Source organism: Vidua chalybeata, chromosome Z (genome assembly GCF_026979565.1).
Source record: "Vidua chalybeata isolate OUT-0048 chromosome Z, bVidCha1 merged haplotype, whole genome shotgun sequence".
NCBI lineage: Eukaryota > Metazoa > Chordata > Aves > Passeriformes > Viduidae > Vidua > Vidua chalybeata.
The window spans coordinates 51,485,176-51,629,354 of NC_071570.1; the positions used below are offsets into that span (position 1 = coordinate 51,485,176).

Genomic DNA, 144,179 nt, shown 5'->3' on the forward strand with positions numbered 1-144,179 from the left:
CAGAAGGTGGGAAGGAGGCTACTGAGCCCTCCTGGGTGGGAGAGGGCGGGGCTGCTGACGTGGCAAGTAGAACATGTAAGGAGGGAACGCCTACGCTTACCCGAGGAGGGACAGGGGGAGGGGTGGTAACCCGATGCCTTGAGTGGGCAGTTCCCGCGCCCACTGGGAAGCAGGAGGGAACAAAGGGAAGAAAGGGATTGTGGGAAGGGGGAGCCTTGCCATGTGGCCGCCCTCCATCTTGGGAAGACAAAGAGATCAACCACGTGGCCTCGGCCTCCTCAGGGGGACAAAGAAAGGGGTTTAAAGAAACAGAACTGCGCAGGGTAGTGCCGAAACTGGGATTTTCAACTGGGAAAAAGGGATTGGAAAAGGGGTTTAGGGTTGTGGCCTCAGCGAATCGACCGATCTCGCTAAGGCGGGGACGCCAGGATGGCTTGGGGGAGCCCGGAGCACGGTCCACGTTTGTGGAGCTGCCCTGTGTCTAAGATTGACGGGGTGCCCCCCTCGCTCACCCAGGTTAGGGGAAGAAGGGGTAGGAGAAGGTGATGGGGAAACAGATTCAGAGGGAGTAACAGATTTTCTGGATGGTTCTTTCCTTTCCCCAACCGAGTTTCGTGCGGGGTCTGATTTTACTACATCTGAGATCAACAAATGGAATTTAGGGAAGCAGTCATCTATAGAGGGATCCCTACCGATCCCCTCTGCTAGCCTTTTTCCCACTTGCTCCCAAAATTCTGTTTTGCGCGCATCCTCGGTAGACAGACGGGGGAAAGCAAAGAACAACCACCCGACAAATTTCTTCACTAAATTTTTTGGGTAGGGGCCCTTCACCAAAAGGATTTCCTTAACTTGGGAATAAAATTCCTTTTATTGGGCAGATAGCACGGTCCCCATGCTTCTTCCACCCAAACCACCTCACCCCTGGGGCAGTAAAAAAGAAAAAGAAAGCAAAAAAACGCAGGCGACTCCAGCGGCTGCCGTTCGTGCTGCGCGCCGCACGTCCCAACCTCGGGCCTGCTGTGGTTTTAATATTTCCTAGATTAAACAATGCCTAAATTATGTTTCTGTACCAAGGAAGAGACCCTGCAGCTGGTATGGGTATCTTCCACACCAAGCCTTAATATGAATGTTCTTGTAATATTTTTGCCTTTTCTTATGAGTGTAAAGAATTGAAGTCTTTATAATTCTTTCCTCATAAAAGAGAGGCAAATTCTTACCTTTCTACTGGGTACATTTTTCACAATGTTTCTTCACAGCTACCTCTGGTATCAGACAACTCAATGTAGACCAGGTGGACTATGCCATGATCTCAGCTTTCATTACAAAAATGCATTCATTACTGCTTTAATCTCGGCTCATGTTTGTACATTTTCAGACATCAGTCCTATTGTAGTGAATAACAGCACACCCAGGGTGCAAGCTGCTGTGTTTGCACCTCATCTTTGACGGGGTCTGATCCCAATTACTAATGTGCTTTCACACAATGCCAAGGGCTAAGTCTGGTTTTGTACATCCCCTGGGATGGAGCACAGTGGTTGATCTTAAAAATCACCCTACACACAAAGTGGACACTCATGGATTGCCATCTTCATCCTCTCAGAAGGCAATTTCTCAATGCCATTTAAATAACTGTTGTGTCTCACCAAACAGAGTGTCCCTATAATTAAGAGACATTGTGATGGAAGTCTATAAATTGGGAGGATTGCTCATACCCCTCAGCACTTAACAGAAGGAAAATAATACTTCCAGGGGGTTGTACCCTAGTTCATACTGCAGAATTATTAAAAAAAAAAAAGGCATAAATATTAAAGTTTTTTTTACTGTATTTTAGAGTGACTATAAATCAGAAAATTCAGACTTGCATTCAATTCACAAAGGAATTTTTCTATCTGTTAGACTTTAATTTGAATGTCTACCAATTGCAGATGCCATGAGGATCATAACAATAGGAGAAAACTAATGAACATTGAAAGAATGTGCTTTTTAAACTTATTAAAATCATCGTAATACTGATGATGAATAACTACTGCAGTAATTGTAATGAAATAAGGGTTGATGAGTGCAATACAGCAATAACAATCTCTTCTCTATTTTACATGGGCTCACCTGTAAAGGAATAATGGAGAAATGCACAAACACATAAAAATGCATACACCGTCAAAAATTCTTATTAGGGCCTAAGTCAGTAACATTTTTAAAATATTTGATTATGTCATTCTTCTTTTCATGTGACAGGTTTTAATAGTTTGTAGCTGGTGGTTTTCCAAAACTTGGAAAATTAAAAATTATTTAGAAAGCTAGAACAAAGAAAAACGTCTTGTTGAATGTTCAATAAAAATGAGTAAAAAGATCATTTAGCCACATATATTTTTCTTATATAATTCACATGAGAATATGAATATTTGACCCACTTTGGACATATGACGAGTTTTACAATCAAAGTTTATTTATGTTCTTGAACAATTACTAGAACTTTAAAATTAAATCCTTTCCTGGTTTTATTCTACTGTTTTTGCGGTGTTAAAAGGCAGTCTGAGCAGTTTAAGTAAGCTTTATTTTTATTACTTTTTACAACATAACAGAGAAGAGCAGCAAAGCTGCCTAGTGCATTTGGAAGTGGGTGGGTAATATCAAGAGTAAAGAAGAATAAAAAGGAATGAGAAGTTGCATTTGGAAGTGGGTGGTTAATATCAAGAGTAAAGAAGAATAAAAAGGAATGAGAAGTTGATAAAACTGAGATGCTTCTGATGGGTGGGAGAAACTGCCCCAGGATAGGGGAGAGCTGTCCTTTGTCAGGCAAAGAGACTGCATGTGTGGAGGAGAGGTGGTAGATGCTTGGTAAAAATTTGAACTCAAATGACCAAAAGAGGAACTTAAAGTTGGCCTTGTGGGGAAGCCAATTGAACCTCACAACTGAGGGGATGTCCACATTATAAGTAAAGAAAGAGTCCTTTTTCAAACCTGGAAAAGAATATTTGATTCACCAAATCACTCAAATATTACACTGTCATGAAATACTAAAATAATGCTAAAACCAAAGACTCTGCTTGTGGTTATTTTGTCATCTCAGTAGAGAACTCTTTGCGTTTTATTATGTATATAGGAGTCAATTATTAAAGCAACAAAATAAAATCTGCATAAAGATAATCAAAAAGTATGGATTCTTGATATGGAGGGTACTTTTGCATTTTGATAGCCCACTACTAATCAACTACTATTTCTTCATATGGTCCTGTCTCTTCCACTGCATTCAGTTAAGTAAATGGAAATTCATTCAAGTATTAAGCTGTTTTACATTATTTCTTTTGCACCACTTACCACAGTCACATTTATTTGGAATCTTGCATTTGCAATGACACTTTATTAATCATCATATAGCCAGGCTCATCAATGTCAGGATCTCAAAAAAAAAAAAAAAATCACACAGGTAAACTACATCTTTGGGCTGTGCATGTAAAGTTTGAATTCCTAAAGATACTACTTTCCCTCCACTTTACTCAAACTAAATAGAGAGTAGTTCAGAAAAGAAATGGGGCAGAGAGGAAGGCAGAAATCTGATTCTCAGAGCATTTATACTCCAGGCTCAGATCTTCAGTTTGGGGTTTTCAGTTTTTAAATTCCTGACATAAGACAGATTTAATAATTCATACATTATATTAATGGATAAGTTAAAACTTCAACAAGCTGGCATTACAAAACTGTCAGAAATGTAACAGCTCCTGCCTTCTTTAATTTCAACTGCTTCTGATGAATTGTAGGGAAAGGCCTTATTGGTGTGCAGTGCTACCAGTTATCTGACAGAGCCAGAGTGTATTTCCAGCTAATCAGAAATAAGAGCACAGAATTAAATCTCCCATGTGAAATTTATCATTTACATATTTATTATTCAGAAATTATATTAAGTCTAATGAGAACCTCACATGGTGCTTTTAAAAGTCAAGCCAATCTCACTGTGAATTTTCAGCAGATAAAGCTTCCCTGGTACACAGTAGTCAAAAGATAAATTCTGTTGATTTATTTAAACAGTTTAGTTTAATTAAACATTACAAGTTATTTGTATGGATCCATACACACTTTGCAGGAAGTGATTAGTTACATAAGCTGGAGCTGTCTCAAAAGAACTGAATGGACCAGGGCAGACAGTTAAAGGGAAGATTATTTTTGTATCTGCATGGGTATAGGAACAGTAAGACACAAAAGGAAAAAAACCATGGAAACTTCTTTCAGAGGGGTGAATGCTGCTTTAAAATCCCCGTGCAGCAGCAGCCACATGATGCTCATGCAAGCTGCAGGGCAAATGGCATATTGCGACCTCATGGGTATGGTCTTCAGGCAGACAGTTCCCCACCTCCAGTCTGAACATGACCACCAACCCACCTGTCTCATCCTCACTGTCAATAAAAGAGAGCTCTCCAGAGGCTGCTGAGGTTGCTGATGCTGGCAACTGGCCCTTTCTATGCATTTATAACACAAGCTTCAGTTCATTGAGGGCATTTAGACTTCAAATCAGTGGCTAAAATTCTCAGACACTATATAATCAACTGTCATCCCTGACCTTGTTTTCCAGGCATGCCTTGATTACCATACACACAAAAACAATCACAAAAACACAAAAACACAAATTCAATCACAAAAACACAAAGAGAAAACTTGACTATCTACCCCTTCTCCCAGAAGAGGCATTTGCATTTATATGTGTGACTCTCCATGAGCAGGAATATGACTGTGCTTCCCTGGGTTCCTTTCTAAATCAAATTCTGTCTCTTGACTTTGGAAAAAAGTGTTCTGAAGGTGCTTGGTATATTAGTAATTAAAAAAACAAACAACGCAAAAAAAAAAGGGGGGGTGTGGGGGGAAAGAAACCCCTGCTTGCAGTCACAGAGTCACTTGGGCTTGCCTTGTGCTGTGTTGCAGTAAGAGGTTTCCTTTGTCTGTGATCCACTCACAGCCAGCACTTTATTCCCAGTTCTATGTATACACTTGTCACAGGGAAAGATGACTCCAGTGCCAGCAGACTACAGCAAAGTGATAAAGGCACTATTAGCTGTGGACTGTTAGTACCTTTTCTTTCCAGTATTCTCTATTCCTTCAGCAATAGATAAGGAAGCAAAGTCAAATCAAGTAACTCCTTGAAACTGAGATCCTCTTCAGCCAGAAAATGCAACCACTTTCAAAATGTGTACCCAAATAATTTTGATTTGGTGACTGGTAGCAATTTTGATACAAGACATATAGTAGCTTAAAAATTGGATAGATTTTACCAAGGGCATCTATTGACTTAATAATGGCAGAGAAAACAAACTTACTCATCACTTTCTCAGCTAACACTGGTTCAGATAAGTAACTGAAGATCTACAGCAGTCCATCTAAAAGCTGTCCACTTGTAATGACAAAGGGCTCTGACCTGATTGAAGAAAAACCTGGGTTTTGCAATCACCTTCTTAGCACATGTAATTCAGGTTCCTTGGGTTGTCCTTGCCAGCAGGAAGAGAGGTCTCCTGCCTGGCCCCACAGGCAGAGAATCCTATTGTAAAGCAAAGACAGGGCCTCAGAGCAGTGAGGACACTGAAATGCATCACTAGCCCTGTTCCTATGTCATGCGTGCCACGGTGTGATCCCCAGAAGTGCTGAGATGTGGAGACCCTGAGAGGCATTCCCTAGGTTACAGAGACACAAGAAGCTTCCCTCATGTTATAGAGACAAGCCAATCTGGATTAATAATTAATAACTAAATTTATTTGTGATCGCGTAACAATTTAGAGTTCGAATTCGCCCACAGTCTACAGAGCAGCTCTGGGTGCAAACCCACAGAGTCAGTGCCTTCATCAAGTTTGTGCGCTATTGTATTTCTGCAGAGGGTTTTTATACTTTTTATTTTGCCTTTGGCTAGAAGTCATTGTGGCAAGCTGCATATTCATGCAGTCTTCTCTCACAGAGAAGGCATTTTGGCCGCTGATGTCTTCTGAACAGCAGTAATCAGCTAGTGATGAGCTCAGATGTCTTCTTCCTTGTCTTTCCTCCTGATGTTGAGTCTAGGTCCCGACCTCAAGGCCACCTGCTTGTGATTCGCTTGGGCGAGATCTAATAGCCAGCTTTTTGGTTATTGTTTTCTGCTGGCTAGGACTTTTTACATGCTAATTAGGTGCTCGGCAACTTGCCCGGCAACTTAATCTGCGAATTTCTTTCACCTTGATCTAAAACATTTTATGGCTACAGTGTATAACATTTATAATTACAGTTTATTACATGCACCCCAAACTGCACGAATTACATATATAACACCTCAAAAGATGCTAAACCGCTTTGACTCCTTCCCCTTGTTCCTATGACCCTCAGCTGCTCCCTCCCTATTCCCCTATTTGCCCTCATCTTTGTACTGCCCCAATGTCACTGTTCAGCCCCTACTCCTCAAGATATACAAATCTAGACTCCCCCCACGAGTGCTGTCTTTGGACCCTGAACATCTTACCACATGGCTGAATTAAACATCTGTGGATATTATGCAAAGGCCCTTTTTTGCTTCCTTACCCTGGACTTTATTAGCAGCTATTTCAGCTGCAACACTGGGAGCCCCTGCAAGATGATGGGCTGCAATCAGGCAAGCGCAACCCTCAGAGCAGCAGCCACGTGTTGGGTGAAGCACCGTGTGCTGCTGCTCCTGCTGTTGGTGTGCTCACCCACACCCAGAACCACATCAGGGCTTCCTCTGACATCACCCCACGAGTCAGTGCAGTAACACCTACAGAGAATTTTGCCTTGCAGCCCTAGTGGTAATGGATGGTTTTCATGACTGTTTCATTTTTTGCATCCCCAGGGGTGTTGTTCTCCTTGCAAATCACACCCTTGTTTTTCATAAGTGTCTGCATTTAATTAGCCTCAAATTAGAAACCTGCAGCACAGATGTAAAGCAAATACTTAGATAGGAGTGAAGAACCAGAATACAAAAGGATTTTTTTCCCCCTGAAGGAAATAATTCACAGCTGCACTAGCAGGGAAAGACATTTTAAAGGGATAATACTGTATACAGTAACAATCTTTATTAGTGGTGTCTGAAAAATTGCCACACTCAGATATCAAAAATACCCCTCAAGGCTACACAGCTATGGAACTTTTGATTCACCAAATCACTCAAATATTTCACTTTTCATATGTAAAACAAAAACAAAAAAAAATCAGCCACATAAAAAGTAACCTGAGTAAAAGATTGACTAGAAAATATATTTTTCATATTCAAGAGAACATGAATTAAAGGACATTTATTTTGTTACTGGAAAAAAGATTGTATCTTTCAGGTTTTGGGAAATAGCCTCACCTCTCTTAAAAAATGAATAATTGTTAAGAATAAGAAAATGTCTATGTCATTTAAATTTTTTCTGCAGCTGTCTATGTTCCCCAAATTCTATATTTAAGAGAAAAAAATACTTTTTTTTTTCTGAGGAAAGAACTACACACCTAGCTGGTGATATGAAGTCCCTTGTGCTTTTGAAGTGCGACCTGAAACAGGCACAAAGAAGCAAGCTGATTTTCAGAGGTGAAATTCTTGGAGCATCTTTAGACATTTGTGTGGCCTTGAAGAGAAATAGGCAGGGGATCTGACACCCCCATGACAATTACAAGGTAGAAGTAATTTTGCAGTCTGGGCAGAGAATCTCATCCACAGTCTTGCAGAGATTTCCTCCATGGAGGAACAACTTCAGCAGTCCTCAATCCTCTGAGCTTGCCTACCCCTGCAATGTGTCAGCAAAGGCTTTTGTGAAGCTGCATGGCGAACTAGATGGAGGAGCCGATTTGCAGAATGAGAGACCTTATTTTAAGCTGCATTGTTTTTTTGATGCAGCACAACCACAGCAAGGGCTGCACTGGAAGAGCTCAGGGGACATTGGATCAAGACCTCAAGACAGCATGAGGACACTTGATTTGTTCAGCCTGGAGAAGATACTGGGAGTTGTCTCAGCACAGGCACACCTTGCACTTGGTCTTGCTAAACCTCATGAGATTCCCATGGGCCCACTTCTCCATCTTGTCCAAGTCCCTCTGGATGGCATGCCTTCAGGTTTGTCAACAGCACCACTCAGCTCGGGATCATCTGCAAATTTGCTGAGGATGCACTTGATCCCTTCATCTGTGTCATTGATGAAGCTATTGATTTACACTGGTCCAGGTACAGGTCCCTGAGGGACATCACTTCTCACTGATGTCCACTGGGACTCTGAGATGTTGACCACTACACTCTGAATGTGACAGTCTGCCCACTTTTCTATGCACTCGACTGATCAAATCCATCACACTCTAATTTAGAAAGAAAGACATTTAGGAGAAGACATGTCAAAGACTTTACATAAGTCCAGATATATGACGTCTGTAGTCCTTCTCTTATCCACTGATGCAATCACCCCATCATAGAAGGCCACTAGGTTGGCCAGACAGGATTTTCCTTTGGTGAAGCCAAGCTGGCTGTCTCAAATCACCTCCCTGTCCTCCCTGTGTCCATTATCACAGCTTCTAGGAAGATCTGTTCTATGCTCTTCCCAGGTACTAAGGTGAGCTGATAGGTCAGTAGTTCCCCGGGTCCTCCTTTCTGCCCTTGTTAAATATGGGTACAATATTTTCCCTTTTCCAGTCACATGGAGGTTCACCTAACTGCCATGACTTTTCAAAGATGATGGAATGTGACTTGGCAACTACGTCAGCCAATACTTTCAGGACAATATGATACATCTCATCAGGTCCCATGGACTTATGTACATTCAGATTTCTCAGGTGGTCACCTTCTCCTAGGTGTTGTCACCAATTTACCAGCACAGGTTATTGGCCTGCTTTTTCCAGTAAACACACCTGTAGAAGGCCTTTCTCTTATTCTTTCTATCCGTTGCCAGGTTCAGTTACAGCTTGATCTTTAAGGAGAATGCTGAGAACCAGACTGAAAGAATTGAATCAGATGCCAAAAATATTTATGGAAAACTTGGGTGTTTGGAGTTTTATTGCTGGATGAATTTCTTGATGCCAGTCATGGCATAGCTGCTGAATAGCTGTGCTGCCACAAATCCCAGGAAATGCAAGTGTAAGAAGGAGGCTGCTTTTTAACATTTTAAATACTGAAACATGTTTAAATCTGTTTGCTCACATTAACATATTTAAAACATATTAAATGTGTGAGTTTAATACTGTGCCAGAGTAGGAAACCCCAGCAGTTGAAGCTCATCCTTTCTTAACCAAAGCACCATTCCCTCAGGGACTTGTTTGTGACTAGAGCTTCATAAGCAAGCTTCATAAATTGCAATATAAATTAAAATTAATCTACTCATATCAATGTGGTTTATCTGAGTTGCTTCAGCTGAGGATCCAAGTCCAGCAGCATCACTCTGATCAGATGAAACAGCAGCATTCAATCACTAGCCTCAGTTCTTCTCTACAGGAAGTGGTCCTCAGAGAATTTTTCCCCTGTCCTTCTTTTCCTTCTCTCTTGCACCATTGCCCTCAGCATCTGCTACTACTACATGACTGACTAATTTACTGACATAATTTTTACCTCTGCATAGCTCTGCAGCAATACTCTCCTTCCTTTCCATACACAGAATTATAGAATCATGGAATGATTTGTTTTAGAACATCATTTCGGTTCAACTACTACTACATGGACAAGGACACCTCACATTAGAACAGGTTTCTCAATGTCCCATCTGTCCAATCTGGCCTTGAACATTCCCAGAGATGGGGTATCCACAAATTCTCTGGGCAACCTATTCCAGTATTTCACCACCCTCACAGTAAAAAAGTTCTTCCTATATCTGATCTAAACCTACTCATTCAGTTGGAATCCATTCCCTCTTGTCCTATCACTACATGCCTTTGTAAATAATCCCTCTCCAGACTTCTCGTAGACCCCTTCAGGTACTGGAAGGCTGCAGTGGGGTCTCCCTTGAGCTTTCACTTCTTCAGGCTGAACAGTCCCAACTCTCTCAGCCTGTCATTTCAGGAGAGGTGCTCCAAGCCTCTAATGATATTAATGGCCCTCTTAATGTAAGTTTAATATTATCTATATGGCACTAAATAGATGTGTTCACTTTAAGATCTTTTCTTTTCTGTTCACTTCAGGTAATAGCTTCTCTTTAAACCAGTTCTGTTCTCTACTTGTTTTGGCTGGCTCATAGTGAACCTTCCAGATCATTTTTTTAGATTGTATTCTGTATTGCATGAGAGCCAAAATATAGAAATGGCTACATCCTCTAGATTCTATGCAAATAGCATTGGAATTGTTATTTTTCATTCTCTGTCTTCCTTTTCTTCTTAGACTGACAGAAAATATCAAAAAGCATCAGGTGTAGCAGCTTTCAGCCAAACCTAATTAAAAGGAATTTATTTTATATATAAATTAACAACTTGAGATTTCCATTCTTGCTTCATTTTAACAAGAATTCCCTGTTGTAACAGCAAATGTTAATTTTAGTGATTTTAACTTGTTTTTTGGCCAGAAATGGACAAAGTGATTGTATATTTTTTCCGTTCATCTGGCTCTTTCCATTATCCCTATCAGAGTGCTTCATTGCTGCTTGAATGTCTTCTCCAGAGGATAAGTGTTTTCACCTGGTGTCAGCCTAATTTCTGATTCCCGGCCTCAGGCACTTCTCTCCCATTACCATCTCTGTACTCCTTGTCCTACCAGAGATTAAGGATGTCACTTCAGTGGCTTTACACAAGCCACAACACTTTGGTTTGTCTCCCTGTTCTTTTTCCCACTGTCCCTTTTACTGGTTTTCCTAGTATGAGCTACACACTATACACCAGTGAAAATGCTTCCTTTTAGCATAAGGAATTTTAGTGATAGGAGTTTTGTGAACAAGGTTGCCACTCCCAATAATAATTAAAGATAATTAAAATAATAATTAAACAACTGGATTACAATGATGGATCTGAGTGACCCTGGAATCAGGTGGCTTGTGAGCAGTCCATGTCAGTGAAGCACAGCTGGCATTTTATGTCCAACACAGCTGAAGCCAAGCCAACAGTAACAGTCCTGGAGCTCTGTACCTTTGAAGTAGCTACAAGATTAGATTCCTTAGAAGTGTATCTGTCAAACAGTTTTTCCTTAAACTCACGAAACTAGAACTATTTGGAAGATTAAAGGCACTTTCAGTTCTTAATTGAAATATCAAGGGAACTCCCAAAGGAATTGCTGATAAAGTGAGGATCCTAACACTGGGCCCCAGATGACTCTACATCTATGTCTGCTTTTTCATTCAGGCATACTGCATACCAGAGTAACAGCTATTGAACATATTGCTACTTTTACCCTTGCTTCTTTTTCTGGGAAGATCTAAGAATATATTTGCTGCTTGATACAAATGATATAGGGGCTGTAGTAATTCTGTCTATCCTTTAATAATACTAATACTAATACTTAATACTAATATATAATACTATTACTAATCCTTAATAAAAGAGGGGGGGTGGTTGGGTGGATTTTTTTCTTGTTTTTCTGGTTTTTTTTCTTTTGTTATTTGCATCACACTGAGAAGGATAAAATGCCAGATGTGAAAGGTCTTAAGTAAAAGTAGTTATTTCCAGTTGAAGCCAAACATCATGTATCTCTTATGTCTTACTCAAAGGGCTGGCCATGGTAGAAAATATAACATCATTTCTACCATGCAAAAGGATGAGCCTAAATGGAGACACTAATCTTTATTCTTGGAATTTTTTCAACATGTTCCTCCACCGAAAATGTTTTTGAAATATACAAGAAAGCTAGAATATAGAAGGAGGAATATTAATCTCTAAAAAATATGCAGAAGTAAATTTTCATGAAATTTTCATAAAAAAATATGTGAATGAGTTGTGTTCTTCAATTGATTGCTTCCTTCCTTCCTCTTCTAGCTGAAAGTTTCCTCTGTTGTTAGTAATGGGTTGACATGAGGTTCCAATTAGGAATCATTTTATCACGGCTTGACATTCAAACAATTATGTTTTCAAATACTGCCTTTTCTGCCTATAGAAGGTGCCCAGTTTATACCAGAGAGCCTTGGGGCAACTTGCTAGCATCAAGCAATCCTGGGACCCAGGAACTCTGGATATTACTCAAGTTCATGCCAATCACATTAACTGAAGTCATGGTTACAGTAAAACCAAGTGGCACAGTTCATTTCAGTTATGGACATGTATAAAGTGGTTTCTTAAAGATGAGCTCTCTAAAGACTAGGTTTACATACACTCATCCTCTGTCCACATCTGTTGTTTGCTACTGCGTTTTATTTCTGCTGCTAGCATTTTGTGAGAAAAGCACAAAGCAAAAAAAAGACAAGTTCCATAATCTTCATTTTGAGGTTTTTCATAGTAGCTAGGTTCAAAAATAGGAATTTGACTGATCTATGTTATTTAAAGTGAAGTGATGAATAGCTTTGTGGAAAGCTGAAAAATTTTTGAATAATAGCAAGTTTCTTTCACATACACTCACACCCTCTGTACTTCAGTAGGGAATTCTACAAATATTTTCATTATTTCTAAACTCATTTTTTTTCCAGCTTGACAAAACCTGACTGAATTGAGTAAGGAAAAGTATTAGTTAATGAAATCTCATTTCATAAGTTGCTCTTGAATGACTCGCTGCAACTAACACTACTGTGCTACTCTGTTTTTGCACTCCACTTATGATTTCCAAATCACATGCTATTTTTTTAACATCTCCTAAACTGACAGAGCTGTCCAGATGGTCATGTAAATGCTTCCAGTGCCAATACTCATGCAAACATGCATTCATATCCTTATCTCTGATATTTAACTTAGCATTGAACATTCTTCTGAACAAAAACTTGCTTTCAGAAACATTTGGAGAACGTAAATGAAAAGAATTCTGAACATCTTGGACTGATTCATGGTTTCTATTCAAAAAACTGCTAGTGAAACCTTCTAAAATCACAAGCATTTTCTTCTCCCCCATGGCCCAGATTAGAAGTAGTACATATGTAACTTTAAACATGCAAATAGTGTCAGTTGCTCACAGATTTATATATTCAATTACATTTCTTTTTTACCCAGGAACTTTATGATTTTTATTCATGTTTTTCTCTTCCTGAAATTTTATGGGAAATCTTTAGGAATGGCATAAAAGCAGTAACTTTATGCAAATGTTAATCAGTCACAAACTTTAATGCCACAATGCATGGGAGAAAGAACAACACTGAAACAAAAGACACAGATGAACAAATGGAGAGATATAAATGAACAGCACATAAAGACAGCATGACTGTCAGTTGGGAAAAATATAAATGTAAAGTCAATTATTGGAAGGCTTAAAAGGCCAATCAATACTGAAATTGCTTGAAGTAATTTCAGGGTTAGAATTGGTAGATGATAATAAACAAGTTGAAGATCCTTCAACAGGATGGAGTGTTGCTAGGAAAAGAAAGTCTGTACATGAACTGAGGAAATAACAAAAAAACTTACTGACCAAGGGGGAGTCACTGTAATAATAATCAGAACAGATTATTTGATTAGTTCTCCAATAACCTCATTGCATTACATATTTCTGAATTAATTCCTTAAATTTCTTTATAGTACATCCACTCAGAGCTTCTTCCTTTAGGAGAAAAATAAGGATTAATTTATAATAAAAGCCATAAAGAAACTTAACATCAAGTTAATTGTTTACCTTTTGTAACAGGGTATCCAGAAAAACATTCAACAAATCTTTGAAATAGCTGCTTAAAAAAAAATCCAAACAGATCTTTTGCCAATGAAAGAATTTACAATGGTATTGGATTTCAAATAATATTGAGTACAGTCAGTCAACACAAATATTTTAATCAATTATTCACAATGTTATTCTTCTGCAAATCCTACAGATACAACCACTCAGCCCTCCACTCTTTAAGTATTTTGGACAGGTGGCACAGCAGTAGTAGGTAGATTACTCAGAAAGCAAATGTCTATTTAAAATAGTGATGTTGGCTCCAGCTTGTTTTGCTGTCTATGATGCAGTGCGCTAGGAAGTTGGGGGATCCATTATTTAGGGGGTAAGAAAACTAACCAAAGATAGCCCTTAGTTGAGGAAGTAAAAGAAATAGAAGAAATGAACAGGAGAGTGCAAGGCTGGAGCTACAGTTTTAAGGGAAGACAGCTCGAGGATACAAGGTATAGGGTACAAAAAAACTAAAGGAATTAGAGCTGAAGTAGGTTGCTTGGGATTATCAGCAAGCAATGTTCCCTATTTGAAAAATAATTTGATGCCCACCTCTCAGTCTCTCTAGAGGCCCTTTGTACAGCAAAACCAGAACTGGACTTCATTAGAAAAGAGTGGTTGCAAAAACATGAGTTGAAAATACTTTTTCCTTCTTTGGTATCAGAAACTTTCATATTTCTGCTCCTGGTGTAAAACCAGTGGCCACTGTAACACATATACTCTGTCTTCCTAAATCCAGGGATCAGGGTCCATGATGTAGGGTGAAGACGCCAGTACAAACCTTATTACATAAAGGGGAGGGTGATGTTTATGCAATAACTGGATAGATAATATTCTCCATAGAGGAATTTCTTGCAGAACATGTTCATGCTATTCCTTTGCAGAGACTGGACAACCCTGGCCTGCAGATTACAGAGTTACTGTAACAATCTTGGACTGTCCTTGAACAAGCAGAATAAGGAAAAATGAACCATTGTACAAGTACAAAGCCAGACACTATGGAGGATATGAGAATCGCTATGTTAGCAAACCTTGACCAAGCACTTGCAGTATAACAGCCAATCTACAAATAACATTTATACAATTGCAGCCAATTAGCCAATGAGTGTTAGATAATTGCCACGTGAACAAAGCATAGAAGTATATGATAAGTTTGTTAATAAAATTTGTAGAACGGCATGTAACCATATTGGTGTGATTGTTGTTACTTGGCCGGCTCTCCGTGGGACCCTCTTCAATTCTCCTTCCTACTTTTCCATGAGACTTCTCAGATGCCCAGTAATAAGCTTCCAAGGCTGTCTCCTGAGAGACCATGAGCACTGTCTTCCACAAGGTAATATTTTAATGGTGCTCAATGCATCCTGTTTTCCAGTAAATAATAAGAAAATAATCTTATACTGAAGGCATGAAGATTTAGATTATACAGTCACTTGTGTTTTCATCTTCCTCCAATAATAATCAGCAGCCAAGGGAAAAAAAGCTGGAATCTGAATACAAAGAGAAAATGAATAACAATAACACAAGCAATAATAATAGCATAATAAAGGAAAAAGTAGAATTAGAGTTCAGTTGGCATTTATGACCCAGAAGGAGAACTTAGGTAAGAGAGTTAAGGGGACATGTTTTGCTTTGTTGATGTTCATTTTCATTAGGTTTAAACAAAAAACATATAGGGGTTGTCATATTTTCTTAAAGGAAAATCTAAAAATTTTCGAGCTACTAAAATAGGTAGAATACTATATACTCACTTCAATCCATTTTAGCCATTGGCAGTTATTGTTGAGTGCATAGCTACATGCTTCACATTCAAACAAAGTATTTATGGCAAAAAGCCCATATATTTGTGAGAACAGTATTAGTAACCTGTTTTTCCTCTGCAAACATTGTTTCTTGATAGCAACAAATGAATACGCTACTTATAATCTACACTAAAACTAGACGTTGCCTGGTTCCTTTGCTACCTCAAGTCAAGGACTGGAATCCAAATTAAATTATCTGTTCAATTTACCTTTTGGACTCATGTTGCATCGCTCTGGGGAATGGTTTCTCCCCCCACAGAGACTCCTGTAACTGTAACCATATTAGTCTAACCCTCCCTTCCTTTCTGGACCCAACTGGCTGGGTGCGGCTTTGTGTTGTTTTCCCCCATCCTGCACAGCTCTGAAGAGCCCGGCTAAGGTGCTGCTTCTTGGCGGGACCTGGGGCTGCCGCGAGTCCTGGGCGCTACTGTGTTCCACGCACCAGGATTGGGCTGGCTACTTTTGCTGCCGTGTGCGAGGGGCAGGACGAAGAGGCGAAGGAATTGTCCACTCAGTCTGTGTGGTCGGCTAGAGAGCTTTTATTGTTGTGTAGAGCTGCGACGGAGAAATGCGACTCGCTCCCAGTGCTGTGTGGACAAAATGGCGCTTGGACCGGGGGGGCGTGGGATTTTATAGGGGGTGGGATGAGGAGGGCAGAAGCCCTCCCACCCAATGGGAATAGGCACCATGGCGGTGACATGGACCACAGCAACCAATGGCGACACGACAGGGGCGGGCACAGGGCTCTGGGGTGAATGGGGACGCAGGGATGGGGTAACTGACAGGGAAGTTTGAGGAAGGAACGAGGGGTGGTTACTGGAGTGACGTGGAGAAGCTCCAATGGCAGGCAGCCTGGAGCAAACCATCGCTGGGGGAACAGGGGTGTACAAAGGGGTACACAGAACCGGCTAACTAACACATATCAGAGCCCCTAATCTGAATGCAACCCGGTGAATAGACTCACAAAAACAAATTGGCAAACAAAATTCAAAAGAGGAGTGCAGATAATTTGGACCCAAATTGTAATTCAGAAATTTTTCATTGGGCTAAGTCAAAAAGAGTTGCTGTGTCTCTGTTCCTTCCTTGGGTTGTAGCAGCCAAAGCTCTAGGTGAATTGGGCCATCTAGAGTGCTGGGTGGTCAAACAGGCAAACTTGACATCCACTGCCATCAGCTCTGTCCTAGAAGATGAGGAAATTACCAGACAGGCCACGCGTCAAAACCTCACTGCTATAGATTTTCTTTGTTACTGCATGGACATGAATACCAGGAATTTGAAGGACTCTGTTGCATGAACCTGACTGCAGAAGCTCCAAACATCCATGCTGCCCTTCGAAGCATGAACAACCTGATCGAACAAGTAAAGCAAAAATCTGAAGACTGGGTCAAAGAACTGTTCAAGGGCTGGGGATTCACAGGGTGGTGGACTTCTATAGTTAAAACAATTGTGTTATTTCTTGTTAATCTTTTCCTTGTAACTATTGTGTTCAGGATCCGACATTGTTTGATTTTCAAAGCTATCAAAGGTCTCATACCTTCTGCCCCAGAAGTCAGCCACATAGAGTTGGCAAACCTAAAGCAATCTGATTTCCCTACCAATTGTAGATGGTGGGAAAGCCCACACTCAGTGTCAAAATGAACCTGATGTTTTTCTTGTAACCTTGTTAAACAAAAAAGGAGGAGGTGTTGCATCACTCTGGGGAATGGTTCCCCCCCACCCCAGAGACCCCTGTAGCTGTAACAAAGTTAGTCTAACCCTTCCTTCCTTTCTGGACCCAGTTGGCTGGGAGCCAATTGTCCTTTCCTGAACAGGAGGGTAGAAAAGGCCATGCTCTTCCATTGTTCACTCTCTTTCCCTCTCTTTCCATCTCTTTCCCTCTCTTTCCCTCTTCCTCCTACGGAATAATCGTCTGGGACTACATTGGGGGTTAGAGCCTCTTTTGGAATCTTTTGCCTTTAACCCTGTAATATTTCCCCCCAAAGCTCTCTCAGATCTGGGCTAGCCTTGTAACTCCAGAGGGCTGCAAGGGTAAGTATTAACAGACTCCGAAGTTTGAAGACATATAAACCTTTCTCACTAGAAGGTAACAATTCTTTTTTAAAATTAAATCCCTTGGAGCAAGAACCTAAAGTGAGAGGAGCAATGATTTGGACACAGGCTCCCTTAGGAAATAGTCTGAGGAGGCTCAGCTAAAGTTACATCCTCCCTAGTGTCTCCAACAACAGTTCCTACAGAAAGTCAGATAACATCAGTAGATACAATCTGGCTGTTAAAAAACATGGAAAAGTGAAAAGGAAACTTGCAGAGAACTGTCTCCTTTGTCTGTCATTCTCTGAAAATGGGATTGTATTGAACAATAGTGCTACTGGTTAACATAATCTGTAACTCGTACAGGCTTTCACTGAGATTTGGGGAAATTTTAATTCTGTATGGTTCCTCTTAATCCTTAGACATGTATCTCCAGCTTCCGAATAACTCACCCTTCAGTTTTAGAAGAGATTTTTGTCTTTCAATCAAATACAAACAGTTCCCATTTATTGATTGTGGATAATTGCTCAGAAGAAATCTGTTTGGGATACATATGTCAATGCCATTAGTGCAGCTTCTCACTAATGGATTCTTGAGCATTTTTTTTTTTTTCCCAAAAATCATGTGGTCAATATAAGCAGAAATTGGAACAGCTTTTCTGTCCTTTAAATATGTGACATGTGCCAGTGTGGTGATTTTATTTTGCTTCTGTATTATTATTATTATTATTGTTGTTGTTGTTGTTGTTTAGTTTCAAATCCTAAGGAACTCGGTAATTTAATTTTTACGACAGGAAAGAATTACTATCATATGCCTTTTCAGTGGTGGGAACAATCCAAGTAATAACACTAACAGATGATTTCTTTCTATCAGGAAGTTAAAATCCAAGAAATCTGAAAACCTTGAAACCCTTTGCAAACATTGAAGGCAGAGTCAATGTGTTGATCTTAGAATACAGTCAACCAACAGCACCATATTCTACCAAACACTTCCATCTTGAAAACAAACCCCATGGCCCTGCACATGTGGGATCTCAAACATGCCTATGAGATGTTTCACATTTTTTTCTGTCTTTCCATTTTGTCAGGAGTTGGTTAACAAATATGACCACACTTCACAGCTATAAAAATTAGGTACCAGGAAACAGTTCATTGCTTCCTCACAAAGAGATCCTCGCAAAATAACCCAAGAGATATTCAGCATCTGAATTAGTTTTGGTGCTCCGTGCCTTAAATTCTTGCTGGTTAGACTTGCAATGTACTCTAACTGTGCAATCCACAGGGCAAGCAAGTATCAGACTGCCAAACTGCAGGACGCTGTTCTGACAAATACCATGTTACTGTATACCCTGCTGCTATTTTTCTAAGGTAAAACAAGTCACCCTCTTTCTGCACCTGTTAGTGTCCTCAGTAAATGATGTTTCAGAGTCCTGCCTGTCCCAAGGCTGGTGTATTTTAACCCCTACTAGTCCCAAAAAGTTAAACAAGAACCTGACATGAAAACAAGATTTGGGGAAGTTGAGCAACTGTTTGCAGTACAGAAATAATTAAGCAGATTTCTATTTTTTCCTTGCTTCTAGTTATGAGGAATGAGGGAGTAATAGCCCATAATTCAGAGTCCTGAAGATAGAAAATAGAAAAAAAAGAAAAAAAAAAAAAACAGAAAAAAAGCAAAGAGGTAGATAAGCATGGAACTTTTTTTTTGACTGAATAGATATGTAAAGCATTTACAGGATGCTCTTTTATGCAGTTAAAAATAGCTGAAAAGGAGGTGGATGATGTTAGAAGTCAGCTGGTAGGGACATCAAGATCAGTGGGGATTGGGGTGGGGATGGATATTGGACTTAGTATGTTTTCTTCTGTTCCTAAGTCAGCCAAATCCATGTGATCAATTAGCAGGGGGTGAGCTGTGCAGAAGAAAGAGGTATAGGGAGGGAATAAAAAAAAGGGAAGAAGAAGACAGGAGAGGAAGGGGAAACAAGTCAGAAGCAGACAAATTGTCATGGTTTGATTTTTTTTTTTTTAATAACAAAGGAAAAAAAAACTTTATTAAACTACTACTACAGAAGACGCACACACTAAATCTAGGATGAACACTCTCTAAAACACTCCCAGTTTATAAAACAATCACTATGAAACATCACCCGGGATTCCTGATCAAATTACCACCCTTCAGATAATCAATACTCAGTCTATCAAGGGACAGAGGAGTCTCTCTTGCGCCATAGACCCCCCGCTCCCAGGAAACACAGCTGCTACTTCCTGTGTTTCCATGTCACACATGGCAACTGCCCGGAGAAAATCTGCCAGTGTGACACTCTCTTTTCTATGTCAAAGTGCTCTCACTACTGTGCATGGACAGACTGCTTACAGGGTTTCTTTTTAAGGATGCTTTGCAAAGGACTAAAGAAAAATAACAGTTCAGTTTCTCATTTTGGGACTATAGTCCCCGCCATTTTCCCCTGGGGCTGAGGGTCTAACAGCTTTTCTTTTTTGTGACAACAGTCCCCCCCATTTTCTTCCTCCCCTGGGGCTGAGGGTCTAAGAACAGAGATCTTCTTCTTCTCTTCTTCTTCTCTTCTTCTTCTCTTCTTCTTCTCTTCTTCTTCTCTTCTTCTTCTCTTCTTCTTCTCTTCTTCTTCTCTTCTTCTTCTCTTCTTCTTCTCTTCTTCTTCTCTTCTTCTTCTCTGAAGACAGAGGGCATCACCACATCCTCCTCAACTTTTTGCTGTTCATTCTACTCCTGTCACTCTCTTGGCTCACCATTGCATCCCCCTAAAATGCAGTCTCTGTTGCAGGAGAATTTGGTTTAGTCTATGGCTAGCAAGAAAAGTCTAGCCAAAAGCTACTCCATCATCTCCTGTCACTTAAAAATTGCTTCTTCTAACATTTCAGGTCCCGGACTGTCTCTCTTCCACTACAAATCGAGGAGGAGTAATATTTTACAAAGCCCTCATTTCCCAGAAAGGGTTAAAAGTTCAGACTCCCTGGACGGCTGAAATTTCTGCCCAGCATTCTCGACTCCCACGCTGGGCATCATCATCCCCCTTTCTCCTTCTCCTCTGGCAGCAAATCTACAGGTGCCGTCAGGCTTTATGACTCTTTCTCTCTGAGGGGGGGGACAAAGGCATCTCCATTTCTCTCCACCCTTCTGTCCACAGGATCTGGCTTGGTTCCAGTCCTTCAGCCCCCTCGGCCTACCTGGAAAAGGCTGCATGGCTTCCCCTCCCCCACCCAGCCCATGGCTGGGCAGGGGAGAGTCTGCACTCTCTGATGACTGGAACCAAAGAGCCAGTTCTCCTGGGAGTTCTTGCTTTTAACCCCCTGTGTTCTCAGAGGCGTGTCCATACTTTCAGTAGTCACCCTAGGTACCAATATCTAAACCTGACCACTGATTGGTTTGACCCAACTTCCTGAAAAAATTCACTTTCATGTCAAACCACAACACAAATGAATGCAAATGAAAGCTTTCTTTGCATTGCTGGATGTAGTCAGGGTTGTACGGTTCTATGTGAGCAAAAAAATATTAAAGGTAAAGCCCAGATGTTGTGCTATAGATTTTTCATTTAAAAAATTCACTCCACATATCCCCAAATCTTGGTAATCACACGACTGAAGGGAAAGAACCATGTTTTTCAGTACAATGATCTGTTAAGGGCATGTCAATTTTGCTGGAAATATACTTGTCTGATTATGTATGAACAGAGACACTATTTACTGCAGCTCGAGCAGATATCAAAGATATAGACTTTCATATTCATAAACAACAAACCTGCGAAACTTGCTTGATTAAACAAAGGCCAATGATCAAAACTCAGTGTAGCTTACAAGGACTACTGTTGGCTCTGGGACTCTGGTGCAAGAGGGTGTAGAAAGTAAAAGGTTTTACTAACATAAGTCTGGTGAATTATAGGGAGTCTAGGAAGGAGATGAACAAAAGGTAGATATAAGATCAATATGTCTCTCCTTGAGTCTCAGTAGCCAGTTGATTTCCATGAGGGAATTAAGGGCTACATTTCATCAGGGAAAAAATACTAAAAAGAAAATATAAACATTTAAAAATACCAATTTCTCAAATTAAATGGAATAATAATATCAACAGTTAGACACAGTGCCTAGAACTGAAAGCCCGTCTGAGAGAATTATGTAGAATTGTAAATAAAAGCATTGAAAATAATTGCAAAATTATTAAAAGAAGTAATAATATAATTTAATTTTGAAGAAGATTTAGGAATTTCTGAACTTAATTATAAGTTTGAAATTATGAATTTTAGCTTAAAAAAAAGCTGAACACAACACAACAAAACATCATCAACAACAACAACAAAATGCAACCCCTAGGAAGCATCCAAATGTGATTTTTAAAAGATTCTAATTAAGCTTTGTGGTGTGTGGGAAACCTGGGTCTTTATTAATATTTGGAGTCTGTAAATCCTAGAAGTGCTAGTTCCCAAGCTCTGAGCCTGCAAATTACAGGCCTTGACTCCCAGCTCATTTTTATGACTGGCAGCTAGAATCCTAATTGAAACCTCAAAATCCAGAAAACTTCCAATTCCCACTTAGACAAGAAACTGAAGAGTCTGGGAAGTATTTAATCTCCAGCAGGCAGGTAGGATACAGAGATGTTAAAGAGAGTTGCTGGCAAAATTCAAAGCCCTGTCTCACCTATCATACCTTAACAGAAATAAAAATGTGTTGGCAAACATTAGAAATCTGACAAAAATTATTCTCTGATGGAAAAATTGTTCCCTTTGAGAATTTCTCAACTGTCTGTTTGGCAGAGTTGAAACACATCATATTCCAGAAATGAGACACAAGAAATGAATATAAAAGATTTTCTGACGTTCTTTTAATGGCTTCTGAGCTAGTTTCTTGTAAGTCTGTTCTGCCCCTTTAGCTCCACCTTAGATCTTAACAGCTTTATCACAACTGCCTAGCTTCATCAGCTTGGTAACAACCAAGAAATTGTTTTGACACTCAATACTTTCTGTCAAAAACAAAACTTGTAATTTAATGCTACAGTGATATGTCATTAAAAGAAAAATACCTATTTCCAAAGGCAAATAAACACAGTTCATACAACTGCGAGACTGAATCATCTGGTTTGGGAATACTGAAATACTACCTTCACTTATAAAAATATCTCTAAGATGCTAACTTACACAGGGTTTATAGTTCAACAATTAGCACATCTGACTGCACTGCCAAATAAAAAAATTGCCTTCTAAAGGATGCACTGTTTTGGGGGGAGATATTTTCCATCCAGTTGTGGTTTTAAGGTCTTTTAAAATTCTAATTATGTAAAAAATTCACAACTAAGAAAAGTCTTAAAACCCAGAAGAATTTTCTTCCTAGGATTATTTTTCAGTTCTTTTCAAGTACAGTATTAAAAAAAGCTCAAAAGGGCTTCACTGTTACCATGAGAAAATAAGACAAGATATCCAGGCATCTTCTTTCACTGAAATTTTGCCTGTCATAAAATTGATGCATTTAGCAAAAAGACCCAGCAGGTGTATACTAGAAACTACCAGACTTCACTTTGGATATGTGGGCACATGTTCATGATAAGAAATATCAGTGTGGATCACCAGCTGGGTAAATCACAGTAATTTATTTGATTTCAAGTTACTCCTGTATTATTAGGGTTAAAATCAGAAAAGCAATTATGGTTCTAATTTCAGAAAGATTTTTTTCTTTATTTATCTGTGTAGTAAAGGAGCCATAGTGTAGACCTTCTTGGTATTTATGTAAGGGAGAAAATAATTAGTATTGCAATATGAAAAATACTGGCACAAAATCATTTATGGCATTATACTTACCTAAAGTGGTACAATTTCTCATAAATTATCAAGGTCTATTGTAAATTTTTAGTGCTACTCCCATATAGGGATTTTGTATGTAAACTCTTGGCTTGTAAGCCTGAGCTATACTACTTCCTGGGTACCCCAGGGAGAGTAGTGACTACATAGGTTTGCCTGAGACCCTTAGGAATAGAGAAGAGCAGCAACACAGCAATTCACTTTTCAGAAGAAAAGTAATGGTTAGGCATCACAGCTAAGATATGTGAAACAGAACAAGTTTCTTTCAGCTGTTTTAATTTTCTTCTTCACAGTTTTTTATTCTGTGGTTTGACATCCACTGAAATCTCACTTCAGCTGCTTTTGTGGAATCGAATATGAGGAATCAAAAAAAAAAAAACCAGCATGAGCATGTCCAGTGTTAAGTCTCGAAGAATACCAAAGCTGAAGAGGTTAATGTTTTAGTGTGAAGGGGAGGGCTGGAGCACTTGTGTTTAGAATTATGCCATAGAAATACTCATTCTGAAAGGTGATAACCTCCTAAAGTTAAGGACAGAAAATGGAAGAAATACTAAGAACATTATTTGGAGGCTGCTGCTGTGGCCAGTCTATCGCTGTATGGGGAAAGCATAAGGAAAACTTTCAGGATTCCTGAGGAACACTCAAAAAGCAAATCTGCAGAAAGAAGGTTTGGGATACCAGCTGTGAAGGCAAGCAGTGCAGCAGCTGGTGAGCCCATCAAAAATCAGGGAGCAGCAGAGACCCTGTAAATTATCACAGAAATACCCAGTGTGATTTTTTCAGTGTGGGAGAAAGAGGTAAGCCTGGACTACAAAACATAGCTGCAGTCATCAACTTTGACAGCAAGCCAGAGAATTTTAAAAAAAATTTGTAGTCATAGAAAGAAAATAAAAACTGGACTTCTCAGGTTTTGTTATCAGACCAAAGGATTTCTGCCCTTTGTACAACCATCTGTGTAGCTGGCTGGTGCAAAGGAACATGGACAAAAAATAGGCAGTATAACACCTCAGTCGGGGATGCTCAAGTGGACATGACTCAAGGAATGTACAGGGGGTAAGATCAAGTTGCTCAGGCATTTCCTAAGTTCAGAAACCCACAGCCAAGTAGGCAAGGAGCTGTTGTGCCAGGAGAAACCAAGGAAGATTTCAAAGGTTTCAGGGAGAACAAGCCTCCTGGATGGTGGTGAACAGGGACAGACACAAGGTAGGGATGTTTACTGCATTCTTGCCTCTGACTTCAACACAGATGATGGACCAAGGAGGTGTCAGTGCCCAGAGCTGGAGAACCATGACTGAGAATGATCAACTCCCAGTCAACCCTGAAGCTGTGCAGGACCTGCTGGTCCAGATAGATCCCTACAAATCTTTGGGGCCAATAGTAACATGAATCTTCTAGCAACATAGGAAAAGGTTTCATTTCATTAAACTGTGTTAGGGAAAAATATGCTTAGTTGAGAAGATTTATGAATTATACATACATCATATGTTGGCTGACTCAATTTGCCTACAATTTCTTTTGCTCTAGAAACAGAACAAGGCCTGGATTGTCAGAAACCCACCTCTTATTCATCACCATGCACCAAAATCCTAGCATCAATTTATAAATTATAAGGAAAAGTGTCTCTCACAAGGAGGAAACATCAATTTAATTCAGAATATTTAGGATGAGAATGCTCTCTTTGAAGATGCAGAAGATGTGATTTTTCTCATAAGGCAATTGATATGAATTATGCACCATCAGAGCATCACTGGTGGCACACCTGCATAGAGCCTGTGTTTGGAATTATACTCTAGTCCAGTCTAGCAATCTAGCAGGGCACTTCAGTGTGAGTACTCAGCGCTGCTGTGTTAATCCAGTGAACCTCCTAGGGCTGGCCTGCATGCAGCCAGAGTAGTCATATCTTTGCCAGTCTTTTGCACTCCTGGCTCCAGTATCTGAAGTGTCAAGATTTTCGTGGGTCTCGGGTCTGCAAGAGATGAGAGCAGTTGTTGGTTGTAGTAAAGTTGTTTATTGCATGAATATATCAGTCTCGAAGGCAAGGACTTCAGGGTATTAAAGTCCATGCTAAAAGCTTGTTGGCATAGAGTCCTGAGCAGCAAGAGCAGCAGCAGCAGCACCCCCACCTTTTCTTCTTCATCCATTTCTGCACCTCAGTACAGGGATTTTTTTTCATAAAGCATCCAATTAGCTAAAAACACAATTCTAAAACATCCTTTCTAAACCAATCTGAACTTGATTCTAATGTGCCAAACTAGTGTGAAAATAGTGTCAGTTCTTACCCAAAAACAATGTATATAATATTATCTATTTGTGGAAATGGTACTGTCTGTTTTCTTACTTCAAATTTACACATATAAGTTTATCTATTTACATGAATAGTTCTATCTATTTACACATATAGTTCTATCTGTTCTATCTAGAAACACAAGCAAAGCTCTGCTATGTTTTTTTGTTATGTCTGGAGCTAAGTTAAACTTGTGAAAAATAACACTACTGAACTTTAGGCTTTAGGGCCTTATACTAACTAACATAGTCTCTTAAGGCAGTTAAGATATATTTCTACTTACTTAAAACTAAAACATACACTTCTATTTCATGTCTGTGTTGCTTCTCTAGAGGTTTTAATTCAAACCCTGCATTCTTTTCTCTCTCTGAAGGACTCAGAGAGGCTTCTGTTCCATGCATTCCAACATGAAGCACAGATCTGTCTAAACCCAGAAAGTGGTGAAACTGCTTCTTATCTCAGTGGTAGTGGGTTGCTGTAGTCCTCTTTTTGACCCTGATCTTGTCTGACTGGACACACACAAGCCAATCCATTCCCTAATTCTGCCTTGGTTTTATAGCTACAAAATGTGACAGCTATTCCAATCTTTCTTGAACTATGAACTCTCTCATGCAAGCAGATTTTTCTTAGCATAATCCCAGGAAGTGAGACTTGCTGATTTTTTTCTTACACTTGTCACAGATAAGGGAGTGTAAACCAGCAGAACAGCATGCATAAACTACTGCTTCTCCCACAGCATTCACTTTCACCCCTTAAGCACTACTGTTTCTACTCATCAGCCCATTAAGCAAGTCTTTTTCACTTCATTTTCCTTCTACTTTCACTCCATGAGTGATGGATGTTATTTTCATACAATAATTAAGATTTGCACTTCATTCCTCTTAGAGATAAGATTTTCAGCACAGATGGGTGTTTTGATGCCTTGCTTCACACAGATGAATCTTCTATTCAAGAGACAAAATGCTTTTTCTATTCTTTTATTTATAAATGACAGGTTTTTGGCTTCTAGGGAACTGTGCATAAAAGCTTTGGCTTTGATTTATCTTCCTGGTCTTCTGTCTGCTCTATGGCCAGCACAGTTTGCTGATTCAATACTTGGAATGTTCCTGAATATACTCCTTAAGTCAATATCAAGGTGTCTGGTCATCAATTGTTGAGACTTCAAATGAGAATTCAAATTTGGAAAAGGATGAATCCATAATAATCGTCTTCTCCATTGCACAGACACTCTATTCCTCTTCGCTAGGGTGTGCTTGTAGCCAAGATAGAGCAGGTGTTTGGGGAGGACTTTGGGGAGAGTCTGGTGGCATCAGTTTTTGAGGTTCCCCTTCTGGAACCATAGCAAGTGTTTCTCAGAACCAGGGAGCAAGTCTTCAATTGAACAAGAGTCAGACTAGGACATAGTGTGCACCATAATGGGTGATGCATACTGAATGGTAAGGATGCAAAGCTTTGCTTGTAAGAACACACTCTCCCATCAATGTTGCCTCCTCCCAGTATCAACATCCTCCTCAGCATGGCTTACCTCCACTCACAGAAGAGGCTGAGAGAAAGCAAAATGCACTAAAGAATTGTTGGACTCTGTGCCCTGTTCATTTGTTATTCTAACAACCAAGCACAATTAAGAGCTTCAATTAAAAACAGCTGATCCATCAAAATCCTAAGAACATGTTCTCAGGAATATTCCTTTTGAAGGGATGAGAAAATGTTGCCAGACTCATTGATTTCAATGCATCATTGTACCTGAATGGACTGTGTGTGCAGAACTGTTACAAAATTAATCTTATAAACCATAATAGATACAGAATTTTACTAGCAAGCAAAGCAACCCTCTTACAGGGAAGGAAAAAAAAAAAAGGACATTTTTTGGAATAGAAGTAACATATAGCCTAAATTTTTTTGTCAGATAGTTATAAATCTCTGAGTGAATTTTATTGAAATGGGAAAAAAAGATTAAAAGGAAGCAAGCAAAGAAAGCAGTGGTAATAGAAAAGTTTAAATGCAAGTGCTCACATTCCTATGGAAATGGTTTAATTTAAGATGACATTTAACAGTCCCGTCCACCCACATGCCTGGAAACTAAAATCCAAACAGAACAGTATTATGTTTTTTTGCAAGTGAAATTTAACACTGATCAAGAAAAGAAAGGTATGTTCTAATTTCAGTAAGAGAAATGTATCACAAAAAGGGTAAACAGAAAATAAAGTTACTTAAATGTATAAATTACTTACTGTGATAATACAAGAACCATTAGTTAACACATGGAAGAGATTGTGCAGAAATGTAAGTTAGCAATGAAAGGAATATTAGACAGCATATATTCCATCAAGAAGAAAAAAGATAAACTCCTCTTCTAGAAAGGCTCATGTGCTACTTCTTCATTTAAATCATAAGAAACACAAATACTTCTCAATCAAACCATTAAAAAAAAGCAACATGAAATGCTTTCCTACTCTGCATCACCCAGTTGTCACCCCGTCCTCTGCTTAGTGGACTGTACTGGTAGAAATAATGACCCTGTGATATGACAGTAGATATCTGGGCTGCACTGGTTGACTTCAGAATGGTACATAAATGAGTGACACTCAGCACAGCACTGTTCATTTGCTCTGATATGCTACTTCTAAGATGTCAGGGTTAGAGAGAGCATGGCAGAAAATTTCTTCTGGGAAACTTAGGTCAGTATCAGTGACTTTTTTCTGAAATAGTATCTTAGCTTCCAGGGTTGCTTTTAGTCAGACCCTGTTGCAGAGAAAACTTACAGCTGTTTTGTACAAATAACCAAAAACATGGGAGTGATTCTGCACAAAATTTTCATAAAAAATAATAACATGGGATATTCTTCACAGCTTTAAACTTTGCTTACATTCACACCTAAGCTCTAGAAGATAATTGCATTTTATTGACTGTAGTGAATAAAAAGAGAGCAGCAGAGAAGAAATGGAACAGAGGCCCTTTCCTAATCCACTGTGCAAATCATACGGTAAAACCCACAGCAAATCATTACTTCTCTTCTTTACTTCTGTTGCTGTATTCCCAGCTGCTGCAGACTCTGCTCTAACATCACCAGAACTGCAGCTCAGAAGTTATGCTGGTGATTCTGATACCACTTGTCCTGAACTGCACTCATGCTTTGAGGTAAGGGCAGGGTGGAATGATTTTCTGGAGTGTTTACACCTAAGAACTAACATCTGGCAGATCAGTATGTGTCCTACTTAACACAGACAACTTCAGTGGAACTACTCACATACTGATGGTCTTTCTTTTATACAAATAATTCTTATCTGAATACTTAGCTGGCTTGACTAAGCCCCGTTTTTTTTTTTCGTTTGTTTGGTTTTTTGGTTTTTTTTTTGTTTGTTTGTTTGTTTTTTTTTTTGTTTTGTTTTGTTTTTTTTTTTTTGTGTGTTTTTGTTTTGTTTTGTTTTGCTTGTTTGTTTTTGTTTGTTTTTTAAATTATGTGCCGTTAAAATAATACCCCAAACTGACATATTTTTAAAACTGTAACTTTTCCTGATACCCCTGTTGTCTTTGATACCTGTTCAACTTCCATGACTAACAGTTCTGAAGGATAACTTTCAAGTGTATTTTCAGAACCCTGAGCTGAGGAAATATAGGCTATAATCTGCATTTTGCAGGCAAAGGGTCAATATCACACACAAGCTGATGCAAGGGTTTATTTTCTGAGAATGGATTCTGTACTTTGTACACTGAATGCTGTGTGAAACTTGCATTTATGCACATTTTCCTCTGCTCTAAAATATGCTGCAATTCTTGATATATTTATACTTATTTTCTTTTTCACTCCTGTATTTGTTTGAAAATTATTCAGCTCATTAATTGTGTGACTCATGGACCATAACTGAATTTCAAACAGCCTTCCACCAGAGTGGGAGACATGCTTGCTTAGTTCTGTTTGCATGCCCAACTTGGTATTGGTTTTGCTCTCTGACTAAAAAGGCACAATCTCTAGAATCAAAATTTTCCTTCTATGAATATTCTATAATATCAGATGTTTCGGTAAGATCACTTGAAACATATTTCATAGACCAGACATAGAAATATATCAATGTAAAAGTGGTACAAACAAGATGACATGAAACAAACTGTTCTGCACATGTGGATCTTGACCTTTTCAAAATTTCTGTACATATAATTGTGTGTTGTTTGCAAGACTGATGCCTTAACACTTTCCAAAAGACACTATCAATAATTTTTTCTAGGTACCTGCCTAGGTTCTCTCAACTCTTCTGGTCAATGGATAATATGCAGATGAATCATCATACTTTGGTTTTTAGTAAAAAAATAGGCTTTGGTATGTTTTACATAGAAGCCATAACCAATTGTAGGGGTGGGAAGCCTTTGTGAATGGGTCTCAAAGAACCTATTCCACACCCATCCCACAGTCTCCTCTCTACTCACTACCCTGGAAAGCATGGGAGAAGCTGTTCACCAGCTCCCACTGTTGAGCACACAGGTTAGCTTAATTTTGTATTGAAAAGGTTTCTGTCAGTCCCTCATGCCATGGGTACCTGGGCCATATGTGCTACATACTTGACATTTTGGTCAATGCTTATTGGGGCATTTATACTGTTTATAGAGAAAAACTACCTGCTTTCAGCAGGACCACTTACTTAGCCAATCAAGATCAGCATTCAAATTCCGAAGCTTGTTTAATTCTGTTACAAGACTGCAAGGTTATTTATGAACTGTCTTCCTTTTTTAGCTCTGGAAATGGAGTACTATTTTGACAGTAAAGTCACAGCATCAAGGAAATTCTCAGATTAGAGTCTGATCAAGGAAATGACTCCTCTCATCTCAGATTAGAGTCTGGCAGCAGGTGAAAAGTAAATAAGCAGGGCTGCCTAAGCAACAGAAACGTCTTGCTGAATGAATGAGAAAGAATACAGCCTAAGTTTCAGCAAGAAACCAAAGCACAAAATGTAGTGAGAGAGTAAATTTCTTTTGTTTTCTTAAATGTCTGATAGATAACTGCTCTTGTTTCAATGTGCCCTTTACATTTTCTATGAATGACTGCTTTAGGCTGCTTAAAGAATGTATTCTAAAGAATATTTCAAAGAATATTCTGAGATGACAGTGTGGCCCTATTGGGGGGTAGGGAGTGGGAGAGTTATGCACCCACAACATCACCATGACCATACCTATTAAGCTTCTCCAAAACCTAATTATTTAATGTATGCATGTATATATGTATATTTCATTTAGACAGACTTTGAAAAGTTCTTGTCTTTCTGACACCCAGAAAATATCAGAAATATATTTGAACTTAAGGAAAAGCCTGTATATGCAGTTTTCTCAAAGTCTTGGCTAGGCTGCACCTGGCTTTTCATAGCATCGACTTTATAACAAAATCACAAGCAATGGTAGGTTTTGAAAGAAGAGTGGAAAGCGTCTTATATTGAAGTGAATGGAAGGAAAAAGAGGTACAGGTGTAGGGAAAGGACTGACAAGTGTATAATATTACTGTTAATAAAAGTCTATTAGTGAAGTCAGTTGCTATGAGGTTTAAAAGTCATAGAAGAGTAGAAGAAAATTCACTTCTGGTATTGCACAGTATCAGTTTTGAATAAGCAGAAATGGTAAATTATCTGGTGAGAAGCCTGGAAAAGCTATTCTATGAAGACTATCCCATCAATAAATAAATATATCAATAACCTATATACCGTGAAAAAATTGTAGATTTTTTTTGGCTTGTCACTTTCTGATTATGTGTAGCTTTTTTTTTTTTTAAGAGTCAGCAATAAAGGATTCAATCTGTTTTCTCATGGATACACTTGCAAATGCACAAAAATGTTGTTTTGAGAAATATGTCTCGTTCTCAAACATATCAGGGAAGAAAAATTCAGCATCTGTTGTATACATACTGTGAATCAATCCATAAAAAAGGATGCAAATATGAATCTAACTAAACAGCTATAGAGATTTGAACTGTCTTCCTCCATGCCTGAGAAGTACTAATACACTTGTTTTAGCCATTGTGTTTCTAAATAATCAAGTTTACTTGAGGATTAATTGCTTAGCCTGTCTCTGCATTGAGAGAAATGGTATGCAATTAATTTAAATTATTTGGTATAGACTTTCTGGAAGGGTCTGTACTGAGGTGAATTCTTTAAGCAGCATGCTATTGACCAGCCTGCATGGTCAGTCACTAACTAACACCTTAATAATGGTGAAAAACTACAGGAGGAATCACACTGCTCGAGAATGTGTCTGAGTAATCACCAGGAGCTACCAGTGGGCTCCTGTCAAGGAGCTGATGGGCTCAGAAATGGGGTGCCCCATACCCTGAGAGCTGTTTTTTCCATCTGGTGGTGCTCAGTCCATGTGAGTTGTACCTCCAAGCTGCTGTCTGTCCAAGCAAGCACCAGGTGACAGCGATGGCACAGCATGAGGGGTTTGCCTGACCACCACTGCCTCAGCAATGGCCTTGGAGCTGGGCTGAGAGAGGCTCACACAATATTCAGGCCTCCTCTAAAGGCAGCAATGTGGAGATATCCAGTGGTGATGAGGTCTTGCATTGCCTCACCGCGTAAAGGGTAAATTTCACACAGACTTTGCGGCCAAATGGATTTAATTTCCACAGTCATGAATGTGGCATCTTCCACCAGCCCTGCAATCACTTTCTACTTAAATAAATTGAAGCAGGCAGCAGGGCAGGGGAAATTAAACTAGCAAAGGAAAAAAAAATTACTTAAACAGACTGGAACAGTTACTGCTGCCTGCTCGGAAATGTTTTTCTAGTCTTTTATCACCACATACAATCCCTAATCCCATGTGATTTGCAAATTCATCTTGAAACACTGATGTTACTTGACTGCAGTTGAAAAATTAAGTGGTATCTTTAAATTCTTGTTCTTCAACTCAGTGAAAAGAGATGTTTTGCAGCACTTGGATTCTAGCATATATAATCAGGTTGCACATTTCCTATCGTATTCAACACCTTGCAATTTCCTGTATGCCAACTGTGCACTGTGCCATGATATATCTAGAGGTAATTATTTCTGTCACCTACATAAGGGCAACAGATATGAGAGTCATCTCATGCTTACCTTTTTGTATACCTTTAAATGCCTGGCTGGTTTATTTTATACACAGGAACACATTTTATTCTATAAATTTGTCCCCGGGAACAAATGCTAAGGGAGACACATAGGAAAGCAATGGGCCAAATATGGTGTCTTTATTAAGAAGTCTCTGAAAATTATTTGGATTGCTGCAATAGATGGACAAAGAAAGGATGAAGCAAATAGATTCTTTTAATGACATAAGGGAGAAGCCGAGGAAAAGGGTTCTAGAAATATTGGTGAATGAAAATTGAAAGCCAAATCTGTGTTCCCTACTGCAGCTTGAAAGGAGGAAAAAGCAACAATTCTGGTCATGTTATGAGTCCCATAGGCCACGTCCTGCAAAGAAACCTGTAAGATACACTCTACCTTGAAAGAGCCAGTCTGCATAGCAATCCCTTAAACCATGGAGGTGGCACAGATACCTGAGGACCTGAGGATAATGTGGCATGCCACCATCACTGTGAGTATGCAAGGAGCAGTGTCAAGGTGGAACAAATCACCTCTGCTTGCTAGTGGATAAGTCTACAGGATGCAGGGCAGGGGTTTAATCCCAGGGGAGTCAGCATTATGGTAGTTGAGTGGATGGCATTGATGGTTCTAATCACTGGAGAGCTAGTAGAAGAAGTGGAAGTTGTGACAGAAGGACCTAAATCCATTCAATCCTACTGTAGCTCATAGAGGAACTTCCACTGGTGAGACCTCATTTTCCTTTGTTCTGCTCTGTGGATTTTGCAAGCTTGTTTATTTGCTTTTTGATACTGTATCTAGATTTTACATCTTGTCTCACAACTGTATGAAAACCAGCATTAGCTTTTGTTCCACTTCAAGCATGTAATGTTTCCTATAAACTTTGTTATCACTAAGATCTCATCTCAGGTTCTGTACCTGCCCTCTGTACAGAGGTGAGCTTGGGAGCAATGGGCAGTGAGGGAGGACAGTTACAAAGAGAAGCCCGCTCCTAGGTTGTGTTCATTTTACAGATAGAAAACTGATGGCTAGGACTTTCCACTGTGCTTACTAGAAATAGCCAGCCTGAGGGATCTGAAGTGTACACAGTGGTGTATGATGCTCCATTTGTAGCTTCATTCTGGCCCAGGTGACTTCCATTTGGCCTTAAAAACATTTGGCAAGCACTGGGTGTGATCAAAAGTTCTCCACAAATAGGACAAGTAGCATGGCTCATGAAACTGTACTTCTGCCAAGATGGTCTGGCAGACTCTAGTGGCAGAAAATAATGTAAAATGTACAATTTATTGTGCTTTGCAAGTGAGAAAAAAGCTTTAATGTCACAGCCTGAGGTAGAATCATGCTCTACTCTTTGTCAGACATCAGAAATGGAGAACATGGAACCACATGGCAGGAGAGGTTCTTTGAGGCAGGACCTGTAATCAGATGCTAGTCACTAATTTTTCAGCCCCTTAGAGCTCTCTGAATTCCTTCCCAGTGTTAGGTATGATCACCAACAGCTCCACAGCTGAGACAGAAACATGAAACTATACATGAGGCACAAACACATCTTTCAAAATCTATTTCAGTCATGACCTAGATGGTGATTTATATTAACTGCAGAATTGTGCAAGATAAATATTAGGTATGGCATTAATATTTCAGCCATGAGCCTGGAAAAAAATAACCTTTGGAAAAAACCCTTGGTTGCTTTCCCTAATCAGTAGTTTCCCACAAAAGGAGAAGAAGGTGGGCTCAGCAATTTCACTTCACTAGCAATACCTCTTCAGCTATTAATTACCAAAAATTTTTGATAAATATACATTCAGACCACTCCTAGAGATAAACAAAAGGCTATTAAAAGATACACTGCAAATGATCCTTCATAAGCATAGTAAGACTTTGTCCAAAAATTAAAAAGGTAAATAACATTTAGATTTTACCTGTGTGAAAAGCTAAAAACACCATTTGCAGAGATGGCAGGATGCTGTCAGCACAGGATGCTCCACATAAAACTAGGCCAAGTAGAGCATCTATAGGCTCAACATTGTCTTGAATGAAGTGAGTTGAGCTGTCTGTGTACAGTGAACAGCTATCCACATTCAAAAATAAAAATAAGAATAATAAAAATGCTACTTGTGATTGGTTTTAGTAGGTGAAGAGGAGTATTCTGAGTTCACCAGGGACACCAAGGACTGCTTAAGAAGTAATATTAAACACCATTTACAATGGTGCTTCCAGAAAACCAAGGAGGTAAGGAAGTTTCTTGTGTTGTCCTTGCAGACTGCTCTGCAAGCAGAGGATGCAGATGTTTGACTGGCACCTTTCCCTGGTCAGCATACTCAGCTAACTCCAAAAGTCCAGATGCTTCTCTTTTCATCTGGAGTCTTCTTGCATTTTACAGATCTGTCATTGTCCCTGACCTGCAAAGACTTCAAGGAAGGTAACTGTATCAGACTTGAGGAATGCTCCATGAAGAAAAAAAATTATGAGAATACAAGGATTACTTTGCTCTCAAGAGATGCCACCGTACTAAAATCAATCATATGAATTAAAGGCTTTTGACAAATGAATAATTCATACACGCTAAATTAATTAATGCATTTTCAAGACAGGCTTAGTACATTTTCCTGTGTTAGCCATCAGCACATGAGCAGAGCTATAACAGCTCTGCCATCTTTGCTCCCTGTAGTCATGATTCAGATTTGGAAAGAGGATACAATTTGCATAGCACCTGTGCATCAGTGAGAGGATTACTTTTTTTATTTTGTAATCAAAATAATGCTGTATACATATTATTCTTTTCCTCCCTCCCCTCCTCCCCTTTGCAAAACACTAGAAGCAAAACAACTGTTTCTTCACAAACACTCCAACTACTGTGGTGAACAGAGGTGACATTTACATAAATGGATTGTGGTGCAGTTGTTGAATATACACAGGGATGATTCTCTAATCCCATTTTAATTATATGGCTGTTGCAATCATACAAAAAATTACAAGCCTCGATCCCTGTGGTGATGCCATACTGGCAAGGAATCAATCACCACGGCCTCAGTTGCCATGGAAACTGATAGCTCCTGTGCCACCATCTAAGTGCTAAATGACTGATGGTGTACTCCTAACACAGGGAGAGCAATGAGTTTTTATATCCCATCCAGCAGCTGTGCCAGAGAGTTAATTAAAAGCAGAGAACATGAAATAAATTTAAATCTGTGTAGAAATGAAATGTACAGTACAAATTGAATTCCTGTGTTGGACAGAAATTAATATGCAGCACAAACCACAGAGCAGCCTGAATAAGCAGCAGCTGTGAATCCTGGGAACCGGTACCTCCGTGGCAGCTAAAACCCAAAAGTGGAGAGAGCACCTCCTTATCTTGTTACCTAAACAAGCTCTTCCTTCAGTGCTTGTGTGGACTGAAGCATGCAAATATATCCTCAAATGTTAAAGGTTTGCAGAAAAGCAGGAAGGACAAAGCTTAACCAGGATCTAATTAGCAACTGCAGTTTATCAATCGTGAACATGATGTAAGTAAATGTTTGCAGTGCTGTACTCAAATTCACCAGACAACCTTTCTGAAAGTCAATGTGGTTTTATTGATAAGCTGTGAATTTCGAATTCATATTTCAAGTATCACAATTCCAGTAGCCACCCCTGAAATGCTTTTATCACCAAAATATTAGCTCTGCATAAAATATGTTCTGGTGGGATGGGATGCAGCTGAGGCATAAGATTCCCACAGCCTAGCCCCCCCCACCTCAGCCATACTGTTTAGGAGGCATATTCCTGGAAGTGGGACAGCACAACTCCATTCTGAAAAGATGTTTAACCACTCACATATGACAAGCAAGCAAAGTGGCACCAAAGCTGACCTCACTTCTCTGTGCACAAGTGAAATTAAGGAGGGAATGAGGAAGTCTCCTTCCAGCCCCAGATGCAAGTGCATCCTGGACAGCCATCTTTGAAACAACAAAAAACACTGTCTGCATCTGAGGCTTTTTAGGTGATTTGCATCTTTATCAAATCTTTCACATTCAGTGATTTCCTGTTAGCCTGTTGGGTCAGCCTGGTTGGTTGGGATGATGGGCGTTGATCATTTTTTCCCCCTCATTTCTATCCCTTCTTTGTCCTGCTGTCAGCTCTTCCAGCTGATGTCAGCTGCACCAAAGTCTGAGGATTTTTCTTAGACCCCTGGAATGACATGAGAAAAAACAAAGCTGTTGGACTGATTCCCAGAGATGAAATTACGGTAGCCTAACGCCACACTTTTCACATTCATGTTAATTTTTCCAAACAAATAGAACACTGACTGTTTCTAAAATCCCCTCCTTTTGTCTTTAAGTTATGAAGTCAAAATATTGTCTCTTTCCAAACACATTTTTAGTGGGTGTTTTACATGGAGAGCAGACACAAGTAACAAACCTGTCTTGGGTATCTGCCACAACACTTTCCTAGCAACCTTTCATAGTGGATATGAATGTCAGAAAAACTCTTGATTTTACATAGTCAACAGTGCCCCTCCTGCTGCCTGCAATGTCTTCTACAGCAAGGGAAGAATAGATCATCTGTAAAACCACAAGTGTAATAAATTCAGAAGTTTCACATTTCCTTTGTTTGATTTTAGCAACATTTTGCACAAGTTACATCATAGATAGATGTCAATAAAGTTTTCTCAGGGTTTGTTTTAAGATTTCTTGTCACAGTGGGGTCACAAGGCTTAGGAATAAATAGAAGTAATAACTTCAACAATACCAGCTTAATTAGAAATTCATACATATTTCAAACACATTTTAGGTGATTTTTTTAATCACTTGATGCAAGTTCCATAAGAATTAAAAGCCCTGATTTCACTAAATAGTGGGGTTTGTAGTGGTGTTTTTTGTTGGAAGAGACCATTAACAGTCAATTATTCCAAATCTTGCTGCAGTGAGCAGGGACATCTGACTGGTCTGAACCCTGTCCAACCTGACCATGAATGTTTCCAGGGATACAGCATCCCCTCTGGGCAACCCATCCCAATGGCTCACCACCCTCAATGTAAAAATGTATTCCTTATATCTAGTTTAGTCTCGAAATGCGTCTCCATCTTTCTTGTAGGCCTCCTTTAAGTTTCAAAAGGCCACAGTAAGTTCTTCCCAGATCCTTGTCTTCTCCAGACTGAACAATCCCAGCTCTCTCATAGAAGTATTCCAACCTCTGATCATTCTTGTGGCTCTCCTTTGGACAAACTCCATGTCTTTTCTATGCAACAAGAGGAAATGTTTTCTAGAAGAATATATAGTAAATCTGGGAATATATAGGAAACTGCCAAGCCATTACATGCTGTGGATGCTGGCAAATCATTAGTATTCAAACCAGTTGAGCTAGATTCTTAGGAAAAAGTCTCTTAAATGTCTGTATACCTTTTCAGCATCAAGCCACTAAGATTCATCCCAGAGGAAGCAGGGACCATGTAATGGGAGTGCATCCTGCTTGTTCTTCTCTTACAGTCTGAGTTAGACAGGCACCATAGAAACCTGCAACCTGTCAGACAGGGTCCAGCCCTTGGCAGAGCATTGATCTAATACAAGAAAAGTACTTATATTCTTGTCTAAGTTTAACAAATCTGATTGATTTCCCATCTTTTCCTAGAGCCCATAGGAAAAAACTGAAGTCTTAAAAGGTTTGCAAGCATTCTAAGGAGGAAATATGTCAAATACAAGAGATAGTCTGTGAGAAAAATATATTTTTTGAAAAACCTTCCTTCCTTCCTTCCTTCCTTCCTTCCTTCCTTCCTTCCTTCCTTCCTTCCTTCCTTCCTTCCTTCCTTCCTTCCTTCCGCAACTTCCGCAACTTCCGCAACTTCCGCAACTTCCGCAACTTCCGTAACTTCCGCAACTTCCGCAACTTCCGCAACTTCCGCAACTTCCGCAACTTCCGCAACTTCCACAACTTCCTTCCTTCCGCAACTTCCTTCCTTCCGCAACTTCCTTCCTTCCTTCCGCAACTTCCTTCCTTCCGCAACTTCCTTCCTTCCGCAACTTCCTTCCGCAACTTCCTTCCGCAACTTCCTTCCGCAACTTCCTTCCGCAACTTCCGCAACTTCCGCAACTTCCGCAACTTCCTTCCTTCCTTCCTTCCTTCCTTCCGCAACTTCCGCAACTTCCACAACTTCCGCAACTTCCGCAACTTCCGCAACTTCCGCAACTTCCGCAACTTCCGCAACTTCCGCAACTTCCTTCCGCAACTTCCTTCCTTCCGCAACTTCCTTCCTTCCTTCCGCAACTTCCTTCCTTCCTTCCTTCCGCAACTTCCTTCCGCAACTTCCTTCCTTCCGCAACTTCCTTCCGCAACTTCCTTCCTTCCGCAACTTCCTTCCTTCCTTCCTTCCTTCCTTCCGCAACTTCCTTCCGCAACTTCCTTCCTTCCGCAACTTCCTTCCTTCCTTCCGCAACTTCCTTCCTTCCGCAACTTCCTTCCGCAACTTCCGCAACTTCCGCAACTTCCGCAACTTCCGCAACTTCCGCAACTTCCGCAACTTCCTTCCTTCCGCAACTTCCTTCCTTCCGCAACTTCCTTCCGCAACTTCCTTCCGCAACTTCCTTCCTTCCTTCCGCAACTTCCTTCCTTCCTTCCGCAACTTCCTTCCGCAACTTCCTTCCGCAACTTCCTTCCTTCCGCAACTTCCTTCCGCAACTTCCTTCCGCAACTTCCTTCCTTCCGCAACTTCCTTCCTTCCGCAACTTCCTTCCGCAACTTCCTTCCTTCCGCAACTTCCTTCCTTCCTTCCGCAACTTCCTTCCGCAACTTCCTTCCTTCCTTCCTTCCTTCCGCAACTTCCTTCCTTCCTTCCGCAACTTCCTTCCTTCCGCAACTTCCTTCCTTCCGCAACTTCCTTCCTTCCGCAACTTCCTTCCGCAACTTCCGTCCTTCCTTCCTTCCTTCCTTCCGCAACTTCCGCAACTTCCGCAACTTCCTTCCTTCCTTCCGCAACTTCCTTCCGCAACTTCCTTCCGCAACTTCCTTCCTTCCGCAACTTCTGCAACTTCCTTCCGCAACTTCCTTCCGCAACTTCCTTCCGCAACTTCCTTCCGCAACTTCCTTCCTTCCGCAACTTCCTTCCTTCCTTCCGCAACTTCCTTCCTTCCTTCCGCAACTTCCTTCCGCAACTTCCTTCCTTCCGCAACTTCCTTCCTTCCGCAACTTCCTTCCGCAACTTCCTTCCTTCCGCAACTTCCTTCCTTCCGCAACTTCCTTCCGCAACTTCCTTCCTTCCGCAACTTCCTTCCGCAACTTTCTTCCTTCCGCAACTTCCTTCCGCAACTTCCTTCCTTCCGCAACTTCCTTCCTTCCTTCCACAACTTCCTTCTGCAACTTCCTTCCGCAACTTCCTTCCACAACTTCCTTCCGCAACTTCCTTCCGCAACTTTCCCAATTTCCCCCACTTTTGCAACTTCCGCAACTTCCGCAACTTCCTTCCACAACTTTTGCAACTTCCTTCTGCAACTTCCTTCCTTCCGCAACTTCCTTCCTTCCCTCCCCAGTGCACACCTTACATACTTCAAGTATTTCAAAGGATGCTTTTAGGTTCTTCCAGGTTCTAGTTACTGCTAAAATATTTTAAATAAACCAAAACAAACAAAAGAAACCCCAAACATACCCTTCTTCCTCCAAATCAGGAGAAGTTTGATGTCCTCAGTAGAAACTAAAACCTGAAAAAGGCCTCAACCAGCTCTGAGATGCCTCTGAATGCAGCAGATGTGTGCTTCCAGGGTGAGATAGCACTCACTTGCCTCCTTCATGGCACGAGTACCCACAGGGACGATGCACTACATGGGTGTATGCATCATTTCCATACTTCATCTCCATCAGAACAGTTCAGTTGGATACATGAGAAACCCTCCTGTTTTCCTTTCCTGAGATGGCAATCACTGAAGTGTCTTTCAGAGAACTCAATTAATTATCAATTGGAAAAGCACAGTAAGATACTTCACAGGTGAAAATTCTGCGGCTTTTCAGCGCAGCTGCAGAAAAGGAGTGATGAAAGTACAATTGTGTGGTAGGTAAACTGCAAAAAAGGGAAGAAAAGCAGGGATGCAGCAACAGCATGAATACATAAGAAAAGGTAATGAGAACACCAGCAACATAGCCATGCAACGAAATCTCTTCTCACTCCATTTTTAGTCCAATTTCAACGAGATTGTGGGTGATCATTGGGAATTGCATTCGATTCTTAGCATGAGAGAAGCTTTCAGCTTCACAGTAAATTTCACAGCAAAATTAACATTCAGGTGTAGGAATGTCACATGGAACTAGTCAAGGTGAGGATACCACAGCTGCACCTTGCAGACACACACCACATCCACAGCTCTGCAGAAACACTAATGCTAAGCCAAATTACATATGTCTTTCATAATTCATGAGTCACAGATCTCAAAGCAGCTGAAAATTCCTGGGGTTCCCTTTATAGTGACAGATTATTCTCATTTAACCCACCCCTGTACATTCAGCCTTTTGTATGCCTAGTATAGCACCAGCACAGTTTCTCACGTGGAAATCACTCCTTACAACGTCTACTAAGTGCTTTTCTCCAGTGGCCTATCCAAAGAAGGACTCCAAAGAGAATTAATCAAATATTAAAATTAAACTGTGAACAAAACTAACAGAAATTAATTTCCAGGGTTTTGAATGGGCATGCTCTCTGTGCTTCAATATAAGTCTTTAAAAAGTTAACAGGCAATGTAATAGTTTTATATTTTTAGACACTCAACATACCTGAAAAAGACCAGAGACTGTTGTGCTAACAACAGGATGTGCCAATATCATATGTTAAATATTATGCAGTCTATTTAGTTTTACAAGTTCAAAAAATAATTTCTTCATAACTGTTTTGGTGAAGGCCCCCTGAGTTATGTAGGCCTATGTTAAAAAAGTTCTAGAAAGATGGAACTTTCTCTCACTCCTATTCAAAATCATTTTATTTTCATATAAGTTCAGAAGAATTTTTTCAGTTTAAAGGCAGTGGTAATGAGATCATAAGCCAAATCACTACTTCTTTCATTCATTTAAGGATTTAAAATCAAGAAAACCTCACCATTTCCACATCCATATGGAGAGGAAACCACTTCTGAAAAAAAAAAAAAAGAAAGGGAGAGTTTGAAAAATGGTTAAGCTATGTCCATATGTCCTCTTTAATACAGTGAAAAAATTTCATGCGAGAATTCAAAACATGACTAACAGAAAAAATATCATGGGATGAGTATGTAAAAAAAAAAACCAACAAAAACAAAAAAAACAACAAAACAAAAAAAAAAGTGAACATGTCTAAATATGAAGAACTGCAGTACTGTTTCGCAGGTGAGAAAGAAGGACTATAATTTCCAAAATTTTATAATATGGTTCCTGTTACTCTGCTTTGAAGCTAAATCCAGAGGCCCTAAGCTGATAGGTTAAACTGCAAAGCAGTAGGGTCTAAATTAATAAACTTGTTTTAACAGTCCAAGCCATAAGATGGTGCCAAAGTCTACTTCCAGTTACACCTGTTGAGCCACCAGAAAATTACAGAAAAATTATCACTTTTGTCAACTGCTATTCCTGTTAGTTCACAGTTGCAAGTGAACAGTTCACAGCTAACAAAGCCAAATTGATTTTTGGAAATCAGGGAATCTTTTGGCAACTTCCAGCAACTCTACATGGTATGAGCTTTGGTCTAATTTCACCTGATTAAATATGGACTTTGTCAGAGATTTCTGATTTGCAGTAGTGAGGGTGTGGATGAAAAAATATTCCCTCCAATTCCACTCTGGCAATGAATACAGAGAAAGAGAATGCAATGATATGGTGTTTTTCGCAACTGTGTCATGGACAACTCGACTCTTGTACCATGTTAGCCTTATATGGTATCTATCTCCTCATATGCAGTCTTTACTAACAATAATTTACGATTCTTTCCTGTTCACAAAAGCCACAAAAATTTGAGATGTTTAGAGAGCAAATAACAATTTCCTTTGAGACAAGAAAGGTGGCTTTATCTTATTAAAAAACCCAAATCATAAAGCATGGAATAAAAAAATATAAGGAACACACAGTATGGAACAAATTCCATCAAAATTCTGAACAGCAAAGGGTTAATCTTTTGCTTAGATTAGCAAGGGTTAATCTATTGAAAGTACCATTCAACACCTTTTTCTTTCATATACTTCACAATAAACTGTGGGATCCCAAATGACCATGAGCAGGAAAATATATGATAATGAATTTATACATTTTCCTATTTCTTTTGTTAATTATTTTCATTGCTTTCTATTGCATCATTAAAGCTATAGTCAGAGCAACGTTAGTCAGTGTGACAGATGTAAAAATATCTTCATGTCCTTTATTTGATAAAAAACAAATATAACTTGAACTGAATGAAGATGAAGTTTTGCTGCCTGATGTGAGGTAACAATCTGTTGAATACCTTCCACGTCCCTGCCAGGAATGAACCCAACCCACATTTTTATTTTTGCTGTTGTAATTGATGCCAGCTGGCAATGCACTTAGCAATGAGGTGCTCTGCTATTAGCTTTTTAAGAAGTACCCACTAACCTCCAATACTCCAGGGAAACTGAATGGCAGCACTGTCAAGGTATCATATTATAACAAAGACACGTCAGCCAGCATTCAGAAACTGACTGTGTATGTTGCCAGAGTTGGTGGCAAGTGATATAGAAAGCACTTTAGCTTTCATTTTTTTTCTGCTGAGATTTTGCCTAAATTCTTTTGAATTTTTAAACACATAGGAACACATCTGCATTTTTAAATCTCCTGCTGCAAGAACATCCAACAACATTTTGGAACCCTGACCTCTATCACTGACAGGGGAGTTCATAAAATCTGTACTGCTATCAATTACTTTGCTGGGTATTTCAAATGGCTAAGGTCTTCCACATGTCCAGTCCTTCATATTTTGCGTAAAGATACAAATAGATAACAGCCAGTTCTAAAAGACCCAGCAGTCTGAAACAGTGATAGTCTAAAATAACCCTGTGGAAGCCTATGACTCTGCCACAAAAAGGTCTTCAGCTTCTCCAGCTGAATCAGGAACATGCGTTTCTTAAAACATGTATAGAATAAAAGTTTCAGAATATTGTTTGTGCACTGCAGGTATGCGGTGATCATTGACTGTAATGCAAGTTTTTCAAGGTCAAATGAAAGTTTAGCTGGAAATTTGCATCAGATGGAAAACTTGATTCATAATAGTAAGGTCTTTTAAAAGCTTTTGTAACTTTTGGCAGTGATATACTATATCCTTAGGCTCACTATGTCTCCTCAGCAGGTCATATATTTTCCTTTATGCTCAGCTGAGTGGAGCAAAGATCAATTTTTAAATCACATTGCTATATTATCCATCTTTACTGTTGCAGACAAGGTAGATAATTGCTGGTTTAGAGGTCCTTTAGTTACAAAGCTAAATCCTTTTCCCAAAATTCTACTGTAGACCTCAAAATGACCACTATTTGCTACTTACAGGGTATTTGTGTATATAATTTCCACAAAGACGGTCATATGTTGGTGGTGGCGCTTATGAGTTCATACATACTCAAACACAAATAATAAAGTATTTATCTTGTATTTCTTATTTTAATAATAGAGGATTAAGCAAGAGGTTTTCTTCAAAGGAAGGGGGAATTTGGTCACTCCCACAAACAGCTATGAAAGGAAAAATAATCATGAAAGAAAGATCTGTGTTTCCACTAACTAAACAAAATTTATAGCAAAATACAATGAAGATCCTTTGCAGTAATATAAAGCACAATAATAATTAAAAAAAAATAATGTCGTTCCTGTGTTTTACTACATACAAAAGGTGAACTACAAAGCTTATCTAATTTTTATTGATACATCTTCTGCAGGAATATGTTTTGTGTCTGTGAAAACACAATTTGTTCCTGTGCTTTCTTTTCTATGAAATTAGTCAATTTTCTATCAATTTATTGTTGCCCAGTGAATCACTGTCTTTCTGGGTGTGGGTATGAGACTGAATATGTACTGTCACACACAAACCTTTCTGTGGTAAAATTTTTCCTTTTCCTCCACAGACTGATATTGTCAGCTTCTGGAAAGTTTTCCAGCTTGGTGATATATCTCTGGTACAATGGTCTCAGAAGGAGCCATAGCTATTTACTTCTGGCCAGCAACAGGAATTATGACCTCTATACACCACCTCAGGCCCTCTGCCAAATATCTATGCCAGATAGCAAAGGTCCAAGCTAGCCTCTGCTCATCTTACTGGTTTCTTTGTTGACTTGTTCTGGAAGAAACACATGAACATCATCTCCTTTTCATTCTCCATGCTATCTCAGAGGATGAAGAGGCATTTTAGTCCTACAAGTGGCTTTTGATTGCTTAGCAAAGAATTCAGTACGAATTTCAAACCCACCACTCCGGCAATTTCACACAATGTTCAATATGATTTCGCTCTCTCCTATTTTGTGGACTTTTTTGGTAGCATATCCAGCACATTGCTTTTGCTGATACTTAATCAGATGCAAGCTATTAATAGAAATTACTTGATGAATTCAGACACTTTCATTAAATAAGTCAGTCTGTGATTCTGCATTTTATTGTCTTTGTAAGGTGTCATGGTTAAATATTCTTCGGCCTAAAACCAGTGAGAACTTGAACAATCTGACTGGAAATCATGCACTAAATTTTCTCGGATCATACATATATCCAACATGGTATTGTTTCAGAGGCAGCAGCCACTATGGATCCACTATGCAATATGCAAAGAAAAAGCAAATAACAACTACTGCTGGAATGAAATGGAAATCATTCAAGAACATAATGATTTAGCAGGGCCCTCTGTTTGGGAGTCTGCTACAAAAGAAACAGACATTGTAGTAATATCACTGATATCCTAAATAAAATTGTGCAGATGAGGAAAAAACCACAAAAAACAGGAGCTCTAGCTACAATGTGGTACTCAAATGAGAAAGAGGCATATAAGATACTAGAGTCATTATTTGCTAAAATTTTACTTTCCTGTAATAGGAGGAACATGCTAAGTGAAATTCCCAAATCATGCAGATGGCTAATCTAACCTAGAGATGGATTCCTTTCTGACCTAAAAATCTATTTTTTTCCCCTAAACATAATCTTGTGAACAGACCAGATAAGACTGAGATTTCTAATGTCATTTAGCTAAATGATCTATTCCCAGGCTTTGGAGATGTGATAGGAATAGGAAAAAGTACTGCCCAAGGCACAGCCGTGGTATCCTCACCTTGACCAGTTCCATGTGACATTCCTACAGCTGAATGTTAATTTTTCTCCCATTAAAGAAAAGATACCTTCTTATATTACAGTGGAAAAAAAATCCTAGAAGTACTTTATAAGTGACCCAGGAGAGCCATAAATTAGTATGTCCATATGAAATACGCCAAATATGGCACAAAAAGTAGCAATTTACAGTATTTTCTAACTCTTCTGCAGATGCTGCTTCATTTCAAGGTTAAGGACAAATATCACTGACCTACCTGACCACTATGGGAATTTCCTTGTCAATGGAAAGAGATATCAATGGTATTTTTTGCATAAGGCACAAAAAAGTAACAGAACAGTACCAAATCTTTTTTAGTTTCTAGTAATGTCAGCAGAGGAACAGAGAGATATAAAAAAAAATTTATTATTATTATTATTATTATTATTATTATTATTATTACTATTGTTATTATTATGTTGCTATGTAGAATAGTCTAGTCTATAATGAAGTGGAATTTCATCACGTAAAGATCATATTTGAAAACATTTTTGGGCACTTTTTGACAGAAAGTAACATCATGCAAGTCATAATATGTTACAAAAAAAAGCTCATATTATGCCCTGCATTTTGCTCTCCAGGTTTAGGATAAAAATTCCTCCTCATTTCCTTTACTTGTGATGCTTGTTTAATACCCTCATTTCCTACTTCCCATTCAGTTTTGGCTATATGTGAAGGTGTTAGACTTGATTAAGAAGCACCATGTTTTAATGGAAATAATTCAGGCTGTGTCAAGTTTACTTTAATCCCTCTCTAAAGATCCCAGATAAATCTGACCACTACTCAAGTTTAAGTACCAAGCAGAGTAGCCAAGGATAATGAAAAATAAAGAGGCCTTAGAGAAGCTACAGTAACACATTGATGTTATGCCAAATACTCTGAGCCAAATTCCTCATGTAAGTACTCAACTGTGGAGTTACACTAGAGAGAACTTTACTCAGCATTCTCTGATTACAGTCAAATTCAGTTCTAAAGCAGGGGATAAAAATTGCTGACCCAAGTATAATAAAGAGGCATGGAATGGCAAGGACCAAATAAATGAAGATTGAAACTCATTACTTGTACTATCTTGAAAGTCAATCTGCCCTTGTAAAACATTATTGAAACATTGCAGGAGTTTAATGTATATATTTGGAAATCTCAACATCATCTGTACAAGAGAAAGATAAACTGTATATTCACTGAGGGTGCAAATAACATTATAGAGATAAAATTGCAGCAGAGGAAGAAAATGTTTTTTTCAGGCACAGTGCTACAGGATCTGCAGAACAGCTATTACAGACTTCAGAGTTAGAAAACTATGCAAAGGCACAAAGGAAGATCACTGGACCAGCTTCCACCACAGGGAAATAAATGCACTGGGTTTTGAGGACATATGTAGAATATCTCCCCAGAAACACTTGTTTTAGCAATGGGTTTATATAGTAAAGTATCTTCAGTTTTTCTTTTTCTTTCTTTCTTTCTTTCTTTCTTTCTTTCTTTCTTTCTTTCTTTCTTTCTTTCTTTCTTTCTTTCTTTCTTTCTTTCTTTCTTTCTTTCTTTCTTTCTTTCTTTCTTTCTTTCTTTCTTTCTTTCTTTCTTTCTTTCTTTCTTTCTTCTTTCTTTCTTTCTTTCTTTCTTTCTTTCTTTTCTTTCTTTCTTTCTTTCTTTCTTTCTTTCTTTCTTTCTTTCTTTCTTTCTTTCTTTCTTTCTTTTTCTTTCTTTCTTTCTTTCTTTCTTTCTTTCTTTCTTTCTTTCTTTCTTTCTTTCTTTCTTTCTTTCTTTCTTTTCTTTCTTTCTTTTCTTTCTTTCTTTTCTTTCTTTCTTTTCTTCTTTCTTTCTTTTCTTTCTTTCTTTTCTTTCTTTCTTTCTTTCTTTCTTTCTTTCTTTCTTTCTTTCTTTCTTTCTTTCTTTCTTTCTTTCTTTCTTTCTTTCTTTCTTTCTTTCTTTCTTTCTTCTTTCTTTCTTTCTTTCTTTTCTTTCTTTCTTTCTTTCTTTCTTTCTTTCTTTCTTTCTTTCTTTCTTTCTTTCTTTCTTTCTTTCTTTCTTCTTTCTTTCTTTCTTTCTTTCTTTCTTTCTTTCTTTCTTTCTTTCTTTCTTTCTTTCTTTCTTTCCTAGATTTCTTTCTTTACTTTCATTACTAGATTTATTTGTTTTTTTATTCTCAAGATTGATTTGAAAGGATAAGAGAGACCTTGCATGGCATCAAAATTTTTCTACTTCAATATGATGTGTATAACAACAGCAATATCTGTCCTCAGTGGTGCTTCAGCAAGCCTTAGTTTTGGACAGATACTTCTTTATTTTTAGCTTCCTTGGACTGAACATGCAATAAAATTCCAAGCAGTTAAAGGAATTTTAGGATGAAAATGTTACAGACAAAATGAATATTTCTTCACCATCTGAAGATTTTAAATCCTTTCTTATTCAATGTTAGAACTTTTAAATGTAAGATCCAGCTGTAGCACCAAGGTGGTCTATAGATTTGGGGACAGAATTTATGTTAAAATAGATACAATTCTTTCAAGTTTTATTATAGCTTATTTTAGTAAAGTCGCTTTTATTTCCTTTTAATGCTGCTTGTTCCACATTTTATATAAACAGATCAGCTTGCTTACTTGACATTTTACATTTTATTACAGACACAACATATTTAATAGCTTTTTGAAATTCCAGCCCTGTTTTCTCTCTCAACTTCTGGTATCTCTGAATTTATAAAGTTCTCTTTCCACTTCTGTTTGCTGGATGGTAACTATTTTATTGAAAGAAAGTGGCAGTGTGTTGTTTTCTCAGCCCCGGTCAGCTCCCGAGTGCCCGGCTCTGGCGCCTCGGCTTCTTGTCGGGGCCGGCCCTTGCTGCGATTTCCAGGCACTTCTGCTGCCGTGCTCCAGGGTGGGCTGGCTGCGCTTTGCCGTCGGCGCAAGGGAGGAAATGGAGAGGCAGGGAAAACGTCCAAATCCATCCACGTGGTGGCTGGATGCTTTATGGGCTGCGAGAGCCGCAATGGAGAAGCTGCAGCCCGCTCCCAACCTCGCATGGACGAAAGTGTCACCGGGACCAGGGGGGAAGTGGGATGATACAGGGGTGGGACAGGGAGGACGGGGAGTCCTCCCGCCCAATGAGTACTGATGCCATGGCGATAATGTGTACCACAGCGACCAAAGGGAACATGGCAGGGGCAGACACGGGGCTTTGGGGCAAGTGGGATCGCGGGAATGGGGTGACGGACACAGAACTCCTGGGACAGGACAGGGGAATGGTCACAGGAGTGGTGGTGGGACGCTCCAATAGCAGGCAAGCCTGGAGCTAACCACCACAAGAGGGGGGAGAACACGGGAGATGCACGAGGGTACAGAGAACCAGCAAACTAACAAAGATCAGAACCCCTAATCTGAACCCAAACCTGGGATGCAACAAGAGAAATATACCACCAGAGACAAAAAGGTAAAAAAATGTTCTTCTTTGGGAATTAATGTTTGATTTCAAAGGCAAGCTTGAAGGGAAAAAATCCTACCATTTACAGACTATTCTGATGGCAATTACATGTCCCTAAAAATATTCTTTTAGATGTTCAACTGAATGAGCCAATATTGCCAATATTACGATAGCACCACTATTGTAATTAATAATACAAAATATACACCCTCATAAGCTAATCATTTAAGGATTTTAGTCAATCTTGTGAGTTCCATTGCACAGTGACATCACTTTATCATGGACACAGATCACCCACTCAAATGCTTTCAGGTACATACCATTTTGCCAGAAACATTGGGTAATGAGTAAAGAAAAAAAGAGTCTTCTGACAGAGATTATAAATGTCTTCCTATCTAGCAATATCTGAGAAGCAAAGTCAGCTTATACATTTACTCATTTATACATTTACTAAGTAAATGCAATTTTGTTGTCTAGTAAAAGACCATTATTTTTGAAGACCAGAATTTGAAATAAAAACACTGATTTAAAATGGCATACCATTTAATATTAATTATTAACCTGCTTATATTTCTATTTATAATTTAAGATTGTGGTAACTGAAAGCATCACAAAAAACTTTTTTTCCCTACTGCTTACTTTATGTATTTCTTACCATTTCATAGAACACGTTTCCATGTTTCCTCTTTGCTAGTGAACTCTGCTCTTCTTATTAATCTCAAATGTCTTTAGCAGATCCACAGAGGAAAAAGTAATTGCACAGGACTATTAAAAATAATTATATGTTTTTGAAATAAGCAAATTCATGAGGAGATTTGTAAACTCAAAATCATTATAAAACTACAAAGTAAAAAGAGTGGTTTGTTTCTCTTATTTTTCAAAGTGTGTACATAACTTGAACATAGAAAGACTCTTGATCTTTACTTCAAAGATACAGGAAGACAATAAAAGTTATTCAGCCTGAATCTAAAATATTAATTTCTTTCCTCATTTCAGTGCTACTCATGTAGGTTAAATTGTTCCAATCAGTGATTTCAGGATCTGTCAAACACTTCATGGCTGCTATCCCACAAGAAACTTTTTTTCTTTTTTCCATATCTGTATAGGGACTAATAAGAAGCAAAAAAGATTCTTAGGTATTTTTTATGCTGCAGAATCATATAACAACCTTAAAAATTCATGTCTGCTAAGAGAAAACCTGGTGCATAATAAGTTGGGTTATAACTGCATCTGAGTCAAATCTCAACACATTGTAAAAATGTTGAAACTTAATTAAATTTTCAGTAATGCTCTCTCTATCTGCACTTGCTCCTTGAAGTAGAAATGGATTTAAAGACAAAACTATTCAAACAGATCTTGCCAGAAATTTTGGAAAACATACAGATGGAGACATAAGCATCAAAACAGGCAGAAATGGAAATAACTGGAAACTTCTGCAGGGATGGGATATAAACGAAGATGTGGATGGTGGGTTGACCACACTCTGCCTTTTCTAGAGGATTTTACCAAATGAAGAGTACATTAATTTCTGAGAAGATTTCCTGCATAAGTTGCTGGGACAAAGCATTGGACGATCACCTCCCTCAGTCATGAGTGCTCCCTTCCAGCTCACCCTTTACTTGGGAGAAATTACTTTTGCAGAGCTCCCAGAAACAAAGCACTGAGACCATATTCTGGGACTTTGATATCTTACTGGCAAATGCTAGGGTGTACCTGCAGCATAGACGTCACTCTGAACAAGATTAATTTATTGATCTACAATTAACTGACTGACAGAAAACCACAGAAAACAGAAAGACAGAAACAGTGAACCATAGAAAAGTCTGAGCTAGAAAGGACCTTAAACACCATCTGGTTCCAACCCTCCTGCCATCAGCAGGGACACCTTCCACTAAATCTAGCTGCTCTAAGCCCCACCCAGCCTGGCCTTGAACACTTCCATGAATGGGGCATGCACAACTTCTTTAGCCCATTGCAGTGCCTCACCACCCTCACACTAAAGAATGTCTTCCTAACATCTCATTTAAACCTATTCTCTTTCTACTTCAAGCCATTATCCTGGTCGTATCACTACAGACCCTTATCAAAAGTCCTTCTCTAGCTTTCTTGTGGCCTTCTTCAACTACTGAAAGGGCACAATGAGAATTTCCACAAAGCCCTTTCATCTACAGGCTGAACAACCCCAACTCGCTCAACCTTTCTTCATAGTGCTCTTCATAGGGGTGCTCCAGCCCTATGGTCTTCTTCATGGCTTTCTTCTGGACTCATTCCAAAAGACCCACATCTTTCTTATGCAGATGACCCCAGAGCTGGATACAGCACCCCAGATATGATCTCATGAGAGCAGGCAGGGGCAGAACTCCATCCCTTATCCTGCTGTCCATGCAGCTTTGGATGCAGCCCAGACCATATTTGGTTTGCTGGTCTGTGAGGGTGCGTTGCCAGGCTGGTGCAGTTTCCCTGAGTCCTTCTCCTTGTGGCTGCTCTCAGTTTTTTCTCTGCCCAGCCTATATTTGTGTCTGGGGTTGCTCTGGTCCAGGTGGAGGACCTTGCACTTGGCCTTGTTGAACTTCTGAGTTTTGCATGGGTCAGTCTTTTAAACTGGTCAAGGTGCATCTGGATGGCATTCTTTCACTCCAGTGTGTTGACTGCACCACAGAGCTTGGTGTTGTTAGCCAGCTTGCTGGTGCCCTCCATCCCACCGTCCATGTCATTGACAGAGATGTTAAACAGCTCTGGTAACAATATTGATCTCTGTGGGACACCCCTCACACTTGTCTCCACTTGGACATGGAGCCATTGACTGCAACTCTTTGAGTGTGGCCATCCAGACAATTCCCTATCCCCTGAGTGGTTCACCCATCAAATCCATATGTCTCCAGCTTACAGGCAAGAATGTTGTGTGGAAGAGTATCAATTGCTTTGCACAACTCCAGTTAGCTTCCCTCATCTACCAACACTGTAACCTTGTCATAGAAGGCTACCAAATTTGTCAGGCAAGGTTAGACCTTGGTGAAGCCATGTTGGCTGTCATCAGTCACCTCCCTGTTTTCATGTGCCTTAGCAGAGTTTCCAGGAGGTTTTGCTCCATGATGTTACCAGGAACATAGGTGAGACAGACCAGTCTGCAGTTCCCTAGGCCTTCCATTTTACCCTTTTTGAAAATGGGGGTTAAGTTTTCCCAGCCAACAGGAAGCTGCACCAAGCTGCCTTCTTTCAGCACTCATTTAAATGTGAACTAGGGATTTGAAATATTGTATTTTCAGTGGTAGATACTTATGTTGATGTGGAACCCCAAACTCCATTATATTGTTTTATGTGCCAAACTCCCAGGCAATAATTCACAGTGTATATTTTCACATTTAGCTTCTAGCTAATTTTAAATCAAATCAAATGCATTTGTTGCATATATGGTTTATTAAATTTTTCTTACGTATGATATTGCTGGATAGTATCCAAAGCACCATATCACTCAACATTTTCACCACCTCAGATGTTCAATAAGAGTGTGACCATGAATACATCTACAAGTAATATGAATTGTCCATTCCAAATGTGCAGTCACCAATCATAGATATGGAATTGGCAGTGATAGCTTATCAGTTGGATTCAATGTTTGTAGGGATCTTTTTGAACCTAAATTATTCTATGACTCTATGATATCTTCAAATTTTCCTAATACTCAAGGGTAGTAAAGAATGTCATATCCCAAAAAGACTTTCAGGTTTGGTCTTTGAGAACAATGCACTGTTCTCAGTGAAATATTGCAGCAATAAAGGATTTCCTGGCAGGCATTTCTGTTGGACTGGAAAAGATGCTGTGATGCACAAAGCAGGCTGGTCACTGCAGCAGAGTAACCAGCTGATGTGATGGCTCCTTCTTGGAAGTGGTCATCAGCTGTGAGCAGCTTGTTATGATTAAAGTCTGCCAACATGTAACTCTTAGTGGAGCAGGACCATTCTGACTGTGAGCTTTGACAGAGATATTTAAAAGTCACAGAAATCTTTAGCTCAGAAGAGAGGCAATTTAATTAGCAATTTAAGAGATGCTGGACAAAGACTATTTTATGAATCAAATTCCGTATGCTGGACATCCAGACTAGAATTGAAATTTAATTTATTCTACCTTTGAAGAAAACCAGCTTGAGTTCAAAGATGATCTAGCTATAGTAAATTGTCTCAGTATTAAAAATCAGTTTTTTCAGTACAGATATGAATTTTCAGGATTCTGAAACTAAATAACAAATTTGCCACTATCATGAAGCATGTGTTACATGTAGCTTAAATGTCCAATGTTAATCAGAATTTACTAGTGGCCAAGAACTGGTTGAATCATATTTCCTGGAGGAAACTCATTTGTGCTGCATTAGCAGAAAGGTGATTGATTTCAACAAGCTGGTAAAACCTGCAATGGAAAAAAAATGTAAAATTTGCAAATATCTTTAAACATTATCCTTACCAAAAGTCATAGGTCAAGGCAAAGTTGTCTGGAGGAAACCCCTAATTTAAGGAGGATAACTTAATTCATCCTTGAGTACCTAGGACGTTTATTTTGCTGATCTCCTATTCATTTCAACTGAACTGTAGGTCTAGGGATAAAGCCTGGAATGATCTGAATGAGGAATTTCCAGTACTAAAGGACTGGAAGGTGTCTAGTACTACTTTTTTTTTTTTTTAATTTGTTCTTGTCACGGTTTGACACTGGCGCAATGCCAGCATCCCCATGAAAATACACCTTCCCTAAATAAATGCTGTGAGATGTTATCAGGGACAGAGCAGAGCAGGCCCAAGCTTAATAACAAAGGAAAAAAACTTTATTAAACTACTACTAATACAGAAAACACATAAACTAAATCCAGGATGAAGACCTTTTAAAACCACCCCTCCTCCTCCCAATTCCAAAAACACCCAGCCATGAAACATCACCCGGGATTCTTGATCAAATTACCACCCTTCAGGTAATCTATGCTTAAACTATCAAGGGAGAGAGAAGTCTCTCTTGCACCACAGGCCCCCCAGGAAACACAGCTGCCACCCTGTGTTTCCATGTCACATATGGCAACCGCCCGGAAGAAAAATCTGCCAGTGTGACACTCTCCTTTCCATGTCACAGTGCTCTCACCACCGTGCATGGACAGACTGCTCATAGGGCTCCTTTAAGGATGCTTTGCCACGGACCCAAAGATATAACAGTTCAGTTTCTCATCCTGGGACTACAGTCCCCCCCATTTTCCCCTGGGGCCGAGGGGTCCAAAAACAGGACTCATCTTCTTCCTGAAGACAGAGGGTATCACCATTCCCTCTTCAGCTCTCTTCGTTTCTCGCCATTCTTGTGCTGTTCGAAGCTGAAACAGGTCTCCCTGGGTCACCACCGCATCCCCCTAAAATGCAGTCTCTATTGCAGGAGATTTTGGTTCAGTCCATGGCTAATAAGAAAAGTCCAGCTAAAAGCTACTTCATCATCTCCTCCCACCTAAATATTTCTTCTTCTAACATCTCAGGTCCGGGACTATCTCTCTTCCACTACAAATCAAGGAGGAGTAATACCTTAAAAAAAAACCCTCATTTCCTGGAAAGGGTTAAAAGTTCAGACTCCCTGGACAGCTGATATCTCAGTCCGGCGTCCCGCCTCCCACGCTGGGCATTCCCCCCCCTTCTCCTTCTCCTCTGCCGGCAGATTTCCAGGTGCCGCCAGGCTCTCCGTCTCTTTCCCACATGGCGGGGGGGGCAAAGGCATCTCCGCTTCTCTCCACCCTTCCGTCCACAGGAGCTGGCTGGGTTCCAGACCCTCAGCCCCCTCGGCCTACCTGGACAAGGCCGCGTGGCTTCCCCTCCCCCACCCAGCCTAAGGCTGGGCAGGGGGGAGTCTGCACTCTCTGACGACCGGAACCAAAAAAGAGAGTTCTCCTGGGAGTTCTTGCTTTTAACCCCCTGTGTTCTCAGAGGCGTGTCCATACTTTCAGTGGTCACTCCAGGTGCCAATATCCAAACCTGACCACTGATTGGTTTGACCCAACTTCCTGGAAAAAATTCACTTCCATGTCAAACCACGACAGTTCTATAAAGGAGGTGGGAACTGCAGGCCAGGGCATCATTATTCATTGGAGAAAAGAGATAGAACCTATTCTAAAGAGTAATTAGTGAGGAGGTGAGAATGTTGTATTGATGCTGATGATGTGTGTTTGTATATAGATATATATTTATGGTTTAATGATATTAAAAATACTTGATATTAAAAATACTTGATATTAAAAATACAGCTTGCTGAAGAAGTTACCTACAATGTGGACAAAGAAATCTGGTACATGTATTTTGCCTAGATTTAGGTCAAAGAACAGTCAGTACTCTCATAAGAGGCCCTTTCAGAGTCCCAGAAGGAACAGGAAAGAAGGGGGAAATGGAAATAAATGAAATGGAAATAAAGGAAATGGAAATGGAAATGGAAATGGAAATGGAAATGGAAATGGAAATGGAAATGGAAATGGAAATGGAAATTAAGTGGTTATGATGTAAAAATCATCCTCATGCCACTGTACAGATCCGTAATGTTTCTAACTCTTGGACAATGGGTAAGAATGACAGGAAATACATAGTAGAAAAGCCATAAAAAAGGGGATAAAGATAATAAGAAACACAGTTTATTACAGGGCCTGGACAAAAAGTAAAACACCATGAGGAAGCTAATTATCAACTGGAAGATAGGCATGGAAGAACTCTGGAGAATTAAAACTAGTCTCAGATATCTTACTTAATTTGCCAATGAGGGGAGTACATTTCCACTATATTTTAGAAACACATCAGCATCTAACACAGGCACTTTCATTCCCCACAAGACCTCAACCAAACAATAAAAGCATTTTCTGTCCCTATTATTGACTTGGGAACTTTGTCAAGTTCTAACCTTGGGTTAGAACTCAGCACCTCATTATCTGAATAATTTTAATCTAATAACTGTAACTGAAAAGAAAATACTTAAAAGTAATTTCTTTTAGTTTTGTTTTTACTTTACTCACAGAAGCCTACGGTATGTTTGTACCTTTACTGTTTTTTTACAAATGGTTTCATTGTCTTTTCTGTAATCATTTAAAAAGATAAGAAAAGCCCTTTCAAAATCTCTGTTGCTTTCAATAGTGGGTTCAAATCACATCTTCTTCTGGATAAGTGTAACTCTTCTAATGAGGTTTCCATAGCAAGCTCCCTGAGATAAGTTTTCAAAACTGTCATGCACATGAACGGATTCACATCAGCCCACAAAAGTACTTACACAAATGCCTGAAAAGATCAAACCTAAACAAAAGTGCAAATAAAGTGATATTTGTAATTGTATGACTAGGGGAAAGGAGAGTACAGTATGAGATTTTCTGCAGAGGATCAACATTTAGTTATCATTGTGAAATATTTTTCAAAACCCGTGCAAAATTGGAGCTCTGTCAGGTTGCATAAATCAGATCCACAAAACCCTGAGTGGTGTGACAATCATTAGGTTTAAGATATAGAGGAAGCTGCATCTTTGTTCTGACACTTTCCTGATGGCTACAAAGAAAATATTGTCTTCTTTCCTGTCAAGCACATTCTACCTCCTCACCAATTCCTCCATTCTTTCTCTCCAACCTTAGTGTTTCCTGTGATAAATTGACCTCCTGAAAGTTCCTCAGAGGGAAAAATTGTGAAGCTAGGAGAGGTTTAGTTCTACCCAATATTCCTCCTTCAAAATCAAGTGGTTTTGCATCTCACCAGTAGAAAGTCCCTGGTAGGCTGTAAAGAGATTTGTTCTTTTGCAAGTAAAAGGTAACAAGCAGCAGATATCCTTTATAAATGGATTCAGGTTGTCTTCTTTCTGAGTTGAGAAATAATGAATGTTTTTAATACAGAGAAAAAAAATCAGAAGTTAGAAATATTGCAATCTTAAAGTTTAAGCTTTTTAATCAAATCAAAAACTGTAGGAACAAGGAAACAGAAGTAGAGAGAGTGGAAGGGCTAATGAGGACAAACATAAGAACAGTTAATTCCTAAAGACAGTCAAGACTGCAGCACCTAGAAGATGTGAAATGAGGCATCATTCACTAATGCTGTTGATCACTGAACCCCCCCAGAAATAAAACAGAGTAATAAGCACAGCCTGAGCAAGTGATAGCAACTCTCACTGACACAGGATATTTTCTGACTGATGTGAGACATACTTTTTTCCAGGTAATTTCTTCACTGACAGTTTGATCTTGTGCTACAGCAGATTGTCTGCAGCCTGCATGTTCTAAGGCATTTCAGCATTGGAGACTTATATAAAGGCTGCCAGCTCAGTTACACCATAATTTAGAAGCTCAAAAGGCTGAAGAAAATGTGTCTTCTGCTCTCTAAGATTTAGATAGGTTTCATCAACTGCTCCGTGGTGATCCTGTGTCAGGTAACTTTAAGGTGGATGGCACAGGTGTTCTTTGGAAGCAGAAGTTTACCTGATCTGAAACAGTAATAAATCATTAATTTCAACATTTTCACACGGCCAATGTTGTAACTGTTGAGACTACTGACTGAGCTAAATCTTTCTTTTTTTTAATCTTTTACTAATATGTGGCAGGACAACACTAAAGAGATTCACCATTGGATCTTTCTTCTGATCAGCATAGGACCCAGTTGAATTATGCACCCTTTGCCATGTAGTAGATCTCATAAATCATAGATTACAGAATCACAGAATGTTTTTTCCTGACAGGAACCTTAAAGACAATCTAGTTCCAACCCTCCTGCCATGGGCCTGGACATATTTCACTAGACCAGGTAGCTCAGTTCCATCTGACTAGTCCTTAATGGGAGTTTTCCAGCATTCAGCCTAGGAATAAAATAATTTATCACAGTCCAAGGTTTGAATGTTGTATGCACAGGTGTATTCCTCTCCATGTATTTTCTAGGTCAATTAACACATTCTTTCCCTTGTTTTTAATTTGTATCCATTCCTTTGTAAGAGTTCTTGCAGGGTAGTAACTATGTTCTTTGAACCTGCTACCTGAAATACTTGTGCTACACCTTCATGTATGTTTATAATCTCTCAAGTAAGTGCAGCTATAACAGTCAGATGTATTATATTTCAAAGAAATGAGTATTCAGCCTGACCAGCCATATTCTTGAAGATACAGCAAATAGCTGTAGGAAAGAGGAAAAGACAAAAAGGAGAGAAAAAAATAGAATGAAAAAAATGAAATAATAGAAAATAAAGTAGAAAGTGAAAAACCAAAAATCATGATAAGAGGGGAAAGGAAAAAAGGGAAAAAAGGGAAAAAATGAGCATTTTTTTTTTGTATTTCCAAATATAAGCATATATATATATGCTACTTATATTATATAAATATAATATAAGAAGTATTCTCACTTTCACTAAAAAAAGAAAAAAGTCTTTGCTTTGGAATGTTCTGAAATACACTTCCTGTGTTTTAGAAAGTAAATAATCTCCCAACTAAAATTTTTTTACTTTGAGTCAAATCAATTTCTCGGTGGATCAGAAAAAAATACCCTTTTATTTCATTTAGCCAAGGAAAATGTAACTTCAAGAGGAATAAAAAATAATTCTTTAGGCAAGGCAGAGAAGGGGGAACAGTTATTTTCACTTGTTTGTCTGCTATCATTTTAGAAACACTCTTCTGTATTCAGTCTTACATATCTATGCCATAGACAGCATGTTTACAAAGCAGTCTGAATTTCTTCTTCCTTTCAATTAACCCCTGTGCCATGGACATTTCCAGTAATCTTTTCTCACATTCTCATTTAACTTTCATCTCAGTCCCTATAGATTTTATCTTTTCCCTTTGTCATTACGGGTACCTTCTGCAGCAGGTCTCCTTTTTGTGAACATGAAACTGCAAAAGCATCTTCTCTCACTTTTCTGGCCAGTTTTTCTAGTAGCCTCCTTGCTCCTTGCCTTCTCTTTCAATTTCTCTTGGGATGAAACATTTCTTTCTTCCTGAGTGCTGGGGGCTGAGGTGGTCAGACACCAGTGATATGGATCCTTTTCTCCAGTGACATGGATCCTTTCTAAAACCCTTTTAATCTCCTGTGGGACAAGTCTCCAGAGGAATCTGCTAGTATATACTGGTCACTGAATGGGTGTCTTCCTTCTGCCTGTGGGTGAGCAGGGAGTTCTGCTCCTGTCAGGAGATCCTGTCAGGTGTGGGGGTTGCAGCATGATGGGAGGCTTCACAGGGGGCTTACTAGAGAATTAGGACTTTATTAATTGAGTTTTAGACCAATACAGTAATGAGTTAAAACAAACCATCTGAGCACACACAGTACAGATATTTTTGCAACAATCTGCTGCTATCAAGACAATCAACAATCCACTTAATCCAAAGGTCAAGTACCAGCTTTTCCAGACTACACCATACACTAAATCTTGGGCAAAATTAAAGTTTAATTAATATAACAATTCTTTGTTATTAACAAAGTCTTGTGCAGGGGGGCCACAGATGTGTCCCAGCTGTCAGGATGAACTGCACTGTGGCAATAACTACACAAACATGGAACAACACAGGATAGGCTAACATACTCCATTTCAAAAAATGGATGCACAAAAAGCATCCTTTTGAAAAAACCTTATGAAAACAAAACATATACACACACCCTCCAATATTATCTTTTAAATAGAATGAATAGCCCCTGCAAAATATTGAAATAAATCTCTGATGAGGTTAAAAATTCTAATGGTTCCTACAGTGAACAACAGCACTGCCGATCTTAGTTACTGATTAAGAAAACTACATAGTAAATGTTTTTATGGTCAAAAGTCTGACAAATTGCATCTGACAACACCGGCTTTTTCCCTTCTATTTTTATTCCTAAGCTTTTCTCATTGTTCAGTTATGCAAGGTACTCTGCAGAATACTGAGCTTCTAAAAGTGCACCCCATGCACCATTTTAATTTCTGATACTGGACTTGGCATTGCAATTTTGCTTTAGAGAAGATGAAAAAAACAAAATCAGTGGTACTAAAGAATCATATAACATAGTGAAAATTGCTACATTTTTTACATTAACAAACCTTAACAGCATTCTTTGCTTCTTAATTATTTTAACTTAAGAATACCTGTTTTAAAGGGAAGCACTTCTATTTTACCAGTTCCAGTATCTCAACACACTGTGCACATTTAGATCACCAGTAAGATGAAGGCATGATGGATGAAAAAAGGGAAGGGAATGGAGGAGCTGGGAATAGGAAAATCAAGGCTTAGATCCAGTCTGAATTATTTGTGAATTATTTTCATAGGCATTTCAACATAAAACTCTTACTGACTTAAGGAAAAGTATCAGCACTACTTTAGCTGGTGCTGTACTTTAATTTCATATCTCTTTGATTATTTCACAGCACTAGGATACATGTGTAATAAAAGTAAAATCTTTAATATCCTTATCCACCTCCAAGAGCAATATAATTTCCTACTGCCTTCACAGTGCTCAAAAATAAAACAGTGTCTTTTTCCTGCTCGTTAAAGCAGTGTTAATAAAGAGTGGGTACTGTTTATCAATGTCTCCTGCTGGTTCCTACGCACAAGTGATATTATTTCTCTGCTAGACATCTGCCATGCTCACAGGAATGCTACTTGTGTGCAAAATGGTTGACAAGGGATGTGGGTTCAGAAGTGGCATTTGCTGCCTTAGAGCATATTTTGCTGAATATACGCCCTGAGAAATGCTTCCTACTTTTCCAGCTCCCATAATTCTGGGCTGAGCAGGAGGTTTATCTCTCTTTAAAATGAGAAATATGTCACTGACTGAGACATTCGCCGTTATTCCTTTAAACACTGAATTAAGGTCATGATCTTAAAAAAAGTATTAATAAAGTAACTAACTAATAGAGATGTAAGCTTAAATAATGCAGTGATTTTATAGTTGGAGATCAGTTTCACTCTTCAGGACTAGCAGCTGTGGATTCAATGGGGGAAAAAAAGTTTGAAATTTAAAGGAAATCTTCAGATCATGTAACTTCAATTGTGATATTAAAAGGAAATGGAGCAGGCAACACCACAGAGAGTGAGACCTTAGCTCTTCCTCCTTTGTCTCTGTGCTCTGCTTGCTCCTGGTGTTAAAAAATCCTCAGTACGGTGGATATTATATATTGGAGTAAAAGAGGTCAGTTTAACTTTTAACTCTACACAGACATTATATGAAATTATCTGGTGGGAGTGTACCACTGTGGACACAAATATGGAAAGGGATTTGGACCACTATTTAGCTCATGGTAAAAAGTGTTGCCACTTATATAAGGAGCACCTCTTTAGAAACACTGAAAAAAATCCTGAAATAATTGTGCTGCTATTCAGGTATCTGAGGAAACGGTATAAAAAATGAAACACGAACAGGAATTTTAATAAAAGGCGTTAATGAATTGGATAAGAGACATTTTTTAGTCTCAGACCATCAAATGGACTTCATTTTGTGTCTGTGCTTCAAATTACCTGAGGGACTTATCTCCTAAAGACAGATCTAATCACAGCAAATGGCAGAATCTCTTGAGGTTTCAAAAGCCGATATGCAAAGATGACTGGTATTCAAATGTTAGATGTTGCCAAGGATATTGCACAAAGCTTTCAAAATACAAATTAACCCAATTACTACATTTTAGATAATCAAAGTAGCATGTTTTATTTTTATAAAATTTCCCATAGTTACTTAAACTCTGCCTTATAATCAATGAATGGATTTAAAATTAGGAGCTCAAGGTGTTACCAATATTTCTGAGAACTAAACTTTACCCTTGGATTTTTTTCCCTAGTGCAATATGCAACTTAGTTATGACCTTCTAAATACTTTCAAACTGAACTCTGAAATAATGCACAGTCCACATAAATAGGATTACGTATGTGGTAATATCTGTTCTGGACAGATTTCTCAGTGAGACATATCCAGCCTGCTGTGTGTCACCACCACATTCTGAAGTTTGATCTTCTACTTTTCAAGGAGAAGCAGACTCAAACTAAGTGTAAATGTAAAGGTTTCATAAATAATTTTAAAAATATTTAAAAAGATGCTTGCAGTTAATTACTTAATACAGAAGGTTTGTTTTAAATCTAGTATGCTTGGATCATAAAACTAAGGAGACACAGTTTTTAAATGTACTAACATCACAAAAGCCTATGAAAGCAAGTGAAAAAAAAAGGCAAGCCAGTGCTCAGCAGCTATATACAGACCAACAATGATAACTTATTTGGTCTTCTTATTGCCACAATTTTTCAAAGCCACAAGTTGCAGATTTAAGCCCCAGATTCTGAACAATGGCTCCTATCCAAACCAGGTGATGTAGCAGTGCATCCTGACTTAATGAGAGAGCAGAGGAGATGCACAATGCTCCATCCAGGGAGGAATCTTAAGCCATCCAGATGTGATGGGTTTGGGCTAGACAGAAGATGAGCATGGGCAACCTTTCAGTGGGACCACACTACTGCTACAGGTGTAGCAGGAAAAATTAGATGAAGACTTTTTCAAACAGCTGGAAGAAGCCTAATTTTGACAGTTATCTATCTTCTTGAGTGACCTAACCACCCCAGTGAGAAGTGGAAGGTAAATAGAGCATGGAACAGGCAATACAAGAGGTGGTGGAATCCAAGGCCCTGAGAAGAACAAAAAGAGGGTAAAAAATTAGGACTTACCACTAACTGCAATTTAATTAGCTTAGGAAATATTTAAACAACCTGTATACAGTCAAAAACTCATCATGTGTCACAGGATGCAGCCCCTAGTCCATTTTGAGGCAATTCTTTATCATCTTTATTCACCTCATGGTGAACAGAATAGTTCCAAAGGACTGGGAGAAAACAAATACCACTCCTGTCTCTGAGAATAAAAGAGAAGAAGGAAATTAAACAGCTGGGCTCAAAGGGTGGTGATCAGTGGCACAAAGTCTTCAGCTAGAGGAGCATCACTAATGGTGTATCCATCCCAGTGGTCAATAAGACCACTAGGATCAATACTGTTTTACCTCTTTCCAGTGAGCAGGATGCTGGGATGGAGCAGACTCTTAACAAGTCTGCAGATGACACAAAACAGGGAAAAGTGGCTGATTAGCGGGCTGGCTGGGCCACCTTCCAGAGGGACATGGATAATTTGGTGAAATGGGCCAATATGGACATCTTGAAGTTCATTTTCTTAGAAATGTCAAATGTTGCACCTGGGAAGGAATAACTCTGGGTATCAGTACAATCTGGGAGCCAACTAGTCGGGAAATAACAACAGAAAGGGCCTTAGCATTCTTTTTTTCTTTTTTTTCCTTTTTTTTTTTTTTTTTTTGTCATGAGCCAGCGATGTACTCCTGTATCCAAGAAGACCAGTGGGTTTCCCAGGCTACATCAGGAGATTGTCAGCAGATCAAGGAAGGTGATCCTCCCTCTCTGTTTAAGCTCTGTTTGGTGAGACAAATCTAGAGTACTGAGCCCAGTTCTGATCCCTCCAGTACCAGAGAAACATAGACATCCTGGAATGAGTCCAGCAAACAGCCACAGAGGAGTCAGGGGACTGAAGCAAGTCTTAAACAAACTGAGGATGGAGAGCTGAGACTGCTCAGGTTGGTATTTTATCTGTGTGTGTAAACATCTGATGGCAGGGTATAGCACTTGGTCTGGATGATTTCTGGAGGTGTTTGCCAGCCTCAGAAAATTGGTGACTCCAGTGTAGCTCTGAATAAGGATTGACAATTGCCATACTTATACAAGATGTAAAGAAAAAATTGCTCAGAACTTTTAAAAATGTGTAAATAATCCCTTTGTTCTTGTAAATATGGTCTTAGCTGAAGAGGGACTGAGCACTTATTTAGATCAAAAGGAGCATCTCTACTTATTTGAAAGGGGTTGGAAGCAAACCCTTCAAGGATTTATAATAAAAACTTCTAAAAAATATAAGGTTATTTTATTTGCTTTAAAGTTATTCAAATTACCAGTTTCTTATTACCTGCAGTTACTTCAAATATTTGAAGTAGCTTGAAAATTACTGTTCACACACAATGCACATTGATTCTCTGGTGATTTTTAAAGGCAGTTTATATTGCTATTAATGGTCACAGAAGCATTGTTACTGCATGTATTTTTTATAGACCATTTCCATCATATTCATATTCGGAAATAAACAGGTACATTGCTCAGTTGCTCTCAGTTACGTACATATGAGTTCTCCTGTGCACTCATGTATATTGTTTTCTCACTGTTCTCTGTATAGATAAAATACACCATTTTCCTCACGACCCATTTTTGTGTGATAGTTTAGAGAAAATTAGATAAGAAGCATATTATATGAAGCCAGTTTCATTTCAAAGAATTAGAGTTGATGTTTTCCCCCCTTTTTTTCCTCCAGTCCTCACTCTCTGGAGTAAGTTGTGCAGAACTGATCATACAAATATCCAATTATGATATCCTGCCCTATCTTATATTTAGGAAAAAGCAGGTAATGAATTTCAGGATTCATCTCAAGAAGAGGGAAGGCAACAACAATTTCATATTGCACAAGCTCTATTACAGTGAATCTATAAAAGGAAAAGCAGCACAGAGACATTTCATTGCCAAATTCACATTATATAATCAATTACTCTGTATCACAAGAGTGGCCTTTTTACTACTTTCTGTTAATTACATTGTGTGTTACAAGCTGTGATAGTATGACAAAAGAAATGGATGGTTTTATGACCAGCTACACCACAATGCAGGATAATTAGAAGACTTGTATAAGATTGCTTTTACACCTTTTTTGGGGGAATTTCACTGTAACAACTGCCTGCCTATTCAGGCAATTCTGAAGAGTAAAATTTCAAATCTGGATTGCCAGACAAGCCAAGGAACTGCTCCAAATTCCAGGCACAAACCCTAGCAAAGTAGTCCTCAGTTGGTATTGCAGGACAGACAGACACACACCTCTCAGAGCTGCACAGCATTGCAGACCCCAAAGCAGCACTCAGAAACATGGCATTCAAATTTGTGTCCTCAGTTTAAGCTGCACAGAATCCACCTTACATCTTGGAGGGCTGGCACAGAGAGCCAGACTACTGAGGTTTAAAGAAGTTAGTTTGATTGTGTTCATTTCTTTTCAGACCAGGATTGCAAGACACAAGCAGTAAAAATGGTCACCTTTCAATGTACCAGAAAATCACAGTTAATGGATGGTGATGAATTGGAAAACAAGAAAGAATGATGCTAAAATATTATATGAAAAATGTAAGTAAAATGGCTGAAATATTGGCAGATCTCTGCAATGTGTTCTAGAAGCATGCAGAGGTAATCTTAAGGCAGATTGTGTTCTGCAGCTTACCAAAAATGCTAATTTATTATAATTTATTAATGAATCTTTAAGAATCTCAGCTACCATGTTGAGCTACATGATATATTTCCCTATCATTCCTCTGTGATCTTCACTCAGTTAGTGGCTTTCCCAGCCAGGATTTTCATACCTTGGACTGATGTCTCTTGATGCATGGAATTTTCTGCAGCATTTGAAAACCTGATGAATGCACATCCCACAGTGTCTGCTAGTCCTTGGTCTTAGGAGAACAAAAGCAGGCAGAGTCACTGAGGACCTGTTGGCAACCTCCCATTTTGAAAGGTCCTTGTGCCTGGCCTTTTCAGCTGCACCTGAGCCCCTTTGCATTCCCAGCTCCTTCCCCATCCCCCTGGCCAGACCCAAACACCAGATTGTGGTACCAGCTGGGTATGGCACAAACACGAGGAAAATATAAAGGCCAGCCTTCATCTCTGCCAGATGGTGCATTGGGGCTGTAGCATTAGAGAGTAAATCCTCCTCCAATGCAGCAAGGGAGGGATGAATGCTCTGTATAGCTCCTACCAGAGGTGACCACCACACAAATGCTTACAATTGCTGCAGAGCCTCATGACAAAGACAATTTTGAAAATTTTATGGAGGTTACTGGCAGTCTACACAGTTACCTAAATACATTTTAAGAAAATCCCAGTCTTAGAAACCATAAAGAAATTACTATAGAAATAATCGTCAGGGAATTATTAACTTTTAATTCACTGAAGGTTTCCTGTTGTATGCATTAAGTGAGGCCTGGGGTCTCTCCAGTGAGGATAAAAGGGAATACCAAATTATTATCCTTCCCTGACTGAGTCAGGGATCCCATGGAACAGCTTGTGTGCTGTTACATAAGAAAGGATTGCAAGGTAATGCATATGCATAAGGAGAGTGAATGCAAATAACAGGAACAACTTTATTCTGGTAGTTCCTCATTTTCTGAACACTAGACTTCACAACCTTTAGTGGTCTTGCAGTGTCAAACTATGGTCTTGAACCCATAACCTATCTTGAGAGAGGTTATGGGTTCAAGACTATTGTTTGGAACTCTGAACATTGTAAATTAAATACTACTAAGCTTTTACTTTCTTTAATTAGAAAACTGCTTCAGTAAACTGTTGAGGGAGTAATGTCTCAGTGCTGTTTACTAATTCAGGTGGGTGTTTTTCTTGCTGCCTTTGAGACAGGAAACTCAGATTTATGAGAGTTTCATACATCTATCTACATCTGAAAGGCTAAATACAATTAGGAATAAATGTATCTGTTTCAAAGCCAGGGCTCAGGGAACCATTCCTTCTACAGGTATTGGCTGGAACCCCAGTTTTATTCTGCTCTATAGAATGGAATTTTCATTTGTGGGCAACACTATTTTCCTCACTCAGAATGTATCTTTCTTCACAACACTGAATAATTTTCTTCATAATATTGAGTTAGATTAATTAATTTAACTTGAAATTATTTCTAAAATGCATCAGTTTGGAAGTACTTATCATCTTATTATACTACTTTTTTCACATTTTTTTTTCTAGGGCAACTTGCATTTGAAGTTGAAACTCAACCAGGGTCCTCTTTTTAGCACATACCTGTAGACATCAAATTTATATTTAGATAATTATGGCTTCCAATTTTTTTTGCAGATTAGTGTACAGTGCTAGGTTAGTAGGTCTTGTCAGTTCTGAATGAGGCTTGTACTGATAACATAATGTAATCAAATAAATAGGCTTGAAGGTAGCATCCTCTTTATCATCTCCAGAATAGGTATATTGATGTTTAAAGAAACAATTCTCTCTCTCTCTTTTTTTTTACTTTTTTTTTCAGATGCAGTAACAGGATATATTAGCCTTGATATCCAAGATGCCTAAATGTGCTTTTAACTTATATAGGCTTAATTTAAGCACAACTTTCAGTCTGCTTCCAGAATGTATTTGCCCAAACTTTACTGAAATATTGATGAGCTTGAGTGCTCACAAAAGTGCTTCACTAAAATGCAGCTCAGTGGGAGGTCTCACTGCTGAACACTGACTCATTCATGTACAATTTATATGAGTAAATGTTGAAGTGAACAAATGTTGTGAAGACAGTGCAAAAAGGGGGCTAGAAATTCTGGTAGCTACTTAGGGGGCACACACTCTGTCTTCAGCTTGCAATGCTTTTCTTTGATGGCTGTACATAAAGGCAGTCATAAGCAAGCAATATTTTGTCATTTTGGACATGTCCAGCAGTCTGGTGAGGTGGCCAAGAAGTCCAAGGGCATCCTGACCTGTATCAGCAATACAGTGATAGGCTAGGACAGTGATTGTCCCTCTCTGTACTTGGCACTGGTGAGGCCACACCTCCAGTCCTGTGCTCAGTTCTGGATCTCTCACTACTGGAAAGACACTGAGGTGCTGGAGTGTGTCCAGAGAAGGGCAATAGAACTGGGGAAGGTCTGTTGATAAGCAGCTGGGGCTGTTTCGCCTGAAGGAATGGAGGCTCAGGGGACAGTTATCAGTCTCTACAACTCGCTGAAAGGAGGGTGTAGCCAGGTGGGGGTCAGTTTCTCTCCCAAGCAACAAATGATAGGAAAAGCTGAACTACTCAGTATACAAGAAAACTGATGGAGGGAGAATAAAGGAATATGCATGATAATGGTTTCAGGCTTATGAGTAACTGAGCTGCAATTTCACCAAGCGAAAAAGGAGTAAAGTTTTGGTTCACACTGAGGCAATGTTCCATTTTTGTTTACTTCTGGGGATTTCAGATGAAATCTTCTCATGTGGAAAACTTGTGACAAAATCAGAGTGACCTGTTTAATACTTGTACTATGACCTCAAGCCACAAGTCGTTGTTTGCATATAAAAAACTGAAAACATAAAAAGAGGATGCTGGTGATGAAATATGTGCAATTACTTGGCACATAAGTCTTTGTAACTTTTCTCATTTTCAGGAATGCCAAATTCCTCACTCAGGACATCAGCATTATGCTATTCTTTCCCTCTGACTCTGACTATTTTTTCTCTTGCCATGAAATAGCTTCTCCCTCTTCTTTTCTCCTTTTCTCTTTTTTTTCTCTTCTTTTCTAGTAGTCACATGACATTATTCTTTGTTTGGATTTATTACAGGGTCAATATCCAGCCCAAAACTAGAAATACATAGAAAATAATTTACCTTGGCCTGTCCTTGGCCTGCAGAGCCTTTATTATTTGCCTGATTTGTTATTATAGTTAATAGTATTATTAATTATGCCTGCTAATACAGCACAAAAGCAAAATGAATTGATAGTAATGAGAAGCTTTTAGAGGCAATACTTAAGCAATAATGACCCCTGAGTCAAATATTTCCTGGCAGCTAATGACTGGCTGGAATGGTAAAAGGTCTAAGATAAACCCAGGGGCTCTTAACCCAACCCACCATTAGCTGCCAACAAATGCCTCACTTAGAGAGCACTAGTGTTATTATACATCATAAAAACATAAAGAAAATCTAATTGCTTTTATGCATGTTTGAGAGCTAAAAACTGAGTACCAAGTTGCCATGGATTGTTCCCTGCACTTGTGTTTTCCTAGGTGTTAATCACCAGAGTAGTTAAAATAGAAACCAAAAATAATTCATTTGGAGTCAGTAATGTTATTTGGAGCTGATAATTCACCCTAATGTGTAAGCCCAGAGAAATCTTTATTGCATCACAGTAAATCTTTATATAAATTGAAGTCATCATAAACATGAATACCCATGAGATCTCAAAAGGTATGCGTCACACTGACTGTAGACTACATTTTATAGCTTTATACATCTTTGTGCTGATACCAGAACAACAAATATTTGGAAAAGAATAAACATAGTTGCCATCCTCTAACCAATACAAGCTGGAAGTAAACATCTTTTGCATCTTCTATTGCTGAATAGATAAGAAAAATTTCTCCAAGCCAAGTCAGTTGCTATTCTAGAATAAAAATAACAATTTCATGACCTAGTGATTCATATGATTTATTTGATTCTCATATTTCAAATGCCTTTGACTTTTTCCCTGAAATGTGCCCTACAGTATTGTTGCATTGTACATTAACCTAAAGACACCATGCTTCCTTTTCCCACTGCTCCTGCCTCATCCATTTACATGTCCTTGTTCTCTTTGTAAACAAATCTCACCTCTTTTGACAGCTGTCCTGGTGTTCTTTGAGACAAAGCTTTAGTTTATTATTTATAAAGGGGATTTGTTGCAACAAATTATTTCCCAGAGCATTGTGTTTGGATGGGAACCACAGCTGGACAAATAAAGAAAAGGAGCTATCATCTGCAAAATGGAAGGCAGTTTGAATAAAGTAACCCATTTGGAAAGTGTTACTCTTTTCCCTGTTGGATGTTTGGGCATTGCAATATTTATGCTGTTTAGCCTAGAGTACAGGTTGCACAGTGCAGCTATTGCCATAGCTTTGCTATGAAACAAGCACTTCCACCCACCACAGATCAGCTCCACTGTGAAATTTCAAGTGTCCTACTTTTCTGGATATTATCCAAAGGCTTTATTTTTATATATATAGGTTTTTGTTGCAGTGAGCTCAAAATTTGCTCTTTAGTAAATGTTTTTTGTGATTTGTGTATCCTCTGCTGATTTAAAGTCCTGGAGAAAAGAGCAAGCTAATAAATCAGAGCAAATCCAGGAGGAGTTATACAGCTCAGATAGCACATGCTTTGTTGGGGAAACAAAACTTGATTGAAATGAAGAAGAAATATTACAATGCGCAGGTTCACACGTATAAAAGACAAAGAAACAAAGAAAAATCCAGCTACAGCCTTTTCCTACTTGGCTCCCTATCCTACCATATACAAACCCCATGGCCAGTTCTGTGCTTGAACATCTGAAATGCATATCTTGGTTCATCAGCAATTAACAATAATGCAGATGCTGCTACTCAGTGACTTTTCAGTTCAGACATTTAATCTGTAATTTATTTAAGGATGTTCCAACTGTCACAGAAAGTTACATTTAATACCTACTTTCCAACATGCTATATTTGCTCTGAAACCCAGTCAGAATCTTGGTTCTTCAGCACCAGAGGGTACAGTGTAGAAACTCTTCTGTCACCTCTTTAGTCTCCATATGGATTTGTAAATGTGTTCCAAAAAGTAGCATTAACACAGATAGCACAAATGATCTCTAAGAGCATCTGTCATGTGAGACAGCCCAAGCTGTTGCCAGTCACAGGAGTTCAACACCAGTCCGTCACCTCTCTGCCCCTGCTTCTTTTTGCCACAATAATCTACTAAATCAAACACTCCAAGAGCACTATTAATAATTTCTCAACATGGTTCTTTCTTGAGCTGGTGAAACCATAAAGAAACAGTTGTCTAGTGTTGGTTTTGTTTTATATTCAAATTTCATTTACTACCCGTGTTGCTAACTCCTTTTAGATAAGTGCGGAAAACCACTGAATCTAGATGAAAAATAATATTTTTGCACACAGACTTAAAAGTCAAGTCTTACACAAAACTCATTTCTTTGAACATGATGTACTTTACTTATTTTGGATTAGTATAAAGGGCTGGATCTGACTCCTACTGATTTGGGTGATCTACTTTTGATCACTGTTGCTTAAATCACAATGGCATTTTCTCTAGTTCTAGCTCCAAGGACACAAACCTGCTTCTTGCTTGGAATGACAGGTTTTGCATGAGAAATCACTAGCACAAGGTGTCAGTGCAAGGTCTGCCTAGTGCAGTGCTAATAAACTAGCTTTGTGCCCTGGAGGACAATGAACTCGTAGCTGATTTTGATCACAAATGGAAGACTAGTAGATCTGAACTGGTCTTCTTCTTTCATCTGTGCAGTGCAACATCCACATGGTATTTCTGTAGGGACAGTTTGAAGTTATTATAATGATTTAGTTATTAATCACCCAGTACCAGATTTCAGCCAGCACTGCACAAGCAGGCATTGAGCCCACCAGGAGGTGGCAGGAGGTCTCAAGCTGGTGAGATGCTGATGGTCCAAGGACAGCAGCAGGTCCACAGCATCTCCCTTTTCATCTTTCTGGCAAAGTCACACACCACAACAAGACTTAGAACTGTCCTATTTGCCCCTTCTGGAAAACTTTACTCCTGATGAAGCTTAGCAAAGATGGAACTGAGCATGAATGATATATTTCCTTTGAAAAAAAAGTCAGCTAAGCACTACACAATTAAAAGGAACTAGGATGATTTGAGACCCTGGAAATATAAATATCTCTCTGACACCAGCGTACTAGCATTTATTTGAAACACTAGTGATTGCTAATCAAGTGACTGAGAAATGTTTTCAAGGATCATTTCCCTATCTGGATAGCTGTTGCACAAGCACAAAACAAACAAAAAAAAAAAAAAAAATGTTGCTCCATCACTAACTTAATACCATTTGACAGTGTAAGAATGGAAATGTCTTGTGGACAAGAATACATGGCCCATATTTTCATCCCTGAGAGTAGCTGGATGTGAGGCACGTCTAAGAAATGGTGTATGCACATGGAATGATCTTTTCCTGAAGGAGTTTTTCAGATTCTGATAATGCAGGCAGAGACTGGGAGACGATAACAGACAGCAAGACAGGCAGTGATTTTAGATATCAAATGATTATTTATCTGCTGTAGACCTCAAAATAAAGGACATTCTTAAGGAGATTGCATAATTCTGGAGACAACCCCCCTTGTTCTAGAAGGGGAAGGAGGACTAAGTTTACAGAACAAAACAGGCCAATCAAAGTAAATTCTATTGATCCCACTAGGTCTGGTGTAGGACTTCCAAAGAAGCTGGCTACATGCAGAATACACACACCTCCCATTCTTTTGCTCCCCTAGCTTTCAGTCTCTACAGATCCTAGAGGCCAAAAGACTGTTCACAAATATAATTTATCATATTGCAGAAGTCAAATCATGCTCCTGGGACTTCTTGCAAAACATGACAAGATGTGCAGAGGTTCTTTATTTCTGATAGTTTTGCACATATATTAAACTTTTATTTTTGGTAAGTGATTAAGTTGTGGCTTAGATGTGTTGCACATGAGAAAGCAAAATGCTTAATGAAACTCTGCAGAAGGGTAGAGTTTAGAAGTAAAAAGCTAGGATAAAAACACCTTTAAGAGAAGGTGCACCAAGTTATCTTTCTATTCCTAAGCCAGCATAGATAGTCAGTTTTTAGATTATACTAGAGAAATCATCTTGGTTTTGTTGAAAGAATAAAATTGAGCTAAACAAGTTTCATCTGTTTTTCAAAGTGAAAGGAAATACAGTGTCTGGATTTTAGTATCAATCAATAAACATAACTACAGTTTAAAACAAATGTTGCTTTTCATTACTTTATGCTATAACAGCTTTATTTGATGTGAAAGCTGAAAGCATCAAGAATCAAAACTCCTGTAAGGCACCAGATATTTAACAGGAGTTCTCTTCAGGCTCTCTGCTGCAAAAATGCATGAAAAAGAACGTTCTCATATGTGGTGTGTTGGAAAGTAGGAGATAACTGAATGTATAAAATTAACTCAACTTCATGGTATTGAAATTTACATTGGAATAAAACTACCTACAGTCTAATTAGGACCCCGGGGTTGCCTTAATATTTCTATTATTTAAAGGAATAAGCAGTAGGAACCTTAGGCTTTTAACAATAGTAAACTCTACATAAAAATGAATGCACACACAACTTCCAATTCAGCACCATAAAATAAGATATTCCCCCTTTTTACTATAATTTCCCCCCACAATTATTTCAAGCAGGATTTTCACTGCAAATTACATTTCCCATTTACTGTAACTATCCCCTCATTTTAGTATGTATTTATGTCAGTGACAAAAGTACACTAATGTACACTTCCTCAGCTCTTTTTAAGGGAAATTATGGGCAAGTTTTCTGCATGAAAGTTAATTCTCCATGTCTTATAATTTTCTAATAATGTCTACCTGAGTGCAAGTGAAAGACAAATTCAAAGTTCTGGTTGATTTGGATTCTTGACCCTTAGCAGTAGATTAATTTCCTGGGACATGAGTGGAGACCTGCTGGAGAACTGTTTCACCTACTGGAGCCGCAAGTAAGAAACATTTCTGAAGGTGAGAGCTTTACAAGTTAAGACAACTGTAGCTAATATGCTGATAGTGTGCAGGTAATTCTGTCAATGTCATTGAAGGACACCCTTGACAGATTTTGTACAAATGAAGTCGTATTAATTGAAACTGCTGCTCTTTATTCTCCTCTTATCAGTGTAGCAGTCTGGACTTTGCTACTGACGTCTCCTAAAACTGGTCATTCTGTCTTCTGGTCAAGAGTAGTTTGTACTAGGATAATTACCCATGCAGAGTAAACTAATTTAACCTTGACAGCCTTGGAGCTTTGCATCCAGCTGGTGCCCTTAGACAAGACCCAGGTATATGTCTCAGAGGTGTTCTGTGGACACTGAAGTTTGAACCAGTTTTTGAAACAGATTTTATGGTTTAGCTTGTGCTTTCAGAAACACTATCAGGCATCAATAAAACAAGATTTACTCATGAAGTTTTTCTGAAGAAGTTACAGCACTGCAAATAACTTTGTATACCATTGGCTTAGACTGAAGGGCAGATACAAGTGGAGGATTCATGTTTTATTTCAATAAAGTGCTTAGAGAATTCATTATACTTAGCTATTATTTTGGAGTCAGAGACAATTTTGTACTTTATATTTCCCAGAAGTGCAGGAGAACATTTAATGTGATAAACTGGCAGTTGAAAACCTATGAGAACAGTAAGTAATGGGGGAAATTGAGGTAAGAAATCAAGAATGAACGCTAGGACAGACCTAGAGCAAATTTCAGAAAGCCCAAATGGTTATGCTGAAAATTAAACTTCACTGCAGGGAGACAAACTATTGCTATTCCCCTCTTGACATTTTTTAGTTAGCTGGCTGAGAAACTGGCTTTGGCTATCTGACACAGGATAACAAAACATATTTCTTTAGATATACTAAAATATCAGTGTAGTAATATTACATACTGAAAATGAAAATATAATTGCATAATAACATTAAAATTATTACCCTTAGCAAAGAGAAAAATGTTCCACAACTAAAACTAAGTACATTCTATCCATTGTTGCTTGATTGCCCTTCAGGCAGTAACCAGCCACTTTGGGGACATTGTCAATTGCTGTCAATGAAGTCCTCTTGAATTCCTTTGAGATACTCCCAATGACCTTCAAAACATGAAATTCCTAATCTTCCCTGAAATCTACTTCAAGTGCGTATATCACCAACACTGGAAAGCTTGCAGGGTTCAGAAGCTGATCAGGAGAGAAAACTGCCCCTGAGTGGGAGTGAGGGGTCTGGGAGAGGATGCCCCTCCACCTGTGCCTAGAGGCATGGCAGGGCTGGCCAACCACACTGGAGCCCTGCAGAGCACCTGTGCCCACCCTAGAGAAGAGGAGGGGAGGGAAGCCAACAAGGAGTATCCTGATTTGGGTATAGCAAGCTGCAGGTGAAGGAATGTGGGAAACAGGGGCAATATGCCATACGTCATTTAAACATGCACATGCATTTTTCCATGCACATCATGAGTGCCAGTGGGATGCTCTGCACCTCCAGTCAGTCATCTCTAGATAAATTCTTTAGCGTGCAGAATAACTATCCCATATTATCTTAGAAGACCAAGTGACTTGGGCCCACAACTTACCCAGGGCATTTTGGTGGTAACCACAGCTACACACAACTTGGGTGTTTCAGTACCTACTCCTCTGTATGCTAGCTTATTTTACATGGCAGGTGAAATTCACTAAATTCAATATTGATATCAAAAATTCTCTGAGAATAAAGAGCTCCCCCTCCCTATCCATCCAAATATCATAGCAGTGCCAGAGAATTCAAAATCCTCTGCTAGATCGGATGGAGAATATAAAATGAGAAACATAGCAAAACAAAACTAAAACAAAAAAAAACTTAGCAAGCTGATACATTCAGGATTCAAGCAGAAAACAAAGCTGCTGATCAAAAAGCTCCAGGTCCTTCTACATATCAGAGTCCTTGCAGGGGCCCCTCAACACTTCTTGAAAGGAATTCTTCACTCACAAATCAACAGAACTTCAAAGACAGGAAAAAAGAGTGATTTTTAAAGCAATCAGTATGAAACAGACTTTGTTTCACCATAAGAGCTCCTCCAGGACTGTTGTGCAGAGATGCTGGCAGTCAGGAACAGAGAAGTCCAGGTTCAGCATTTAGGGTGAACCACTATATGCTACTGAAGGTAAAGCAAAATAGGGAGTTGGTGTATCTTTGGAGGGCAATGCCTGATGTACTGTGACCAACAGCACATGAAAATGATGATATAAACCAGATATATGAGTTATACTTTAATGAAAATACTGGAAAATACTAAGATGTATTTCAATACTAGAATGTATTTCAATACTAAGATGTATTTCAAATGACACAACTTTTCCTTCTGCTCTTCAGAGGATGGTATGAAACGTCTATTATTGAAACTATGCACTGAAGGAAATACAGTGTAATTTAGGTCAGTGTTTGCACCCCAGTAATAGGAAATTAGATTATTTAAGCATTGTTTGTTTGTTTGCTTGTATGTCAAATATTTTCTTTCCTAATGTTTTCCCTTCAGTGGTAAGATTTGTAGAGAAATTGTGTGGAAACTGTCAGTAACTGTCAACATATATATGGGCTTATTCACCAGATGTCATTTAAATTATTAGGAAAAATCTGTTCCTATTTAAAGGAACCACTTATATTTAGATGCATATGTCATTATTAGCCCAAAATTTGGTAGCTACCCTGGAGACAGTGCTTGGTCTCTTAGGTCTGACTGGATTTGTACTGCCAGTGTGAAAACAATTGTGTGTCAAGGACTATTAGGTCAATGCAATTTTTTCAATCACATAGAGTCTCATATTGTGGTATATCTTGTACCTGCAGAAATTTTTTTGCCTGAAAAGTTTTGCCACTGCAGTTATAAAGATCTGCCAATTGTCCAGAGATTGTTTTTAAGCACTTTAGGAACTGTGAATTTCATTATTTTACAGTTAGAGAAACTGAGTCATGGGTAAAATATAATGTGTCCAGTGATAAGACACAAAGGAGACAAAGGAGATTAGGTAAGGAAAAGAGCTCACAATAAAATATTCTTGATATTATGACTTTCTGGTTCACATGTCAGTCATGCTGCTCACTGAACCATATCCAACTCCTTTATTGCAGGTGTTGTGTGGTATGTGTGCTACAGGAGATTAAACAAAATCCCATAAAATTTCCCTCAAAGTTTATCCCAGAGGATACATGTACTAAAAAAAAAACAAGATTTGTGATACTGCCTGTTGCAACTAAATGGCTTGAACATAACACTCTCTAATATTTCTGGCTTGTATCATGTAACTCATGATATAAGTTAGGTGAGATTCAAAGACTACATAAAGAAGCTACCACCCTCTGCAGGAGCTGGGAAGGGCTGCAGGGACCCCACTTGTTCCAAGGAGGAGCATTACTTCCCTGTGATTGCTGGAGCACTGCTGTCTCTGTTTTGAAAAAGGAAGCCCAGGAGGAGGGATGTCAATGCCACAGGGCACGGTGGAGCAGTGGTCATGGTGCTCAGACAGTTTGTGGGACAGCATACAGTAGAGGGATCTGCTGACCCTCGTGCACCAGAAAAACGGATGGTGGGATCCAGGCCGGGGTTAGGGTCTAGCTATATTTTGTGCAGAACCTTGTGGCAGGCGGCTGGGGACTAAGCTAGGGTGAAATGGCTGGCTATGTAAACATGCCTGGCAGCAGAAAAGGCTGTGTGAGGACAACTTCAAATGGAACCAAGTCCCAAACCGTTCTACTCCTTCGCCTGCTCCTGGCCCATGTAATGTTTGAACATGTAACAAATATCACTTAATACTTGAAGAAACCTTTGAAGATGAAAATTGTTTTCTGAAGTGCTTAAGTGTCATAACTAGTAAGGAAAGTACTGAATTGTTCTGTCAAGAAGGCAAAGAAAGGACAATTGTCAAAAAATTAATCATATGAGGGGTTTTTGTATGACCTGTACATTGATAGTATTGTGGTAAAATTCCTTGTCACAACTGAAAGAGAGCTCATACTATTGCACTGATTAAAACTCAGGATTTCATGGCCAGGTGCTCACTGCAAGACATAAAACTTTTGGCTAAAAGGTTTTATATATTTAAAACTCTAAAGAGATAGGAAACAGCTAAAAATGCTGTTAAAGCAAAACTTTAAAGAAAGACTCTTGGTAGAGAATAAACACATGTGGGCTATTACTCCTCTTTTCTAAATTAATCCTTGGAGAGCCAGAGTGCACAGTAAGAAATTTGTAGTTTCATGTAATTTTGGTGTGAAGCCCAGCAAAACTTGGCAGATATAAAAATGGATTTGTAGTATTTAAATGCAAGTGGTTTGGCATTTTTCCTTGGCTTTTTCAGAGTAGCCTAGTTTGGTAGCAAAATTGTTTGGTAAATGGAAATACTTTGTTCAAAATAACCAAGGAAAAAGGTGAAATTATCACTGAATTTTAATTATACATTTTATTTCAATTTTAAAATAAGTGTATTCCATGCAGCATTTGTCAGAAAGGGCAATAAGCTCTTCTGGAGGCAGCAGTGTCTTTTTGCTCTGTCTTTTTACAGAACCTAGTGAGTGTTTTACGTATACAAGTGAATTTCTTCAGCCTGTAAGCAATAAATAAAAATGTGAAGTCTCTCAATCAGAGGAAGATAGATCTTGGAAAAACCTCATCTAAAGTCAAAGTCAGATTGAAATTCGCAGAGTACCTGAAGGAGAGAGTAAACATTTTACTTGAGCTGTAAACTGAAAGTCAGATAGAACTGTTGAATCCACTGTAAAATGAACTTCCATCTTTTTTCCTCCTTCTTTAGTTTGCACTATGTGTAAAACTTCTAATTTACAAAGTAATGACAAAGTACTGATACCTATTCCTTGTTTGTGTTCAGAGAGCTTCTTGTAGCTTTATGTAAACAAAATACTTTTATTCTTTTCCAATTAGTATATGAAAACAGCTGAAAGAATGGATCAGATCTTTTTCTGACTGATTATCAACAGAATAGTTGAAAAATCAATGATCTCAGAATCCTTGTTTCTGGTGAAATGTTAAGGGCAAACTTTCACTTTCCAGTTCCAAGGCCTTTTTGGAGCCAGAGATCATGAAATATTTTAATGTTACATGTAAATGGCCCAAACTAAGAGATGCTGAGATTAATAAAATGCCTAAGAAATCATGTATTTTATTTCATTTTCAAAATAGAAAGTTGCCTTAAATTAATTTGTTTATTTTCTTTACAATATGGACCTGACTTACATCCTAGATTCAGTCTTCTTCTTTCCAAAACCAAATGGTATACAAACATGAATTATTGACACTTTTATTATTGACAAAAAGCATATTGCTTTTTTGGGATTTTACAAAGTAATACATACAAGCTAATATTATTCTCCAATGTGTAAAAAATGTGGAAAGCTAAGCAATGTCTGTTTTTGTTTCTGCATGTGAGAATTTAAAAAGCAACCATTTGTTATATCATCCATTTAATAACCATTCCCTTCAATTTGTAATCCAGCTTTCTCACCAGGAATTAGAAAGAAAAACATGCCAATTCCATTTGTTCTGTTGTGCTTAACTACAAGCCACCACATGGTTGTGAGACAGTGCAAACAACCTTCATATGTGAGCTATACTTTCTTTTTACAATTAGAAAAATTAAAAAGCACAAAAGTCATTCCTATTCCTACATCCTTTGATTGTACTTTCTAAAAGTGGTAATGGTATCAAGTTTGTCAGGAATACAGATTTTTTAAAAAATGAGTTTCCAAATGAAATGTTATGGTGACTTTTTAATGAGCATATTTTCCTTCTGTGACAAAGCAGTCAAAAGAGTTTAAATCAACTCACAATAGAGGTAAAGCTTTCAAACTCTTCAGGGCATGGTAACACTTGGAAAAGGTAAGAACATGACTAATTTGTCATTGAGCACTAGTAGTTTCCATTTGGAAGCCTGTATTTGGATAAGATTAATTCTACATCAAAAAGATGATACCACAACAGAAGCAAACTGAAAACACATTTTAGGCAAATTCTTTTAAATTTCTGCTTTTCTGGTTGTTCTTGCAGACAGTTGATTTCAGAAGCCAAGTTGAATTTTACTTCTGTGAAACTGAAGTACTAACTATGGTGGTGTTATGGGAATCAGACTCTTCCCATTCTTCTTTGAGACATCCAAACAGCAGTGGCAACCTGAAAATGTAATAAGTCAAAAAATGCATCTATAAAGTAAGCTTTCAGTTAAGCAAACAAAATCATCTCAGTCTATGTTGCAACAAAGTGTTTTGAAAACATAAAAATACCTGACAGTCACTTTTGTTCAGTAGCAGGTTAAAACTAAAGGATACCAAGACGCCAGAATAAAGCCTGTACCTTATTTGCGTTTGCCAGTGTAAAACTTATATGATGCATCAATTAGCTTTAAAGCATTCATAACTTTATTTCACTTTCATTCATGAGAATAGTGCAGCCCTCTGATTTCAGCAGAGGTGGAATCTACCTCTTAGCAAATGGAAATAATAAAAATTTGCATAAAGCAGGAAAGCCATAAGATATAATGAAGGAAAAAAAAAAGCTATTGTGGTCAAGATAAAGAAACCACAAGAAATAAAAAACCAGCTTTCAAAGCCTTCAATTAAATGAGCAATTGCAAAGCAGATTAGAATTTGGTCAAAGGTGAAAAAAAGATCCAAACCAAATTCCAAATTATGAATACAAATGATAATTATTAAGGAAAGCTATGCTAAAGATTACCAAAAGCTCTCAAATGCCTAAGATGGAAACTTTTTGGGTGACTTGTGGAATATCCTTCCCACAGGAATTTCTTTTCCAAGGCCTTAGGGAAGCAACATCCATATCTGTTCAACAATAGAGAGATTACTTACACAGTCTTTTTGACATCAAAACATGCATTTCTGTAAATCACTCAAAGTACACTCAAAGACCCAACCAAGTAACAGCAATTGAGGGACAGACAGGGAAACTTAAGTTTACATAGAGACTCAGTGCAAGATCTTCCTATCCCCTGCAGCCCACCATGCTTCTTCTTGTTTCCCCTACAGCAGCTGAGAGAGTCAGTCTATTCATCCTGTCTGCTGCACTGCTGGCTTTGAGGCTGTGTGGCAGCTCTCCTTTCTTGTGAAAGGCGAGGTGATATCACCTTGCTGGAAGCCCATCTGAAAGCTGCAAAGTAGGAACTTGACCTGACTTGACTATGTCAGCAGAAGAGACCAAGAGTCGGTCTCAGCCAGAATTTCCTGCCCCTCTCATGTTTTGGAAAGACACAGGTATCCAAGTGGGACCCTTCATCAGCAAGTACATGTGCTGGATGGGGCCGAGCCATGCTTTCTGAATGGCCATTCTTAACCTCGGCTGGGATCCATTTGGATGAACCATTTCCTCATGCAAATCTCACAGGAAGGTTTTGCATTACCTTGAGTAAGTCTACCATCCCTCATAGAGAGCTGTGACTTAGGAAGGGCTGAACTCATGTGGACAGCTCCTGAGCTGCTGCAAGCTGGCCTTGTCTCCTGTGTTTGCATCACTGATGGTTTCAACATCTCTGCTTGCTCTGCAACAACATCTTCAGAAAATGGTCATTCTTTGCACTATCATGGTAAAGTAATGTTCATAATTAGCAGTATAGGTGTTTTTTTTCCCAACATCCTGTTGTAGGTTGGGTTGATTTAGTCAGGGATTTTATTAATGTTAGTTCTGTTGGTTCCTTGTACTCTCCTGTTGTTTCCCTCACAGTGGTTTGCTCCAAGTTGTTTACCCAGGAAAGTTCCTGCCACTCAGATCCACAGTTACCTGTCAATCTTCTCACCTCTCCCAGTTTTCTCCTTATTAGGTTCTGTCAGTCAAAGTTTGCTCACTCCCTGACGGGGTGTCAATCTTGTAACCACTCCCTGCTTCTTCATGAAAGTTCTGTATCAATCACGCCACCTTAGCCTTTTTATTCGTCCCAGAACACTGTATCCACCTCTGTTATGTTACCATTGGTTGTTATAATCTATGTCACCCCTCTATCGTTTGTCCCCATTGGGCGAGCCAGGTTTCCACACCTGTCCGCCCACCCCTTACTTAATCTGTTGCAAGCTTTTGTTCTCCGGCATTTGTCACTGCACTCTGTCCAGAGAGCATCCCACCACACATGGGGGAATAAAAGTTCTTTGGACCAGCAAACAAGTGTCCTTCTCTCGTCCCTTCGCTTCCTCTCCTCAGCATGTGAAGTCACCAAAGCTGTGTTATCCACGCCACAGCGCTCAGTATTATCAGGGAGGCAGACACCATTACCCTGGAGTGCCCGCACACATGTGGCGCCACTCGGCCTCTCATAGGCAGTGCTAGCTGGCGCTTCTTGACTGCTTGAGGTCGTAGCAGGTAGCTGCCACAACATCCTTTTGGGAAAATGGGGTGGAAAAGCGGGAAATAGGCATGAGGGTTGGGGGAGGTGTGCACAAACACATACATGCATAGAGAGACAGACACACAGTCCAAAGCTGCTTCATACAAAACAGGGATAAAACACCAGCTTTTACTTAAGGCTTGGAATTTGCTGTTCTGGCTTTCGTACTTCACTCACTTTCTTGCCAAGCACAAATTGGATCAGAATAAAAAGAATTGCAGAAATTTTATAAAGGTAGTGTGAAAAACGTGTTTCTCAGTTAGGAACAGGGAAGATCACTGTATGCCCACTGATAATGGATGGTTCCTGTCATTATTGAACAAGGACTTTATTGTAGTGTTGTTTATAGCAACACTCCTATGCAGTATTTCATTACTTACAGGGGTTTTAATGTCAGTTTGAATGAGATTTAGAACAAGATCTGGCATAATAAAATATTATTTTATATATTTGTATTTTTAATAAAATACAATTCTTAATATGTATTTATCACTATATATGTAGTGTAATGAAACTAATTTATTGTCTTTTCAATATCTGTTCTTCTTTTTCTTTTTTTTAACAGTAAAAGAATTTGTGGGTTCTAACTACACAGTTAATAGCATAAAATATGAATACCAAAATATGTATTTGAGAGTGAAATCTGTATCCGAAAATACTTATTTTAAAAGAAAAATAACATCTTAGATAACTGTAATTAGAACTTGTAGCCAATTTTGGCTTGCTATCAGAAAGCCATGGTACATGACCTTACAATAAAATACATGCTACTCTGTTTGCTCACAAAAAATGTATTAGATCTGGAGTTTACCCTGTTACTCTGTAATATCCTCTTTCTTGTTGGTTTATGAAGTCTGTATCTTCTATTTTCAAATTATAACGGGTCTCCATACATCTTTGCCCATAAATTTCACAACTCGCCTCTGCCATCTTGTGGGAAAATGTCTGTTGCTACTTCTTCACAAAAAGGTGAAGAAAACTCATGAAGCACAATTTGTGCTCTGAAGACATTCCCAGCGGTTAGCAGAAATATATTACTTCATATCCAAGTCAAAAGTCACAAAAATAATATATTTACCATACAATAAAAAATTTACCATTAAATTAAAACCCGAAAGTACTAATTTCAGTCATATTTAAGCATTTGCCAATATAATTAAAACATTTTGTTCTCCTTTTATTATAAAACTCAAAGAGTACTACATTAAACATGAAGTAACAATTTCTATACACATATTACACATTAATGGATTCTAAACTAAAGAAAAGCTGCTTTATGAAATGTCTTGACGTAACAAAACTGGAAATGTGCTCTAAGACTTTAATTTCTTTTTTTTAGGGGAAAATTTCTATAAAACTTACAACAGAGGTAAAACTTATTATGTAGAGGTAAAACTCATTTATTAACTAACTGCATTTTATCATGTTAATTGTTGTTGTTGTTGTTTTCAAAAAAGCACCAGCATATGCTAAAAATTGATAAAGGTATTAACACTAACAGAACAAACTTTACAGGTATAATTAGAAAATTTAAAACGTTTCATTTCAATGTATGTATGGCATATTAAAAACCAGTAGAACTGCAAAAATACGTCATCATCTTAGAAAAATTATCTTCCTTTTTGACACCTCTTCCAAAATTTGCATGATCACAAATATTTTCTGGACCATGCATCTAGGGGAAAAAGAGCATCCTTATGTTTTTAACAAGGTCAGCAGTGGGACTATAAAGGACTGTCTGACCTCTCAACTGATGGAAGAGTTATCGTAGCAGGCTATGGCACAGCACCATTCTGGTTTGTGTGAACAAGAGAGCTGCCAGTGAACTCACTGAGGAGCTCACTGAGGTCTCACAGCAGCTGAAAAAGAGGAGGCAGGTCTCTGCAACAGGGGATAGGCAGACAGAAAAGTAATTTGTGCCTCCCCTCTGACAACAGCAAGGCTTGAACAGCTCTGCCATCTTAGGTGATTTCTCTCTTTCTGTTCACCTGCAGGTAGGTCTAGGAGTTGGGAAGGACATGAGACACTTGAAAGGTGGCATGCTGCATTGCGAAGGGAGAAGATTTTCTGCAGCTCCATCCAAGTTTTTAAATGCATTCTCCCATTTAGATAGACATCAAAATGCACTTTCTGGTAGGCTGAATAATCTTGCAGCTGCTGCTCCAGGCTGATTCAGTACTTCAGAAATATTGACAACAGTCTAAGGTGTTGCCATGTGAAATATTGCCCATTAAAGGACCAGACTCAAAAATGTTCTCTGCCTGGTTGACTCACTTCAAATATATTAAATCCAGGTGACCTGGTCTGAAAAGTCTAGGTTTGCTGTTGATTGGCTTTGTCAAAATAACAGGGCCTATTGTTTTAATCTTGGGTACAACAGATCCTCCACTCCTGCAACTTACTCATCCTCAGTGTCCAACAGTTACAGATGTATTTATACTTGATGCATAATGAGAGCAAAAGGAAATTGCCCTGCTATCCTGGTCACTGTCCCTCAGACATAAAACTCAGCTTTTAGCCGTCTGTGCAACTCTGCAAGCTTGTCCACTTTGCAGAGAGATACCCCTCTCTTCTTTCACTCAAAAGCATACACAACTCAAAAATACTCAAATCCATATGACTGTGGTGCACAACGGCCCTTTGATGTGAATGGCATGGAGAGAAAGATAAGCCAATGTAAGATTTCTGTATTTTCTGCCACGAAAACATGGGCAGCAGCACCCAGGAAAGTGGTGGAAAGACTGATTTGAGGAAGGTCAGATGTAAGGCAGCAACTGGACAAAGCAACAGGAAATTTGGGATTCCTCCCATGCCTTTTAAGTCTTGATTTACACCTTATAGTATATATTTCCTTTGTTTATGAATGGAGATGGATAGGAATTAGTATTTCTTAATTGCACAAGATATTTTTATTTATAAAACCCACCTTTTCTACTTTTGCATGAGATCAAGTTAAAACTTTTCTGTGCACAGTTAACAGGAAGATGAGAAAAAGGAGGGAATTAACATGAAATAAAAGTGCCATTCGCTAATCTCTCTTTTTGCACATTTCATAACTTTCCCTTATAGTAATCTCCTTTCTGGACCACTGACTATGTATTGATACAATCTGGAAAGTCTTCAGGAATGTAGTTATATAGAACTTCAGGGGTTTTTTTTGTCGCTTCTTGGGAAAAGAAAAAAAATTTAAAATCATAATTTATTTGGAAAATTTCCAAACTCTTCTGACTTTGTCTGAAAAACAAACAGTAAAAGAAAAAATAGGAACAGATAATGTCTTTGCTTTTCTCCCTCCAAATTTTCTCTGAACTTGAATGAAAATCATAAAAGAAGAGAGAACATTGCCTTCTGCTTATCCAAGAAGCAAATGGAGCAGTTTATTTTGACAAGTGTCTGCAGTTTTATCATTCACTCACCAACAGCTGTCATTGTTATGGCACAGCATGTTGGAAGAGACTTCCTAAAAGCCAAATGAGTCAAACAAAGAGCAAACAAGAGTCATCTTACTAAGAGCTACCCAAGGCCAGAGAGAAATTCAGGCAAATTATTTGCTCAGGGGTGTGTATGAAAGCACATTTCCTCAGCTACTGCTGAATGAGTGTTCACCAGTTTCTGACAGCTCCTTGTTGGGTTGGCTGTATGGTGTCAGACCAGGTTAATGCTGCACCAGTAAACCACCATCACTGGTGTAGCAACACATGTGCAGCAGTTTGCTGCACTCCTGCATGTACATGTTCTTGGATGTGTCCCATAACTAAGCCTGCAAGTCAAAATTTAGACTTTGGGAAAAAAGGTGAAAGGAACTGTGTGAAAGATTAGACTTGCAAATCTCAAAGTACAAGGTGTCAGTCTAGTCATGTCAAAACATCTGCTTAGAACAACTCATACAGTAACTGTGATATATTATAGAGAGGAATCATGAATATGCAATCAGAACAAAACAGTTTCAGAGCCTGATTGCCACCTCTGTCAATTCCAGCAGTCAATTTCTGTGATGTTGTCTTGTCATTTTGACAATGATTACACTTTTGTATGGTGTATTGCAGATACTACACTTCAGTTGTTTACAAATAAAATGGTATCTTACACTTTCACTGTAAGAGTAGAACATTTTAAGTAAGAAAAATACTCCTCCTAATAATACTTTCACCAAACTCATGCATGAGATGCACTCATCCTCTGTCACAGCTGCATGATGTGACCAACTCTAACAAAATCAAGTCACGCTGGCAGTTTGCAGATAGTATCTAACATCAGTGTGAAGGACTTCTCAGCTAATAATGCTCATAACAGAACATTTTTCTCCAAGTAAGCAAGCTATTTTTAAAGAAATCATTAACAATTTAAGCTTTTAAAAGCAATTCATTTTAAATACAGCAAGTTATAAACACCTGTTACCTGGCTGAACAGTTTATGTGTGTAATGTTAATATTTATAAACAGATTTGTTCCTGATGCTATACACTGACTGTTCACTACTTCACAGTGATACAGAAGACAAGATACTTTAAAGACAACTTAAGAAAACTGTAGAATCATCATAACAAAAGAGGTATGTAAAGAGGTAGAAATCTTTATTCAATAGCTACAGGACATTCTATTTTTAATAAGAAATATGTCAGTATATCATCATCATCATTCAGTTTGTTTGGCATGGAGATTACAAGGGATATATATCTCAGTTGTCAATAATTTTTAAAGCATAAATATCCTCCCAAGTTCTAGTTATAAAGGACTTTCCAAGATCACAATGTAGACTGTATCAGCTCATTTTTAAAAAGTACAATAAAAGATTAGAAACTCCTTTATTATTTTTTCTGCATTTGTTGTCTCTGTGATATCAAATCAGGAATCTTTTATTGGTGATGACTTTAGACAGAGTTCCATGTAGATACAGTATCAGATTTATTCCAGGTATTAAATTCTTAATCAAGTTGTTTAGACATTGTTCTAGTAATGACGTATTGGAGATGGTATGAGTAACTGTGCGATAAATACTACCATGAGAAATGCACATAAATCTGGGCCAGTTACATTTTCAGTGGTAACTTTTAATGACCAAATATGACATCAGAACTCTGAGCAATTAGGGCTTTCATATAAGAATTCTGAATGAAAAGATTTCATAATTAGGTGATAAAAACATTGCAGAGCATTTGGCCTTAGAAGTTTTACATACTCTTCATTGTTACCCATCAGCACAGGTGAACAGCAGCTGTGAAAATAGGCAGGGAGGACAATAAATCCTGACTGAAATGCACATTTTTTGAACCTACTGAGAATCTACATGGCCAGTAAAAGAAATCTGTCCATACAGAACCAAGACTGAATGAATCACTTCTATGTTTGTTATCTCTACCAGTTTTTGCCATGTGGTGCAATTTGAATCACACCCTTTAATTAATGACAGTCAGAATAAAGCACAAAACAGTACCTATTTCTAGACTTCAGAACAGTAATAGTTACTCAACTCCTCTACACACATTACGAGTAAAATACTTGTACCTAAAGGAACCTTCTGGTTTGCCAGAAATTTTAATGCTGATGGTCTTATTCAGGTTTAGTCTTGGCACTTTTCCGCACATGGTAAAGGCAAAAACAACAAAACTTGTCATCAGCAGTGTTAATGTTGCTATCAAAAGTACTCCCAAATATCTGTGACAAATAGAAGGGGTGGAAGGGCTTAATAAAGCATTACCTCCCTCTTCTGAATAAATTGAATAATTCAGACATACTTTGCAAGCAAAATATAGCCAACTTAAAAGAGTTATTTAGTAGCTAGCTGTAGTTATAATACATGAAAGGCACACATGCTGTTTCTTCTAGCTCCTCTAATTAAAAAGAAAAAAGTGTAGAATTACAGAATCACATTGAAGCGAGTGAAAGTTCAGCAACAATAGTATGATTGTCATGGATGGCACAGGTTTTACAGGAAATGTCAAGAGGAATTTCCTTACCAAGGCACTCTGCTTGAATACTTGTTGTAAAGTACTGCATATTCTTTCAATGGAAAATATCTCTTAAGCTACTTCAGATTTTGAAGTGTTTGTTTACCAAATGTCATTTCAGGTACCTTTGCATTTTATTTCAACAGATACAATAATGACAAATTGTTTCAGATAAATATTTTCTTCCAGCATTTTTTTCCTGTCTGAGGCCTTATTACCACCATCTCTTGGGTCAGTCTGTATAGCTGCTTTTAGCTCCACATGCATACTCTGCTTATAAGATATAAAGACTTTCTAGAGTAAATAAATTCTATAATGACTCAACACACATAAAAGACAGCTAAGATTCAACAGGCTAATAATGCCCATTTACTCACCACCCCCAGAGGACCCCTAAAGGCTATTTGGTGGGTTGGGCAGGCATCAGACAGAGAAAAGAATTTGAACCACCAACATCTTCACCAGTAATATCAAAAAAGAAAAGGAAAGGAAATAGCCTATACAACTGTCAGACAACACATTTCACACCAATGGAAGGAAATGCATTTTTTTAGTGCATAATTACCTTGTGAAATTCATTGTCAAGAAATGTTCCTGAGGTCAGAAGCTTTGCAGCACTCAAAGCCTGTCCTAGGGTGGCTGTATGATGCCTTTATCCCCAATCGTCTGCCCTGTTTATGTAGAAGTCTTGTTCCAAGAGTGAAAGGAGGAGGGAAGAAGCTCAGGGTTTGTTTTCAAAAAACTCACTCCCTCCTCCACATTCCTGCTCCAGGACGGTGTTGTCTGCGGACGGATGGACAGCGAGACAGAGCTCTCCTTTGCTTTTTCTAGTTAGTTTTAGCTAGCTGAGGCAGAGAAGTTCCCTGGACTGTGGGTTTTTTTCCCTTTCTCTGGATCTGCTCTGGACTGAACACCAGAAGAGCATCAGCAGCTCACATCTGTGGCCCAGCGGGCCGGGCCTGGGCCGCGGCATTGCCAGCGCCGGAAGGACTGGTCAGAGACTGAGTGAGCTGAGCTGCAGCCCGGGGGGATTTGCTCTGAATTTGTCTCTCTTGGAGTGGCAAGAAGTCTTATTGTTTAATATTGTCTAAGTTCTCTTGTGTAATAAACAGGTTTTTTCCACTTTTTTCCTCCAGAGGTATTTTCTCCCGAACCGGCTGGGGGGAGGGGCCAATTGAATCTGCTTTCCTAAAGGAACCCTTTTGTGGGGGGAGGGGAATTCTTTCCTCAGACTTGCCCTGAACCAGGACAAAGCCATAAATCTCTTTACACTGTAGGAGCACTCAGGATCATTATGAACATGAGAATGAAAGCAAACTGTCATCCTTTTGTCCATAATCGAATCAGGTTTGATGAAAACGAACATTTTCTTTGGAGTTTAATGTTTTTTTACACTCGTCTGGTGCAGCTGACAATGCTCAGTGTTAAGGAAACTTCCCTGCCCAACCATTTGGAAGCCATTCTTGCACCACCTGAGCTGGGACTGAGGCCCTTCCCAGCTACAGCTCCCACATTCCCACAGTCAGAACAGGTTTCCTTGCTGGGTGGACCCCAGGTTTCCCATAGCAGTCTCAGGCATCCCAACCATTAAAACAATTTAATCACAGTGCAATAACAAACTATCAAGCTCGGGCTGGTGTCTCTGGGGAGGGACCCAGAACAAAGGATCCCCTGGGCTTTTATCCCCTCACCAGTCTAAGCATGGGAAGGTCTGGCAATGTCAGCTCCTGCCATGTCTCAGTGTCCCCTGGCTGGGCACAGGTCCCTGGGCACTTGTTGTGCCCAGGGTTGGCTCTTCATGGCCTCTTTGCCTGGGCTCCCCCAGCCTGAGCTCAACCTGCAGCTCCACTGCAGCTGCACCCCGAGCTACCTCAGTGAATGTGTTCCTCAACATTAGGTATGGAAACATGTTACTGGGGTGGATGGATCACCACCACTGCCATCTGTGCTCCCGTGTTCTGCAGCAGGTAAGATGTTTTGCTCAGAAAACCTTGATCTAAGACAACAGAAATGTATCTACATCAAATCTGAACTGATTCCCAACACATATCCAAACAGCTTTTCTTGTGCAGTTTTAAATTTTTAATCTCAGAAAGGATTATAGCCTATTAGGTATTACAGGCAGGTAAAGTAGGAGTTCTAGTGATAATGACTAGATACTTGTTTGTTAAATGCTTTTCTAATGGACAAAATATATTAGGATTTTTCTAAAATTATTAAATGCAGTAACCAGAATATGAATTACTGAATATTAACTGAATATACAACATCCATCACTGCATGAAAAAACAAGGTATTGTTACTTCTGTTACTCTGAAAGATAGTCCCACTTTTTTCCTCAATTTGCCTCTGACTTGTCTTAGGGATAATCATTCCTTAAGAAGATGCTTCACTGTGTTGGCATCAAATATCTACTCAAAAATGCACTTCATAAAATGAAGCATGTAGGGCCCATAATCATCTCAGGTAATTTTTTTATCTCCAGAGAAGTTAGTGGAAACATGCCAGATAATATACAGCATCTTGTTTCTGAATTCCTCTCCCACCCCATGCTTTCTTGATACATGTCCAGGCAAGGAAAGACCATTAATTCACCTAGTTTAACCTCCATTGTAAGAGAAACTTACCGCAGGCTTACAGTACCTGCTCCAGCTCCCACCCCCCTTCTATAAATGTTACAATCTCATAGGCCAAAGTAGTTAAAAAAATCCAACTGAACAAAAAAATAGGGAAATATTTAGATGGTGGGAGGGGTTATTATGAATGTGTATTACTTGTAAGAAAAGGGCAGTTACTGGTAAAGAATATAAAGCAGAAGGTGAAAACGAGCAAGTTCAAGGCAAAATAAGCAAAAGAAGGAGAAGACAGAAGGAGAGATCTGCTGGCAGCAGATAAAGGGTTTCACACTTGTATAGCAGTATTAATAAAATGTGTAAAAGTGCCAAATGACTCATACCAAAGTATTTGTCTGTGCAGTCAAAGCAAAACGGTTCAAGCGGATCCTCTGCAAATATGAAGCATAAAGAAATACACTAAAGAGATTTTCAGGGGGCTGAAATATAAGACAGATCAAGAGGTGGTACAGGCCCAAGTAGCCAAGTGAAGAGGTCAGCTTTAAGCATTTGTAAAGACTGATGCTTGATCCTGCTCAGCCAGGCTCAGTCCTTTCACACAGACTTGCAGATAATCCTGTGGTCCTCAGTGAGGTCACAAGCACTGCAGATGGGGGAAATGGCACAACAGCAGTTCATCATTGCTGGGGGCCAAATGGTCACAGAAAATGCTTCTTAGTGGGGCATAGTTTGAAAAAGTTAAGCTTAATGGAAACTGAATTTTTCACAAAACAAATTGCACAGAAATTCCCGGAGTCTGTAGAAGTATTGGCCCTAAGGTTTGAGAGAGGTAGAAGCAAGCTGGAAAGCAGCAGGATGGAAGCTTCTGTCAGGACATAAGGGTCTGAGCTCTTAAGAGGTAAGAGTAGCAACATTAGCTCTGGTGAACCCAGAACAAACTCTTCTGGCTCAGCCTCAACTAGAACTGTTTTAAAAGTGAGTGGCAGATGCATTTTAAGCCCTGCTGTACATCACCAGTGGTGAAATAAGAAATGATCTTGCAGTTGTTAATTCACTAACATTTATCTTGTTTACCCGCCAACAAAATAATTGCTGCTTGATTATAACTACAAAAAGCTTTTGCCATCCAGTCATATAGCAGAGGTGATCTTTTCCCCAAGACACTCTCAGAGGACTGATGCTGCACATGCCACAAACCAAATCATAGTACACTAAAATGAAGTTTACATTCATCTGATTACAGGCTTTTAGCTGTTGCAAGCCTATTATATACCTCTGGCTTCTGAGGACTACACAGTTTTATTCTCACTCATACATAGCAGGCTCATACCAGGCAGATTGATCTAGAGATTATGAACACACCAGCTCCTCAACTGAAATCCATGGAACTCCAAATTTATTGATAGCCGAAAGCCTGTATTTTTTTTACTTGCCTTCCTTTCACTGGAACAGAGCAAACTGTTCCACACACCTGATACATACACAGAGGTGCAAAGGCATGTGTATGCATGCATGCATTAAAACAACATTACATGAATCTGAGGTACCAAATAATACCCAAGGCTGACACCTAAGAATTAGAAGTTATTGTCCTTTGTAATGGACGTTTGGAAAATAAAAATAGTACTTGTTTAGCAAAAAAAAGGAGGTGTAAGTCCTTCCACTGAAACCTTTTCACAATAGACCACCTTCTGTTAACTGTTTAAACTTTGAAAAACTTATGTGGATGGAAAAAATTTATGGGGATCTGTATCTCATTACTGTATTTATACAGATATCACAGCAGTTTATTCACACATTTAGTAAAGAAAGAAAAATAAGAGCAGATGTTTTTTAAAAAGAATAATCTAGCATATAAAATTACCTGGTTAATTGCAAAAAAAATTCAAGTAATTAAAATAACATGACAGGAACTGCAATTGGGAACAATGGCCCTGGAGATGTTTTATTTTCTATTAAATACAGCCTTCTGGCTGAGACAATGGTGTCTGCATGCCAAAGCTGGGACAGTGACAGTGTGGTGCTGCTGGCAACTCCAATCAGTTCTTCCTTTCTACCACATTTCAGAAAGCCTGCACTGCTTGACTTAGCTAAAGAGGGCTGAGCAAAGAAGTTTCATCCATAGACAAACATAAATGAGAGTTCAGGGAAATAAGCATAGCCTACACACCACATTATTGCTTGTGAGTGACAGAATCACAGAATATACTGAGTTGGAAAGGGTCCACAAGAATCACTGAATCCAACTCCTAGGGGAATGGTTCATACAGGGATCAAATCCACAGGATTTGACAAACAAATCCACATTAATTTGTTAATTAATTTGAATTAATTAACTAAGTTATTCAGCCAAGCCCAACTTACCCAAAGCAGTCATCTGAAAATCCTATTGGAGACAGCAGCTACCAAATCAAAGTCTTGCAGGAGAGCACTTCAGCTAATAAAAGAACATGGAGGGAAGATGCCAACTTCATTAGTTCCTGTCTACACCAAAACCAGTGATATTTCCTAAGGTCTACATGCACAGATTTAGCACATTCATTATCTGGGGGCAGGAGGACACATTATGTACATCCATTACACAATGTTTCATAAATTGTCTGTTGGACAAACAAAAAAACTCTTGTCCATCCAAGTGAATCACACAAAAGATAATATTAATGTTGACTGTCAAGTAAGGAAATGTTAAGAAGTATAAAACTCCTGCTAGTAAAGGTCCTTTGTCATTGCTTACCAGCAAAATATGTTCAAAATATTAGTACATAAAAAAAGGTAATATGTTTTATAAAAAATAAACCCACAATTACTAACATACACTTTTACTTATAACTTTAAAAACCTTAAAAATCGTAGCATCTCACTAATCCTCATACTTTAGGGAAGTTTGTCAAAATTCTTTGCATTTTGCAGAGGCAATTCAGCAATTTTTCCAAACTCATATATGAATTTCAAGGGGAATTTAGAAAGGAAAGCAATACTAATAAGAGACTGTCAGTCGGAGCTGTTAGGAAGTGATTAGGACCCTGGTTATCCTATAGACCCCTGCACAGCTGGAGTTATCCATAAGAGTCTGCTTAAGCCATTGATTATTCTGATTAAGGAATTCCCCTTGCCATCTCTGAACTGAGGCCAGATTTCACTGAAAAAGGTTTGCTAACTTTTCCTAAAATTTTGAGACTCTCTAGTGAACATTTTCAGTGTTTCCAGATTTCTTAATGTGCAGTCTGACATACTTAAAAAATGCCTGGCTTTCAATAAATATGCTAATAATTCACTTTTAATAAGTTTACCACTGCCAGTTATGAAAGGAAGTAACTAGACTTGTTAATTTCTTGTAGAAGTCTTGCTCTGCTCCACTGCTCATATAATGGGCATTTGGTACATGTTATCTCCCTTAAAAATAAACAGAGAGATACTTTATCTCTCAATGTAATATGGGTTATGAAGTAAAATCTGAAGCACCCAACTGTTGTAGATGTTGGTGAACCCAATGGGAAGAATGATGATATCTAACTCCAGTTCAGAAGGCTGAATGATTTCTTTATTATAATAATGCTATAATACATTAATTTACTATATAAAAGAGGATATTAAAAACTAGATGCTACTTTCTCTAACTATCATATCTAACTAACTCACGACTCGTGACCCTCTCTCACGAGTCCAGACACAGGTGGATCCGATTGGCCATCAGGCCCAAATAATCCACCATGATGCAACCAAGCATTCCCTCTAGGTAAACAATTCTCCAAACACATTCCACAAGACAAAAACAAGGAGCAGAAATAGAAATTGTTTTCTCTTTCATTTCTCTCTATGCACCTCAATGAAAAATCCTGAGAGAGAGAGAGAAATGTGCTTGCCACACCCAACAGCAGAAATGAAAGATTTCATAAACATTTAAGCTTCTTCTTTGCGTCATTAGCTGTGGTCTAAGCTCTCAAGAGCAATGCAGAGTTTAACTGAAAAACATATGAGGGCTGGTAATGGCATTTTTTTGGTCTTACCTTTATAAACTTATATTGTTCAAACTGCCAAATTTTCCTGTCTCTCATTTTCTCTGTCTGCCTCACAACAGCAGCAGGAGAACATTTTGTTACTACTGGCCATCTGATGACATGAAATGTCCTTTGAAATTATTTTCTTGAAGCTCTGGGGGATCAGTGCTGAAGCATGCCAAATACCACAACTGCCTCCCACTCCCTACAAACCAACGTAATAGATTCTCTTTGAGGAAACTATATTCCTCCTTGCTGAGAGGCAGAACTGCAGACTTTGCTGCTTAAGGAGCTTTTGCAGTCAATTCATAAAATACTTCATTGCACTGGAAAGTTGATGATCAGCCTGCCCAGTTAAAAACACTATGACACACAGGCCAGTTCAGAGAAGATTAAAGAGCAGTTTTTCTTGAGATCAGCTCTTCCGTCTTACAAACAGAATGGAGAGTATTTAGGAATAAGAGTGCCTGTACTTTTAGATATTTAATTTTCATTTGCATATGAAACATTAGAGGTACAAGCTCTTAGCTATGGGGAGGCACTCTTAATCTAACAGCAATTGCTTGTATCTTCATAGTCAAAAAAGTAAGCTCTGGAATCACCAGAATAACCAAAAAAATTGGAACAAATTTACACAGCAGCTGCAGACTGGAGTGTGTATATGTCCTTGAGTCTGTTTTCATAACAATGCATACAGAAAATGAGAAAAATGCTTAATTTTATCTTCTTAAAAGATTGCCTGTTAATTTTCATCTTTGTAAAGTAAAACAAAAGTGATTCCCAGTGATAGCATTTTCCTTTCAATTATCAACGTTATGCAAGGAGCACGTGAGGAACAAAGAAATGTAGCCCCCATCTTTAGGTCTCTGAGAGTGTCACAATGAAGCCATGATTAAACTATTAAAATCATACAGATGTCAAACATTAGGTTGTGGTAGACAAAAATAGATGGGAGGCAACAAAATACAGAAAACCATTTTCCAAGAAAACTGAGACTAATTCAAATTTCAGAAATGGCACCAGTTTTATTTGAAGAGATAAAGGAGCCTTAACCCAAAATAATCTGAATTGACATTCATATAGGTTATCCCATCATTCTTTCACCTGAATTTGGCTTATTCTGGTGTCCCTTCACACCATTTATAATAAGAAAAATAAATATGCTTTGGGTTAATATAAATTTAGAATTATATATATCCTTGTGTAATAACTGCACTACCTTGTCTGTTAGGAGATACTCAGAGAGCTGTAATTGTTCTGGACAAATCGAGGGAGGGTTAGTGTGAGGGGAGGATTACACACACATGTATATAAACCAGATGGGAGTAAAGAAGACAGAGGAAGATTTTTCTTAAGGGTACCCACAGAGCAGATAAATAGCAAATAGTACAAATAGAATCACAATGAATACCACTTAAACATTAAAAAAAAAAAAACCACATTTTTGTTGTGAGGGTGGTCAAACAGTTGATCAGGTTGCTCAGAGAGGATCTGGAGACTTCATTCCTGAAGATATGCAAATTCTGACTGGTTGTGGCCCTGGGCAACCTGCTCTAAGAAACCCTGCTTTGATGGATCAGTTAGATGATCTCAGAGGTACCAGTCACAGAAATGAGGTAGCTCTGTAAATGTGAAGCAAGAGAAGCTCTCCTGAGCTCTGAACACTGCTTGACACAATGCAGGGCCACAGAGCTCTGTTAACATCTGTGTCTTTCTATAAACAATAGGTAGCCTTGGAAGGGAAACCTTGCTGTTTTATCTAAGGCTGTGTCATTTGAAAATCTAATATATAGAACTGTGAGGATGGTATCAATACAATGTGGGTAAAAGAGATGACATGGGATGCACTGTGGATCAGTTCTACAAGTTGTCTGACAAATACTATGGGAATTGTATAGACTTCAGGTGTCAAAAGCAGTCCTTATGTAGCCTGTAACTACTCACATAGGGAACTAGTTAGATTTTATAAAAATTCTATAAAATTTTAAAAATTCTATAAAATTTATAAAAAGGTTTTGCTCTACTGATGTGAGGTAAGCAGATGGCCTGTTAAGGTCTAGTGAACCCTCTGGTCTTTGTCAGCTTGCAGATCCCATTGCTTGCCCCACTGTGAAACTGAGGCAATACTAAAATATTTATATAGCACCATTTCCACTGATTTCAGAAATCTAAGCACTAGGTCTGAAGAGCCACTCTCTTCCTTTCTACTGAACATTCAATTAAAATGATTCAAATGTTTTTCAACCAAATACTTTAACATTAAATTCTTTAGAATCCCATCACCACTGAAGATGGGATGCCATTGCCTGTAGTTCATTATTTCCTAGGAACTTAGTTAAATTCACATGAGTATTTAAATTAACAGACTTCCTTCTTCATCTGTTTCCTTAGAATCCTTTATTAATAAACTGCAATTTTCTCTTGCTGTTCTATGAAAATGACTGCACTATTGCTAGTGGAAATAATTTTACCATGTGTATTAATTTTATTAAACTAAATCTCAGTGTTTCTGCTGCCTGTCATTTCCAAGCACTTTCTCTTTGAGACAAACCATAAGGAAACCTCTTCTGGTTCAGAGATCCTGGTGAAGGAACCAGAGTGATGTGTCTCAATACTCTCTGACTTTGGCTATCCATCATGGTTCAGTTCGTCTTTCAGTTTCATCCTCCACATCACCAAAAGGGTGGGAATATGTCTTTGCAAGAACACAAAATAACCAAGGAAATTTTAAATCTTTGTTTATGACAGGATTATTTGGCTAGAAAGTTTGTCTCTGTGTATGTATACATGAACAATGATAATATTAATTCACTTATAGTAATTTTTTAAAAATTGCATTGATTTTAAAAGATAACTATATTATATGGTGTATCCAGTTCCTGTCCCTTCCTTACACAAAAAATAATTAATGATCTTTCATCTTTAACTTTGAAAAACACAAAAAATTTTGCTTGCTTTGGCAATGTTTGGCAATGTAATCATGTACAAAAGTCTAGTATAAACAACAGCATTTTTAATAAGAAATAATGTTATTTTATCGTTTCTAGTAACTTGTTCAATACGCCAAGCCCTAAAGGTAAAAGCTTTCCACACCCACACTGCATTGCAGTCTGGCTGGCACGTGTGAAAGACAAGCACTTCAGGAGAGGAGTTAGGTGACCATGTACTCCAGGAACACTTCTCCAGTTATAACAGTTGCAGAATACTGGCAGGTCTTTTCTTTGTCCAGCCTGCAGGGGTGAGCATTTGGCGAACCTTTTGGCCCCATCAGAATCTAGTGACGTTCTGATAATCTGTATTTTAGACACCCTCCGACCTGGAAATCTTGCCCACACCTTTGAAAATTCAAATTTTCAGTGCAATGCAATGAAAGCTCTATAACTCCAGGGACTTGTGTACTAACATGGAAAACTGAGTAAGAGCAAAAGGAGAGAGAGAAAGAGGGGTGCTGAAACTGTCACCATAGAGTGCTAGTAGAGTACCAGACAGGGCAGGGGGTGATTAGAAGTACAGTGGGAAGAAGAAACTACACAGTCATGAAGAAGTCAAATGAAAATAATAAATGGGAACTAATAAGATTAGTCAAAACTCTAATGATACAGTCAGAAGGATGGTAAATCAGATGGCATTCACCTATTGTGAGAAAGAAAAATGTGCATATACAGAAAGCTAAGACAGAGAAACACAAGGGCATGGATGGGAAGTCCTATGTACAGTAAGGTAAAGAACAGTCTCTCTGAAAGCACTTGACTAGAACAAGAGGTAGCTATGATTGAAGATGAGGCAGAATCAAGGCTGAACAAGGTCATAGGCCTGAAAGACAAATGGCCCATGCTGCTGACTGTGATGGCTTAAGATATTGCGGTGGTGCATTCCCCCTTAACTCCTTTCCAGGCTGTAGTGTTCTCTGAGAATGTGCTTGTTAGGCCTTATCCTTGAAAATGCCACCTCAGGTCTTTCTCTCAGGGCTCAGGTCTTTCTGAGCTTATCAAAAAACACTATCTCCTCTCAGAAATTCCTCACAAGCTTTTGTTTTTCCCATGACCAGCCTTGGAATGTATTTATCTGGCCTGAATGGCATAACATTCCTGTTCTCACACTTTCAAAGAAAGTGCCAACCCAAGCTGTGGACAGGATGAAACATTGTAATGACTAAATCACTCTCATGCAACCCTATAAACAGCAGTCCAGAGTGGGACCCATCTGGAGGTGCAAAAGCATCAGAAGTGAGTATATTCACTGACCTCTAAGGAGAATTTTTCCACCGGTACCGTATCTTGCACTATGTCTGCACGCATATCCTTTGCGCATATGTCTGGAAGTTAGATTAAGTTATAGTTATAATTTAGGATAAATGCTGTTAAGTGTTATTTCTCTGTTAGATTGTTAAAGTTAAGCTATAAATAAAGGTATAAGTTAGGTTAAAGTACTGTTAAGTTTAAATGTTGTTACACTTTAGGCTGCATTCTTTTTCATTTTGTTTACACTGTCCTTACACACAGGCACACATACACACTTAGGTATTTTCAATTTATTTCTGGTTTAATTGCCTGGATTTCATTTGGTTTTTTGTTGCTTGCTTCCCCCCTTGTTGTGCCTCAGTTGTCCTTTGTAAGTAAAATCTTGGCAATGAATCTGTTGTGCTTTGTAGTTTAATATTAAATCTGACTTTTGCTTATACCTTTGGTGGAGATTTTTTGAGCGATCTCAAACGCACTTGCTCACGACAGATATGAAGGTGGTTTCAGAATAGAACAGTTTCAAAAAGGTTTGGTTTTAACAATGCCACGAGTCAAAATTCGCAAGGGATGGCAGTAGAGTCAGGTGACACATATGATTGGATACATGGTAGCAGAACTTTTAAAGGGCCATTGACGCATCAGTGTCTGTAAGAGGAGTGAGAACTGACACCAAAATTACATCTCCGCACAGAGACTTCTCCAGGATGTAAAAAAAAGAAGGAAAAGAAAAATATCAGATTTCTGTGGAAAACCAGACTGAATAGGAATACCTATTAAAAAATATACCAATGCCTGGGCATTTTCATTTCTTGGAAAAGACACCAGCTTTTCTTCCTCTTATGTGAATATTTGGCAGGCTGCATGATCTGAACTTGCTTATGAGTAGTAATTACCAATTACGTAATTTGAGTAAGTAAATGAAATACTCACATTCCTAGTTTGCTTTCAGGCAATAAGTTCTTTATCAATATTTATTTTCTCAGTAGTCACAACCACTTGCAGTAATTTGCAAGTAAACAAAAAATAAGTAGAAAATATAATTCTAACAAATTTTAACTACTGTATAACTTATTCCCCTCTTTCAGAATTCATTTGCTATACTTTAAATATGCTTCTCTACTAAAATATGCTTCAAAGTACTTCATACAAATGATAAACAAAACAACATCCTAAACTTGTGCCATTTATTGTGACAATCTGTCAACTAGTTGTGACAGGCATAACAGATTGGTAGCAAAAGCTGAGCAGCAAAGGCTGGCTGACTGACTTTTGTTTTAATAGATGATACTCTTGCTTGGATACGTTTTTAAAAGTGATCAGAACTAGAAAGACCATTTTCAAAATAATTAAAAACTCCTTAAAGCTGTAATGTAAATAGTGTTGCAGTCTTGGGGGAAGAGGCAAACCATAGCTTTATCATCCTCACAAGGCCATAGAGGAGGCACAAACTTACTTGCATGCAGGAAATTTGGGATGCAGATTTCTTCCTGATTCAGTAGAGGTTGATTGGTAGTTTGAGTTGGGGCTGGGCTGAAGATGATGCTACTGAGTCACTCTTAAAAATCAGTTTCCCAGCTCCTCCTTCTGAAGGCAGTCCGTCAGGGCTTGTCCAAGAAATCAGATCACTGTTCTCATTTGTTGTGCTGTGAGGTGTGGGTTTGGAGTCATAGAGTCATAGAATACCCTGAGGTGGAAGGGACACACCAGGATCATCAAGTCCAACTTCTGGCCTTGCACAGGACACCCCAAGAGTAACAGCATGTGCTTGAGAGCACAGTCCAAACACTCCCAGTAGAGGTGTGGATAGGCTGGGGGGAAAAAAGCCAGAATTAGATACATATTCCTTTGGCAAAGAAGAGGTACTTTAGATATCACTGCATAGCTGAAGTGCTCAGACAGACATAGGCCCTGCAGAAAATCACTATTTTGCTCAAATGTATGGAAACCACAAACCTGGAAACTTCTTGCTGGGAAACAGAATTGCCAGTAAGAAGTTTCCAGAAACAAAATTGACAGGCAGCCTCTGGCTGGCTCTGCTCATGACTTCAGCACCATCAAAGGCCAAATCCACCAGAAATTAGTCCATAATCATGAAGATGTTAGCCAAAACTCAAAATACATCTAAAAAAGTCTGGAAATGTGCAAACCAGTACCAGTCAAAAGCACTCAGAGTATTTGAAAGACATCAACAATATCCCAGACAACCAATTTTCCAGATTCACTAGCCACACACTTGACTGCACCAATAATAACCAGAGACTGAAGCAAGGAAGTCCAAACAGTACTGGAGGTAAAACTCACAGATCTTTTTTTGTTTTCCTGCAAAAAATGCAATGAAACAGATTAAAGATTAATACAGTTCATAACAAAAAGCCATTATTGTAAACTGAAAGTGCACAATACCTCTTAAAATGCTATTTTCCAGTAAACACTGTATTTATACATTGTGACAATCATTTAATCAGATGGCAGCCTGATGACGATGCGTCAATTAGTCATACAGAGGCTGTACTGGAACCAGGAAACATGAAAAGACTTAAGAAAAGGCGATAGAAATAAAAGCTGCATATAAAGTTAGTCAAGCAATTATGTCTGTTTTCATCCAGAAGAAGGAAGTGTAAGGATAGAGGAGACATTTTTATCTTGTGCTGTGCAAACATCACACAAGATACTTCAAGAGAAGAAAATTACTCCCAAAAATGCAGTGAAATTCCACAATTCAAGAAAATGGCCTTTCAAGTATCCTCTTCTAAGCTTAAACTTAAAATAAATACAACAGCAAGAAGTCATAAAATGCTATTACAAGATGCAGCCAAAGGGTTTAAGGCTCTCTGCATGCTCTTTTTTTCTTTTTTTTCCTGGATCCCAAAGCGAGGCAAAAGCCCAGCTCAAGCAGAAAAAAAGAAAGGGAAACTAATTGTGAGACTTAATGTACTTTCCACACTCAGTAGAGAACACCAAAAGTTGTTGGGTGCTCTTCTGTAGATGAAGACAAGTGTTGGTACTTCTAATGGTGCACAGGATACCACTGGCTCTTATAGTCATGCCCCAGGAAGGCTGACAGGCTGACATCAGCCTCGGTACTTCTGCCTTGCACAAAGTCCTTCTTAGGTCACAGTAACAGCTGTCATTAAACTCTTGAGTTTTTCTCACTAACATGACAGGGAGTCTGGAATCAAGAGTCCAGAAGAGGAAAATTAAAAAAATAATGCATTTTTGAGATCTCTAAAATGTGCTAAAATGAAACAAATATTCCTAACATTCCCACAAGATGTTTTAATTCAGAAGGAGTGGCTTATCTAGAATTGCCTCCACTCTAACTCATGTCTTAGGAAAACTAACTCTCTGTCTTTGACTTTAAAAGAAATATCTGAAGGACTTTTAGAATATTTTTCATTTTTATTCTCATGTATTAAGCCACTCACAAACTCTGTATCAACAGAAATGCCATTCTACAAGATAGTTCACAAAGTCTGCAGAAATAAAATAATTCACTAATAAATCTGACAGACTTCATCAGAAAGTCTGTAAGTCTATTTCACTGTGTCTGATACAACCTTGCACATGCAAATGCTCACTTATATGCCATTCAGTGAAAATTCACAGAAGCAGTCGTTTCACAAAAAAAATGGAATTCAGCTCAAAAGTTATACTGCTGTTCAAATATCCTGTTACCATTATGAAGTTTTCTGATTCTGTTCTATATACTACATTTTTCACAAGACTTACCCTGGAGCCATAAAAGCTGTAAGGCTGCCAAAGGAGTTTCCACTTCAGCAGGTCTTCAGAGGAAACCTAAATGTTGTTTATACGCATAGTAATGTATAGAGTCAAACAGAACATACTGGCCAAATTTTGTCCATGCTTTCTTATTTTCTCCTCTTGAAGGTATGATGCTGCAGGGTTCAACTCAAGGCATGAATGCTCATTTTGAGAAGACAGATGGCTAAAAAATTACTTACTCTATCCTGATTTGTCTCTCTTCTCCTGGAAAAAAAGGTAATTTCTTCAGCTCTACAATATTTCCAGTGTGTATACATGTATGAAAATATCATACTTCTTGAGAAATTCTATTTATCAGGAATGCAATTTGGATTATAAAATTGTCTTTAGAAAAAAAGACTGGAAATTAGATTTTTTTTAGTCCCCTACAAAAAACAGTTTGTGCAAAGCAAATGCCCACAGATATTAGCAAAGTTTAATCTTGAGAGATATCACTTTGGATCCTATTATGAGAAAGAAAATATAACCACTTGGGTTATTATTACTCTGCTTATTCTCAGCTTCACTCTGCATCTTCAATTTCATAGAATGGTTTGTGCTTGAAGATCATCTACTTCCAATGCCCCTGACATGGGCAGGAATGGCATTCACTAGATAAGGTTGTTCAGGGCCCCATCTAATCTGGCCTTAATCACTTTCAGGGATGGCATATCCACAGCTTCTTTGGGCAACCTGTTTACCATGCCTCATCACCCTCTGAGTAAAGCATTTCCTCCTAATATCTAAATTAAACAGCCCTCTCCCAGTAAAAACCATTGCCCCTTGTCCTGTTACTATCTGCTCACATAAAAAGTCCCTCTCCCTCTTTTTATGCACATAGAGAATTTGAGAGTTGCAGAGCAACTAAGCTGTACTTCTGATACATGTATGTACTTCAATATAAATAAAAGGAAAACAAACTGCCTGAGCAGATGGAGCAAAAGTACGTTGAGAAGTGAATAATCCATAGTATGGACAAATTTAAGTTAAAGTAGAAAGACCATGGAAAAACAGGGAAGATAAACTGTGCAGGAAAGTTCACCATTGCAGGGACATTTACTACCCTGTCCTTTTTAGTCAACCTGAAAGCATGGCAGGGCTGACACAAAGCTGTTCTTCTGACAATTTTCTATATTTTCCTGTTAGATCACTATTAAGTGTACTGGCAATGTAATATTTCAGGATCTGGAAGCAGAGCAGCACACAACCAGACTCAAGACATGCAGCACAAAGCTAATGTAACTGGAAGCTTAACCAGTTTGCACCTCCACCAAATACTGGCAAGTCCTAATAGCTGGTTGCTTGGCTGAGCATTGGGAGTCTGGGCACAAGGACAAACCAGTGGGGCTGTGCTGTCATGTCCACTCGGCAGCCGCTTGAGTGACCCGGCTGGGTGACACGGCGACGGCAGAAGGCACTCCCTTCGGTTCCCCATGGGGTTTTCCAGGAGTGCCTCCAGAGGAGCGACCAGACAGCTATCCCACCGAAAGATGAGGCTAACTCTCTTTGGGGGAGAACGTCGGGATTTTATTAGAAGCTCCAGGAGCTCCAACAAAACTCAACAGAAGCCAACCATCAAGAGCCCCGAGAGGGCCTCTGCAACAGTTTATAAAGGGGGGAGTGGACGGGGAGAACAACCAGTGGGGTAGAACTGGGGAGTGGCTCTCAAGGGGATGGATAGGGGTAACAACATATCAGGGGAAAGTAGGGGAGAGGTCCCTGGTCCTGATCCAATCACTTGACACCCCTGATGGAAGTTTCTAGATGGTAGGGACGGGCTGCCGAGTGATGGACAGGGCACCAGGGAGGGGACACAGAAATGACTCAGCATCTCTGCTGAGTCAAGGGGCAGGCTCAGGGAGGAGTGACAGGGGCCAAACCAAAGGGATATGGGCAGTAACAGGGACAAACCATTCTCAGAACATAGGCAACAACAACAGTATAAACGAACATAATAAAACACAGTACAACAGGGCTGAGCTGATGCATGGCCCCCAAGTGATGGGGAGGCCCTGGCACCCCAACACCACAATCTCAGGCTAATGGCTGCACCATGCCAGAGCTGGACATCAGTGTAGGCAGACAATAACTGGGGAGAAGGCTGTATTGCAATGCCCTAAGGGCTCTGACATTAACTTCACAAGATTCATACTCTGCCCATATTGCCCTATCTGATTAAATATCTGAGATGTTTGGGGAACCTGCAGAACAAATGGAAAAGGTGCTAAAAGGAGAAAAGGATTAATAAAGAGGAGAAGAAAGAGCAGAATAAAAATGCCAGCTCTATGGCTCTTAGCCATTTTGTAGAGATGTTGCTAATCATTGATAAAATGTATTATTTATGAGCTTCAGTTATGATGGAACTGGAACTGTTCATGATAATCTCTAATTGGTGACAACAAGGCATTCTTATAAGAAACTATCTCTGGCAGCTGTGGTTACAACACAGATAATATACTGCATACTATTTCAACACATCTGCTTAATGCTGTGCAGGAGATGAGATCATTATTCACCTGTTTGGCCTGTGGGACATGGTAGGGGTATTCTGTGACAGCAATTTGTTCTTTGGCAATCTTCATTGTGGTGCCAGCTGTTTCCTGCACAAGGCAGTTTTCTGACTGTACACTGTCTTCCAACACTCCTCTGTAGCAACCAATAGGCCTGTTCAAAAACACAGCAATAGTGCAATTAACTTCTGACAATTCTGACATGTTAAAACAAGGATTATTAATATTCCCAAGGATGATCACACTAACCTAGTTTAGCCAACCAGCCTTGTAAATCTGGCAATAAATACAAACCTCACATAAAGCAAGAGAAAATTTGGAATTAAAATAAAATAAATTGGTGGTATTTAATCATACTTTGGAATGTTGAAATTCTTGCATTAATTTTAAAGTGGGCAATGGCACCTAGTGCGTAAGGATGGCAGTGTAACAAATCTCTCACTCTCTGAAACTGAGATGCCTGTGCAAAAGGCTGTGCCATTAAACAACATGAGGCTCTGTTTTGTGGCTGAACTCTTTAGTTCGTTTTTTTCCCTTTCTTTTTTTTTTTTTAACCTGCAAGGGAGTATTTAATCCAATTGTTTACTATTACATAATTCATAGCAAAAGTCAAAGAGTCCTGCTGAGTTATCTCTGCATCAACTTACCATGAAAAAATGTAGAAATTTCCTTTTTCTTTCTTGAAAAAATGAACAATATAAAGGGATTGATAAAAACTGTTTCCACTCATCAATGCCTCAGACTAAAATTACAGGTTTCTTCTGTAATGATCTTGGTGATGTCGTTTGGAGCACAAGTTTTTTGTCATGAAGGAACATCTGTAGCTACAGGTAAAGCAGTAGAGGTTGCCTGTACATGTTACCTGAACACAGCTCAATCACTACCTTGTGATGATCCTCTGTATTTAATCATCTGTGTGGTTTCTGCAGAGGTTTCACCTGTAGCAATTTAAGCAGGAGTTCTGGAAATTACCCATCACAAAAGAAGATGACCTGAGCAAAAGAGCAAAAAAAGATGAACAGTTCAAGACAAGCTTCATAATGACTACATATCTTGAGATTCAGAAGGATGCTGCCTCGTCTGTGCAAGAAAATGACAAATGAGTGGTATTTAACATTTTGGTTGAACAGTTTTCCCATTCAGAAAACTATCTGAAATACAATAATGAGAAAAGCAGAACTGTGAGGCATTTTATAAGGCTGATTACCTTTCTAGGACATACAATCTGATAAATGCTTTGTTTATCCAGAGTAAATTCAATAGTTGAAAAGATTAATTGAACCTATTTTATGCTACTTGTACATGCTCTCACAGAGAAAGTAACTTACTTTTCTTTTTCTTATTGACTCTTGCACAAGAGCCTGCAATACACCAGCAAGAGTAAAATTACTTTTCTAAATTTAGTAGTTCATAAATCATACAGGACACCAATCCATCCAGTGGTTTATTGTTTGTTTGTTTTTTTTTTTTCTTCTTTCGTATATTCAAATAAAATAGGAGTGCATGCAGGAGACACACAGTATTTGCTTTTGCATTTCTCCTCTCCCAGGGTACAAGAGGCATCTGTCAGCTTACTCGTGCTCTCCCCCCCTACTCTCTCTCCCTCTCTCCCCATAAACATAATGCATGTAGGTGAGCATACACATACATGTGCACGTGTGTACATTCATTTTTGACTCTTCAGTTAATGGACAAGAAACTGCTACCACTTCAAGGCACAAAGTCCTCTGCTTTGGAGGAGCTGTGTGACCTGGCTCATGTAATTTGCTGAGGATTAAATTTACCACCCCAGCTACACTCACAAGGTGAATGATCTTAAAAAAAAAAATTATGCTCTGCATGTCTTGTCCCCTATGCACTTGATGTTCATCTCAATGCCTTGAACAGCAGCTTGTCACTTAGTTGTGACTTGTTCTGTGCACAACACACTGGATGGGTATCTGATCACTAATGGCTACAGGTTTTTTAAAGATAAATGGTATTATTGCCATACATGCTGGTTCATATGTTATTCATCAGGACTAAAGACTAACCTAGATATGCAGTTGGTCATTCCACACCTTGGGCAAAAAATTCTTCAGGACTCAGAATTCCAAAGCATCCTAAGAGGGCACTTTTCCTCAGCCCTTGCTAATAACAAAAGGCTTGCTTGGTTCCTATTTTGGAGACCACTGACAACATACCTAGATGAGCAGTTTGCCTAGCTAGGCTTGGGATGTTTCCAAGTCTTCTGTCACTCCATGGCAAAGGCCATGAAGCCTGTTAAACTGCAGACAGTTTCAGCTTGCTGGAAACTGACACTTGAAACACCTTAAAACTGAGGCACTGAGCATCTGTGGCACTGCTGATGATTCATCTACCAGTAAAACATTCAATAGATATGCATCACAGCAGCAACAGCATTTTCTGTAGCCACCTTTTGGATTCTGGTCCAGTTCAGAGACAGAAACATGCTTCATCCCTGCAGTTTCACTTCAATGTGATGAACCTTAGAATCTCATTTGAGGTAGAGCAGGTGGGTACTAAAGGAGGAGCCCCATGCAGAGCACCCTGGGTTATTATGTATTTTTGACAAGATGAACTGCTGTAAGAGGCCGTCTGAAGCCCCCTCATTCTCCATTCTGCCTTTCGATTGCCACGAGAAAGAATCCCTTCCCCCACTGCAGCTCCAGCTTAGAACAGGACACAGCGCAGGTGGAACCACTGAACCGTCATGCTAGCGTTCCGAACAAGGCCTGGCAAGAACTTGGCAAGGAGTTGGCAAGGACTTGGCAAAGACCTGGCATGGACCCAGCACGGGACAGCCTGACGCACAGCCTGCTTCTAATCTCCGTTCTTAAGCCGAATGAACTTTTGGGGTGACTCCCGTGGTCCTTCACTGAAGACCCCTCATCTGCCTCATTACCACCGTGACAAATAAAGAATGAGAACCCTTCTCCCAAGGACTGAGACCCCTGCTATAGGGAGGAGGGGAAATTGGAGGTCTGACCATTAATGACATGACCTGTTTCCCTTCAGTAATTTCAATGGACTTATTCTTCATTGTATTCGTCTTGCTTTGGTGGTTTCTGTGGACTCACCTGTTCCCTCGTGGCGATTACAATGGACTCTCATTGTTACACTTGTTCCCCCCTCTTTCCTCTGTGGACTCTAACTGGACCCCTGAGTTGACCGGAACTTTGAAGACTTCCCCGACACGGCAGACGGATCCCCATTGTCCGGACCACTGAGGATCTCGCCTGTGTTGGTAGCTATTCCCATCCCCCTGCTCTCTGTCTCTCTATCCTTTTATCTCCTTTCTGATCCCCACTATCCCATTTACTGTTTTGGCCCCTAATAAAGGTGCATTTGTTGTGATTAACTGATAGTCCCTTGTTGTTTGCCTTTTTGCACTTTTGGGATCGGTGAAAAGAACCATCACGACACCCCGCAACAAGCGGATTGTGACAACTGCAAACGTCATCCCAGACCTACATGAGTAAGTTCTGCATGCATGTACAGCAAGATAACTCTGGTGGGTTCATCTGCTCTCATTGTGTCTCCTGAGATTTCAAGTGTGTAGGAATGTGCCCCCTGTTGATGGAGTAAAAAAGTTACCCTTTGTCTCCTTAAAAAGGAGAAAACCCAGAAGTTTCTCTCCTCAATTTGGTTAAAAGACACCTCATAGGACCTTAGAGACTTCACCTCAAACTTAAGGATAGCCAATTGGACAGAAACCAAAAAGTCTTGCCAAAGCACTTCACTAGAAAAAGAAGATAACAAAAGAAGTAAATTGCTTTTGTGAAGTGTTTTAGCAGGAGCAAGAACCTCTTGTCCTGGCTCAGTTTCTCTCTGTAAGGAGTTTTTTATTTTGCCTTTTATTAAAACTTTTTTGTTTCCAACACTGTCACAATATTCATCCTGCTACTTTTATGCCACCTGAGGTAGCTGAGCTATCAAAGGTATAATACTTGTCTCTGAGAGCTTGTAAGACCTGGCTCTAAGAGACTGAGTATTACAAGTGACCCCAGTGTAAGAGACTGGAGAAAATCATTACTTGCTCAAAACAACTAAAGTGTGTCTGTGTGCAGCAGGGTGAGAAGGCAAGCTCTGCAAAAAGTGGGATGATGCACTTCTCCATTTCCCACCTCCCTGAAGTCTCTATTCCAGCTCCAGAATGGTTATCAGCCACTGGCACACCAGAAGCCCCATGTGAAGGGGAGGGTTCCAGGAGGCTAAAGCAGATAAAAGCAGCTGCACAAACACCCTCTCCCTAACTTCTTGAAATCTGGGTAACTTAAAGTTGGATGGGTTATAGTTTGCTAAATCAGTGCCCTGTGAAATGCTTTATGTCGATTGAACGTTTTAAAATTTGCCAGGTACCCTTATTTTCTAAAGTTTCCCTGTAAAACTTTGTTTAACCTCCTGACAACACTATGTGCCTGTCTCAAGGAATAAAAAAGCTTAACCTTAAAGGAACACATCAAGAGAGTCCAGGGCTTTACATCCCAGGTCTGGTAGATAAGACACCTTCTTCTCAAAAGGCACCTGGAAAACAGGCAGAATATCCAGGGAAAGTCAAATAGCCCCGGATAAGGTTATGTGGGTTGCTAAATCCAACACAACTGCTGGCTGAAGTCTTGTCTAAGCCTACAAAATTATGCCAGGGGGACTCTAGAAGAGGATTGATAAATTTAATTTAATTTCCTACCCTGAGCTGATTAATGCAGCTCAGTCCTTGTCCTGGTTTTGGCTGGAATTTGAGTAGGTGTTTTTTAGAAAAAGGTACAGCACTGTGCGTAGATTCAGTATGAGAATGATGCTGATAACATACTGATGGTTTGGTTGCTGCTAAGAGTGCTTACTCTGAGCCAAGGACTCTTCAGCAGCTCATGCTCTGCCAGTGAGAAAGCACACAAAATGGTGAAGAGGAGCATGGCCAAAACAGGGGACCCAAACTGGTCAAATAGATGTTCCACAAAACAGAATGTCACACCCAGTATCTAAACTGGGGGAGTTATCCAGAAGAGGGTCTATCTGGGTTTGGCATTGGCCAGCAGGTGGTGAGCAACTGTATTGTACATTACTTACTTTTCTTTGGTTCTCTCTCTTTCTCTCCCTCTCTCTCTCTCCTTTTTATTACTAATACTACTATTGTATTCTACTCCAAATCAATTATTAAACTGCTAACCAAAAAGTTTCACTTTTATTTTTCCCCCCAGTTCTCCTCCCCATCCCACCGGGGTAGGGTGTTGTTGAGTAAGCAGATGCATGGTAGTTAGTTGCCAGCTGGGGCTAAGCCACAATGCTTTCTCTATGTAAGTAGAATTCTTAGTAGCAGCTGACACCAAGTCACACTGCTTACTCACACTATGCAGATAGGTGCAATGGGAGTGATAAGCCAGTTTACACAAAGCAGCACTGGAAAGCAATAGCTACCTGTAGCACACTTGTTTTCCTCAGTTGTGCTCGCTGCCCTAGACACCCTTCACGTTTTAATGACAATTTCCTAGTAATGAGTGTCATGAAAAACAACCAAATGACGGTTTCCCACACTGTAAATGTCTTTGAAGTATTGAGAATGTTTTCTGACAGCTTGCTCTTTTCCAGTGTTTGCAGCAGATCCCATGCAGCATGCAGCTCCTGAGATCTCAAGAGCAGATTCCCAGGGGACTCCTGGGTGGTGCAATATTTGCTCTCTTAAAATAGAGACGCAACCCTGCAGTTCTTTTTTCTCATTGCACTGACATTTTTAAGCTGAACCACTTCCTGATCACTGTGGCAAAGATCTTGCCATCTCCCACCAGGCCTTCTCCATTCCAACCCAGCAAGTCTAGGGCACGTTTCCTAGTTGCCTCTCCGAGTAGTTATAATACAAAGTTCTCTCCCACAAGCTGATTTTCAAATCTGCTCACCACAGCACGATGGCGTTTCCAGCTGGTCTCTAGAAAGTTGAAATCTGCCATAAGGACAAAGGCTGCTGATCCAGAGATTTCTCCTAATTGCCTGTTAAATTAACTTCTCAGTACTGGCATCCTGGCTGGGCAACTGATAGAAGACACCCACCACATCTGCTTTGTCTTCCATCCCTTCATCCTCACCCAGAGAATCCCAACCACATCATCACCAACTGTAAGGGCTGTATCAAACCTCTCCCTTCTATTTAGTGCAACAGCTCCACCTTGCCCTGCCCTCTCCTCAATAGCTTGTACCCTCCATCCCAGCACTCTGGGTGTACGAGAAATCCCACTTATGCTAAGGATATCCCAGCTCTCTGAATGGACCAAGGCTTCCAGTCAAAGGCACTTGCAGCAGCAATCCCTGAGCCATCTGCAGGGACACCCCAGGGCCTGAGCCCCTGCCCTCTAGGAGAATTTGGAGAGGCTGTCGGGGCTAAACAGAACAAAGGGAGCCACTACAGTAATTCCCTGGAGATGCCAGAGAGCTCTTAGCAGCCAATAGCCAGAATAGACTATGGCAAGCCCACCACTATAGTTCACAGCACGTGACCCCCAGGCCTCCTAGTGCCATGGCTCCTTCAGACATTTGTGTTCCCTGAAACCTAATCCCATGCTAGGGACTAACCTGACCCCTGCAGACCAGAGACGCTCTCAGGGACAAGAGTGGAGTTGACTGACTGTCACCACTCCTGACTCTCTGTCAGGCTCAGCCAACCTGTGCCAACTGGTTGGGCAGGAGCAGCCTTTCTCCACAGCTGGGGCTGCAGACCAGAGACGCTCTCAGGGACAAGAGTGGAGGTGACTGACTGTCACCACTCCTGACTCTCTGTCAGGCTCAGCCAACCTGTGCCAACTGGTTGGGCAGGAGCAGCCTTTCTCCACAGCTGGGGCACTTCCAGGTGATGAAGACCATGGTGAGAAAAGCTGTCCCCTTCAGCCCCTGGATAACCACAGTGGAGCAGAGACCCACCTGCAGGCTGTGGAAAAGCCCCACTCTGGAGCAGGTAGAGATGCCCTGATGGAAGACACAGCTCATGGAGATCTCACAGAGGAACAGGCTGCTATCATGAGTTGAAGCCTGTTCTTAGGAGCATATACAGGAGTAGGTTTCCTGGCAGCTGGAGCAATCTGTTTCACAAGTACTGCACACCTGTAGAAAGGGCCCATGTTAGAGCAGAGGAACAGTGTAAGGAGTAAGAAGCAGCAAGAATGTGATAGACTGAACACAATACCCATTCCTTGTTCTTCTGCACAGCTGGGGAGGAGGAGGTAGAAGAGCCCTGTATGAAAGAATGAAGTTGAGAAGGGAGAGCAAATTCATTTTAGTTTTGCCTTTGTTTCTCATCCCCCTACTCTATTTTTCATTGGCAATAGAAGATATGAATTGTCCCCAACTCTATCTGGCTAGTGACAGTACTCTACCTTGTCCTTGCCCAGCCTTCCTATCTTACTTTCTCCTCCATCCTGCAGAGAAAGGAAAGTGACAGAGCACCTTGGTGACTACCTGGCAAGCAACCACCCAAGGTCAAACCTATAAAACTCATGAAGGTAATGCAGGAGAGACAGAGAAGGCATCCTCCTCATTCAGCCCTCAGAGCTACTGCTGTGCACACAGAGAAGGGCCAAACTTGGAAAACAAAACCATGCCAGAGCCCTGTGTATTGCACATACCTGCAGCAGGACATCGAGGATATGCTGAGATGGGTGAATGTTGGCTATTTCAAGGAGGTCAGAAGGAAGAGTTTTATTGCCAAGTCTAGACAAGACAGATGTTTTCCAAGTGTGCAGCCGTAGGATATAAAGAAAAGACTTCTTGAAGGCTGCACAGCTATAGAACACAAGACAGAATGCACAGGCACCAATAAGGGAAATAAAAAGAAGAAATCTGAAAAAAAATGTTTCCCAAGGGAAAACTCCTATGTTAGAAGGGATAGGACAGAGCGGCCACCCAGCTTTTGGGAAAACTCAAAACTGAACTAATCCCAGTCAATCTGATCAAAGTTCCTGCTTTCAGTGAAGGCTTGTACCAGCTGACCTCCAGACAACCATTCCAACCTGAAGTACTCCTGGCGGCAAAAATATCCAATGGTCTGGATACATGAGACACTCAAAACCAAAAGAAAAAACTCCATTTACAGAACACACAGTACATATGTAAATATATTTAAACAAACAACAACAACAAAAAAACCTTATTGCTTTATTCAGATTTTGACATAGCTTACCTTAAAATTACTCAAAGTCATTGAGAATTTCTGTAGAAATCACTGACTGCTTTTCAGCAGAGATCAGCTTAAACCAGAGATTGAAATGATGCTAGAATTCAGACTGAATCACTTTTTATGAACTAAACAACATTTTCCTAGTCTAAGAAGAGCAATCCCCATAAAATGCATTTCAAGGCTCTTGTTTTTGGCTCCTTTTCTGTTGTTTGGTTTACTCAAAACTTTGAATACTCTGTGGATGGCTTTATGAAATTAAAACTTCCAAACAGTCTTCTAACAAACTTTTAGAATTACATACTAGCAATAGTCTATCTTCTTTGACTTAAAAGTGCATACACATTCAAAAGTTTTATACATTTCCTAGACATCTTTTTAACAAAAACCCTATCAGACATTTTAGTTTTCAAGGGGAAAAAGAAAGTAGTTAAATTCACAGTTTTAACAAGTGTCCAAGGAAAGCCTACTACATTTTTTCTTCTGGGAAATCAAACCACGAGGATCTGTTGACAAGTCTCTTTGGCAGTCTCAGTATCAATGGCTCTCTCTCTGGACACTCTAGAAAGGAAGTCCTGGGGGAAGGCAGTTGACTGGAAGGTGCTGCTGGTGCTTCCTGAACATAACTGGTTACAGTTTCTATGTGAGAGGTGTTATTGTTGGTATTCACTGTGGTAACACTCTGATCAGCTGCTGTTTCTTGAAGTTTGACATCAGCATTTCTAATGCCACCATCTAAGTTTTCCCCTGTGGCAGGCATACCATACTTTTTGTCTACTCCTCCAGTTTCCTCACATCCTATCCTCCTCAGAAAAGAAGATGGAGACTCATTTTCCCTCTCATTTATTTGAGTTGTGCCTGTCCATGTAATACTGCTGTCCCATTCGGTACTTTCTGGCTCCTTGCTACTATCACTATCAATTGTAATCACCACTGGAGAAGAATGTATTGAGTTACTCGTGTGATGTTTCCGGTGTTTCTTCTTATGCTTTTTCTTTTTCTTTTTAAGATGCTTCGTTGTGTCTGTTGCTTTTCCTTCGTAGACTATCTCCACACTTGGACTCCTCATTTTCTTCTTCCTTTTCTTACGCTTTATCTCGCTGCTTGCACGATTGTCTGACAGGCTATCCTCATTTTTGCAGCAGTCACCAAATTTTGAGGAAGTTTTCTTGAACTCATTTTCTCTTTCTAGACTTGTGCTATCCATGAATGCATTCTCCAGGTGGCGAGTTTTGTACTTCCTTTTTCCACCAGGCTTTTCACTTTTCATTCTGTCAGTTCCTCCAGAAGGAGTCCTTGATCTGTTGCTTGACCGACTCCTTGACCTGCATCTTTCGTAACAGTAATAGTGTCTCTCATGGAGTCCCCTCTGGCTATGCAGATCTGTCCTCTCAATAAATGATCGTATCCTGTACTCTGGACTAGCAGATTGGTGCGAGTAAAGAGTGTTAGACCGGGTCCTCCTTCTACTGGAGGATTCATAGCTGTCTTTAAAGACCTTTCGAGTACAGAAAGCAGAACCCCACTGGTGTCTACTTTGATAACTGTCTCTTACATAATAGCGATCGCTGTCTCTACTTCTTGATCTCCTTTTACTGTGGCCTTTGCTACGTGAACGTGATCTGCTCACTTCTCTGGATGGAGTGCTCTCACCACTCAGAGAGCCCCTCTGGCTTTTCAGAGAGGCTCTGGTGTCATGAGCCCTTGATCTTCTGCTGCTTCTTTTACTCCTATGTTTGCTACTATCTCTGCTTCTTGATCGTCTCCTTTTAAGTTGGCTTTTGCTACGGTGCTCCCTTCTAGACCGATGGCCATGACTTCCTCGACTGTCCCGTGAACAGGACTGTGGGCTTCTAGACTCTCCCTTTTTAGACAATCTGTGATTCCAAGGGGAGCATACTGTGTCACTCCCTGGAGAGGGGCTCCAATTCAACTCATGTGGAGGCAGATCTTTTCTTTTACATTTGTTCTTCTCATCCTCTTTTGATTCCATCTTCTCAACTGCAGGAGATAAACAGCTTCTACAACTTCCTACATCCTCCCTATATGTTGGGGAATGTGGTGAGAAACTCCTGCTTGGTTCACTGTCACTCCAGATGTGACACTGGACTGGTCGCTGTTTCTTGACATCTTCCCTTTTCTCTTCCTTGATGGACTCCTCAGAGTCAGAGGACAGCTCAACCACTTCTGGTGTCCTCTCAGCTAATGGCTTAACGTACCCAACAATGACACAATTGTCTGAGGAAGAGCCACTGTCGTTTGAATCAGCATTAGCCTGTAACTCAGTCTGCAGCTTGGTTCTTCGGCTCCCTGAAGCAGAGTCCTCATCAGAACTTTCTGATGACTCCAGAGGAGAAGCTATGGTTGCATGAACCTCTTCTGAAATTGAATAGGAAGGCCCTGGAGTTTCATCATCCCATGGGGCCTGACCAAGACCAGGTACAGACAAACTATTATCAAGCCCTTGTGCGTACGTCACATCTGGAGATATTGTAATAATTGATGAGTCTGAGTGGCTTCCTTCCTCATAGGATGGTGCAGGACAGTCATAATTGGCGTGTTGATCGTAGGCTTCTAAGTTAAAAGGACAGCGAGCAAAACTGATGAATTCGTGCAGGAAGTGTTCTGTCCGATTCAGCAAAAATGGCTTTAAATCATCAGCAAAGGCCTGACTTTCCAGATCATATCTGGTTACGTTACTCATGATTATGTGCTGCACAATATTGATCAGAGACCCATGGGCACCAAACAGGACTGTAAGTTCTCGCTTCAACCAAGGAACCAAGCGGTGAAGGCAAGCAGGGTTGCGGCGGAAGAACTCTGCTGAAATCTCTCGGTATCGGCCACCGTCCTGAATGCTACGGATGCGCACGCCGGTGCGGTACAGGGCCCTGCGGAAGTTGATCATGTCCTCCTCCTGAATCTGCCGCAGAGATCTGCCCTCTGCACTAGCCTTTCTCCTTGAGGCCAGCCTCCTGATCATCTGCTGAATCTCTCTGTGTCTGTGTTGCATTGGCTCACTTGACAGCCCTTCAAACAACATCCCGTTATCCAGAGGGGACAGCATCCTTCGGGAAGGGGAACTGCGTGTGCGGCGTTCCCTTGTTAAGGTAGTGCGATAACGAAACCTCCGGCCATCAGGGCTGGCAAAAGAGCTTGTTTCTAAAGGGCTGAGTATGTATTCCTTGAAGTCATCTTCTGCACGAATCGTATGGAAAATGGAATAAAAGGGTTGCTTGCACAGTGGGCATTCTGCTTTGTTCTTTGACCATTCTTGGACACAGCGGAAGCAGAACCTATGCAAGCAGCGATCTAGATACGCAACGTTGTCAAATCTATCCAGGCAGATGGGGCATTTGGAGTCGGGAGACGCATCTGTCGGCAGCTTACTGGTGCTGGCTTTTGGTGAAAAATTGCTGTTTTCTGCAGACTCCTTATCTGATGTCATGTTCTAGAAAAGACAGAGACAGAAGATCATTGCTGTCACAGAGAGGCAAATATCTTACACTCTAGATGCAGAAACCCGTAACAATTGCTTTTACAGTTGCAAAACCCAGCAGTGGCTCTGAAAGAATGCTGAACAAAGAGGCAGCATGACCTAACTACTTTGTTTGACTTCTCTTCACAGTGAGATCTAGTTCTTCAGTGCTTCAAGTTTTACACAGCATTCAAATGATGCTGGCATAGATTAAGTTAACAGGCAGGCTTGTCTTCTTCCCCACTCTTCAATAACTCCTTTGATGTGGTCAGTAAATTTATGATTTACATGGTATCCTCCAAAATATAGCTTAAAAAAATCTAGCATTTATGTATGAAAAGTATGAGAACAGTTAGTTCTGAACGTTAAAACAAACCAGCCAAAAGAAGTAATTGGGCTTGAACTATGTTATCACCTTCCAAGTTCTGCTGGACCTGTTCTGTTCCTGCACAGTCTGCCCCTCTTTGTTGGGCATTCATGCTGGACCACACACAGCTTGTTGGATAAGACAATCTCCAGGGATGTGTTCCTGCCAAAATAAGTATTTCTTTTCAAGACTGAAGCAGAAACAACCAAATGTCATGCTCAAGTACACACTGCCTTTTACATAGTCAGGTTGTTATGCTGGTTTTGCCTGAGATAGTAATTTTCTTCACAGTGACTGATCTGGGGCTGAGCTTTGGATTTGTGTTGAACACAGTGTTGATAATACAGAGATGTTTTTGTTATTGCTCAGAAGGGCTTACACAGAACTTTTTGTACTTCCATGCTGGTGAGGAAGTTGGTGGGCTGTGGGAGGTTGGGAGGAGACACAGCTGGGACAGGTGACCCAAACTGACCAAAGGGATTTCCAGACCACGTGACATACTCAATATATAACATGGAGGAAAGAAGGAGGAAAGGTGGGACATTTGGAGTGATGATGCTTGTCTGCTCAAATCACCATCATATATGACAGGGCTCCACTCTCCTGGAGATAGCTGAACACCTGCGTGCCCATCAGAAGCAGTGAATTAATTCTTCATTTTGTTTTGGTTGTATGCATGGCTTTTGGTGTCCTTATTTAACTGTCTTTATCTCAACTGACAAGTTTTTCAGCTTTTACCGTTTTGTTTTTCTCTGTGATCACACTGGTCAGGGAGTGTGTGAGTGGCTGCCTGGTGCCTGGCAGCTGGCTGTCGTGAAATCATGAGAGATGTCAAATATGGTCAACAAAAAAAATCTATCTATTTAAATGTCATTTAAAGTTTTGGCGTTACCCTGAGGCATTACAATCCAGTGGAAATAAGTTACTACCTTACTTCAAAATCCATTAGCCCATGTTTTGCAGCCTGTCAGGCCTTTCCTGCCGGCAGGACACCGGGGGATGGGGCAGCAACAGCGCTGGGGCGCCAGGGGCGCGGCCCAGGCTCAAAGCAGTGCCCGTGAACCCGCGGGGGTGAGTGGGTCCCAGCCCCGGCCCCGCGCCGCCGCTCCGTCCGCTGCGGCGCCGCCCCCGCCCGCTCCCCCGCGCGCCCCCCGCCATCCTCGCCTCGGGAGCCGCGAGCCAGCGCCCCGGAGAGGATCGGCGCTCCGCCCGCCCCCAGGCCCGCACTCACCGCCGCCGGGCCCTCGCTTCCCGTGCGGGCCAGGGCCGCGGCCGCCTTCAGCCTGTGGCGCGTCCGGCAGCGCCCGGTGCCAGGAGGCTCCCGCCGCTCCTCCCCTGGCGGCCGGCGGCGGCGGGCACCCTCCGCCAGGCGCTGGGACGGGTCCGCCATCGGCGGCGGCGTTGCCACGGGAACAGCTGCCCGCGGGAACGGAGATGAGCCGGGATCTGCCGGGAGAGAGGCCGGGGCCGTCGCCGTCACATCCGGGCCCCGCTCATTGACGCCGTTCCGGGGGGTGGAGGCCGGGAAGGTGTCGGGATGGCGCCGGGATGGCGCCGGCCGGCGGTGGGGTTGCTGCAGGCTCCGCCGCCTGCTGAGTGCTTGCGGGGCGGGCGGAGCAGCGGCAGGGCTGGCGGTGCTGTCCCGGGGCCCAGGGAGGAGTTCGTGGCGGCGGCGGCCGCTGGGGAGTAAAAGCGAGGGGAGTCGCGGCGGTGGCGCCATCAACGCGTAAGCGCTTTGTTCCGCAGGTGATGGCTGCCGTGGTGGTGCGCAGCTGGGGTTTCGTTCTCTAGGGGCGCGGGTGGCACCCTGCGGCAGCGGGAGTGCCGCTTTCGGACCCAGGGGTTGCCCTAGGCAATGGCAGAGCCTGCCGGCGGCGCCAGCGAGAGCTTGGCGTTGTCTTCGAAGGCTGGGGAAGCAGTGTGGTTGGTTGGGCAAATACAACATAGATAGCACGTAGGAAAGAGGAGATAGATAAAGCATAAGCCGATATGAGGAAAGATAAAAATAACTGTCTTTACTGATTTTTACAAGCATATATCTGCAGTAGACACAAGTGTGCAAAGGACATGGACAAGGCTAGCTGTGCAGGCTGCCACAGGTGGGGCACAGTCTGCCACAGTACCTGCATGTATTACTACCAGGACTTGTGTAAAACACGAGCACAGCCAGCCCTGTCTCTTTTCTTACTCACAGTCATTATGGACTAAAGTTTGCAAAAGCACGTGTGAATTCACAGATCCCCAGAGTACCAGCACAGCCCTTCTGTTCATGTGATAACCCTGCCCCATATCCTGAGCCATTTTACTCATTCCCACATACCAGCTGGTCCTGCTTCTTGCTCAAGAACAAATGCATGCTTTGGCACTCCTAAAGATCTCCCCAAGTAGCAGCATGGGCCTATCCTTCATGACCTGCCTGGACCCAGAGCCTGCTTCTCACCAGGTAACCCACCTTGAAGTTTGCTCAGGAGTTACATCCCTGCCCTCAGCAATTTTCCCTGGTGTTCAGGGCAGGTGCAACCTCTCTTGTGTCCACAGCAGGCAGCATGAGGCATGTGGGCTGTGACCTGCAGTCCTGCTTTGTGTGTGGGTGCCAAGACTCATTTTACTTGCCTCAGTTCCCCAGTAGGCACAGCTGGGGCACATGTACCCATCCTGCCCCAGTGGCTGGAGCCTCACTGGCACCTGCACCCTTTACTGGCCTCAGGGCCATTACCCACTCCCATTGCTGGCAAGATAAAGAGGGATTTTTGTCACAAATAGTTGTACTCTGTCAACTTGATAAATGCTGTGTGCAAGTGTCAGCTCTTAGGTAAGGTGGGACCCACTTGGACAGTTCATCTCTGGGTCATGAAAATATAAAGTATACTTGAAAGGCATTCCAGGCTCTTCACAGGGGTTTATGATTTCTGAGCTGAAAAGAAGCAATTCTAGAAGTAAAATGGATCTGGTTTGAGGTGCTGGTTTTCTACTACACAGCTGTGAAGAACAGAATTCATGTGGCTCCTCTGCCACTTGCCACACGGATTGGCAGCACCTCATCCCACATACCTCTTGAAGCTGGGGAACAGTCTTTTCTTGGGGAGCCCTCCTTGCTCTGCCATCAGGGCTCTGGGATCCCTTGGTCAGCAGCAGGAATTTTCCCTGCCAGCAGCTTTGTGGGAATATGAATGTGGAGAGGTCTCATGTCTTCCTGAGCAGCAGCCACAGCACTGGCAGCGCCCACGCTGTTGACAGTGGGATCTGCAGTCACTGACCAGGGACAACCCCCAGCCCTCTTTGGGTGTGCCCTGGCACCTTGGACAGTGCTCCCTCAGGCACAGCAGCAACAGCTCCTGTGGAAAAGGAGGTCAGTGGAAGGTTCAAATTGTTCAGTTCCTGAGTTTGTTCAGCATCTCCCATCTTAGCTACATCACCCTGTAAGTACATTAAAATTGTCATAGACCTATAGCAGTGCTCCTCCAAAGGTTTCTGTGCTAACAGGCTCTCTTCCTCTCCAGTGACTTTCTCTGAGCCAAAGCTGACTGGCTGGATCATTCTTCACTGTCCACACCAAAAGAGCTCAGCTTCAGTGCACCCTTGTCCTCACTGTGGTTTGAAGCCTTCACCAGCTTGCAGTTATCCACTCCTTTTCCTGACTAGCTGGGAATCTCCAGCAGCATGACACCAAGAGCAGGAGTTAGAAATAGTCTCTGACTACTTGCCTGCCCAGGCTGGGTCCTCTTTAGTGTTATCTTCTCAACCTTTGTTTTAGGTTCCACCACTGGTGTGCACCTGCAGCTGCACATGGGCAGATACTGGTCAGTTCAGGGCTGTGGCCTGCTCTGCTGCAAATCTTCCAAGTGTCACTTTGCATCCAGCTCAATGGAAATCTCTCTTTTTTGGCTTTATTCCTTCTGGGCAGTGAGTCTTTGTGATCACATAGAGATGCTTTACTTCCAAGCTGCCACGAGATGGCAAAATACTCCCCGGCATCCCCTCCAAGCTGGCTTGCCTGCTGTGCAGGACTATGGGGAAGCAGCAGCAGCAACAGCAGCTGAATTTCTCTCCCTTCATCTTAGCCTGCTGTTCGGTGTGCATGCTTGGGGATGCTTCTGCAAAAATCTCTGGAGGACCAAGACCTGTCCATTTTCTCTTGTCCCTGAAGTCCAAGACAGACTATGACTGCTCACAAGAGAGATGAAACACTCAATAATGTCCCTGCTGATGACAAGGACCTTGCACAGTGACAGCAAGCTAAGGCAGAAGGAGACCTTTCTCTTTTTATGACATGGTCCTTAGCTAACTGAGAAACCTGTGTGATGTTTCTGTGTATATTAAAAGAACTGAGAGCCTCACTCAAGAGCTTTTACTTCTCTAGCCTGTCTCGATTATTCTCTGTATCCTCTCTCCTGTACTTCTGTCACAGCTCAGTGCTAGAGTAAATGTCAATAGTCCTAGAAACATCTCCAGTTCCACATCCTGATGCTGACCTGAAGTCATATCAGTATGATGGCAGAAGCAAGAAGCCACTTTTACCTCCCCCATAACACGGAAGTGGGATTAAAGTCCCCATAGAGATTTAGAAAATATCTCCTTCTAATCTAGTGGGAAGGTGCTGGCTTTGGCTGGGGTAGGGCTAATTTTCTTCACACTATCGGATTGTGATTTGAATTTGTGCTGAAAACAGGGCTGATAACATAGGGATGGTTTTTCTTCTGCTGAATCAAGGCCTTTGGTGCTCCTCACCCATGCCACCAGTGAGGACACTGGGGATGTACAAGGAATTGTGAGGGGACACAGCTGACCCCAAATGACTCAAGGGATATCCCAATCCCATACCTTATGGTGCCATGCTTAGCATATAAACCTGGGGGAAGAAGAAGGAAGGGGAAGAAGTTCAGAGTGATGGCATTTGTCTTTTAAAGTCATCCTTACACAGGATGGGGCCCTGCTCTCCTGGTGATGGCTGATCACCTGGCTGCCTATGGGAAGCAATGAATTAATTCCTTAATTTGCTTTGTTTCTTTGTGTGACTTTTAGCTTTCCTATTAAATTGTCTTTATCTCAACCCATGAGTTTTTTCACTTTTACCCTTCCAGTTCTCTTCCCCATCCCACCACAGTGCTGTGAGCAAGTAGTTATGGGGTGTTTAGTTGCTGGCTGGGGTTAAACCACAACAGTCCTTCTTTGGTCCTAATGTGGGGCTTAAAAAACTCCGATTATGATAGACTAGATTGGAATGTGCTAGATGAAACTTACAGCTGCTATGGCTGTTAAATTATTAATCAGCAGGCTCCAGTGCTTGCCCACAGGGGTCACTTGCCCGATGCTGTGTTGCAATCCAGTGCTTGTTGGTGGCTGTTTGCTGTAGTGCTATGCTTCTTATCTCACTGTGCTGTGCCTGGGAGCATTTTGATAACAGCCACGATGCGCCTGGGCTGGCAGCTGGCCAGGGCATTGCAGCTCTGCTGCTGTCCTGGACAGGTTGGAATTCCAGTGTGAACTTGAGCCAAAGGGACTGTGACCTGTGGATGAGTCCACGGTACAGGGGAAGAGTGTGAGAAGTCCTTTTCCTGAAGAAGAAGGAGAGTGCAGGAGGTGGGCCAGGTGATGAAGCAGAGATTCTCCTGTAGCCCATGGTGAAGCTATGGTCAGGCAGGCTTCCCCTCTGCATCCCATGAAGGTCTGTGTGGGGCCCTGTAATTGCTATAGCAGGAACCCTGTTTCTAGGCAGACTAGAAGCAAGGTGAGGAGTTCATTACACTCTTAAACCCTTCAATCTGGTACAACATGCCCAGGGCTGGAAATAGTAATGGATCTGCCTTTAAATTGTTGTAATGCATTATTTGAGTTTTGCTTACAGGAATTACTGTAATAGGAGCTACATGAACCAATGGAGGACAAGTCCTACAATAAACAGTGCAAATGCAGCAGTGACTTCACCTGAGCTGGCCACAGTACCACACCAGCTCACCTCTCCTCTCCTAACCTGAGTGACCAGCAGAACAGACAGAGCCCCAGCTCATGGGCCTTGAAATGAATTCAGCTGGCATTCTATGGCCATTCTAACATTAAGTGGGCTTTTGCAGGGGCTGTCCATAGACTAAGGGAATGATATCTGTGTATTATATCAAAGGATGGAGAGGGAATGGGGGGTGTCAATGGGATTCTATTAAATCATGTAGGACTACAGCATGACATAAATTGCATGAAGTAAGGAGTAGAGAATATAGTGGGTTTGGCTGGAGTAGTTTTCTTTACAGTGGTCAGTATGGGGCTGTGTTTTGGATTTGCACTTACAACAGTGATGATAATATAAAGCACTTTCTGTTTCTGCTGAGCAGGGTTTCTACAGAGCCAAGGCCTTTGCTGCTCCTCACCCTCACCACCAGGGAGGAGACTGGGGGTACAGAAGGAGTTGGGAGAAGACAGGACACTGTCAGTACAGCTGGCCTCAGTGGACTCAAGGGGTATTCCACACCCTGTGGTATCATGCTCAATATATAAAGCTGGGTGAAGAAGCAGGAATCAAGGGGGAGGGTATTTGTCTTTTGAAGTCACTGTTATGCATGGTGGAACCCTGCTTTCTTGAAGATGGCTGAACACCTGCCTGACTCTGGGAGGTGGTGAAGGAATTATTTTATTTTACTTGTATGTGTGTCTTTTGCTTTACCTAGTAAGCTGTTATTATATCAGCCCATAAGGTTCTTCACTTCTACTTTTCAGATTTTCTCCCTGATCCTGCTGGAGAGGGAGTGAGCAAGCAGCTGCATAGTACTTAGTTGGCTGCTGGGTTTAAACCACACCTATGAAGTTTTAAAGCTAGTTATCTCATTTTTTAATACACTGATCTACCTCTCTGAAAAAGCTGTCTAGGAAGCTGTTCACTGACAATGTTATATATTCTACCTCTCCTTCTTTTTAAAACTCTCTGTTCAGCTTCTGCTCATATGCTTGCTCATAGAGGTCAAGAAGCACATAGAAACCCCCTCAACCTGCTTCTGGGATTTAATAAGAAGGGCTTTGTCTCAGTGTTCAGTATCCACCATCTTCTCATCCAAGAAGATGCAGTTCAGAACAGAAAGCCTGTGTTTCCTGTCACATTTAAAATGATGCAGCAAATAACTATGTTTAGGCAGCATTAACCATGCAGATGACATCACCAGAGTTGGCTAAAGGAATATATGCATAATGCTGATGAAATTTCCCTCAGATCTTTTTTTTCTTTTTAATCCTCATTCATAAAGCATAGTTTATATATCAGAGTAAAACTGGTTTATTAGTCTTGAAGTGGTTTGTTTGCTTAGGTTTCAGTGAGGTTGTTTGGAAAAATTGTGATAAGCATGCTTTTGATTAGCATAGCTAAGAGGACTTTCGTTTAATGATATGGTTAGTTGATTGACCCAGGTATGCAGCCACACTAACAGCTGCGTTAATGGAGACAAAAGATTGTCCTTCAAATACAACCTTATCTCATTAACATGAAGCAGTACCCATGGATACATATTAATTATAAGGTTGATAAGAATATGTAATGACAGCTAAACCTGATGCCAGTAAAAGTTATGGAACATATTTTCTTGAGTGTGCTCCTGTGGCATGTACAGGACAAGCAGGGGATCAGGCCCAGCCAGCATGGGTTTAGGAAAGGCAAGTCTTACTTGATCAGGTCAATTTCCTTCTATGACATGGTGACCCACCTAGAGTATGAGAGAAAGGCTGTGGATGTTGTCTGTTTGGACTTCAACAGGCCTTTGACACTGTCTCCCACAGCACACTCCTGGAAAAGCTGGCAGCCCACAGCTTGGACAAATGCATCTTCACTGGGTTAAGAACTGGTTGGATGGCCAGGCCCAGAGAGTGGTGGTGAAAGGTGCTGCATCCAGCTCTAACTGCTCACCAGTGCTGTCCCTCAGGGGTCTGTGCTGGGGCCAGTCCTGTTTAACATCTTCATTGATGATCTGGGTGAGGGGATCAAATGTATCCTCAGTCACTTTGCAAGTGACACCAAGATGATCTGCTTGAGGACAGGAAGGCTCTGCAGAGAGACCTGGACAGCCCAGATTTATCGGCCAAAGACAATTGTATGAGGTTAAAAAAGGCCATATGCCAGGTCCCACACTTGGGTCACAACAACCCTGTGCAGAACTGCAGGCTGGGGAGCAAGGGACTGGAAATCAGCCCAGAGGTAAAGGACCTGGGACTGCTGATCAGCAGCAGCTGAACATGAGCCAGCAGTGTGTCCATGGTGGCCAAGAAAGCCAGTGACATCCTGGCCCGTACCAGCAGTAGTGTGGCCAGCAGGACCCAGGACAGTGATTGTCCTCCTGTACGGTTGTGTCCTCCTGTACGGCTGTGCCATGAGTGTTGTATTCAGTTTTGGGTCCCTCACTACAAGAAATACACTGAGATGCTGGAATGTGTCCAGAGAAGTAAAGCTCTATAGGACAGGCTGAGGGAGTGGGGATTTTTAGCCTGCAGAAAAGGAGGCTCAGGGCTGACCTTATTACTCTCTACAGCTGCCTGAAAGTGGGGATCAGCTTGTTTTCCAGGCTTCTGCTGACAGGAGGAGAGGACATAACCTCAAGTTGTGCTATGGGAGGCCATGTTGGACATCAGGATGGATTTCTTCACTGAAGGGGTGCTCAGGCATTTGAACAAGCTGCCCAGGGAAGTGGTGGAGTCACCATCCCTGGAAGTATTCAAGAAATGATCAGATGTGGCAATTGGAGTAATGGTCTAAATGCCAGGGTGTGGTTGACCAAAAGTTGTATTTGATGATCTTGAAGGTCTTTTCCAGCCCTGATGATCCTATAACTATTATAGCTGACTTATTTAAGGAAGTCTATTGAAAATGAGCAAAACCAAGAAACAAAATCATTACTGAGGCCACTCTGGGCTAAATACAGCTTTAAATCACTTTAATATATCATGATAATTAATTTCTCACAAGTTACACCACCCAGAAAGCTTGAACATAATTGCTTCATTCCTGCATTACATGCTGTTCAAAAACGGAGGAATTGTGCAATTTCAAATTAGAGCCCTAACAGAGCCTTCTGCCTCTTTAAAAATAATTTTATATATTCATATATATAATAAAAATATTATATATATTTGTTAGTTTCTTTATTATTTATGCACTACCATCTGTAACCTAAAGGCTATATAAATACAGATTTTGGTAAACGCAAGTTCATAGTGAATGGAAACCATACAAAGTTTTAAAATCCCAAGATGACCAGATGAAATATGTATATAAAACCTAAACACAGTACTTCAGACTACTTCAGACAAGTAGCTCCCAGGTCACCACAGACCAAGAAGCAAAAGCTACAAATTCTGTGGGGAAAGAGTAAAAAAAGATGTATTTGTGGTATGAGACAGAGAAGGATAAGGGAGAAAGAGACACACAGGAAAGTAGGATTCAACACTGAGCCCAAAGGGCAAATCAGGGGGTGATATGTCAGGAGACCCTGTTCAATGACATTGTAAATGCTTTGTCATTAGAATACTGAACAGACCTGGAACTAGTTTTTCTGCCTTGTGCTGCCAGGTATCTTGTAAGAGTTTGGACAGATGGGTTTCATTTCCCTATCTGCAAACACAGACGGTCAGTTTTCTTGATGCATTGCCACTTCAGATCTCCTCTACTGTTTTCTGCTGTCTTCCATCCCTCATCTCGTGCTGTGACCACTTCAAACGATTCTGTGTTTCCAAACAGAAGTCAGTACTACAGGACCTTGACTTGCCGACAGAGGCTTGGCAAAGCTGTGTTAACACATGAACACAAGCAACCAAGAAGCAGAAGTGCACAAAGCCTTTGTGGAAGGTAGACGGCAGTGTTGGCACATGCTCTAAGGCACCGGCAAGCTGCTGCTTGGGGTTTGCACAGTGGGCTCTAACTGTGGAAACTCCGTTTACGGGAATTGGGTTTTCACCTCCCTTTTTTTTGTCATATGAAGAAAAAATGGTTTAGCATCTCTGAAACTTCAGCCTCAAAAACAACAACCACAAAAGGGGTGCTCAGGGAATAGGGCAGAGCAGCAGCCAAAAAGGCTTAAGTGAAGTTCTCAAAGCAGAAAGAACACTCCATTTTCCTTAATAGTAAAAGCTGTTTTCTCCCTTTAATTCAAATTTCTGCATGTCAGTAGAGGTCCAGCTGAACAGTGACACACCACTAAATGAGTTTGTCACTAAGAGGAAGTTATAGTTTTTGAAATGGCTCTTTACATTCAAATGAAAGAGAGGTGGAGGGCTCTGCCACAAACACTGGAAGAGAAATATGGTTAAAAAGATAAAGACCTTCAAAGACCATATGTTGCCCCAAGCAGCCATTAATTGATTTTACTGTGGTTCAGTGAGTCTGGCTTGCTTTTAATGGTTCATTTGGCAAGTTGCTGCAGCGATTTATAATAATAATAATAATAATAATAATAATAATAATAATAATAATAATGTCATAATAATATTTTAACTGGGTACAGATGTGTGGCTATTCTGGATTGCTCTAAAAGTGATTTCTGGACTTGGTGAGATGGAAAAACATAGACAGTAACTTCCTTTAGTTTTTTCCTCTGTGGCACACATCACACTTAGGAAGAGAAGGACAACAGTCACTTTAAGGAAGAGGAAAACCCATTCTTCCACTCATTTTGAAATAATTGCAGCAGCTAAGAGCACAACATAGCCAGCAGATAAAGACAGCACTTACTTTGTACACACTATGTGTGTTACTGATTACAGTCATTAGGACAACATATTTTTACTCCACAAACTATTTTTTGGTAGAGTGGTTTTCATAGTTCTCCATTGCAAATTATATAAATGATATTTTGACTCTATCCTTGCACTGATTCAAGTAGCAAAGAAATCAAAATTACTAAAATGGTGAACTAGAATTGAGACCATATATTGGTTTTTATCATGAACCAAAAGCTCAGTGCCAGCATTAGAGCACAAAAGGAAAAAAAAATTAAATCTAAGCAAGTGAAATAATTTGCTGGTTATGCAGCTTGATAATCATCTTTTTTCATCAGCTGCAGTCATCCTGCTGTCTCTCCACATTGCTACAAAGGCTCTCAATGCAGGAAAACACACTCTGAGTTCTCTGTTGTCATTTTTCAGATGTAACTGTGGATGGACAATTTATTTTGCAGCAGATAAAAGTGCCTACTACAAGAAGGAGAAATTTGTAGCACACTCTTCATTTCAAGTTCTTCCTCTTTTTCTTTCTTTAGAAGACTAAATCCAAAATCCATACAAATTACTCACCTGACTTTGGGCAAATAATAACATCAAAGTAAATAAAAGCACACAATTTTAAAAATCATGCTCCATGTAAACATCTGCAGTAGGCTTCAGATCCATGTCAGACATGAAGCTTCCCACGACTGTGGCAGTTGTTCCCAGTGATTTCAAGGTGACTATTCACATACGAAAGCATGTGATGAACTTCCACGTTCAGGACATAAAGCTAATTAATTCAGTTTTAGCAGCACACAAGCACCAAACTAAAATCCTTGCAAGGTTGCTATTCATTAATTAGCATTTCTGTATCACTATGTGGTACCTTCTATATCATAAATTTACATACCTGAAAGGGACCAATTTGATTTTTATTTATGCCTCAACATGTGATATACATGAGGTGAAAGATTACAGTAAGGACTGTACACGTGTTAGGAGCCCTGTCCCGGGGAGCCTTTGCCTGGCAGCCGATCAGGCCAGAGAAAGCTTCCACGACCGGGCTGCGAGTGACCCCACTTGCCGGTGGGGCAGATGCCCGGATGCCTGGGAAATCGGGCTGTGGAAGGAGCCTTAACACATCAAAGCAATTAACTGCGACACGACCCATGCTATTTTGTTTTGGGTTTCTTGGAGGGATCGGGGGCTCGCCCGGAGGGTCAGCTTGGTCCTCCTCCCCCCTCGCCTCTTCCTCCCTGCGCTCCTGCCTCCCTGTCCACACCTGTCCTGCCGGTCTTCGCCGCTTTCCGAGGCAGCCCGTGGCGCGACATCCCAGCGCTCTGGTGTTTCCCTGGACCGAGCGGACGCTGCCCGCCCCCAGCCCGCAGCGGCACCGCCGCCGTGTGTTCCGCGCTGCCCGCGGCCCCAGCCCGCAGCCGTCGTTCGCCGACGCCGCAGACACGCACGCTGCTGCCGCTGCTCGGAAACCGCGCCCGGCCGCTCCCAGAGCTGCGCAGGGTTTGTCACCGCTCACAGCTGCCAGCTCCATCTCCGAGCTGACGCTGACCGGGCGTACCGCGGCAGCGATCTGTCCCTGCCTGCTGCTTCTCTCTCCGTCTCTCTTTTTCCTCTCTCTGTCCCACTCCGCTGGGAACACTTACCCTTCTTTATCAATAAACAGTTCCCAGATAGAATATTGCTGCGTTTGTGCTTTATTTTTGTCCAAGAAATCTATCAATAAGAATCCTCCTCAGCTCCCCTTTAGAGCAGGATGGGACACATAGGCTGAGATAACGAAAGTTTAACACGGAAACTAAAAGTCACACACAGAAGCAAAGCAAATCAAGGAATATATTCATTGCTTCCTATAGGCAGCCAGGTGATCAGCCATCACCAGGAGAGCAGGGCTCCATCCTGTGTAAGGATGACTTTAAAAGACAAATGCCATCACTCTGAACTTCCTCCCCTTCCTTCTTCTTCCCCTAGATTTATATGCTAAGCATGGTACCATGAGGTATGGGATTGGGATATCCCTTGAATCATTTAAGGTCAGCTGTCCTAGCTGTGTCCCCTTACAATTCCTTGTGCCTTTCTCCTTCTCTCAGCCTCCTCACTGGTGGCATGGCTGAGGAGCAACAAAGGCTTTGGCTCTGTGCAAGCCCTGCTCAGGCAGTAACATAAATATTCCGTGTTCATAACAAATCCAAAACCCAGCCCTATACTGCCACTATGAAGAAGGTAGACACTACCACAGCCAAATCTAGTACACAGACAAACTTCTCCTCGTTCTTATATGCCTGCATAAATGATGACCAAGTTTTGCACATAACCTGAAGCCTTTTTAGAGGGATGTCTCCCCTGATCTGAAGTGCTGTCTGACTCTGGTGTCTCTGTATGGCTATGTCTCTGGTTCACGGTGGGCTGCCCTGCTGGCCTCCTCCCCATAGGAACGGAAAACTATGCCCTGCTGGCCTCCTCCCCACACAACCCCCTCCCAGCACAGGCTGTACCCAGGGTCTTTCTATGCCAAGGAGAAAGGCCATAAGGAGCTGGTGCTGCATTACCCAGGGTCTGGCATCAGGCACAAAAGGTGGCTGCTGTCCAAAGGAGTATCTGAGGGATTAGGTTTGGATTACGGGATGTCCAGCCAGAGCTTGATTTACTCTTTACCTTGTGCCAGATAGGGAATCCCTGTGGGGAGCAGATACTGGAACCAGTGTTTCTATCTGGGCCTAGGGTGTGGGCATATTAAATTGCCATTTTCAGGATGACTTCTGCACAGAGGTGCAATAGCCACAGAGACCAGTGGAGAGGCAGCTACCCTTCTTCTTTTCCTCAGCTTTCCCACTCTCTTGTTTCAGTTTTCTTCATCATCCTGTCCCCTTCTTCTTCCTCCTTAGTGTCTGCATGACACTGATCCATATGGCTTTAACAGAATATCATTAACCTGCAGCACTACAGAATACTGGTGCTTTCTTAAAAATCTGCCTCTTTCTATTTTTACAGTCTCTGAAATACAGGCACCTCAGACCAAGCTGAGGGGCTGACCTGCTGCTACATACTGATCTTGGCTGCTGTATCCCTGCACAGGTTTTGTTCTGCTAGTACTACAGGGATGGCTCAGACTCCAGGTTGTGTCTCTTCAGACTGTGGGCCCATTATGAATTTGTACAATATCACATCTAAAAGGGTAGAAGTAAACATGCACTTTCAATTTTCAGATATGGATATGCAAATGAGGATGTCTTTGAAACTTGAAGAAGAGAATGGGTTTGCTCTGTTTTTATATTTCAAATTCTCTTCTTGCTCCACCGTCATCTATTTTTTTCTCCTGCTTTCACAAATGCTGCAAGAAATGAGCTAACTTGCCTTTAAAACACAACAAATATGATGTGGCGTAGCACGAGTGTGCTTCTGTTCTCCTTCCACCACACTGTAACTTCAACTTTTTCACAAGGCTTTTTAAGCTAGAGTATGATAATAATTTGTATTATATGAAAAATAAGTACTCTCCACTTTTGTCTCCCTCAATCTAGGTTGCATTTTCCTTATTTAGTGGCTGGATAAGCAAATATTTGCTGCATTTATTTCATGTGGTTGCTTTCTGCTCAATGATTATGTAATCTCTTTATGTAGTACTATGCCATGCAAATTTGGATGGAGGGGGTCTAGATTTTTACATTGCAGGCTGATTGCAAACCTTCTCAGCATTTAGCAGCCCATTTTGCTGGCAGACAGTTTAATCATGTGTCCATGGTAAAGGAAAGTACATGTGATTATATTTGTAAACTGCCTTTTTGTGAATATCAAGACAAGTTATTTTGCCTCAGAATTAAAAAAAAAATCTTAAACCTGTGGAATCTGGATGGACACCTTACTTTCCAATATCCAGGAATGCTAAAATTGAATAAATTAAATTTAAAAAATCAAACCTTTAAACCTTCTCAAATCACCAAGTTTCATCTTAAAAGGCTTCTCAAATATCTAAAGCTCAAAGCATGTAGATTGTACCTTTGTGACTGAAAACCTTTGGTGGTTTTGCAGCAGTTTTTAACTTTTAAACTCTGAAACAGAGGAACATAAGGCATAGTACCAGATTTTGACATTTTATATATTCTCCAGTGAAAGTTGCTTATGTAACATAAATGTGCAGTTCATGCCTTGCAGCATCCGCCTGACTCTGAGAACTTGCCACAGTTACAGAGCATGCTGGCTCCCAAAACCAGGCTGTTCTATATTGGCTGTTTAGATGTCTAAAGTATATTTAATTACAAATAAAAGAAAAAGAAAATTAATTAAATGGGCAAGTGGCTCCTTATCTGTGCTTGCAGAGAGCTGCAGTTTGAGTAGGACCTAATAATTTTTTGCAATTTATTTCTTTCATGACCTGACCATTTATAGGTAAGTACAAAAAGGGCTTTTTCTTATTTTCTTTCTCCAGCTGCAACATAATGATGTGGCATACAATAAAAGCAGCATTTCCACTGCATACAAGGAGCAGAGGAGGGAGCCCCAGAAGCCTTTCTGTGCATAGAGCTCAGCTATCATGGAAGCAAGATAGGATATGAATTACCTTTGTTATTCTTTCCCTTATGGTCTCTATCCAACCTGGCTCATCCTCTTTATAAGAAGATTACAGTAGGATGCCACTTCAATCCCTGTTCACAAGTGCTGGCTCTTTTTTTCCGAGACTTAAGGACAGATAATTTGGGGTAACTGGGTAAGGCTTCTAGGAAAACCACTGTCCCCTTAGTATTTCTGTACAAATTTCCAGGTAAATTTTTCAGTGCAGGATTCTGCTATTGTCTTACAGCAGTTCCTGCAGTCCTGGGTTGGAATGCCTTTTCTGATTGCATTCCACCAGGGAAAGGATGGGTTGTCTTCATAGTGTTCACACCTGCCATGCATCTCTTTTTTCAAGGTTCCCTGTTTCTACACTCAGTGTTGTGTGCTCTGAATATACTGCAATGAAGGACCAGAAGCTGCTCAGGATCACAAAGCATCACCTTTGTAAGTTCTGAAATGCCTACCAAAGGGTGTTACAGGGAATCTTGTAAGTACTGTCCTGCTACATCCTTCTCTGAGGAGGATGGAGTCAATTCTGGTTTTATTGCTCTTCTTTTGAGGCATTAGGTTTAGTCATGGCGTGGACAGACTGGAAGCTTAGACTTTGTGACTTAAGAAGACAATATGCATGAAATCCTTGGAAGGTTAAAAGTCCTCTATATGTGCCCTATTAGGAAGTGTGGAAGGCTTTCAATGCTGTCCTTGCCTCTCCGTGAAAGCATGTGATATAATTTCTTCCCTTTATTAGGAATGTTGGTTTTCCTTTTTCCTGCACACCTTTCTGGTTTTGCACATGGCTTCTGTTCCCAATGCAGCCTGCATCTGCTTTATACAACCTCTGCTTACAGTTCAAAACTGCCTTCAGTCTTGAGCAGAGCCAAAAGCAAAGCTCATCCGGGCCACAGAGAGATATTGCCACATGGACCATGTTTGAAATAACAACCTTGATTTCTCACTTTGCATAACAGTTTCTGTTTCAGGCCCTTTTGACCCAATTTTCACATAGCTTGCGAACTCATTGCTTGCTTTACTTTGTGTCTGCAATATGGCTCACTCTGTTCAGAGATTTCCACTTGACCTTTCCAGTTTAACTTGCTTCTTTGCCATCAGCCAACCAAAGGGCAAGCACTGAATATGTTTAAGGTGTCAGGGTGCTAATGTGGGCACTGTTTAGCCAGTGGATGTGCAGCCCTGCAGGAGAGTGAGGAAGGATGGGAGGATGTACAGCTTGCTGGTAGAAGGCAGTGCATTTCAGAGCTTAAAGGCTTTGCATAGAAGAGCCTGTGCCAGGGAATATTAAATATTATTCCATTTTCAGAAATAAAAGTCTGCAGATCATACTGAATTTCTTTCTATCTTCCCTTCCAAATGTCACCCAGAGAATTCCTCAAGAGGAGCATGCAATTTTGCAAATATTCTGTCCCTTTGGTAAGTGACTGCATAGTGTACATACTTGGTCTTTTTGATTGTGATGCTGGTTTAGACTATATATTTAGACTCCTTTCATGTCCAGGAGACTGAGTCTATGTTTTTGCTTAGACAACAATGACTAATTTTCTTTTAAAACATTTTTTTTTGCCTTAGAACATGATTATTATATAAGGTAAAATAGCTCACTAGATTGTGAGAACTTGGTGGCTTAAAGAAGTGGTAGTGGAAGCTAAACCTTTGCTTTCTGAGTTTCTGACTCAATTCCCATCCACATATCAGTAAGCAATGCTGCCATCCAACAGCTGCCAGCAGCTCACATTAAGATGAGATGGTTGCTTAAGACCAGTTCCGGAGACTACAGGGAACTAAAGGAAAGAAAATAAAAAAGACCCTCAAATCTCCACTGCAAGTTGGGACCCTGTGGGCACCTTTTGGCTAAGAGCCAAGAACAGAGACAGGAGATGCACACAGAGCATCTCCTTGGAAAAACTCCTTTTCTCAGTGAGTAAACTCAGCCCATCCTTCACAGGTCAGGATGTGACTCATGCTCCAAGGTGCTTTGCTGCAGGGATGACCTCACTAGCCAAATGGTAATCCTAAAATATGGGAGGTACTAGGTGCTTTCTGTTAGCTGAGAGATTGCAGAAAATAGCAATTTTTCACCAAAAGCCAGCACCAATAAGCTGCTGACAGATGCGTCTCCCGACTCCAAATGCCCCATCTGCCTGGATAGATTTGACAACGTTGCGTATCTAGATCGCTGCTTGCATAGGTTCTGCTTCTCACCACATTCCCCAACATATACGGAGGATGTAGGAGATTGCAGAAGGTATATACAGTGTCATTAAAAGACTATGTGAGCTTATCTTTAGAGCTTAACTTTATAGCTTGCCTGTTGTTAGAATATTGCCAATTTCATACCTTGATTTCAAGTTACTAAAAAGCTGCATATGCCTGCCAGGAGATAATAAGATTGGAATGACTGGGCTGGACAACAAAGGAAAAATATTCAGAAATGCCTGTATTCCAGGAATCAGTAACTCCTCTCTGAAAATGTGTTTTCAATCAATTGTAATTACAGCCGTCCACTGATAACCTCAGGGCTGGGATGAGACATTAGATTAATGCTATCAAATGTGCTGGACTTCACAGCCAGACTGATTTAATGAGTTGCCTCAAAAGGTGTTATAACAGATGTGAGTTAATCTCCTCACTGCACGACTGGATCTCATTGTTCCAAATCAAGTTCCCTAGTCTGGCAGACAGTGCAGACTGGAACATCAGCTCAGCAAGCAAGGCTAAGCCATTGGAAAGCATCTTTTCTATGGACAGAGGTAGAAAATGCTGCTTAAATACTATTTTATTAATTGTTTAATTCATGAGGACAATAGGGGATACTGCCCAGTGTTCAGGATAAACACAATCAAAGCTTTTTACAGTCTTGATCTTCTCTGGAGAGGAGAAAACCCTACCTCACATAAGTTTGCCTATTTCCTCACTCCTGTGTCCTCACACATTTTATTTAGATACATACTTCACATGCCAGCTTTCCTTTCTGAATGGTCAGTGGAAATGCAGTTCACTTCCAGATAAGCATTCCTGACATTTCCTTCTTATGTTAGCTCTGTCCTGACTCAGGAAAAGCCAACATGGGACTTCTTGTGTGCACTGGAGGATTTGGGAATGGAGTGATCCTCAGTCAGTGTTGGGAAAGAGAGGTCTGAGATGAGACTTAAAAGTTAACAATATGCCTTTCTGTTCAACTTACAGTCCTCCTGTAGCATCAGAAGACTCTAATGTAAGGGGCGGGGGGAAAGCAAGGATGTTAATTTTTGTACTGTCAGTTGAAACTCTGCCCAGGAAATGGAACATATTTAATAATACACACTTTTGTAGATAGTTGAAGTGTGTTGGATTATGTTGGGCTTGGTTAATGGTAAAAATTAACTTCTTGATCTTTTGTTACCTTGTTCTCACTCTAAGTAATTGGGAACTTTTTCACTGAGGCTCACCTGATAATTTTGAAGCATTTAGACAGCTTTGTTTCAAGTTGCTATTTTCAATGTCAGTAGGAGGATATAAAGTACGTGACTGATGCATAACTCTTAGGCACCAGAAACAAGTCAAGAAGGCCAGCTGTACAGATAACTTCCTAGTTATACTTCATATTCCACATGATTTTCTGAAAATCAAAGGTTTTTATACATGAATGGTAAAAATTTTTCACTCCATGCATAGGTTAATTCCATGTTGTTCTCTTCATTCTTTTTAATAAAAGCTGCAGTTTAACATTAGTTAGAGTAGTTTTGCATATTTTGGAAGCCACAAAAAGACTAAGAGCAGCAAACAGATGAGATGCTCAGGATAACCTTGCTGATTTTGAGCATGCATCATCCGCGTGGCATCTCTCTGTCATATGCTCTTTAAGAAAAATCAATTAATTCAGGTAACTTTTTTGATAAAAGCTTTTGCTTCAGAAGACAAAACATCTGCACTGAATCTATGCAAGAAATCTGTGATCTTTGCCTGTCAGAAACTGTGTATGTAGCAAAAGGCTGGGCACTTTCAGGGAGAAAAAAAACAGATAATGTCCCAGATTCAGGCAGTGGTTACATATATTTTTCCAACTTAAACTGCTTAAGCTGATGTCACTGGATACATTTTGGAGTTAGTGTTGCTCTGGCATAGCAAAACCCTTTGCAGCTCTTACCCTTCAATATTTGTACTCCCATGCAGGCAATAAGGGCATTCATTGGTGATTTATTCCTGGTTCACATTTTTAAGGCATTCAGAAGAAATTGAAGAACAAAGCATGGAGTAGTAATTCATTGGACCAGACTCATCTGGCCCATGGATGAAAACCAAGACACCAATCTTTCAGCAAGAGCTAGATGGCCTAGGATGAAAACCTAGCTGGCCAATTTAAGCTAGATATCTAGTTCTGGGATGGCTGTTAAGACATAATGTCTATATAGGTTCTCATATATTGGCATAATCAGTTTCATACTAGAGTAATTCAAATTATCCATGCAGGCATGAGAAGAGAATTAAATCATTAAAATAATTACAGATTTGTAAATATGGAATATAAAATAGGTGTTATCTCCTGTCTTTTCATTGTATGCTAGTTCTTTATGCTTCTTGAAAGCCTCATTCAAGGCTTTTAATAGCATTAAAGTGCCATTTTTACACTGTAGAGTAAGAGACTGTTGCCTCTGTCTTTCTTAACTTGCACTTCAAAACTTTTACTTTACTATTTTCAAAGGAACATTGTGTGAACTTAGGAAAAACCTGACTTCAATTTGACTTTTTAATTTCAACTTGTGGCAAGTTGTGCCTAAACTTATTATAAATGTAGCAAAGGAAGAAACAGGCTTTTTTCTTTTTTTTTTTTTTTTTTTTTTTTTTTTTTTTTTTTTTTTTTTTTTTTTTTCCCAAAGGCATGACTTTGTGTCTGCTCAGCTAATTGTGCCAAGAAAGAGAGTCAAACTTTAGTTTGGTGGGTATGGTCTTGTTTTCTAAAGTGCAAGTGGTTTTAGAAATCTCTACTTTGCATTTTGTCCCCCGGGAGGGATGTGTGTGTGCCTGATTTGACAGCTCTCTACATTCACATGCATACTGTCAATCTTTTTTTTTTTTTTTTTTCATTTGGGCTTTTCACACAACATAGCAGGGAAAGAAGCATTTCTTTTTATTCAAAAATATGACTGTGAAAACATAAATTATCAGCAGGCTGCAGGCACAGCTTCCTGTATTCTAAATGTAATAGTAACTCAGTTCTACGTGGCAACTGATATTGCCCACTTAATTTGGGACAGAAGTTTTATACAGATTTGTAAAACATCACTTACAGTTTCATTATCTAACTTAAATAGCAAAAAACAACATAAATGAGTTATGCTTGACCCTGAGGAAGCAATAAAAGAACATATGCTTATTAATAATAATCCTACTAAGCTATTTTTACAATTGCTTCCGAAACTAGAAGTACGTACTATTCAAATGAGCCCTTTTCCCAGAAGCTGTTTAGAACTGTGGCTGAAAAAGATAAATTGGCCAAACAGCAGGCTGAAGCATGAGCAAAGTAGTTCTGAGATGTAGTTATGTTTCTTTCTTCCTCATGGGTAAAAGCCTCCTAATTAAGAAAAAATGATAGTGGTATTGACTTATTCATAGACTATCTGTGGGTGAATCTTGCCCAGAAAACATAGCCAGCTTATTCTAGTCTACCAATAACTGTCTTAAGAAAGTACGGTTTTCTAAGCTTTTAATATTTCCAGAAATTGCAAGTTATCTTTACTATCCATTCAAAAGTAAAGTTAGTAGTTTGAGATACAGCCACTATATAAAGCATATTAAACTATATATTTGTACACAGACTTTGTCCTAATACATATTAATATATCCCATTATATCTGGAATGGTAATGAAAATTGTTTCTGAATTTGTAAGTCTGTCCTACGATTTATTGTAAAACATTTCTTTTTATCCAAAACCAAAATTCCCTACGCAAGTTTGGTTGGTTGTTGTTCTTTGGTTTTGCACTGGAATTTTTTTTTTTTTTTTTTTTATTTTTTTTTTTTTTTGCCTGAAGCCAAAATTAATGGACCACTCAGAAAGAAACAAGCTGTCAGGAAAAATACAAATCAATCATTTGTGGCTGATGTCCCCATGGGGTCAGTTGTACTGGACAAAGGTGGATGGAAAAAATACCCCCCACTGCTGACTTGCTTCAGCTTGAGGAGGATAGTTTGCCATTACCTGCCTAGTGGAACTGTCTCCCTTCCTATCCTACCCTTCAGAGCAAGGTTGTCCACTGTCCATCCTGCTCAGATTTTTAAATATCAGATTCACTGTCTTTTAATCTGGGACATTGCACTGTGACAGCACAGGTTTTATTTTCTGTTAATCTCTATTTAACCATATTTCTCTTCCAGTGTTCTCCATTGTCATCCATTTGCAGTCCACATTTCCCATCAGAGCTGTGGCTGTGTTTCAGTACAGTTTCAGAAGTCATTAATAGGAATTATATGTTAGCTGTGGTTTTAAAGGCTCTTTAAAACCCTGTCTGGCTTGGAAGATGCTGTGTCATCACAGGAGGACTGTGGTCAATGAGTAGCTCTCACCTTGCCTGTGAGAACAGAAAACTTACTTACCAGTTCATCTTCTCAGTTTCTACTCAGGGAAACAGCCACGACTGTATTTCCCTTCACTTGTTTTTGCAGCCATTCTATGTAAGACTGTAAACTCCACGGAGTGTTTGCTATCTTTTGCACTCCCATAAAAATTTAGCTATCTCAGTGTTACACTTACAGACGGCTCTAACAACAGTTCTGTCAGACCTCCTTGAAATCTGAGATCAAGCCTAATGAAATGCAGTTATTTGAGGAGGAGTTTATTGATGACACCTTTGTCAGTAAGCTAAATCTCTACTTTTTTTTTGCTGACAAAAAACCCTTCTGGCTGCAGTAAATAAGGCTAAGGCCCGATGTTGCATTGCCTTAAGCCAGGGATATTAGCTTAATTGACTACCTCTTGAGTTGAAATATTTTGAATACGTAACTCCTAATAGGTGCCATCTGTTTAGGAGGTGCCACTCATAATAGGTGCCAGGAATGGAAACAAGACTGAAATGTTAACATGGCTTAGTTTAGTTCTCTTGAGGTGAAACACCCAAACAAACAGTGTCTCTCTGTAGAGGAGACAGCCCAGCTTTGCCAAGGCAGATGTTGTTAATCTGAAGTCATGGGCTTTCTTCTTCTAACAGGCGATGAGATGACAATGAGCAAATACATTCAGCCGCAAATTTCATGTAAAATATAGTCCACAAGTCTCTGGAATGCAAATAATATAAAAATCCAGTTGGAAGCCGGTTACCTCCACGGAGAGATCAGCTGAACTCTGCATACTGTCAAGACCTTGGCATCCCCTTATGTGTGCCATAGAGTAAATTAGAATATGACCCCTTTTCAGAGACATACGGTACTTGGGTAAATATAATTCCTATGGTCTGACCCTGCAAATAGGGTGTATGAATGTCCCATGCTATTGTAAAAGGGGAGCTGAGGAGGATTCTTATTGATAGATTTCTTGGACAAAAATAAAGCACAAACGCAGCAATATTCTATCTGGGAACTGTTTATTGATAAAGAAGGGTAAGTGTTCCCAGCGGAGTGGGACAGAGAGAGGAAAAAGAGAGACGGAGAGAGAAGCAGCAGGCAGGGACAGATCGCTGCCGCGGTACGCCCGGTCAGCATCAGCTCGGAGATGGAGCTGGCAGCTGTGAGCGGTGACAAACCCTGCGCAGCTCTGGGAGCGGCCGGGCGCGGTTTCCGAGCAGCGGCAGCAGCGTGCGTGTCTGCGGCGTCGGCGAACGACGGCTGCGGGCTGGGGCCGCGGGCAGCGCGGAACACACGGCGGCGGTGCCGCTGCGGGCTGGGGGCGGGCAGCGTCCGCTCGGTCCAGGGAAACACCAGAGCGCTGGGATGTCGCGCCACGGGCTGCCTCGGAAAGCGGCGAAGACCGGCAGGACAGGTGTGGACAGGGAGGCAGGAGCGCAGGGAGGAAGAGGCGAGGGGGGAGGAGGACCAAGCTGACCCTCCGGGCGAGCCCCCGATCCCTCCAAGAAACCCAAAACAAAATAGCATGGGTCGTGTCGCAGTTAATTGCTTTGATGTGTTAAGGCTCCTTCCACAGCCCGATTTCCCAGGCATCCGGGCATCTGCCCCACCGGCAAGTGGGGTCACTCGCAGCCCGGTCGTGGAAGCTTTCTCTGGCCTGATCGGCTGCCAGGCAAAGGCTCCCCGGGACAGGGCTCCTAACACGTGTACAGTCCTTACTGTAATCTTTCACCTCATGTATATCACATGTTGAGGCATAAATAAAAATCAAATTGGTCCCTCTCACCATGTTTTTTTTTTTTTTTTTCACTCTTACCCTTCCCGGTCTCTTCCCCATCTCACTCTGTAGAATGTCAAATTGCCCAATTACCCATGTGAAACGAAACCTGTTTTCCTAATGCTTTAACTTGCTCTCTACACCCCGTGCCGCATCTTGGAAACCAATGGGCTTGGAGGAAGTAAAGTTTCAGGGATGACAGCCTTTCCCCAGGAAGGATGTGCACTGAATGTGTTCATCTCCAGATTGAGCTCAGATGAAATGTGAGCTGTCTGACTCTGGTAGCACATGCAGTAAAGGCAGGCACATGCCACCTCCCTGCTGCAGCCTTTACCCAGTGCTTCATGCCACGGTCAATGGATGCCAAGGTCATAACTGGAAGAGGGGTCTGGTGTGATGACAGCTACCCCTGACAGCCGTGCAGGAAGGAAGCTGTAAATTGGCACTGAGTGAAACCTTGACAGACATGAGAGACAGACTGACGTAGAACACACATCACTAAACAACCTCCTTCCCAGAGCTAGTCTACCTGCCAACACTAGCCTGACCCAGGAGATGCCAGCTGAAATTATACCCCTCAAGCAATGCAAACTGAACTGAGGCCCTTGTGGGCTGAAAGGTAAGTGCATCCACAGGTGCAGATGAGACAGAAGCGTGGATTATCCCATCTCACAGCAACTCCACAAAATACTTGTCCCCATTGTGTCCTGTAGACCTGGATGCATATGGTGGGAGTTGACACAACTGAAAATCCTACAGCATGTCCAAAAGGATCACTGAAGGTCAAAGAGCAAAGCACATGGTAGAGAAACTACCCCCTTCTGATCCTTGTCATACTCAGCTTTCTTTCTCTGAGACCCTCTGTCATTGTAGCCCTGTTGCTTTCAGCTGCTGCTCCAGTAGTGCAGAGGTCCCTCCAAGAAGGTGGTGTAGCCAAGGGTTACCTTTGGGTCTCACATTGCTTTTGAGCAGAACTAAAGAAGCAAGAGGCTATTGCTTTCAACCCTGGTGTTGAAACATCCTCACTACCACAGTGATTATGACAGGGGCGAGTTTTCTGAAGGCCTGGAAAGCTCTCTATTCAGAAGCTCTGAGACTGATGTGACAGCTGGCTGCAGTCTGGCAGCAAGGGTCAGACATGAGCACTGCAGCTGATTTTACAATCCACAGGAGTCACACCAGATCATTAGAGCTAGGGACCAGCAGGCCTCAAGCAACATGCTCTTGCTGCAGGGACTGAACTGAGACCTGGTAAAAAAAACACATTCAAAAGATAAAGCAGAACAGGCACCACTGCAGCAGAACAGGCACCACTGCAGCTATGAGCTTTCTATCTCCACGTGCTGTCTGAGATTTTAAACTTTTCTTTCACTATAGATAAACATCAGCCAACACAGGCGTCACAGGTGTAACAGCAATTTGGAAGTAACGAATTACCTCAGTGGGGGTGCCCTCTCAGGTATTCAAAACAACATGTACTATGTGAGTACACCCTGCCAGTGCACCTGTCACATCCCCTGCTCCGAGACCCTCCCTACCTATGGTAGTTCAAGATCCAGGAGTGAATTTAACCAGAAGAACAAAGAAGGATGATCAAGATTATCAGGTCTAGGAAGACCATGACAAAGTGTGTTACCAGTGCACTTTTTTTTGGAGGACTTTGAGAATTGGAATCATTCAGGCACACCTGAGTGTGAGGTGTGAGGGAATCAGCTCACTCACCACTGAGATGTATTTTTTATTGGGGGGAAGTACAGCAGCTGTCTAGTCATGTACAGTAGCAGTATGTAACAGTTTTATGCTAAGAATGTCTGAATTAATTGGACCTTTGGTGGAATTGGGGAAAGCAAAATATAATTACTAGATCTGGAATTTATCCAACTTGAAAAAATCCCAGGTTATTCCTGGAAAAAGTACTATGTGACCTTCTATAGTGAAATCCATTGTTCGGAAGGACCCAGGATGCTGGGCTTATAAGTCCTATTAAATGTTATCCAGCACTGTAAAGGAATTGGTCAAACTCACTTTTCAAATATGAGATAATTGTAAGATGTTAATCTCATGCAGGCAAGTCTGATCAATGAAAAATGCAAATCAATATATACCAGTTGACTATCAGAGCAACAGAGCTCCTTACACTGATTTATATTTTTTTATTAATTTTTTTCACTCCTCTGGGCACCCTGAAGGCAGCTGTCATATTATGAATGTGCAGAAGCCTATTGAGAAGTGACCTAGAGTTAATGACAGACTTTGAGCTTCTGAGCAGCCACAATTCTCTATCATTCAGCAAATTTTGCACCAGATGAGATTGGTTTCTTATTTAAATTGAGTTAGTTAAAGAACTATTAAGGTAATGGATGAAGTTAAGCCACTATTAGGCTAGTGAGTAATTTAACTAGTACAAACAAGGCAAGTGACTCAAGCTGAACTGATCATGCTTTTGTGTTTAGACAAAGAGAAACTCAGTCCAAAGTCTTACCTACTGTCCAAACTCAGTCCTGAGTCTTACTTTTCAGTAGTAGGGTCTCTGCAGACAACTCACCTGGAGCACATTGTGCACTTCAGTTATGGAGCTGTCTATGGAAACCCATGTAAACCTATGAGCTGTCTGTGCTGCATGCCTTGTTTGAGAGCCCATCAGTTGCCTGGCTCTTGCTGACAGGATGGGCTGGTGCTGAACCTCCTGCAAGAGGCCACCTGGGATCTGAAGCAGCTTGTGTGCAGCTGACCTAGCAGCCCTGGGGTCTTGTCATCTTGCTCAGAAATGAATGCAATGGCAAAGAGCAACGTAGGGCATGCTCTGGAGGAGGCTCTGCTGTTCAGGTAGCAAGAGAACATCTTCCAGGACACAGTGTCCCACATCTAAGGTGAGTGGGACATTTTTATTATTAGAAAGCTATATTTGCAAGCTTAGAAAGATATATATTAAAAGATATATATCAGAAAGATCTATATTAGCAACCTTCCACTGGATCTTTTTACACTTGCTTTGTGGAACTAAAACCCTGATACTATTTATACTGGGTTTTTTTGTCACATGCTTTTGACAAACACAAACCTGGCAATTAAAATCTTTATTTAACAACAACAACAAAAAAAACACAATTTGCAAAAGGGCTACTAAAATTTTTCTTGCTCATTCACACATATTCATATACAGGTTCAGATGAGCACAGGACAGTCTTTTAGATATCATGTTCCTATGGATAGCTGGAATTCATGGAACTCTGATATCAATGAATTACAGTTTTGTGTGGTTAGTGAGAGTTGGGTGTTCCATTTGACACTTCACGTCTTAGATGTACATTTAAGAATTTGATCCAGTTGATACACACTTAAGCTTTTATCCACTAAAAATCTCCCTGGGACATATGGATTGACAAAGCTGATGACACTGTCCCAGAACTGGCTCTCAAGTGACAGTGGGCAGCTGTTACACAACTCAATGCTGAAAGCTGATCTGGCTTCATCTGCAGGCAGCCATGGAATTGCCTGCCCTCCAAACATTTCAGCAGAAAGAAAGAGGGATCATAGCCAAA

At 40.3% G+C, this 144,179-nt stretch overlaps 1 protein-coding gene and 1 long non-coding RNA gene across 3 annotated transcripts; both read right to left on the reverse strand.

Annotated features, from left to right (window-relative positions):
- Positions 1 to 36,146: 36,146 nt before the first annotated feature.
- Positions 36,147 to 112,813, reverse strand: LOC128802480 (uncharacterized). The gene is made up of 8 exons (XR_008435456.1): positions 112,683 to 112,813; positions 111,982 to 112,161; positions 105,935 to 106,064; positions 105,079 to 105,226; positions 100,254 to 102,787; positions 98,804 to 98,874; positions 92,926 to 92,998; positions 36,147 to 36,826 (listed from the first exon to the last, which is right to left on the reverse strand). It is a non-coding gene; the product is annotated as an uncharacterized LOC128802480 (long non-coding RNA).
- Positions 112,814 to 113,189: 376 nt separating this feature from the next.
- TOPORS (TOP1 binding arginine/serine rich protein, E3 ubiquitin ligase) lies at positions 113,190 to 118,797 on the reverse strand. 2 transcript variants are annotated; one of them, XM_053968905.1, is made up of 2 exons: positions 118,307 to 118,797; positions 113,190 to 116,681 (listed from the first exon to the last, which is right to left on the reverse strand). In XM_053968905.1, the coding sequence occupies exons 1-2, from the start codon at positions 118,793 to 118,795 to the stop codon at positions 113,700 to 113,702; spliced, it is 3,471 nt and encodes a 1,156-aa protein (XP_053824880.1). In that variant the 5' UTR covers positions 118,796 to 118,797; the 3' UTR covers positions 113,190 to 113,699. The 2 variants fall into 2 exon arrangements, with proteins under 2 accessions (XP_053824880.1, XP_053824881.1); XM_053968906.1 differs by lacking the exon at positions 118,307 to 118,797 and adding an exon at positions 117,124 to 117,869.
- Between the last annotated feature and the right edge of the window lie 25,382 nt (positions 118,798 to 144,179).

Bases quoted from the DNA above. Each gene is read 5' to 3' on its own strand.
- TOPORS (XM_053968905.1), bottom strand. From the start codon at position 118,795: ATGGCGCCACCGCCGCGACTCCCCTCGCTTTTACTCCCCAGCGGCCGC. The intron at 116,682-118,306 runs GTGAGTGCGGGC...TGTCTTTTCTAG, and splicing joins GAAGCGAGGGCCCGGCGGCG to AACATGACATCAGATAAGGA.